Raw genomic sequence first — 144,179 nt, forward strand, 5'->3', positions numbered from 1 at the left:
AAGGGATCAATTCAACAGGAAGAGCTAACTATCCTAAATATATATGCACCCAATACAGGAGCACCCAGATTCATAAAGCAAGTCCTTAGAGACTTACAAAGAGACTTAGACTCCCATACAATAATAATGGGAGACTTCAACACTCCACTGTCAACATTAGACAGATCAACGAGACAGAAAGTTAACAAGGATATCCAGGAATTGAACTCATCTCTGCAGCAAGCAGACCTAATAGACATCTATAGAACTCTCCACCCCAAATCAACAGAATATACATTCTTCTCAGCACCACATCATACTTACTCCAAAATTGACCACGTAATTGGAAGTAAAGCAATCCTCAGCAAATGTACAAGAACAGAAATTATAACAAACTGTCTTTCAGACCACAGTGCAATCAAACTAGAACTCAGGACTAAGAAACTCAATCAAAACCGCTCAACTACATGGAAACTGAACAACCTGCTCCTGAATGACTACTGGGTACATAACGAAATGAAGGCAGAAATAAAGATGTTCTTTGAAACCAATGAGAACAAAGATACAACATACCAGAATCTCTGGGACACATTTAAAGCAGTGTGTAGAGGGAAATTTATAGCACTAAATGCACACAAGAGAAAGCAGGAAAGATCTAAAATTGACACTCTAACATCGCAATTAAAAGAACTAGAGAAGCAAGAGCAAACACATTCGAAAGCTAGCAGAAGGCAAGAAATAACTAAGATCAGAGCAGAACTGAAGGAGATAGAGACACAAAAAACCCTCCAAAAAATCAATGAATCCAGGAGCTGGTTTTTTGAAAAGATCAACAAAATTGACAGACCACTAGCCAGACTAATAAAGAAGAAAAGAGAGAAGAATCAAATCGACGCAATAAAAAATGATAAAGGGGATATCACCACCGACCCCACAGAAATACAAACTACCATCAGAGAATGCTATAAACACCTCTACGCAAATAAACTGGAAAATCTAGAAGAAATGGATAATTTCCTGGACACTTACACTCTTCCAAGACTAAACCAGGAAGAAGTTGAATCCCTGAATAGACCAATAGCAGGCTCTGAAATTGAGGCAACAATTAATAGCCTACCAACCAAAAAAAGTCCAGGACCAGATGGATTCACAGCTGAATTCTACCAGAGGTACAAGGAGGAGTTGGTACCATTCCTTCTGAAACTATTCCAATCAATAGAAAAAGAGGGAATCCTCCCTAACTCATTTTATGAGGCCAACATCATCCTGATACCAAAGGCTGGCAGAGACACAACAAAAAAAGAGAATTTTAGACCAATATCCCTGATGAACATTGATGCAAAAATCCTCAATAAAATACTGGCAAACTGGATTCAGCAACACATCAAAAAGCTTATCCACCATGATCAAGTGGGCTTCATCCCTGGGATGCAAGGCTGGTTCAACATTCGCAAATCAATAAACATAATCCAGCATATAAACAGAACCAAAGACAAGAACCACATGATTATCTCAATTGATGCAGAAAAGGCTTTTGACAAAATTCAACAGCCCTTCATGCTAAAAACGCTCAATAAATTCGGTATTGATGGAACGTACCTCAAAATAATAAGAGCTATTTATGACAAACCCACAGCCAATATCATACTGAATGGGCAAAAACTGGAAAAATTCCCTTTGAAAACTGGCACAAGACAGGGATGCCCTCTCTCACCACTCCTATTCAACATAGTGTTGGAAGTTCTGGCTGGGGCAATCAGGCAAGAGAAAGAAATCAAGGGTATTCAGTTAGGAAAAGAAGAAGTCAAATTGTCCCTGTTTGCAGATGACATGATTGTATATTTAGAAAACCCCATTGTCTCAGCCCAAAATCTCCTTAAGCTGATAAGCAACTTCAGCAAAGTCTCAGGATACAAAATTAATGTGCAAAAATCACAAGCATTCTTATACACCAGTAACAGACAAACAGAGAGCCAAATCAGGAATGAACTTCCATTCACAATTGCTTCAAAGAGAATCAAATACCTAGGAATCCAACTTACAAGGGATGTAAAGGACCTCTTCAAGGAGAACTACAAACCACTGCTCAGTGAAATAAAAGAGGACACAAACAAATGGAAGAACATACCATGCTCATGGATAGGAAGAATCAATATCGTGAAAATGGCCATACTGCCCAAGGTAATTTATAGATTCAATGCCATCCCCATCAAGCTACCAATGAGTTTCTTCACAGAATTGGAAAAAACTGCTTTAAAGTTCATATGGAACCAAAAAAGAGCCCGCATCTCCAAGACAATCCTAAGTCAAAAGAACAAAGCTGGAGGCATCACGCTACCTGACTTCAAACTATACTACAAGGCTACAGTAACCAAAACAGCATGGTACTGGTACCAAAACAGAGATATAGACCAATGGAACAGAACAGAGTCCTCAGAAATAATACCACACATCTACAGCCATTTGATCTTTGACAAACCTGAGAGAAACAAGAAATGGGGAAAGGATTCCCTATTTCATAAATGGTGCTGGGAAAATTGGCTAGCCATAAGTAGAAAGCTGAAACTGGATCCTTTCCTTACTCCTTATACGAAAATTAATTCAAGATGGATTAGAGACTTAAATGTTAGACCTAATACCATAAAAATCCTAGAGGAAAACCTAGGTAGTACCATTCAGGACATAGGCGTGGGCAAAGACTTCATGTCTAAAACACCAAAAGCAACGGCAGCAAAAGCCAAAATTGACAAATGGGATCTCATTAAACTAAAGAGCTTCTGCACAGCAAAAGACACTACCATCAGAGTGAACAGGCAACCTACAGAATGGGAGAAAATTTTTGCAATCTACTCATCTGACAAAGGGCTAATATCCAGAACCTACAAAGAACTCAAACAAATTTACAAGAAAAAAACAAACAACCCCATCAAAAAGTGGGCAAAGGATATGAACAGACATTTCTCAAAAGAAGACATTCATACAGCCAACAGACACATGAAAAAATGCTCATCATCACTGGCCATCAGAGAAATGCAAATCAAAACCACAATGAGATACCATCTCACACCAGTTAGAATGGCAATCATTAAAAAGTCAGGAAACAACAGGTGCTGGAGAGGATGTGGAGAAATAGGAACACTTTTACACTGTTGGTGGGATTGTAAACTAGTTCAACCATTATGGAAATCAGTATGGTGATTCCTCAAGGATCTAGAACTAGATGTACCATATGACCCAGCCATCCCATTACTGGGTATATACCCAAAGGATTATAAATTATGCTGCTATAAAGACACATGCACACGTATGTTTATTGCAGCACTATTCACAATAGCAAAGACTTGGAATCAACCCAAATGTCCATCAGTGACAGATTGGATTAAGAAAATGTGGCACATATACACCATGGAATACTATGCAGCCATCAAAAAAGATGAGTTTGAGTCCTTTGTAGGGACTTGGATGCAGCTGGAATCCATCATTCTTAGCAAACTATCACAAGAACAGAAAACCAAACACCGCATGTTCTCACTCATAGGTGGGAACTGAACAATGAGATCACTCGGACTCAGGAAGGGGAACATCACACACCGGGGCCTATCATGGGGAGGGGGGAGGGGGGAGGGATTGCACTGGGAGTTATACCTGATGTAAATGACGAGTTGATGGGTGCAGCACAGCAACATGGCACAAGTATACATATGTAACAAACCTGCACGTTATGCACATGTACCCTACAACTTAAAGTATAATAATAACAAATAAATTTAAAAAAAATAAAATAAAATTAAATTAAATTAAAAAAAAAAAAAAAAGAACTGGATTTGGACCTCATCTCTGCCACTGGCGAGCTGTGTGAGCTTGAGGAAGTTACTTAACCTCTCTGGGACTTGGTTTCTATCTCTAAAAGGAGTACTTTCTTCATAGCATTGTTTTGGGGATTAGGTAAGAAAATGCATTGAAAACAAAAGGCCTAATGATGTGAAAAGTATTACAATTAAGACTACTGGCTTAGAGAGCTTCAGAAAATCTCTCCAAGGTTCTATCTCCTCTCTAAAATGATTATGATAATGTTTCCCACTTTTTAAGGCTGTTGGGAGGATTATGAGCTAGTTCATGACTAGCATTTACAAATATTCCCTGGCATATATTAGGTTCTACATAAATATTAGAAATTTATATCCCTCCTATTGTCCCATTCCCTAGACCATTTGCTTTTTTCTCTACATACCACCCCCCAGCACCATGCTTGAACTCCTGTGTATGTCTCTCCTCTTATGTCCAGCTAGGATTCCACAAACAGCCTTAGAAACCAAACTTCAAATGGACACCATGGCTTCCTAATGGAGTAATTCTCCTATCTCTGCCCTGATAGTCATGATCAGCCATTTTTAGGTTAACTTCTGCTTTTCCTAGGAACAATAGCCATTAGCCAAGTAAATGTGACATCTCAATCTCTTTTATAAAAGTGAGAAGAGTGCTAAAAATATTGCTGGTTATTTCACAGTTAATCGGCTTCCCTTGAAGAGGTGGTATGCCTCTGTCCTTGTAGGAAGTCTCATGTTCGCTTCTGTTCACCTTGTTTCAAGAGAAGTGGGAGTGAGATTGAAAAGTGCTGGAGAAGGGTATGATCTTGCTCAGAGGTGGAGGAAGATTTATGTGCTATGAGAAGCAACAAAGAAGAGGATTAGCAGAAGCTTAGGATGAATTTGATAGCAGGACTTAATATTACAAGGGCTTAATAAAAATTTATCAGTCCCCCTTTGTCAACATAACAGCAGAATATGAGTGCAAGTGAATGCTCAACAATACCAAAAGGCTGCAAATGAGAATACATACTGGAAAATAGTTATTCACACAAAATGTTTACTTGTGCAAATCTCTGATGTCAAAGACATTTCTATAACCAGGATTCTGTCCCTACATTTCAAAAGACTGAACAATTTTGTGCAATAAAAATATGTGATTATGCAAGTATGTCCAATATGGGTAATTAAATTTCATGCTTCAGGAGACAAATTAGTTGTTGAGGGATATCTGGAAGACAATTCTTCTGCATGTATGTCATTTCACAGCTAGCCAGCCTTCCCAATGGGGCTTTGCTGTCCTGCTAGGAAACGAATAGGGGCACTGTCTAGAGAAACATTTAATAAAGCAAATTCCTTTTCATTTACTCTCAACATTTCTGACCCTCAATTTGAGTGTTGATTAGCCCTTGGAGTTTGAGCTTATGCTAGGCAGATCCCAAACTAAAGGACCTTGAAGAGACCAGGTTTGTTGGTGTGCATAGTTTCCCAGAGTGGCCTGGAAAATCTATTTGCAGGTTCTTAACCAAATTCTTAAGATAACCTCAGGCAAACTCCATCTTCCACTGAAGTTCTTTAGGCCCAAATGAATCAGGTAGAAACCATCACTGTGGAGCTTTACTTTGCAAGAATGGAGGCCCAGGAAAAGAGTTGATGATTCCTGGATTGTGGGCTTTCCAGAGTCCTAGTCAACTGCATCAATGAAGTGTGTACATTTGTATTTGGTTACCCATTCCTGTAAAAATATAATTCTTCATTAAAAGTGGAAAGTGTATTGGGAGGAAATGGCAGTAAGATTTTATCTCTCATGAAAGAAAACTGTATCTTCTGAGAAAAAATGATATTTTTGAGAAGATTTTCTCAAAAATGATTTGAGAAGTGTCAAAAGAAAGGCTCCTTGTCAGAGAGATATAGCACAGCTTCTAATAGACAGCATTTTCATACTAACTTACACATAGCAAACAGAAGGATTGAAAAGTAAGAAAACTTTTTAGATCATGACACTATTTGGATAAATTGCTTCTTTTTTACGTCTATGTTTTCACATTATTTTACACATTATTTTGGGAAGGACAGAACCATTGTCAATTCTAAGCTAACTTTTGTATTAAAGTTAGTACTAACCTAAACTTAGTTTCCAGCATTTCATGTGTCCCTTCACTTATTAATTAGGTAACAATCTACTGACTTCAGTTAAAAGCTCTATAGATCTAAAGGTCACTGGGTCCTGTCTGCTAATGGTCAGATCCCAGTTCTGGACTCACTCATAGCAAGGTTTACACTCTATGCCCTAATGTTCAGGGAGAAATTGTGGCCATAACTCCAAACACCATAAATAACTCAAGAACTCCCTTGAAGGTATATGGGGCAGGATAGAAAAGATTACTACACTCTGCTGGGTTGGGCTCTTTTTCAAAATCATCTCTTTTAATTTTCACAACTGTGAAAAATACACATCATAATGTGTATTTGCATTCCCATTTTGTGGATAAGAAACTAAGACTCTGAAAGGCTGAAAAATTTAGCTGAATTTGTTGTTCTATTATTAACTATGTTAATAATTTTAACTCTCACCTGAATGGCTTCAGATCCCATGTTCTATTCGTACTCAGATCAGAGCAGGAAGGAGAAAGTGAATATGGCAGATTGTATTTTCTAAAAATGGCCACAGCAATATTTCCAATCCTGCATACTCTTGCAGTTTTGTCTCTTCCCTTGAACATATGCGGCCTTTGTGACCATCTTGATGAATAGACTGCAACAGAGGTGACGTTACAAAGTTTTCAGGGCTGGGTCATAAAAGGCAGTCTGCTTTCTGTCACCTTCCTCCGAGTGAGCCTTCAGATGCCTTTGAGGTGACACTTCTTGGAACAGAGATGGGCTATAACTACCAGGCCCAAATTGCAGATTTGCTAGCAAAAACACAAAAATAAAACAAAACAAAAAACATTGCCATTGTTTTAAGCCACCACATTTTGGGATAATTTGTTATGCACCCATGGTAATAGTGACAATCACAGAAAATATTAACTCTATACTTAGAATCATGATTTTAGCACAATAGGTGAATCATGCTAATATACATGTATGCTTGTATGCATAAATGTGAATACACAAATGTGGACACCCTGAACATGGATCTAGTAGAACTCATGGCAAGGAATCATAAGCATATACCTCGCCTGCCTGCTCTATTCCCTCCCTACCTGCCCGCATTTCAGAGACATTTCCAGAAGTCAAGGAGTAAAGACCCATTTGCATGTGATTGTTCAGACAGTTTTTCTTATAGTGAACAGTGGCAGCTGTGGCTCCTGTCCACTACATCTGCTTTTTCATGTCCCTTTTTCTTGTTCCTCTGGAGAGCTCTTCCTGCACTCCATGTCATCCCCAGGAGCTACCAATTCTAATGCCCTATTGCTCATCATTAACAGCGCTTCCATAGAATGAACTGGCTCACTCAGGCGGGCAATTCAGTTCCCCACTTGCATCCTAGAGATTGGTTCAAGGATGGGCATGTTACTCAACCAAGGTCAATTTGCCTGTAAGCTGAGATTGACAGCTGGACTCCGGAAAAGAGATGTCTTCCGTGGCTGACTCATTAGTCCCAGCTCTTTACTCTTCCTTCTATCCACACCCTTTGCCCTGCAACTTTGTAGTTCTTCCAATTAAAATGTAAGACATATCTCCTTGCCCCTTGACTTTGGACTGGGCTACATAGCTTATTTTGGTCAATGGGATATTAGTAAACATAATGTGAGCAAGGGCTTGAAATTTGCTTGTGCTTTGGGACTTGTACCTCTGCTTTTGACTTGAGAAAAACTTCCTCAGGGGAGCTTTGTTCCTTCATTGTCGGCCCAAGAATGAACACAAATGGAACAAAGCTACTCTGGCTGCCTCAGAATGAAGCAAAGCCTCCCTGCAGTCAACCTTCGAATTAATGAAATAAATTCTTCCTATACTATGGAGAGTTTGTGGTTTATACATAGCATTTTTGAAAAACAATGGGTAACATACGTTTTCTCTCTGTGCAGCTGCTAAGCCAGAGAAAACATAAATTCAAGTTCCTAGTGTCTGTCTTGTGGAGACAGCTCAGCTGACAATAGGCTAGGTAGGGGTTAGCAGAGCCAAGAGATGGAGAGAAAAACAAATCCATCTGAGCCCATGGACCCAGCTGCCTAAAGCGTTTGAATCATCCTTTGTAGTTTCCAGTTACAGGGGTAACAAATCCCTTTTAAAATTATTTATTTACTTATTTATTTAACTTCCTTAAGATCAGTTTGAATATCGCTTCTGTCACTTGATACAAGAATAGCCTATACTAATAATGTGTCGTGTAAACCATCTCTGATGCCTTCCCTGCCTCTAGATTGCATTCTTTGCTGCTATGCACAGAACCGTTTCTGGCACCTGAATAACTGGCTTTCAGCCAGATACTGTGTTGGAGGGTATAAAAGATTTTCCACTTGAAGTTTTCTCAAAGCTATGAATTGTCCCATCGGCCCACCCTTCGTCCTGCACGGGATGCAACAGAACGGGGCCCACAGAGGACATGGCTTGGTTTCCATCAGCGGTGGCAGGGTTTCGCTGTCATCTGAAAAGACTAACTAGATTTTGACTCTCTTGGGGGTCTTGGAAGGACAGGAAGCTGTGGTTGAATGCAGGAGACTTCAGCTTTCTCTTTCTTCCTGGGGGCGGGCAGTATCTAGCCAAATTTGGAGCACGGGGCTGGTAGCTTCATGCTTGAGTTACAGGTTCGAATCCTAGAAGGTTGATTTATGTCCCAATGATACAAGATTCATGCCAGAAATAGAGAGCCCCCCGCCCCCACATATGTGTACATGTGTATTTTTCTGCTGTTTCCCAGCTCTTGGGGTAGTTCAGAAATGTAAGCCATAAGATACTGTGAATATGTCCTACTCTGTGTGAATAGCATGGGAATGCCTGAAGAGCTCCATTTTTCTTACCAGTGAGTGAGATTCTAGTTTCGTGTCTTTCCCAGGTTATTCTCTTCTTGCAAGTCTCTTCCCCCTCCCTGCTCTTCCGTCACAGGGCTTCTATCCTACAACTCGCCAGCAAGAGCAAAAAAACAGCACCTCACGCACATACTTGATAAGATATTGGAGGAGGCTGAATCGCCATGGTGAACAAAGGCCCCGGGCCCCTGCCAGCATGTGGGGCCAGGCCTAGAAATCAAATGTGACGTCCCTTCTGTGGCAGCCACTCCACATGCTAACAACAGGTCCAGTGGGCTTGTGTTCTTTCAATTTTAATTATGAAGCAGAAGTGTAATAAGACCATGTGGCAGGGAATGCTGTGGAGCTTGACAAGGTATTTTATCAACATATTATTATATTCAGACATAGGCGAGCCCAGAGGATGGTGCAGGGCTCTGAAACCAGCCGAGGTCTTGGCAGACCCACTGTTTCTCACCTGTGGGAGTGGCCTCAGGGGGAAAGGCTTAACCACCCTGAACATGAGTCTCCTCGGGCCTGGGAATACAGGTCAAGAGTGTTGACAGAAGGTGTCATAGTCCCCTGTGGAATCCATCAGCGTGGATTTGGTTTTCTTCCTGAACATCCACACTCATGGCCACTTGAAGGATGTGGTCCCATCAAAGTCGTGTTGTGAAGCGACCTGTTACCAAGCTCCTTGGATGCATTAGGCATTCTTCATAAATGTCTCATGTAATGCTCACAACGATGCTGTGAAGTAGACCAATGTAAACACTGCCATGGCTTCCAGGATCCATTTTCCCCTTTATCCCCACAAATGCACAGAAGTCTGCTTTTGTTCAGATGGACAATATTCCAACTAAACAAACTTGATTTCCTGGGCTTCCTCAGAGCTACGGGGGACCCTGCGCTTCACCTCAGGCCAATGAGTAGTACGTGTGAATCCCCTGCGGAAGGCGCTCTGGAAAGCTATTGCTTTCGGACAAGAAATGAAAGATTCAGTTGGCTTGTGCCCTTTGCCTGCTACTTACCCTCTTCCTTTTTGCCTGTGTGAAAGATCAAGATGCCTGGCAGGACGGCAGTCACCTCACAGTCATGTGCATGACAGGATGGAAGAGGAGGATGAGAGAAGGAATCCCGACTCCTGACCAGTACATCCATATCATCATCTCCATTTTACAGATGGGGACACGGAGGCTTAGAAAGATGAAACTGTTTGTATAAAGTCACAAATTCAAACCTCCATCTCTCTAAATCCAGATTCCGTGCTCTTTCCATAAGTTCTGGTTAGAGTATAGTCTGAAGATCAGAGATGTTAAAGAATATATGTGTGCATTTATTTTCATTTTTGTTTTTTTGAGACAGAGTCTTGCTCTGTCACCCAGGCTGGAGTGCAGTGGCAAGATTTTGGCTCACCGCAGCCTCCTTCTCCCACATTCAAGCAATTCTTCTGCCTCAGCCTCCGCAGTAGCTGGAATTAGAGCACCTGCCACCACACCCAGCTAATTTTCCCGTTTTTAATAGAGATGGGGTTTCACCATGTTGGCTAGGCTGGTCTCAAACTCCTGACCTCAGGTGATCCACCTGCCTCGGCCTCCCAAACTGCTGGGATTACAGGCATGAGCCACTGCACCTGGCTGCGTTTATTCTTAACTCTAAAACATACTGTTGGTTTTAGGTGGGGCTAAATTCCTCGGATAGGGAAGCTACTTAACAGGCAGGCATGGATGGGAGGTCAGTGACTATGGAGGCCTCAGAAAATTCTTTCGTGGTAAGATTTGGTCCACAGCCCTGAGGAGGATACTCAGTACCCACTGGCTCTCTCTTCCTGTGACCCTGCGACTACTTCAGAGAAGATGGCCTCAGGAGTGCAAGTTAGTGATGATGTTGCATTTTTTATGACATGAAAGTTTGGAAATGCTCCACACCAGAAGAAATCAAAAAAAGGAAGAAGGCTGTCAATTTTATTTTTATTTTTATTTTTTGTTTCAGTGCAGACAAAAAGTGCTTCATGGTAGAAGAAGGCACAGGGATCTTGGTGGAGATGTTGGCGTAACCACAACTGGTCCTTTCAAGCATTTTGTGGGAATGCTTCCTGAAAACGATTGCCGCTATCCTTTGTATGATGCACACTTTGAAACTAAGGAATCCAGAAAAGAAGAGTTGATGGATTTTTGTGCTTTTTTTTTTTAATTTTTATTTTTTGTGGGCACCTAACTAGAACCTATGAAAAGTAAACTGAACTACGCAAGCTCCAAAGATGCAATCTAAAAGGAATTTTAAGGCATAAACATGAATGGGCCAGAAGATCTCAATCGGGCTTGTATTGCTGAAAAGCTAGGTGGGTCCTTAATTGCAACCTTTGAAGGATGCCCTGTGTAGATCATCATTCAGTGCCATACATTGAAAGCGTCAATGTTTAATGTTATTCTTTCACTATATAAATAAAGCATATATATTTAGGCCAGGGTCTCACTGAGGGGGAGCTGTCTTGTCATTTTTTAGAGTAAATATTCTAGAAACACATGCAAACAGTCCTAAATAAACCTAAAGTCTGAAGTTAAAAAAAATTGGGGAATTTCTAGGTATAGCCTTGTATATACTAACAGCAAGGCAATATAATTAAATAAAAGCTACCATGAAGAAAGAAAGAGGGGTATCACTAAGTGGAAGTTGTATGTAAATTCGAAGGAAGCAAATGAACTCCTATGGTGTTCTAGTGACAACAAACAGGATTTTTATTTTCTTCTCTACCCCTTTCTTCACCCCAGTAAAATAGATTTCAGAAGCACTGTTACACCAGAAAGGAAAAGAAAGAGATTGCATTTGTGTTCAAGACACTGGATTTTAAAATTTTTGCTATTCAAAAGGTTCTGTGCCCTTTACAACTAGGGGTGAAATTACACTGAAAAATCACTTTTTTTATTATCTTTGAAATGGGGTTTTTACAAAAGGGTGGCAGGAGGGAATCTTGTCATGGACTTCTTTTTCTTTAATGAGCTCTGGTTTCTTAATGTATCATGGATCTGCTTTAAAAACCTCTTTATTCACATGTAGTTTAACTCAGGGAGAATTAAGCAGGTCAAACCCAAACACGTTTTTCGCTTGTACCAAGAATAAATGATTTTCCCCTGGAAATACCTGAAGAAGAAAATTATAAAGAGAGATTTGATTCTAAAGTCCAGAACCCTTGAGCCCTGAACTTCAGGGATATTGTTCTTGCTTTGATCACAGATACAGAAAAGAAGAAACAAACCCCCAGTATGTTCTTATCTGTTTCTTGCCTTTAGAAGGGAAAGACCGCATTGGATTTCTCCCAAGAAGTGAGAAAAGACATGCATAATTTAAAGGTAATTTCTGGAGGGATGTATGGCTTAGGACCAACTCTCCCCCAATCAGTGACTTAGAACTGCATTGTCCCCAATCAGATGGCTTAGTACCATCCCTTCTACATCGTCAAAACTGCCCACAGCAGTCTGGGAGTATCCAGCAGATATTTATCTAGTTACTACAGTGCAGTGGGAATAAACTCAATGCTATAGGAAGGGAGAGATAATGGAAGATGTGGCATCGTATGTCAGGACTTCTAAGCCAATCTGACAGTCAGAGTTATGCCAAGGTCATGTGCGGTCCAGAGAAGGCCACTCCCTACACTCCCTTCTCCATGCTGCAGGATTTTTATTCAGGTGAATCCAGATAAAAAATGAATATACCCTCAAATGGTGAAATCATAAGCAATGGCTGTAAGCAGAAGTGGTTCAGGGCCAAAGAAGCTGTTTGAGGTAAAAGCACCTCCCAAAGACAAGGGACAGGAACAGGAAGGTAATTGATGCAAGGCAGTTGATGATCAGAAGATAATGCCATTTCTGTTCATACTGGCTGGGAGAGCTGGTTGAGGTGTGCAAAGGAAATAAGGCATGGCTGAGGCTGACACATGCTCATTTGTACAGATATTTTAATAATAGCAAACACTTAGTGAGGCTTTACTTGTGCTAGGCAGTGTGCTAAGAACTTTACATGGAGTGCATCATTTTGTTTTCACAACTCTATGGAATTCTTTCTAGATCCTTTAATAGAGAGGAAGATGAGGCTTGCAAAAGTTAAGTAACTTGGGCATGTCACTATGGTAGTTAGGGTGGTTAAACCACGATTCAAATGTGAGCAGCCAGATCCTCGACTTGACCTCTTAACCCTCACTAAAGTCACGATTTCTACTTTGTGCTGGTCAATGCCTTGAGCCCTGGGAATACCAGCGTGATTGAGACATTTCCTTCTGTCTTGGAGCTGATTATATTTTAACTTATAGATTTGTAATATTAAATATTTTTGCCATGATAATTATCTTTCTTTTGAGGACTACAAATATAATCTACCTGATACATTTGAATTCTTTCTAGTCATTTTTCACTAATTACCAGATTTCTTCCCTGCCTGACTTAGTGTCTTGTCCCAAATCAGATAGGGAGGAGAGGGGAAGGAATGGAGGTTAGAAGCCTCAATTCACCTCACCACATGGACACGTACAGAGAATCAGAAGTGAATATAACTTCTAGAATAAAAGCAAATCTCATGTATTATAGATAGGAGGCTGGAGGAAAGGGAGATTAATTCTAACTGGGGGAGTTGGGGAAAACATCCTAGGAACAGTGACATTGGGCTGGGTATTGAAGCCTGGTTCATCACCTGAGTACCTGTTTATCCAGCCACCTAGACCCTGAAGCAGATTCATTCAAACCTTGTGGCCTGGAGATGGTACTGCTTGCCACATAGAATTACCCCACCAAAAACTGCCCAAACTTCCTTCATGTCCTAGGGGAAAAGGAAGAAGAAAAAGAGGAAGGAAGGAAGGAAGGAAGGAAGGAAGGAAGGAAGGAAGGAAGGAAGGAAGGAAGGAAGGAAGGAGGGAGGGAGGGAGGGAGGGAGGGAGGGAGGGAGGGAGGGAGGGAGGAAGGGAGGGAGGAAAGGAAGTAAGTTAGGAGGGAAGGAAGGCAAGAAGGAAGGAAGGAAGAAGAGGGGGAAAGGAGAGAGGGAGAAAGGGCAAAAGGAGGACAAAAGGATGGAGGGAGGGAGATGGCGTATAATGAGAAGAACAAAGGATAAGTAGGGAAAGAGCCTAGTTATTTCTTGAGATCTCTCAGTACTTAAGGGCTCTCTCTGCCTCCAAATCCTAAATTTTGGAGCCACCTTAAAGAATCCCCTTGACACTGATTGTCCCATTAGTCAGTCTCAGCCATGGCTTCTAGGAAATCTTGATCATTTTCAGGGGACATGGTCCAGGCATGCATTATTTTTCTAAATTCCCAGGTGATCTAATGTCCAGCCAACATCAAACACCTTTTTCATGGACCACACAGAGCAGACAATCCTCTCTTGTGATTGTACTTCTGCAACTCTGCCAGGCTTTTGGCCTCACTTGGATGCTGTGTGGCAGGTGAGCCTTATCCATGTTCGGATCATCCTCAATGCTGAGTTGGAAACTGCCTTGCTGTCTGTTAAGTACCAGGGCCCTGTAGCCATATAAAAGGATTGAAGTCTGGAAGAATTCATGAGGCCCAGTTCTCACAATCTGGTTCCCCATAGTTAGTATTTGGCAGGAGTGGGGAATAAAATTTCAAGTTAATAGCAACCTCAGGGTTTTACTTCTTATTGAACTCCCCTGGAAAGAACCAAAGATCCAGTAGAAAAGGGCTGACACTGTTTGAAGAGGGTCATTTGGTCCTAATGAAGAAGATAAACAAAGTGGGTAGTTGTTTCCTGCTTAGAGAAAGGTCACTGGGGTGACCTTGTGAACAGGTCTTGTGAACTGATATTTTTAAAACCTCCATCTTATCTTCCTTATCAATCACTTTTCACAATAAACAATACAATTTTATGTACCACATGTTATTTCCTCATTTCAAACGGCTCTCAGTAACCCTATTTGGATAAACAAATAAACAAAAAGTCTTTGGGATGGGAAGTTGATGTAAATTACCACCAACTAATGAGGCCAGCTGATCATTCTGACCAGGAATCTTTAGACCTTATACAGTGCATTTACTTTTCTTCAATCCTCCACCAAACACTGTGCCAACGGTCTTCAGGCTTTAGCTTATTGACTAAAGTTGTCATAAAGGTGCCAACTTGAGCCCTATCGTGGTTGTTATGTGGCTGTTGACAGTCACTGAATTAAAGACCCCTAAGACCTACTGCTCACCCAGCCAACACTAGATGTGTAACAGATGCCCAGCAGGCTTAGGAGCTACCTTGAATGGATTCATTTCTATCACCACATCCTCCATGTGACACTCTGACCTTGTTCAAGGAACACCTGTAGCTATTTCTCAAGGCATTCAGCAAGAACATGAAATGGTCTCAAGTTCAAAGGTATCCCATACTTTTTGTTCTTTTATTTAAAGCTTCTTGATGTCTTGGTCCTATTCACTGTGTGATTTTTTTATAATAATTACATACTAAGTCAATGGCCAAATATAAAACGCAGGAGAAAAATCATGTAGCTATATAAAGCCCGTGCATTAGTGGACTCATTTTGTATTATAGTAAAGATGTCAGAAACATGGGAAATGTTAAATAACTAATGGTGTTCTGGAATCTTCCACCCCAAAAAATTCTCCGGCGAATCATTTTCAAAGAGCTCTTGACATAGTTTTAGAGACTTTCGCAGTCTAAAGAATTGGGTACACTGGATACAAATAAAGATATTCGAGAAGGCTTTTGCCAAATACCCTGTTGTTATTCAGGAGGCATTTTGGCATTTAATTTACTAATTAATTATCCATTCAATTCCTTGAGAATGTCAGATTTCTGAGTGCCAGCGCAGGGACATCATCAGCACTCGGAGGGGGAGTGAGTGCTGGCCTAATGAGGTTTGGTGCTTTCCTCCCTTTTCCAGAATCCCCCACCCCAAGAACAAAGGCCTTCTTCTCCCCAGCCCAATATCTCAACAGAAACTTTGAGTTATGTGGGAGAAGGGAGAGAGACGATTAAAGGCCTGGAAAATGAGACCTATGAGAAATAGTGAAAGGAGTGGGGATTACTGAACCTGTGGAAGAGAAGCGGAGGAATGACTTAACAGTCTTTCCCTTCTCTTTGAAAAGCTCTCACGTCGAGGAACGCAGCCAGCTGTTCAGCATCTCCGCGAAGACCAACCGGGAGGAAGCCGGTTCAAGCTGCAGCATTAGGGATTTAGAACACAAGAAAGAATTTCCTGGCTTTGAGAAATGTTAAACATCAGGAAAAGTTACCCACGGGATTGAAGAATCTCCTTCTCTTGGGGTATTTAAAAATAGATGTTCTTAGCTGTCTCAAATGATTTAAAGATCTTACCTAACACTTGGGGGAGGGGGTGGAGGAGTTACAACCAGATAATCTCATTCTGAGTATCTTTTGGTTTTAAGAACTAAGAAGGTATTTTCAAAAAATATTTTAAGACATTTAAATTAAACTTACATTCTCCTTTGACTCTCCTTTATCAATTTAATATAACTGTATGAAGAAGCATTAAAAAAGGAAACACCAGGATTTAAGGCAAAACAAATCTCATTTATAGTTCCATCTTTTTAAGCTATTTGTTCTTGAGAAGATAAAGACCTCAACCTCAGTTTCCTCACCCATAAATTGGAGCCCAAACTACCTGTATTACTGACCTCAGTTACTACGAATATCAAAGAAAACATGAAAATGCTTTTAACAGTGCAAACAATTATATAAGTGCAAAACATCATTATGGGGAGGTATGTTTTACATAAACCCCTCAATATTTCTCTGTTTATTTCAATTCTGTAGGAGCTAAGAGTCAGGCCTGACAAAGTACAGTTATGCTCTCCATATCTCTAACACACTGTCAAGAAGGAAGTAGAGAGGATTTTACTTTGAAATCTGGCCTTGGAATATTTCCTGATCGTCTGACAAACCCAAGGACTTCAAACTAGAATTTCAAACTTGGGCACACATCAGAGCTCCCAGTCGAGCATTTGGCGCAGTGGGATCCAGGTGAACAAGCTATGATCCTGTTCCAACCCTTCTCAGATAATTTTCATAAGGAAAGGAGTTGGAGGGGATTCATATGGCTTAAAAAAGCAGTCAGGGAAAAGTTGCAAAGAGACCCCGACACAGGTTCTGAGGAATGGCACCTTACAACATGCCGTAGGAAACTCAGCCTCCTGCTCTCTCCTCTTGCAAGGTCTCTTTAATTTGGTGAGTGTCTGACTGTTTGGAAAAGTGTTGATTAAGAAACCACATCACTACTCTAGAGTCGGTTCCCAAGGGCCTGGGTTTCACACGGAGGGGAAGCCATTGTCCTGCCACTGTGTGTGTTCCCGCCACCCTCCAAGTTTCCCTGTCATTTTCTTTTTTCAAAACTGCCTCCCACGGTGAGACAACTTCCTGGAGTCCTGGAGTTGGCCATTTCCAAGGTATTGGTGTTGTTTTACCAGAGAAACTGCATTGGGATTCTACTCCAGAAAAAATCCAGTTGTGGCTACAGTCAGGCTTTCCCTCTTGCTATTATTGTAAAAGTGGATTTATCCCAAAAATACTAGGCAAAGAAAAGACGGAGAAAAGAATTTCTTGACGGAAGGAGTGAGTGAATAGCTAGAGAACCAAGATGGGAATTACCATGAAAGCTTCAAACTCAGGGAAAACCTGCTCCCGAAAATGCAGAGGAAAGAATAACAGGGAGGCCTTTATTCTGCAGTGATCTGTACATAAACCCCTGGAGTTCAACACACCAGCAATCCTGGTGGAAAAAGCACTCCGAGAGAGGCAGAGGACCCCCAAATTCACCCAACTGCCTCACGGTTGTAACGTGCGTGTGCAGCAAACAACCAAATCTCAAAAGGGAATACCACTGAGCATTTTCATTTTTATTCTCAGAATAGTTCAACTTTTTCTAGGGCCTGACTCTTGAAGGCATATATATATATATATATTTTGTTTGTTTTCTCTTCCTACTGGTCCCCTGGAAATTTCTCAGGTAAGAGAAGGAAAACAAGAGTGATAACAAATGCTGCTTCGGGGGGAAAGTCACATTCCAGGTGAATTCCTGCTATTTAGTTCATTCCCATTTTGTCCTCTTTCCTAAGGGGAGAGGATGGTTTTTATGGAATGTTTTTTAGCCCACTCTACATGCTATGGGGTATTTCTTGCCATAGCGAAGCTCACACCACATCAAATATGCAGGGGGCCACTGAACCATGATTTCTTGAGTCATGCAGTTTTAGCCTTCAAACAAATACCTGTAGGGAAAAATGGGAGGGTCCCCCCAATATAGGTACCTACCATAGTGGGTTGTCGGAAGGAAGTTGCATTGATGAAACAATTAGACAGTGATTAATATACACCATAATTCATGGTGATATTCCTGTTTCAGCATTCGCTCCTTCACAGAATGATGTCCAATTACTCACTATTGATCAGCAATTGCATTGCACAGAATAGAATGGCAGCGTCAATCCATTTCGTCCTATTGAGTTTCAGCCAATAACAATTGATATTTGGCACATGTTTCCCAGAGACATTTGTCTGCCATCAGGGAGTTGATTAACAGGTTGGCAGTTTGTATGTTTGTGAAAAAGGGAGGAAAAGTGTAAATCCCGCTTATGAATTTGTTCTCATACCTGCTGTGGAGAATAAGGCAGTCGTTACAATCAGCTGTTTGCCCTGCCAACCTGTTCACATTCAACACTGTTCGATCCTTATTTTTTATTGATAATCATGTGAATAATTAAAGTCCAACTACATGAAACCCACATAAATCATCTTCAGTAGGCACGTAATGGACCTGGGCTCAGCCATTGCTCACAGCATAAATTAAGGCCAAAACATTCACAATGTAAACTAGGCATGTCATTGCCTCCCGCAGAATTCACAGTAACCTGCTTGTCACTCAAAACCTGTCACCTTCAAGGGAGTCAGTATGCAAAGGACTCTTCTCTCTCTAACTATCACAGGGACCACTGGCTACCTTTTGCCTTTCATTTGCCTCAACCATCGATGTTACGTAAGCAGATGACATGCTATTTGTTTTGAAAATCCCACTTGCTTCATTTGGCCATTCCTGCTGCGACCCTCACATTTGTTCTGTGCTTACTTTCAAAACGTCCAAGCCACACCGTCCAGAGCTATTAACCTCTCTCAAGAATGTCATCAATCATGCCTGGCACATGGGCTTTGCTAGACAAATCTAACAACATCTGCCATGCATTCTGCAACTTCCTTTTGATGCCTCACACTTTATTTTCACTTTCATCTCTGTGTGCTGGTGAGATTTATGTCTGATCCCTTTCAGATGCCAAGGAGTTGGTAACATGCCATTCCTCCAAAGGGCAGTGTGCCGTGTGAGAAATTGGGGCGACCGCTAGTTCTGGGCTGGCAGGCATCCCGGTTGCCAACATCCAATGGCCACTGAAGCGTTTTGCCAGGAAACCTTGATTCAGTGGCCACCGCACCTGAGAAACCACTCATATGTGTACACGTGAATAGCTGGCACATTAAAGGCATGTCTGGAAAAAATAATTTTATTTAGAAAATAGGCTACACGTCTTCTGCCTAGACCTAGGAATCATCCAAGAGCACAATGTTAGCCCAAACCCTGCTCTTTGTTCATCTGAACCTCCCCTTTGCCTCTCCCAATGGGAAACCCCACTTTGTGTGTGTGTGTGTGTGTGTGTGTGTATATGTGTTATCACAACACTTTCAAGACCAGCAGTTGCCTGGCATCACAGGATCACACCTGCTGCCTTGATGGTGGCTTTCAAACATCTCAGATGACACCAAGTCATTTACTCTGACTGACATGTTCAGGAGCTCAAAGATCAATAGCTGTGGCTCCTCCCGGGGTTGTTAACGATTCCCCATCTATTTTCTTTCAGGCAGACATTTCCTCTGGCCAGTGTTCTTAGGACTTTTGGATTGACGATCTTAAGAGAAAAATCTAAGGTCCTGGAATATTCATCAGGCCTATTATTCTGTTAGTCACCTTGTGAAAACTTAAACTTGTCTGCAGCCTTTTGTGGCGGAAGGTAAAGAGTATGCAGGAGAGATAGATGGACTGTTAAATAAGAAATATCCGCTTTCATGAAAATGTCATTAGTAATGAAGAATGCATTTAGGGTTCTCTACAAGGCATCCAGGGCTATTTAAATGATCAAGGAAAAAGAGCACTCATACCTCAAAGGGTTTTTTTTTTTTTTTTTTTTTTAAATATTCAGTAACTTCACTCTTGGCTTACCAAGCCTAGTATTTATCTTTTTCAATAAGCACTGTAAATTGTGAATCTTTATAAAAGAAAAAAATACATGTTTATATAGTTTACAAGCCTACACATCTTCACTGAATAAAATTGACTGTTTATGATAAGGCTGTAAAGTGAGGAATAATACTTTAAGGTCCTCCTCATCTTAAATAATTCTTGAATTGCCAATGTCTGGGTGAAGAGGAAAATGAGAGCGTTGATTCAGGCAACACTGATGCAAGTATATCCTAATTCTAAAGAACTCTCAAATATTTAATGATCAAAAAAAGTTCCATAATAGGTTTAAGTGAAGTAGGTAGTAAGACACGCATCATATGATGCCTATGATGAAGAGAACCGTAATTGAGGTGGTGAGAAAGAACAGCGCTGCCCTGAAATACATTGATATTACACTTTTTTCCACTTGGATGCCCTCCCCACGCACACTAATCCATGGATCTGAGGGGGAATAATCCGCTGACATCCAATTTTCTGGGAGAATTTTTTTTTCCCTTCCTGAATGAGGCAATTTGTTCGTGAAGTAGTGTAAGTATTAACTCTTTCTCAGCTAAATGATCCTCACAAAAGAAAGATTAATTCTGGCATTGGAGATTAAGGTCACTAATTCAAAAAACCTAGTCAGATGCCCTCAATTTCTAGCCACATCCCCTCTTGTCTAGAAAAATAACAAGAGAAGCTGTGATTTCCCAGTAAAGCAGAAATAACAAGAAAAGTTCAATACTGAACACACAGAACTCTTACAAATAAAATGGAGCAGCAATTCAAGCAGACTCTGGATCCAAATATTTTCTCACTCAAAGACATGCTTAGAAAATAGCTTTTAAAAAAATCTAGTTGGTAGTTCTGCAAACATTTATTGAGCACATACTGTGTGTCAGTTGTACTGGGTTTAGGAAAAATAAAATAGCACAAGTTGTTCAGAGTGTAGTGGAAGAGACATGTGTGTAAGCAAATTATAGAAAGCCTGAAAAGTATTAAAAAGGCATATATAAAGGATGCTAAGGGAACACGGAGGAGGGTGTATAGGGCTCTGCCTAGCAGACATCAGAGGAGACTTTTTTCCTGGAAGAGTAGGGTTTTAGAAGGAGAACATGTCTGGGGACACAAGCCAGGAGAGAAACAGGCATGGTGTCACCAGCAGCCTAGCAGAGCAGAGTCACCAGGGCAGGGAGGTTAACCTGCCATTATGCATCATTTATAACAGTAACTTACTTTTTAAGATCTTTTTCTCATATTGCAGAAATGATGCAGAACCCAACGCAGAAGTGGAGCTCTCTGCAAATTCACGCCCCGCACCCCTCATCATCCAGTGTCTCTGAGTCTCCAGGAGGTGTCTCCTACATGCCCAGGTCCAGTGAGTAATCACATGTCTTCCACTGCTTCTCCCTCTTCTCCATTCCTGCTTTCCCTTTGCCAGGAGGCTGTGGGTCTGGCGGGCCCTGCGCTGGCTCCCCTGCCGGTGGTGAGTGCTGCTGCACCAGCCAGGCCCCACTTGTCAACTCAGCTTCCCAACTCCTGACAGACAGGGTCTCCCCACGAGATCCTGCCTCCACTGCTGGTATTTCGCCTTCATCCTTCACCTACTCTAGTGTTCTCAAACCTTGGAGATGTCAGGACTGGTCTCTATAACTGTGTTGTAGACTACAGAAAATACCCAAACATACTGTCAGCTCTTAGAAAAGTTGCAGTGAGGAATTCTTTCCATGTTCACACATGGTCCTCACTCTCTGAAGGCTCCAGCTCAGGGAACTAGGGGCAACCCAGTGCAATTCCCAGAATCACCCCACCCCCAACTAGGCCAAGCACGTAAACCTAGCTTCCTTCCCCGAGGGGCTGGGCTTCTCTTCCAGACACAACTCAGCCCCTGTGTGAACACACATATGGCAGGCCTACTATACCAGTTCACAAGGTGACTGGACATATATCAGTCCCTGTGATGGATGTGGTTTATGTTCAAGCTGAGATACTTGCCCCATGCATGATAATTGGTGAAATTATATAGTGAATTCTTCAGAAGCCTCATTAAGTCACTATAGCTGAGAAGAAAAGTCTTATACAGATTAAGATATTTAGTTGCAAGAGGTGAGAAAACTGATCTCAAATAACAAGGTAAATTGGGTGGTTCGTAATTGAACAGTGGAAGATTCTACTTCAGACACAGCTTGATCCAGCATTCATACAAGGCATCAGGACCCAATTTCTCACCTCTCGTTTCTTGACTCCACTTTGTTGGCTCTGTTATTAGGCTGGTTGATTCCAGGGTATCTGCCAGCATATCCCACTACTGTATTCGAATCTGTTTATAACCAGTAGGAAAGAGAGAAGGTAAATCAACTTCCTTTTCTCAGAAGCCCTGGCAACATGTCTTCTTGTGTCTCCTTGGCTCTGACTGGTGAACTTCCTGAGCCATCATAATGGCTGGAGTAAGGCAATGTACTGAATGGATTAGGAAGGTGATCACTGCTCCACCCCTGTGTCCGGGGATGGAGAAACTCTACCTAGAAGCACATGACTGAGAGTGGATAAAGGAGCTATTTCCCAAAGGAAAATCAGAATACTGTTCTGTAAAAAGAGAGAAAGAATAGAAGCTAAAAGGCCAAAATTCAAAATATAAATATTACACTATAATTTATGTTTCTAAAATATTGCCATCATATTGGCCCAAAGGTGATTTAACAACCTTGAGTATAGTTATTTGCACTGTGTAGAGTTTGATGAATGTTGAGACTCAATGAAATGTGTGTGAGTATGGGTGAGAAGAGGGAGATGGCTTAGGCAGTCTCACCTGGGTCTCTGGATACCTGGAAGAACATCCAACAGTGACCTATCATGTAGTTAATATGGGAGGTCCAGCACTACTTGGATCAATGAGATCAGAGACCAGAAAAGAATCAACTGTAAACCACTAAAATTGTGTACCCAAATGAAAAAGTAAAACAAAAAATAATTCACAAAAATATAGAACTACAGATATAATCTATGAGTTAAGAAGAACTTCCTAACCAAGACTAGAAATTCAAAGGCTAGATAAAAAGGATAGATATTTTTGAATATATAAATATTAAGAGTATTCCTATGGCAAAAGATCCAATAAATAAATCACAGTCAAATATCAGAGCTAGAGAAAAAGGTTTATACCAGATTTAAAACAACTGGCACCTGTAACATACAAAAAAGCTCTTAAAATTGTCAAGAGTAAGTCAATCCAGTAGAAAAGCAGGTAAAAGATACAAATAGACAAATCACTGAGGAGCAAATCTAAACAGCCAAGCACATTCTTTTAAATGCTCAAATTCACTTGTAGTCAGGGAAATGCAAATTAAAGTAACAATGAGATGTCATTTTATAGCCATCAGATAGACAAATTAGTAAGAATTATCACACCCAGTGACGGTGAGCTGGTGGAGATGTGATAGAAAGGGTACTCATACATCCAATGGCAGAAATATGGTGTCTTACAGCTGTTTAGAAAAGCAATTTAGCAATAATTATAAAAATTGAAACAATATTTACTATTCAATTCAGCAATTCCACTCTTGAAAATGTAGCTCATAGAAAGAACCAGCACATGAAGCTATTTAAGTGTGTGTGTGCGTGTGTGTGTGTGTGTGTGTGAGATCATTGTTCAATGAGGCAAAAAAAAAAAAAACTGGAAACAAAATAAATGTTCATTAATAAGTGAACAACCAAAATATTATGGAATATTTACACCATGGAGATTTATGCAACCAATAAAAAGAATGAAGGGGAGTTCTGCCAGTTAACCTGCAGGGGTGGTCACAAGGATTTGCTAGTAAACGAGTCAGGTTGCGGAAAGTGTATGTAATCTCACGTAATGATGTAATGTAATATAATTGATTGCTTTTATAAAACAACACTAATCATTACAAATCTGTGTTATATTAATACAGAGAATGATATGGAAGATCATACAGTAGATTTTTAAAAATTGATTACTTGAAAAAGAAACATAGAGGTATGGAGGGGTGGGTGACCAACCATCCTGGTTTGCCTGGAACTGAAAGGTTTTCTAGGATGTGGGGGTTTTATGGCTAAAATTCAGACAATCTCAAGTAAACAGTGATTGCTGGTCACCCTATTGGTGTGGGAATATAGGATGGAGAGAGAAGGGAAAGGCAAGCCAAAAAAAAAGGGAAAAGATACGACTAAAAATCATGTAATCATATATGCATTCATGTAAAATTATTTATCTTGGTTGATGTTGGTAAAAATAAGTTTTAAACATGTTTATTTTCACAAATTTCTATAATAATTGAGGAAAGACTTAAATCTCACTCACAGACTTCTGTGATTTTGAAGAAGCTACTCTAGAAATACAAGGGCTAATGGCATTTTCGATGAGCAAAGAAATATCATTTATTTGTATAGTCAAAAACACGTTCATTAAACATTTATTCCATGTATTAATTTACCGATTAGTAACACAACACATAGAAGGCAGTCAATAAATGTGTCGAATAAGTAAGCAAATGCATGACCATAACTATAATGCATATAATTAATGTAATAACCACAATATATTGTAACATATATACAGCATGAAACATATTACAATAACAATCCTTTAACAGAGGCAAAAACAGAAGCCCAAGAGAACACAGAAAAGGTGCACTGATTTTGCCTAGTGAAATCTTGGAAATGCAGCAGAAGAGAAATATGGAGAGTTTGAAAAAAGGAGAGTTTACAGCTAGGAAAAAGGAAAGAGGAAAATCCAGAAAGCAAGAACACCCCACACAAAGCCAAGAGTCACAGAAAAGCAAAGTGTATCTGGGAAAGAGTGTGACGTTCCCCAAGGCATGCATAGGGAAAAAGTGGAAGTTGGGAAAGGAGAGGTGAGAAGATGAGGCCGCACGGGAAGGAGAGGTGAGATGCCTTAGTTCCTAGGCACCTGCCAAGCAATTGGCATTCATTTTGAAGGCACTAGGAAGACAGGAAGTCTCACATCAGAGAAGAGCCATAATTGGATTTCGTTTTTAGGAAGATAACACGAGCACCAAGATGGCAAATTGACTTTATGTCAAATGCCATTTCCAATTGATCAGTCATGAGAGCTGAAGGACAATGTTAAGAAAGACTGGGTGGTCACCCATGTCTGGGCTTAGCAGGTAAACTGCCGTGACCGATTAGCAATGTCTACTATGGATAAGGGAGAAGGGGAATGGTGACAAGGTTACTATGTGTTTTCCAAGGCCGCACCTACTACCAGCAGCATGGAGGAGGACCACATGGAAGAGATCATTGTCAGGGAGAGCGGGTGATCTACTCATCCATACAAGAGGTGATAGACATCTGGAGAGGTACAGTGGAGGAACCAGACTCGCAAGAGATTTCAGAGGCGCAATCGGGAGGATCTGCTGAATGAATTTAGTAGATGAGATTTAGTGGATGAGATCCAGGCACTAAGGGCATCTCTGGCAAGCAAGCAAATTTCAGATGAGGATTGCTTTACAGTATTGGAACCAAACCCACTTGGCCCCTTATACACCTCAGAGAGGATAAGATGACTCGGCAGTTCTGGGAACTGCCAGGGCACATTCAACAATTCCTGCCACCAAATCACTTTCTGATGTCTGTGGCCTGAGCTGCTTAGCCCAGCAGTTCTTGTGATTTATTCTCCAGAGCAGCTCCTGGAAGTTGAAAAGTCCTCCTAGAACCAAAAACAGGAAGCATCCCCCACTCACCTGGCCCAGGGTCCAGGAAGGAATATGTGTGCTCTGACACACCCATGGTGTAAGTTCCCATTATGTCAGCAGTGTTTACCATCTCCAGGCACTTCCTATGACATAGGAGCACCGCTAAATCTCTTCACCAGCAGAGGAAATGACTAACTCCAGGAAGTCATCCCTTCTCTCTCTACCCCCCCAACCAAAAATGGAGACGCTGTTGGACTTTCACTAAAAATATCAACACCATCTAAAAATAAGGTTCATCAACTCTGCCCTTGCCCCAGAATTCCTGACCCGAGCTCCTCTGACATCACCACTGGCCCCTGTCAACGGAGCCTCTCAGAGGCACCTCCTAGCTGTCCTCTTAGCTTAAAGTTCATTTTGTAATCAATCCCCACCAGCTTTCCCACCAATGAAATAATGAATAATAGACGGCCATGATTGTATCAAACAAGTGTTTTCCCAGGAGATGAAAGGTCTTCCAAAACTCTTCCAAAAGCACACGCACCCAAGTGGGTTTATTTCCTGTCTGGTTGGCTTCCTCTGGGCTCATTACGGTTTCAGTGTCATTTTCCAGAACAGGAAAGAGAGTGTAGGAGTGTGGCCTTTAGCTGTCTCGGGTGGACATGCAGCAGCTGACCTGTAGGAGAGTCTAAATGAAGCCATTTGTTAGGAAGCCATTGACAGGCACTTGGGGTATTCAGTAGTGGCACTGTTAGTACTGCTGGTTCCTGGGGCACTCAGCCTGCTGCAGAGCTTTCTATTCTGTCTTGAGCTAACAGACCCCAGCTGAAAATTAGCATTTGCTTTGGCGGTGGTGGTCTAGAGGAGAGTTGGGAAGAAATACCGAATCTTTAGTCCAAAGGAGAAGGATGGGAGAAATAAGAAATAATTCTAGATTCAGTTTTTTGTTTTTGTTTTTTTGAGTCCCCAGGCTGGAGAGCAGTGGTGCGATCTCAGCTCACTGCAAGCTCTGCCTCCTGGGTTCATGCCATTCTCCTGCCTCAGCTTCCCAAGTAGCTGGGACTACAGGTACCAGCCACCACGCCTGGCTAATTTTTTTTTTTTTTTTTGTAGAGACGGGGTTTCACTGTGTTAGCCAGGATGGTCTCCATCTCCTGACCTTGTGATCTGCCTGCCTTGGCCTCCCAAAGTGCTGGGATTATAGGCATGAGCCACCGCGCCCGGCTAGATTCAGCTCTTAACTCCTATATTACTGGAGGTTTCTCTAATGACTAAACCAACTTATGAGTTTTGCTCCCCAAACAAGGAGGCAAGAAAGGCTCAAACCTTACTCCGAGAGGAAGAAGCACAGCATAGTGGATAAAGGCTTTGAAGTTAGAGTCTCTGGGCTTAAAGTCTGTTCTTGTTAGGCACAGCTGTGTGACATTGAACACGTTACTTAGGCTCTGTAAGACTCACGTTTGCTTCTCAGATGTAGACTGGGGTTTGTTATGAGGATCAATTAAATAAGAAATGAACAGTTTATACAGTCAGTGCTCCATAAAGGTACCTACCTGTTTTCTTTATTGAGTGCCTTGCCATGTGCTCGGTGTTCTTCTATTGCTGGAGATTCTACAGAAAACAGGACAGACAAGGCCCAACCCCGAGTAGGACACAGAGGGAGCCATTCGTGGATGCTGAGTGGCTGGTTGGTAGAAATGACATGTAAGCTCAGGAAATGAACTGAATAGAGGACTGGGTGGGGCAAGACAGTCTGTCATTGTTAGTCCTCACTCCAACATCCAAAGAGCTCTGGAGGAAGGAGGAGGAAACTGACATACAGAAACATCCAGGATGTTTGCACATGTGAGGCCACTCTTGTGGAATGGTGTCTTCTCAGGGCTCCCCATCAGCTTGAGCACGATCTCAGGAGGAGCCCAAGGGAAGGGTTCAAGGATGGGGGGACACACAGTGGTCACTGCAAGTCTAGCCCCCCAGCAACTTTGAAGGCAAAGGGACTCCAGTGTCTCCAAGGTACACCAAAAGCAGAGAAGGCTTGGCCATTGTGTCTCTAAGGTGACCATGAGGAGGGAATTGTGAATATCAGGAGGTAGCTTAGGCGACCAGAAGGTAGGTACAGAATGATGATAGTGACAGAGTTTATGAGGAAAGAAATATACTGTAAGTTTGTGGGTTCAAATGGAGCCATTGAACTGAATCCATTAGTAAGTTTGGGGACTTTACTGAATCAGAAGTTAGTTTGATTCTGCTGTGTGCCTCAAGCAGCATGGTGGGCAAAACTTTTTTGCTCTAAGGGTCTTCATAATCCTTCTCTCTCCTCCACTCTGGAGCCAAGATAAGGATCAGATGCTGTGATGTATTGTAGCTAGCTCTCTCTCTGTCTCTCTCTCTCTCTCTCTCACACACACACACACACACACACACACACACCCATTCTTAAGCTCTTTTTTCCTCCAAATTAAATGTTTTCTTGGTCATTTTGCAGCTTATATTGCAGCTTATATATTGTTGAATGTTTATTTCTCATTTTGAGCAGCCACGATATGTTCAATTTGAAGTTGTACCTAGGGAAGCCCTGGCAGAAGACACAGGAGACATACAGAATGAAGCAGGATTTAAGACAGAGGACAACAATAGGTTGGGGGTTGGTTTGCAAGATACTACTCTCTTACTCTGTTGGTATGGCTCCAAAAGACCTGGAAAGATGCCAGGAATTAGCAAAGACCCACCAAAATAAAACAAACGACAACAAAACCCTACCATAAACAACAAGAAAACAAAAAAGAAAGAAAAAGAAAAATACCCCATCAGGCTGTATGAGGTTATAATGCAGTTCTGTCTGTGAGATGCTTTCGGGGTGACCAGGGTACACTGGCTGCTCTTGTCTTCCACACCAAGGCAAGTCAGCACCCTCTAGAGCCAAGGAAAGCTCACCGGAAGCTGAGGGGGACAGCAGGGATACAAGAGTGGGTGGCTACCATATTACTTAGAGTGTCAGCTCCATGAAAACAAGAATTGCCTTTCTTGTTCAGTGAAAACCGCAAGTGCTGGGGACATAGTAGCCTCTCAATAATTATCTGTTGAATGAAGTTCATCATAATGTTGCTAACATTGCCCTGCCATTCCTTCAATACCTTAAGTTTTGGATCTACTGTATGGGGTAGGAATGTATCATTTTTCAAGAAATATCAACAAACACAGGGTTTCATTTCAAATATAGGTTATCATTCTAGACTCTCACTGTGTTAATGCCTTTTCCTAACATTTGAGGGAAACAAATCCAGGTCACATATACCATATTCTGTTTCACAAATTCTAGTAAGGCTCAACACTAGTGCATATTATTATTACTTAACTTTAGAGTGGACCAATAGTATTTACAAAGCGGTATAGGATGTTACAGTAAAGGTTTCAGCCCTTTTCCTTGAAGCCCATTACACACCCCCCAAGAGACTTCTTTCTTGTTTTGGAGGGTCATGACAGAGGATATCCCCTAGGGGGCAGTGTGTGCATATGTTTCAGCCACCCAAGGAGCGTATTTCATGGCCGCCGCGGTAATTGCAAAGGCTACAGGAGATCTGGGGGTCTAAGACACGAATGCACTGTATGAAGTTGTCTTTTAGGCATAGCAGAGTGGAGATGACCTGAAAGAATTGCGCAGTAGAGAAAAACCTAGTGACACAGCAGAAAATTGGGGGATGGTAACTTTCAAGGCTCCAGCCGCCTAATTGCTTAAGGTTCAACACAGGAATCATTTGATACGCTCCTTAACATTTGCTAAGGGGTTTTTAATATTTTTATTTATTACCTTTTATATTTCACGTTTCTGACATCCATGCAGAATTGTGTTTCATTTTCTTGTTTATTCTAGGTGGCAGTTCAAATTCAATTAAAGTTAACCAGTTTCAATTGAGTAATAATAGTTGATACTGTATTATTGAGTGCTTATAATGTTCTGAGTGTTTTACTTACACATTACTTTAGTTAACATTTCCACATCACTATGAGGTGAGGACTGTTAATATTCTCACTTTATAGATGGGAAAACTGTGGCATAGCGAGTTTACGTAACTCGCCCAAGCTTAATAGTCTGAGTCCAGGACACATTCTCTTAAATATTTTACTATGTCGCCTCCCAAAGAAGTGCCTCTCTAACTTGTAAATTTAATTTAATTTTATTTTTGAGAAAGGTCTTGCTGTGTCACCCAGGCTGGAGTGAAGTGGTGTAATCTTGGCTCACTGCAGCCTGGACCTTCTGGGCTCAAGTGATTCTCCTACCTCAGCTTCCCAAGTATTAATAGCTGGGACTACAGGCATGTACCACCATGCCCTGCAAATTTACTGTAGAGACAGGGTCTTACTATGTTGCCCAGGCTGGCCTTGAACTCCTGATCTCAAGCAATCCTCCCAACTCAGCCTCCCAAGTGCTGGGAAAACAGGCCTGAGCCACGGTGCCCAGTCCTTCTCTAACTTTAATGAGTTCACAGATCACTTTGAGACCTTGTTAAAATGCACATTCTGATTCAGTAGATCTGGGTGGGGCCTGAGAGACTGCATTTCTAACAAGTTGCAGGTGATGCCAATACAGTTGGTCCATGGACCACATTTTGAGTAGCAAGAACCTAAAAAGGAGTGTTTATTGAGGGTAGAGGGATGTGAGGATCTAAAGATGTGCATGGCATAGTCCCTCCACTCAAGCAGATTATACCTACCAGAGAAAGTTAAGGCAACTACAGAAGTGGTGGATATTATGAAAGAAAGTGTATGTCCAGGGCCACAGAGGAACAAGCACAGAGCAACTTGATAGGTTCTAAGTGAGGGGCTTCCTTCTAGGATAGGACAATGTACTTTGGGAAGGACAAGCAGGATGAACGAGGTACAGTTCCTGCCTGTGAGTCATTTGCAAGCTGGTGGGGCAAGGTCAACGGGCACACAGATAACCCTAGTACAGGTGTAAGGTTTTACAAAAGAGGCTGCCCAGGACGATTATGGGAACAGGAAGGAGGGACAAAATGAGGGAGGTGAGCATTTCTTTCTTTCTTTTTTTTTTTTTTTTTTGAGATGGAGTCGAGCTCTGTCACCCAGGCTGGTGTGCAGTGGCACTATCTCTGCTCACTGCAAGCTCCGCCTTCCGGGTTCACGCCATTCTCCTGCCTCAGCCTCCCAAGTAGCTGGGACTACAGGCGTCCGCCACCACGCTCAGCTAATATTTTGTATTTTTAGTAGAGATGGGGTTTCACCGTGTTAGCCAGGATAGTCTTGATCTACTGACCTCGTGATCCACCTGCCTCAGCCTCCTAAGGTGCAGGGATTACAGGCGTGAGCCACAGCGCCTGGCCAAGCATTTCAACTGAGACTGGAATTAGACAGCTCAAGGAACAGAGCTCTCAGCTGGCTGCAGACCTGGAGAAAGTCCTCATGAAAGAGATGGAATTTGAGATAAGCCATGAAAGACAGATGGGGTTTTGACAGTGCATAAGGAAGCTTATTTCAGGGAGGAAAAACCAGTTTAATCCAAAAGTTCTGGAATACAGCAGTACAAAGCAAATTTGGGGCTAACGGCATAGTCTTATTTTCCTATCTAGACACTGTATGGTAGTTGTGCTGAAAACCATGCTTTACAGCAATGATTCTCAATCCATATTGAAAAAAATCACTTAAGGAGTGGAAAAAGATTTCAATGCTGGGGCCTCATCTCCAGAGACTCTGATTTCATGAATCTGAGTCAGAGGTGAGAATCCGTATGTTTTTAAATCTCCTCATTTTTGTTTAGATAATACATATGTGCTGCCAGATTTCAGAACCATTACCCTAAGCAATGATTCTCAAATTGTGCTGCCTGGGTCCCAACCTGGACCTACCGAGTCTGAAACTTTGGGGGCGGGGCCAAGAACCTCTGTTTTAACAACCCTCCAGCAATTCTAATGCAAGCTCAAGTTCGAGAACCAATGTTCTAGAGCCTTGCTCCTCCAAGTGTAGGCCACTGGAAGCTTACTACACTCATGGAATCCCAGGCCGCCCCTCAGGATTGTTGAATCAGAACTGCAGCTGAACAAGATCCCCAGGTGATGGGTGTGTACATTAAAGTTTGGGAGGCCTGGTGATTTTCAGGGTGAGCAGGCTAAACTTTTTAAAGATAACAATGGGAAGCAGCTGAAGGTTATAAAGTGGTGGTATAACTGATGAGCGTCCTAGGAAGAACCGGTGGCTAACTGAATGTAAGACGGATTGAATAAAACAGATCCTGCACGATACACCTTAAAAATGGATCCTGCAAGATGATCCAAGAAAGAAGTCCCAGAGAAAATCCCCTTGCCACTTACATTTCCAGGACCTTCTTCCCCTGTTCTTTCCCTCTTCTAGGCTCTAGGAGAGAACAGTGCACTAGGACCTCTGGCCTCGCTGCTTGGAGCTCCTTTGACGGTGGAATCCTGCCAGCCATTGATCCAGCAGTGGGAGTTATCGCAGCAGTGCAACTGCAGTCAGGCCTCAGCTCCAGCTTGTATAATATTTCTGATAATAAGAGAGCCTGAATGAAGCATCCTTTAAAAGGCCTTCACTGTTAATTTGGCACAGGGAAAAAAGCCAGCATATTATACTAGGTTTTCCAGTCATTCTGCCTGTGCTATATGGACTCTTTGAATAGATGTCCATAATGACATTACTCAAAATGGAATTCATTACCTGACTTCAGATTTATTGCTTTTTAACTAGAAATTTAAGGCTACACACACTCTGCTCCCAGCGTTGGTTGTGTGACTGCCCCGCTTCTCCATTCCAGAATGGGTACGGGAAACCAGGGTGAAGAAAATGCCCAGGAAGCCTGGGGGTCATGGACAGTAAGAATGGAGCAAACAATGTGCTTCATTAGGATGGGCACATTGGAACCCCAGGCCTCTGCTGCTAAGTTCTGCTTCCACAGTCTCACCATGGGGATCACAAGCCAGTCACCTCCTCACTAGCATAATTGGAAAGACTCTAAGGGGCCCCGAAGTGCTGAAGTGCTGTAAATTAGCAGCGTTCAATTCTGATGAACATTAAAGGGAGTGTGCAGTTAATTCCTCCACACATGCTGATCGCAAAGTCTTCCCACTGGGGGCTTTTGGCTTGGAGCATTACAGGGCCATTTGTTCTGCCTGACTTCTCCACCAGGGCAAGGACCTCAAGGTGAGTTAATAGGCTTGGCTTCTCAGCACTTTATTTTAATCTGTATTTACCATCACCATATATATTTTAACAAATCTCTGGTGCATGGCATGCCACTGAGCACTGCACAAAATAGATAAGAGAGCCGGGGCCCTGGTTTCACTGGCAGAGGGCGGCATCTACATTCAAGGGGGTAGTTGAGAAATCCTGCCTTGTACGATAGTTGGTGGTGCTGCCTGGTCGCCACTGGCTCTACTGTCTGCCACATCTTCCTAGACTTTTGCTTCTTTATGCTGGGGCCGCCTCTACTGGACTGGCAGGAGGAAAGTGAGGTCATGTCTATAATATCACCTCTCACAGCCTCGGTTACCATTGCCCATTCGATTTTCTCTGTCCTCTCATTCTTTCTTTGTCAAACTCTCTGTCTCTGGCATGCAATGTAAAAATATTGCTGATGGTGGCTTTCCATGAGATAATAATCTTAAATAGATGATACTTACATGGCTAATAGGATAGAGTAAAACAGGATGAGTAAATTGATAATTGCAGATTAGAAGGAAATACAATCAGCAAACAAAACAAAAGCCAAATTTAGGGGGTAATAAGCATGATGTGTTAGAATTTTTTTTTTTTTTTTTTTTTTTTTTTGAGACGGAGTCTCGCTCTGTCGCCCAGGCTGGAGTGCAGTGGCGCGATCTCGGCTCACTGCAAGCTCCGCCTCCCGGGTTCACACCATTCTCCTGCCTCAGCCTCCCGAGTAGCTGGGACTACAGGCGCCCACAACCGCGCCCGGCTAATTTTTTGTATTTTTAGTAGAGACGGGGTTTCACCGTGGTCTCGATCTCCTGACCTTGTGATCCGCCCGCCTCGGCCTCCCAAAGTGCTGGGATTACAGGCATGAGCCACCGCGCCTGGCCTAGAATTGTTAAGAGTGAGATATTTTCATATACAAGTCTTTATCCCTGAGGTGAAACCAAAGCAGCCTCTTTATGTGTTGCGGAAGTATGTCTGAAATGGCACATTCTATCTGTTTGTTTAAAGATTTCACATTTTAAAAGCAAAAGGAGCTATCATTACAGATATTTTTCTTCATTGCTCTAGGAACTAACAGAGAGCAAAATGTCATCATGGCTTATAATATTGCCCTGGACAATTGCAGGACAAGCCACTAGCCTGAATTCTTGTTGTTATTTTAATTTGTATGTAAACCTTGTCAGATATCTTAGACATATTTTCAAAAATGCAAACTAATAGCCATCACCATCTGATGTTCCTGAGACAAATGTGACAATGACAATGTGTTGTTAAAGGCCTCGCTTGCGCTATCAAAGTAATGAGACTGTGGCCCAAGCTGCCTGATAATTTCAGCTATTTTTTAGTCAATATGGGTCATCACTAGGGTAATACTACAGACAGACCTGATATCAGCTATTTATATAGCTAGAGAAAGTCACATTTTCCCCTTTCTGGTGAGTGCAAAGTGGTACAACTTTCTTTGTATTCCAGACCTTCCAATCTTTCACAGATTATACCTCTAGCACCAGCCTTCAAGAATTACTGAAGTGCTGGGAACTAGCCCATGGTACATCTGCCCTGGTTTGCAGGCAAAGATTTAGCATCAGGTAAATCTTTTTTAATGTACTGAAAGCCCATGAATATGAATTGGATGCCCAGGGAGGCATAGGTAAGGATGTGGCATTTCTTCTATTAGGTTGGTGCAAAAGTAATTGCATTTTTTTGCAGTTACTTTTTAGAAAAGCCATTCTGTCTTCTTCCTCCTCTTAAGCTTGAGGCTCCTTGGAGATCAGATGGATATGCTTATTAGAGTTTCTAGTGAATTTTCATTACTGTCCTGCTGAAGCCTCAAAATACAGGACAATGAGTTCCCCACTTACTATTGTCTGGGCCAGGAGTCACTAGAATTATCAATATGATGTTTCCAAATGACACATTTATTTTGTGGAATTTTTGAACAGAGGACCTAAAATTGCTGATTTTTGTTGTTTGTTGGTGTAGTTGTTCCTTCTTTGTAACATGTCACAGAACAGAACTAAGACTCTTATCTGAAATAATTATTAATACAGTCACGTATTGCTTAACAACAGGAATGCATTCTGAGAAATGCATTATTAGGTGATTTCATTGTTCTTTGAACATCATAGAGTGTACTTACCCAAATGTGATGGTGTAGACTATTACACACCTAAGCGATATGGTATAGCTTACTGCTTCTATGCTACAACTTACACAGCATGTTATTTTACTGAATACTGTAGGCAGTTGTAACACATGGTAAGTATAGGCAGTTGTAACACATGGTAAGTATTTGTGTATCTAAACATAGAAAAGTACAGTAAAAATGTGGATTATAATCTTATGGGACCATCATCCTATATGCAATCCATCATTGACTGAAATGTCATTATGCCGTGCATGACTGTATTAAGTATTCATTGTTGAAATATGCTTCAATTGCAGAAATTGGCTAAAGGTTTCAGGGGAAGAGCCTGAAAAAATTTAACAAGCTCCTTAAAGAGAAAATATCTTGTACTCTAACATATCTGAAAAGTTTATGGTAACACGGCCAGGTGCAGTGGCTCACATCTGTAATCCCAGAACTTTGGGAGGCCGAGGCTGGCGGATCACGAGGTCAAGAGATCATCACTATCCTGGCCAACATGGTGAAACCCCGTCTCTACTAAAAATACAAAAATTAGCTGGGCGTGGTGGCATGTGCCTATAGTCCCAGCCACTCAGGAGGCTGAGGCAGGAGAATTGCTTGAACCCGGGAGGCGGAAGTTACAGTGAGCCAAGAAGGCACCACTGCACTCTAGCCTGGGTGACAGAGCGAGACTGTCTCAAAAAAAAAAAAAAATTTGTGGAAACACGAACACACTTTTGCCATTTGACTACAATTGCTAAAATGTTCACTTCTTTCTTTTTTATTATGTAAGTAATGAGTCCTTTATCATTCTAAAAGCATCAAACTCATATAAACTTACAAAGCAAAATTTGAAAATTATCCTTCATTCCCTTGCCCTTTCTCCATCTCCATCGTTACTAAACTCTCACATCCATCCCAGGAAATTATATGCTTCCTTGCAGCTCTTATCCTATGCTTTTATAATATTCATGTACATATGTACATATCTTTTAAAAATGTAAATGGGATCATATCATGCATATTGTTCTGCAACTCGCTTTGACCACTAAATATGACCTGAAGGTCTTTTCCCCATCAGTAGATACAGCACTCTCCCATTCTCTTTCACAGATGCCCAATGTTCCATATTAAGGATGAATCATAGTTTATTTGCATATTCTTCTGTTGACTATTATTATGATTTTTTACATTTTTCCGATTTTACACAGAAATAGGAAAATGTCAGAACATTCTGGAGTCCATGTGCAAGCATGTCTTTAGGATGCATTTCTTTTTTTTTCTTTTTTTGAGACAGAGTCTTGCTCTGTCACCCAGGCTGGAGTGCAGTGGCACGATCTCGGCTCAGTGAGACTTCCACCTTATGGGTTCAAGCAATTCTCCTGCCTCAGCCTCCCTAGTAGTTGGGACTACAGATGTGCACCACCATGCCCAGCTACATTTTTTATTTTTATTACAGGTGAGGTTTTGCCATATTGACCAGGCTGGTCTCGAACTCCTGACCTCTCGTGATCCACCCGTCTTGGCCTCCCAAAGTGCTGCCATTACAGGTGTTAGCCACTGTGCCCAACCTTAGCATGCATTTCTAGTGTAGAATTCCTTTCACAATTTTAGTAACTACAGCCACTCCCCTTCCAAAAGGGCTACCTAGTGATATTACAGTGATATTGCTGTATCACCAGTGGTTTTGCAGTTTCATAGTCAGGGTATCCTTTCAAATATGTTCTCCTAGAGATAGTAGGCTCAGTACTTTGGAATCAAGCAACCCTGAGTTTATATCCCAGGCAGTCCAAACACTTAGCTCCCTGGGCAAGTTACCAAACCTCACTCAGCTTCCATTTCCTGCTCATAAAATGAGGATAATATTACGGATTCTTGGGAGTTGTTGGGAGGATAAATATGATAACACCTAAAAAGCACTTGGCACATAGTAGGTGCCCAATAAGCCATAGTTATTAATGAATCCAGATACGGCTTGAATTCCACAACTTGAGAGAAGGAATACAGTAACCAGCAGTTTGCAGAAAGAGATTTCCTGAGAAGAAAAATATTCAGATGAATATATATATATATATGCTACATTTTGTTGGTTTTGAATTTTATCTGTGTTTTTATCTGTTTATTAAAAAGATCAGCCAGACGTGGCGGCACACGCCTATAGTCCCGGCTACTTGGGAGGCTAAGGTGGGAAGATCACTTAAGCCCAGGAGTTTAAGACTAGCCTAGACAACATAGCAAGACCCCATCTCTAAAAATACATATTATATATGAAAAACCACTGATGATATGTGCTTCTTCAACCTTTGATCTACATCTGCGTTCAGTCTCAAGAAGTAAACTCGGTGCAGACAGTATTTCTTGTTTATTTCCGTCTATTTTGTATAACGTAGAGGTTTGTGCAAGGAGTTATGTTTTGTTAATTACATTTTTACAGGTTAATATTAAAATGAACTGGCATTCCCTAAGCACACACTGATGTAGATGTCCAATCTAATTTATCACTTAGTCCTCTGGCTTAATGATGAAACCTGTCTTTCCCTGCCCCACCTCCCACGGCCTCTGTGGCCAGGGCTGTGTCTACCGCTGGCTCTTCCTGAGATTTTGGCTTTGTATTATGGGTGATTGCTGGCACCAGTTTCTCTGCACATCTGGGGGACCCTTCTAAGGGAACACTTTTATTTTAAAATCAATTTACCTCATTTGATTTCCTACTTTTCAGCTGTTGTAACAAAACTCTTCATGCACTTGATCACTCAGATTTGGATGGAAATATTTGTCCTATTATCCTGAGTAATAGCTAAGGCAGGACACTCATTTACTCCCAACAAACCACCTGGGACTTATAAAAGAGGAATGGTTTCCAAATCTCTATGACCAGTAATATCCCCATTGCCCTAAGCCTATCTCAATGAAAGAATTAAAATTTGTTTTCTCAGCTGCCAGCTGACGTCCCCAAAAGAGAAGCAGAGACAAATACAAAGGGATACTTGTGAGTAGCCCCTTTTATTAAAAAAAAGGGCTTTTCATGGTTTTAATAAGAAAGATACAAAAACAGCACTGAAATTCAAAACCAACAAAACGCTGCTCAAGCAGACCTTCGGGCAGAGGATGGCATGGAGAGGAGAATAGCATTGTAGCTAAAATATAGTCCCTGGCCCACTCCTCCTTGCCGTTTTGCAAGTCCATGACCTTGAGCATGTAACATGACCTCTGTATACTTCATTAATTGCACCAATAAAAATAAGGTTAATTACAGTATCTACGTAAGAAAATCAACGTGGAGACTAAATGAGTTTCACAAATACAAAGCACCTAGGGCCCCATACAAAGTAAGTGTTATGTACATGCTGGCTACTGGAATTAGTATTTACGAGCTTAGGATCTGGAATAGGCTGCCTGAATTCCACCCCTGAATCTGCCACTTATTACCTGCATGACCTCGAGCAGGTTACCTAACCCTTTAAAATGTGCTCCTGCATATGTTAAGTGGGAATGATAATGGTATGTCAGGGAATTCTTTGAGAAGCAATGGGTAAGCTATACAGTGTTTGGCATTTAGAAGGTGCTCTGATATTAAATATAATATGCACTGACATTATATTTAATCTGATATATTAATATAATATTTTATATTAATATTTAATAATATGATATATTAACATTAATATTTTATAATATGATATATTAATATAATATATTAATATAATGCACTGATGTTATATTTAATATTATATATTAAATATATTATGTTTATAATATAAGTGCATATTATATTTAATATAATAGATAATGCTAGATGATATTAAATATACATTATATTTAATATAAACATATATATTTATATAAATATATATATTTATATAAATATATATTTAAATATATATATTTATATATATTTATATATAAACATATTTATATATAAATATAATATCAGTGCATATTACTTTTGGTAAACTATATTGCAAGATATTTTTGCCATGTCTATAACAAACTCTTCTGGTATGAGCTGACATGGATTCGTGCACTCTTTCTTTCTGCTTTTTGGTTTCTTACAGAGTTTGGTTTTAAACAAATGAAGTCCCACAGAGGACTATGTAGCAGCAAAGAATGCCATTCCTTATTAATACATCATTATTGTATGGATGAGGCAACGTGCAACCAGGGGACCTTGGGTCTCAGCCAGAGCAGTCATCTCAAGTAACAAATGGACCTAATTATAAGGTGGTTTTACCTAAAAGGTCAGCCTGAGCCCTGTCACGGGAGGCTGGCATCATAGGAAGCTTCTACTGTATTATATTGCACATCAATATTAACATGTGTTCTACGACTGTTATGTGAATGTTATTTAGAGGCCTTAGCTTTCTGCTCTGTGCGCACAATCATGCACATACACACACACACACAGACACACACACACACACACACGCTTTTAGTGGATACAGTAGACCCTCTAAGTCCCATAATTCTGAAAGCTGACTTTGTTTGTTGCTTGGGGACTCTGATTTTGCAGGCTAGTTGCACTGTTGAAATGAGTCCCTGCTGCTTGTAAGTCTTGTTCCATAATTTCATTTGGCTGAAGCAGGAGACAAGTACCTCATTTTAATTAGAATTTCAAGCAAACTGCATTATGTTGTTATGTGTTATTCTACAAAAAGATACCGTATCAAGGACAGCTGTTGATGGAGTAAAGCTTCCTGTTAACTCTGCCTGAGAAATGAAAACACTTTCATTCACTTCACCAGTTCTGTCACGATGCTGCTTCTGACACATCCCATGGAAGAGAAAGATGTGCCCTGGAGCTCTCCAAGACAGCAAATGTTTGAAACAAGGTGCTAGGTAGTAATCCCAGGGCCCATGAAAATGTGACATCACCATGTCATTAGAGAGCAAATTGCAGGTCCTGTCCTGCTGCCTGTCTCTGCTGGCTTGCTGCAAATCACAGTACTCTCTAAGGAATCCACTCTCTGCCTGTTGCTCTGAGGAAAGCTGTAGACCGTGTTGAAGAAAAACGGAGGCTGTGCTGCCTTAGACCTGCAATTAAGTCCCTGCTGCTCTCCAAACCAATGAGTCCTTCCAAGTAGTAATCTAATTTATTTTTCCCATTTTCTAAGTAATGCTAGGGTAAGCGTGTTCATCATTTTAGACTCACTGATTCTAATTCCTAATTCAGACTTGTTTGTTCAGTAGAAGGTAAACAACCCCCAAGCTATCACCCACCCTCATTTATTTGGAAAGAGAGAGTTTCAGTGGGAGAAGATAAATAGCATGTCAAACATGGTTTGGAGGGGCTGCAACTGAATGATTTCTAGTTTCCTATGTCTGTCTCCAGCTGTTGTGGCCCAGTGTGACTCTGGCAGCTGTGTGCTAGCTTGGCTGAGCTGCTATTCAGTCAAAGCAGATCAATACTTGTAAGCATTTGTTTGATATAACAATCTCAGGCCGGTCCAAGAATTCACACATTGAACCACATGGATGGAAAGGACTGGTTTCCAGTTATCTGTCTGTGCATACAAGATCAACTGGTTGATGCCTGTAATCCTAAAATCCCCTAGAAAATAAAAGGAAGACCACATTTAGAGGATTGGTGGACTCGAGTAGCCCTGGGGATGAATCAATTCAATTCCATGAACATTTATTGGGTGCTACTATAGACAAGGAAACATAGGATATATAAAGATCAGCAAAACACAGTCCCAATTCTCGAGTATAATTTAATACCAGGATATAAAAACATCAGTAGTTAATTAATTATTATTTAGACTTGGCCTTGTTCCAAAAGGACTTAAGATGTAAGAATACTCTTGAAAATATATACAGTGGGTCAAAATGAAATAAAATAAGATTACATGAGAAGAGTTTAGGGGAAATTAAGGTGGGGAAGTTCAACGAAACTGGAAGTTTAGAAAATGTAGACCATGAGAAATAATGCTTACTTACCAGTGATGGATCATAAATTTGTCTCAGAGCTTCTTAGAAACCTGAATAAAACTGGAAACAAAATGGATTTATTATATGATTGACAAGGTCTATGTTGATCTTGCTCACGAAGGGGGAGGGCTATACCAGGTATGGAAATGACACAGATCTTTCTCATGTAAAGATGACTGATTTGTTCTAGTCAGGAACTACAAGATACTTATGTAGAATGCAATGATTTTCATAGGCTGATAGCAAGGACTGTTTGTTGCTTATGTAACAGCCATTCCTTGTTACCTTTACCCTTACTGCAAATAACTCCTTCCACCATCACGTGCACACAAACTGAAAATGCTAGATAATGACTCTTGCAGACTCCCCTGGTCATATGGCTTAATCATGGCCAATGGAACCCCAAAAGAAGGATGCTGGGAAGCTCCTGGTTAAGATTTTCCCGTCTGATAAAAAGACACAGTAAGGGAGAAGCTGCCTTTCCTACCTTTGGATTGATTGTAAGAAGACATACCCTGAAAGGTGTCATCACCTTGTGACCAGGAGGGGATGAGCTTTTGAACTAAGCCTATATGCTGAGTTGGGAAGTAGAGCAAGTGTTTCATGAAGTCACAGAAAAAATAAAAGCTCAGATTTCTGCTCCAAAACTAAGATGGGCAAGAAAACGCATGCCAGAATCTAGAAAAAATTTGATGTAAATTTTAAGCAAATAGATCTGGATGAGAAACATCTACTCAGGTTTCATACAGATGATTTTTTATAAAGAAAGATGTTTTTTATGGTCCAATTAGAAAAGCTAAGTAGTTTTTCCACCCTTACTATATGATGTTATTCTATGAAATGAGCAGAGGCCTGTTGGCCTTGCCCTTCCTTCCCACCTTATCCTTCTACATCCATGTTGAGAATGAAAACCCCTATAAACAACTGCATTTGTGAGATAGAGTGGACTGTAGGAGGGAGAAGAGGCAGCAGCATAGATGAGCTGGGAGAGGAAGGTCTTAAAATCCTCATAGGTAAAGTCTATGGGAGAAAATAGACAGATAACGATCATTGCAGCAACACAATCTCTTGTTTTTCAAGCAGTAAGCCGACTTGGGTACCAAATAACCAGGCAGTAGGTGATGGAGGAAATGACACCCTGATAGAGCAGTGACACCCTAAAAACTCTGATAGAGACAGAAAATTAGACTAGAAGATGTTTGTGTTAACCTTCCCTCCAGCTCAAGATCTGAGAAGGGAGTTCAACCATCAAACAGCTAGGCAAAGAAAGTAATTCACTCACCCTGTCTTGATAAGCATGAAGTCTGGATATATTTATCCATGTTCTAGCATAAATAAAGATACTAGAAGCATGAATGAGACTGGTGAAAACATATTATAGCAGAAAGAAATGGAAATATTTGACTCAAGGGGGTTCATCTCTGAAAATGATCTATGACGCGATTAAGAAGACTATCAAGAAACCATTGGGAATCCTTGAAAGAATGCCAAAAGACAGGCCACTAGAAATCAGGAGCTTAAGGAGAAAGATAGCTCAGATTAAAGGTGAAATTAAAATTCAGATTAGTGAAATTAACAAGGAGCCCCAAAGATCTAAAAAGATCTAAATGGGACTTCCAGGTAAAGATGGAGCTTTGAACAAACACATCTAATTTTGTTCCCTCCCCAAACCCTTATAACACTATAATAGAGAGATTTTTGTTTGGTCTTGTTTTCATATAGCAGTTCACATGGGTACAGAAAATGGAAGCGGGTACAGAAAATGGAAGCAAAGAAAATAGTGGCAAAATTTTGATGCTGTAAAATAGACAGACATATGGAAACAGACAACATATCTGAGAAAGCGAGCGGAATCCTCAACTATAGGTAGGGAAAGCTGAGAACCAACCCAGTTTACACCACAGTCCCCCTCCAGAGACTCAGAAATTAGCAGCACTAGTCCTTCTGGAAGCCAGGATGAAAGAGGGCAGGACAAAAACTTAGGAGGATTGAGAAAATTAGGAAGAAACTAGATCTCCGTGCCTTCCCTCTCCCTTAGACTGCCACTGGATGCTGTCTCTTCTCCCCAGCAGAAGCCTGGAGGTTTATATTATAGACAGGGTAAAATAGAAACTCTCAGCTTGAAGACAACAATGGAGACCTCTCAGGTTTTGTACCAAAAATAGGAAGATTAAGTACCTGTTTGCATACTGACTGCTGAGCACTAGTTTCTTCTTCCATTGGCTCCCAGAAGGGAACTTTATTTCCCATGAAAGAGATGGATGAGTCTTCTCTGGGGGACATGATCATTCCGTGGTGCTGAAAGCCCCCACCATATAGTTGGCTCTCCTTTTCTGTGGCTCCTCATCCACAGATTCAATGAACTGCAGATTGCAAATATTCAGGGGAAAAAAAGGTGCACATAAAAAAACCAATAAAATATAACAAATATTTGCATAGCATTTCAATTGTATTAGGTATTATAAGTAATCTAAAGATGAGTTAAAGTAAACAGGAGGGTGTGCACAGGTTATATGCAAATACTACCCTCCATTTTATATAAAGGATTTGAGCATCCGTGGATTTTGGTTCCACAGGAGTTTTGGACCAATCCCTGCTTATACTAAGCGATCACTGTATTGACAATGGGAATAGTAAGCACTCTGCAGTGATTCACAGAGGATAGTCTGCATCTAGGTACTCAGAGTTTCAGGCAGCCGTTTAGCCCTCTGCTCTTTAATATAAGCAAACAATCAAGGTTTTCCATAAATCCAAGAAAAGCAGGTAGTATGGTGGGGGATGGGGGAGGAGAAAACAAGAGAAAAAAGGAAACTGGATGAAAAAGGCATTGTGCAGGGAAAAGAAAATATTAAAAAGTAAACTGTAATGAGTATCTTTCAAAATATAAAAGATTTGTATACATGAAACAAGAACAGGGTGCCCTAAAAATGGAACAAAGAAACAAACAAACAAAAATAATAAAGCTTTGGGTATAAAATGCTATGGACAAATGTAATTTACATGAGTGTTAGAAAAAATCTGAATGACGCTGTGAAACCCTGAATCAGTCATATGAAAGTTAAACTTGAAAAGTGTTCCTGGATTGCAGAAGCAAAATCAAAGAGATTTAAATGGCAAACAGAGGATAGATATGGAAGATATGTAATGGAGAGCAAACACAGATCACTGGTGTTCTCAGATCAGTATAAATAGAAGATAAACCAAAGCGAAGATGAGAAAAACATTTCTGAGCTGAAAAAAAGATCTGTATTTACTGATTGAAAGCACCCACTACATCGAAGCAAAATGATTTTTGAAAGACCCAAATGAAAGTACATCCTGGCCAAACTTGAAAACTTAGAAGAATGAAGGGGATTTATGAGCCCCTTGTCAAAACAAAGGAATAGATTAAAAGAAATACAAGTAAGACTGACCTCAAATACCTTTTCTGCAACTCGACATACCAGAAGACAGTGGACTTATGTCTATATAATTTTAAAAATAAACAATGGCCGGGCGCTGTGGCTCATGCCTGCCTGTAACCCCAGCATTTTGGGAGGCCAAGGCAGGCGGATCACCTGAGGTCGGGAGTTCGAGACCAGCCTGACCAACATGGAGAAACCCCGTCTCTACTAAAAATACAAAATTAGCCATGCATGGTGGTGCATGCCTATAATCCTAGCTACTTGGGAGACTGAGTCAGGAGAATCACTTGAACCCGGTGGGGCGGAGGTTGCAGTGAGCTGAGATTGTGCCATTGCACTCCAGCCTGGGCAACAGAGCGAAACCCCATTAAAAAAAAAAAAAGAAAAGAAAAAAGAAACAATTATCATGTAAGAAATTTGTACCTAGTCAAATTTTGTGTGTGAAGGCAACAGAAGAAAGTACTCACAAATATGCAATGTATCATTCATGTGAAAAAAATTATTTGAAGCCGTAATTGAAATGCCTGAGAGAAAGAACAAAATTTTCAAAGTTTCGAAATATGAAGATAATTGTATAAACCATCTGGCTGCAAACATTGAACCGTTTAGAATTGAGAGATATCCAAATTAATTTTTGTAAATGTTATTCTAAAAGTGGATGCCAATTTCAAAACTCATTTTTAAATTAGAAGATATATAATGTTTGGAAGGAAAAAAGAAGTGCGGGTGGGAAGATAGAAGTGAAAGAAGAAAAGGGAGAGGGAGAGCAAAAAAGTTCACTTAACGTTTTGATTACATGAATGATGACAGAGAGGTGGTAGGATAAGTCTTAAACTACTGAGTTTAAGCACAACCTAAAATTGTTCTTAAACTCAATAGTTGTCAAATGTTGTTGTGCATTGGAATCAGCTGGGGATCTTTATGAACCACTGATGCCTGGCTTTCACCCTCCCATGGTTTCATTTAATCGGTATGGGGTGCCAGAAAGTTCCTCTGCCATTTCCAATGTGCAGCAACATTTGGGATCAACCGGCTTAACTCAATAAATAGAAAAAAGTAAGAATGGCAAGTAGATTTCAGCTTGTGTTTCAGCCCTTCTTAATTGGCAATGACTGCCTTAGGGCTTTGCTGGGGTCATATCAGGCTCAATGGGAAACTGCTCTGATTCATTTATACTGTCTTCACTGGAAAAGGAGAGAATGACATCACACACTGGCCATCCCTGGGTTGAAGTAGATTTCTAAATTAAAGTAACAATTAATAGATTTAAAATAGGCCGGGTGCGGTGGCTCACGCTTGTAATCCCAGCACTTTGGGAGGCCGAGGCGGGCGGATCACGAGGTCAGGAGATCGAGACCATCCTGGCTAACACGGTGAAACCCCGTCTCTACTAAAAATACAAAAAATTAGCCAGGCGTGGTGGCGGGCACCTGTAGTCCCAGCTACTTGGGAGGCTGAGGCAGAAGAATGGCTTGAACCCGGGAGGCAAAGGTTGCAGTGAGCCGAGATTGTGCCACTGCACTCCAGCCTGGGCTACAGAGCGAGACTCCGTCTCAAAAAAAAAAAAAAAAAAAAAAAAAAAAAATTAAAATAATGATGGATTCCTTCAAAAATATTGGAGAAAGTAAAAGTAAAAATCATATAGTCATATAAAAGGCATTAGGAAGGAAGGAAGGAAGGAAGGAAGGAAGGAAGGAAGGAAGGGGAAGGAAACATAAGGAGAAATTTTTTAAACGGTGGTGAAATATGATCAAATATGTTCATGAAGTCTATAAATGCAATTGGGGGAATCCCCTTCTTTAAAAGAGAATATCTTTAGATTGTATAAGAGAAGGGAAATCCATCTATGTGACATTTTCCAAACACCCACAAAATTACTAAATAAAAAATACATTAAAAATTACATTAAAAAATTAAAATGTGGCAAACATATCAGGCAAATACAATATGAAAGAATTCCAATACTAACAACAAATATAATAGAAATTAAAGTAGAAATATTAAATGAGGTAAAGATGTCCTGTCAGAAAGGATATTTTACAATGAATATAAAACTGTCATGAAATTTTATTCATCAGATAACATTATATCAAAATAAAAAAGTGAAATCTGCTATAAATTAGAAATGGACAGAAGTGCAATATCAATGGGACATTTTAACATACCTCTTTCTCTTTTTGACAGGCTAATAAAAATATAAATCAGTTGATACGCATAATTATAAAATATACCTTTATTTTCAATACTAATATAACACCTACTAAAAAAAAAAAGATCATGCATCAATACAATATAGTTCCTGTTCTCATTTATTGAATCAAGGAGAAAATTAACACTACAATTAAAAAAAAACAAATTAACAATGATGAGAATAGTACATATCACAAATGCCCTACGACAGAGGTGACTATGAGAAGAATGTCATTTCAAGAGGAAAGTTTAGGTTGACGCTGAGAGCGATGGTGACTTCAGTGTATAATAAAATCTAACCATGCCTCTTATGTTCCTTCTTCCGAAGAAAAAGTCTTGGATTCCAATTCTACCCCTAGAGCTACAGTGATAGTCTTCTCCTTTCTTCTTCGTTTTGGATTTTTTGAAAATTTTAAAATTCTGCTCTGTGAAATCAGTGTGAACAGAATGAAACAAAAAAAAGCTACAGACTGGGAGAAAAATATTTTGTAAAACATATGTCTGATAAAGGACTTGTATCTAAAATACATGAAAACCTCTTAAAACTCAACATTAAGAAAGCAAACAACCTACTTAACAAATGGGCAAAAGATCTGAAACAGATACTTCACTACAGAAGTATACAGATGGCCAATAAGCATATGAAAAAGATGCTCGACATCATTTATCATTAGGGAAATGCAAATTAAAACAAGAAAGCAACACCAGTGCATACCTATTGCTAAATGACTAAAATCCAAAAAAACTAACAGTTCCAACTGCTGGTGAGGATGCAGAGCAACAAGAACTCTCATCCATTGCTGGTGGAAATGCAAAATTTACAGCCACTTTGGGAAGACAGTTTGGCTGTTTCTTACAAAGCTGAACAGAGTATTACCATACCAAACAGCAATTGTGCTCCTAGATATTTACTAACTGATTTGAAAACATATGTCCACATAAAAACCTGCATGCAAATGTTTATGAGAGCTTTATTCATAATTGCCAAAAACTAGAATAACCAAGATGTCCTACAATAGGTCAGCTGATAAACAAACTGTGGAACACCCATACAACTAAATATTATTGAGTAATGAAAAGGAATGAGCTAGCAAGTCATGCAAAATATGGATGAATTTTAAATGCAAGTTCTAAATGAAAGAAGCCAACCTGAAAAAGGCTATGTATTACATGATTCAATTTACATGACATTTTGGAAAAGGTAAAACTATAGATATGGTAAGCAGATCAGTGGTTGCCAGTGTTGCAGGGAGCCCGTGGGGAAGGGCTGGATAGGTAAAGCACAGGAGATTTTTTTAGGATGGTAAAACTATTCTGAATGATACTGTTACAGTAGGTAGCTAGTCAGGCATAAGCAGGGTAGGAGAGGGCTCCTCCTCCCTACCCCCAACCAGGAGTGTCAGGTGACTATCAGCTGATGGTCAGGTGGTTATTAACTGTCTCTCTAAAATAATAATTGGTCATAGCTGGCGCCAGGGCAAGGCAGTCTCCCAATAGAGGAAACCTGAAACTGGTGATCAGCAGTTTCTTAATAAGATCTCAGGAGCTGGGTGAGTGGGCTCAAGCATGCACATTAAGAGGCAGACTGGCAGAGTTTAACTGGTATATGACCTTCTAGGAAGATTCAGCTGGTAAGGGAAGAATGCCTCAAGGGAGCACGTGTACAAGTCCAGTAAACACACTGCACAGCCTCCCCTCCCAAATGCTAGCAGACCACTGTGCCTGTGGACAGCCCACCCCAAGGGAAGAACCAGGGAAGAAGAGATGCAAGACCCCAGAGGCATGCCAACGGATCAAACCCCAAGTCAAAGGTTAAACAGGGCACTCCATCTTGCAAGTCACCTGCTTGGCCCTCTTCCAAGTGTACTTTACTTCCTTTCATTTCTGTTAGAAAGCTTTTTAATAAATGTTCACTCCTGCTCTAAAGCTTGCCTTGGTCTCTCTGTCTGCCTTGTGTCCCCTCAGTTGAATTCTTTTTTCTGAGGAGGCGAGAATTGAGGTCGCTGCAGACCCATACAGACTCGCTGCCGGTAACAATACTGTAAGGGTGGTTCCATTGCATGATGCATTTGTCAATACCCATAGAACTTTATCACAAAAAGAGTGAACTTTAATGTATGTGGATTTAACAACAACAACACAAATCATTAGGCAGATGGGGCATCCTAGGATGGAATGACAAAATAGCTGCATCTCAAAAGCATATAACAGCATTACCAATGTGTCAAACATCATGGAAGAGGGTAGGGGGAAAGATACTGACCCAAGTAACTCTGGAAATGAGTGGGGTCTGTAAGGTCAAATGAAAGTGCGCAAAACCACTATACTCTAATCGATAAAGTTGTTCCACATAGAAGTGTGGAGGTTTCCAGATGAGCAAGGGCAGAAGGCTAGAATGAGCCATGTGGAAGTGGATAAGAGTTGGAGACATCAGTGTGAACTCATGCTGACATGAGAGACAAAGAGAGAAACATTTATAGATATTTGTCTATATATTTGTCTATATATTTGTCTATATATGAGCTAGTATGCACACATCTATTTCCTTCCTCTGTTAGTTGAGAGGGAGTAGAAAGAAAGACACCCCAGTAGCAACAAGCATACCTCACCCAGATTTAGTTTATAATTCCATTCTTCAATAAAAGGAACCAGGTCTCCTGGGAGAAATGACTATTGCAAGCCTGAGGAAAGAAATATACAAGATGGGTCTGGAGTATCTTGTAGTGACAGAAATTAAAGAAGTGGAAAAAGAAAAAAAAAAAAACGCCACAATAACAGTGGTATGTCAGAGAAACAGAAGGGCTAATTGAAAGAACTTTCAGTGGCCACAGCCAGAACAATTTCAGAGGAACAAAATAAATAAAGTAGCATTGTTTATAATCAACAAGAAAAGAGAGAAATCTCCCAAACAGCATTCCAAATAATTTCTGCACATATTCTGCCTTCAAGTAGGTGAGTATAAATCCCATTTCTTAAGGGTGGATTGTGCATAGTGACTTTCCCACAAAGTGTACATTATGGACGGGGAGGGGAAGAGAGGAACTTTACAGTGAAAGAACCTGACAAACGCAGTCTTAGTAAGGTCATTAAGGTTAACATCAGCAGTGATAAGTTATGCTGATAGAATGTGTCCTTGATATGATGCGATGAGAATGGCACCTTATCTCTGTGGTCTTCCTCCCTAAAACCCAAACCCCAATGTGATCACGACAAAAACATCAGATAATTCTATGTGAGGGACATTTATAAAATAGCTCATCAGTACTCCTTAAAATTGTCAAGGTCAACAAAAATAAGGGAAGTCTGAGAAACTGTCATAGTCACCAGGAGCCTAGGGAGATATGATGACAAACTTTAATGTAGTACCTTGCTTGGGATCCTGGAACCATAAAAGAACATTAGGTAAAAATGGAAGAAATCTGAATAAATAAACTATGGGCTCAAGTTAATAACATATCAATATTAATCATCACAAATGTACCATACTAACGTAAGATGCTCATAGGGGTGAGTGGGTGAGAGGTATATGGGAACTCTCATATTCAAAACTTTTCCATGAATCTAGATCTATTCAGAAACCTATTTTACAATCTTTAATAAGAACTAAAATCTAAATCTCTGTAGTGAAAAATCTATAGATTGCATTACACTGATGTTACTTTGTACCTGCTATCTCCAGGGTCACCTAGCCACCGATAAGAATGAACCAACTGAGAGCCAGTGCCAAGTGCCAGACTCTGAATCTGGGCCAAATAGACTGAAACCCTTCCCCCACATCTGTTTAATGTTTTTGACATTCCTTGCATCCTCCTTGCTGAATCTCCATAAACTAAAACCAAAACTGCTGCTGTCCTAAAGCACCTGCAACTCCTCCTCACCCCATTCCCTCCAATCAGATCCCTCAGATGTAGACAACAGCATCAATCAGGCTCAATGGGATGTGATGATCAGTTAATTTCCCCTATTGCTAGCTCACTCCTTCTTCCCTGCTGGGAGCTTACAGCATGCTGAGTGGCCAAGGCCAGGCTACTTATGATAGAGTTGATTAACCAAATTAACCAAGTGTTTTGCTTGTGCATATTTACTTCCCACTGTTTACTCTTTGGCCATTTTAGTACTTGTAAACATATACCAAAGGCAGCAATAGCAACCAACCCTGAGCCTTCGACATGGCATCATACATTGAGGGGCACAAAATTTACACATGTATATGTGTTAAAAAGAATCTTCAAGAAATCACATTAAACTGTTAATAATGGCTACTTCTGGGAGGAAGAAAGGGAAGGGATAAGAAAATAAATTTTGCTGCATTCTTTTATTTGCTTTTTATTTACATCTGTAAGGATTTATTTTTATGCATTTCTACACTGGATTTTTTTCTACAGTGAACACAATAGTACTTTGGTAATTAAAAACCTACTTTGACTGGGGGATATACACTGTTAGTTAAAATTGTTGGTGCTGACTCTCAAGAAATAATTTCTATTGTACAATGTGGATAGAATTCAAGGAATTTCAGGGGTGTCTTATATCATTATGGCCAAGGGTAAAGGTTAATGGAAAACTAGTATAACCTACAAATAGGCTCTCTTAGAACTCAGAACTACACCAAGCAAAGAAACTAGGCAAGATAAGGTTTTGAGTAAAGGTGAGACGATGATGGAGTAGATAATGAAGAAGGAAGGTCATAAGTTGCACCAATAGCATTAAGAACTATAGCTTCCGTTTCTGTGCCCTTGCTGCTAGAGTGTTCAAAGACTTAATAATTTCATCCATCATTTTCCCTTTTCTCTTTTCCCTTTGGATTAGGAACTATCACTGTTCTTTGTATCTTTTTTCTTCCTTTTCTTCATACTACTATATATCAAGTATGATGGTAAAATTATTTGATTCATTCACTGGTTGAAGAAAAGAGTGAAGAAGGAATCACAACAAAAGTACAGAAGAAATGCACATCTGAGGGAGATCATGGTTTGAAGGGAGTGGTCCATTGACTTCCTGCACCTACATATTGCTCTTGGTGTGTCTTTGGGTTACTTCTTGTTGGAAAGTGTTTATGACTGCCTAGAGGAGTTTCTTTAGAGTTATGTGTGTTGACAAAATTATGTGTGCCCTGAGCAATCAAAGGGTAAAACAGCAGAAAATGTGGGTGTTTCTTCCCAGATACACATACAATTCTAGATAAGTCATATATCAAAAGTCAAAGAAGTCATATATCTCCTTTAAGGGAATTCCCCAACTTATAGGGGTAGGATTCCTTAGTGGTCGTGGTTCTATTCTGTGATCCTGTCCTTTTGGCCGTGACAAATTGAAACAATTCTAAGTCAGAACTGATTAGTGATGGTCAGGAGGGTGGTGTCGTGTGATTTAAAAAATGGCTGCTGAGGACTCATGCCTTTAAGGAAAGGAGAAGACTTTGCTCACTGACTGGTCAGACATCTCCTAAATTATCCTTATTAATTTTGGTAAAGGGTATTCAATGGTATATGGTAAGATCAATACAGAATTTTCCTTTCAGAAAAATACAAGAAAATACAGCAGTAATGTAAATAATGATTTAAAGTTCTCCCAGAAAGGTATGTCCCTATTAATGTATACCTATGTATAATGTATATATAATGTATATAAGATTTTTCATAGCACAGATATATTAGCTATATACAAAATAATTGACTTCATATACAAATCAAAACAGAAAAGGAGTGCGTTTGAGAGAGTAACAGGATAAGGATATTTTATTTTTTAGATATTTCAACTTTAGTGAGATCTAATTTACATACAACAAAATGTACATCTAACCCATGTTAGATGTACTTTTTGATGCATTTTAACAAATAAATATGCACATTTAGTAACCCAATACAATCAAGACAAAGCATTTCCATCACTCTCCAAGATTTATGTCTCACACTCATAATTTTTTTGAAAATTATTTTTTTAAAGCTGCTATGAACACATGTTTACAAGTCTTTGTATGGATATTTTAAAAAATTTTTCTCAGGTCCAATCTTAGAAGCTGAATTTCTGGGTTGTATGGTAAATGTATAGAAATTGCCAAGATGTTTTCCAAAGTGACTGCACATCATTCTACATTCTCACCAGGATTTTATGAGTTCAGTTGCTCCACATCTGTATTAGTTCATTCTCATGCTGCTAATAAAGACATACCTGAGACTGGGTAATTTATAAAGGAAAGAAGTTTAATTGACTCACAGTTCCACATGGCTGGGAAGACCTCACAATCACGGTGGATGGTGAAGGAGGAGCAAAAGCTCGTCTTAAATGGTGGCAGGAAAGATAGCGTGTGCAGGGGAATTGCTCTTTATAAAACCATCAGATCTTGTGAGACTTCTTCACTATTACAAGAACAGCATGGGAAAAACCTGCCCCCATGATTCAATCACCTCCCACCAGGTCCCTCCCACGACACGTGGGGATTATGGCAGCTATAATTTAAGATGAGATTTGGATGGGGATACAGCCAAACCATATCAACATTCTTGTTAACACTTAGTATGTCAGTCTTTTCCATTTTAGTTGCTTTAATGAGTGTGTAGTAGCACCATATTATACTTTTAATTTACATTTCTCCGATGACTAATGGAATAGATTTTTTTCATGTGCTTATTTTCCATTCACATGTCTTCTTTTATATAATATAGGTTCAAATCTTTTGCCCAGTTTTTATTGCATTGTCTTCTAATGATTGAATTGTATGTGTTCTTTATATATTCTGGTTACAAATCCTTTGTTAGATATACGTATTATGAATATCAGCAATCAGTCTGTGGCTTATCCTTCTATTTTGAGAATGCTTTATTATAAAGAGAAAAAATGTTAATATTAAGACCAATTTATTAATATTTTTCTTTTATAATTAGTGCTTTTTGTGTCTAAGGAATCTTTGCTGATTCTAAGGTCACAAATCTTTTGCCTATATTTTTTCTAAGGGTATAATTTTTAGCTTTTATTCTTAAAAACATGATCCATTTAGATTAACTCTAAAGGGTCAAAGTACAAGCAAGGAAGAGGTCAAAATTTGTTTCCTTTATCAACATCCTGTTTCCAATATTCAATCATTGGTTAAAATGACAACTTTTTTCATTGAATTACTTGGGCATGTTTGTTGGAAATGATGTGTGGGTCTGCATCTGTACTCTTCATTCTGTTTTAATGATTTATATGTTAATTCTCACAAAAATATTACCATGTCTTGATTACTTTAGGTTTATAATAGGCCTTGAAATCAGAGCGTATAAGTCATCCAAATGTGCTCTTCTTTTGCAAAATTGTCTTGGGTATTCTAGATCTTTTAAATTTTAGAATTAGCTTGTCAATTCTACATAAAACCCAGCTGGGGTTTTTATAGGGGTTGCATTAGATGTAAAGATCAATTTAGAGGAAAATTCTTATTTGATCTTTGATATACTTCCTCATCTGTTTATGTCTTCTTTAATTTCTCTTAGCAGTGTTTGGTTTTCAGTGTACAGATTTTACATATAACTTGTTAAATTTATATCTAAATATTTCATGTCCTTTGATATGTCTAATGGTACATTTTAAATTATTTTTTCAGTTGTTTATTGATAGTATATAGAAATATGTTTGATTTTTAATATTGTATACTGTGACCTTGATAAATTTGACTTATTAGTTCCAGTTTCTTTTTAAACCTACTTTAGAATTTTCTACATACATGGTCTGCAAATCAAAACATCTTTTTCAAATCTGTATGTATCAGACTGCTTTTCAATTCTGTATGGCTTTTACTTAGTTTTCTCCTCTTATTGTATTGGCTAGCTCTTGCAGTACAACCTTAAATATAAGTGGTGATAGACAATCCTGCCTTCCTCTTCATATAAGGGAAAAACATTTTTTATCACTAGGAGTGATATTTGCTCCTTTATTTTTTAAATAGATGCCCTTTGCCGTATTGAAAAAGTTCTCTCTATTCCCAACTTGCTGAGAGATTTTATCAAGAAGAGGTATTAAATTTTGTCAAAATGGGTTTTTTTCTGCTTCTGTTGAGAGATTTTTATGTGTTCCCCCCTTATTATGTTAATGGAGAATTGCATTAATAGATTTTCAAATGTTACAACAACCTTGCTTCCTGAGAACAACCCTTTTTGGTCATTATATATTATGCTTTTTATATACTGCTTTGCCCTATATCAAGAATAAGTCAAGGATACATATTGTAGGTCTTAGAACAATCACTGAAAATATAGAACAAAGAGGCTTAGAGAATAAGACAATAGTGGAGTTGGAATTCATTATTGGAGTTGTTTCTCTTCATATCTTTCTCTTCTCCAGTACTTTTTCTTATAAGACAAATCCCAGCTACCTCATCCTGCCCAAATTCCAAACTCCATCTTTTAAACTTAGTAAGACCACTGTATTCCGCTTGGGTTTTCCTTCCCTGGGAAAGGAAAGCAGAAAGCTAAGGGATGAGTGTTCTGTGTTTAAAAGAGCAAAGAGTTAAATTGATGATTGTTTTACATTCATGCATTAATTAATTTTTTTCAACAAACATTTTTAGAGTTAGGCCTTAAATATCTAGGCAAAGATACTTAATTTTTATTATAGCATTTAACATTTAAATTCTTCTGTCATTCAAAAAATATAAATGCACTACCCATTGTGTAGTACATTTATATGTTTGGGACATGTACTAATGGAGAAATATAAATGTAGTTGGACTAGAGATATCTTTTTAATGCCAGGAAATGCCCTCAGATAGAAAGCCAGTGTGAGGTGCAGTGGCTCACCCCTGTAATCCCAGCACTTTGGGAGGCCATGGCAGGCTGATCACCTGAGGCCAGGAGTTGGAGACCAGCCTGGCCAGTGTGGTGAAACCCCGTTTCTACTAAACATTACAAAATTAACTGGGCATGGTGGCATGCACCTGTAATCCCAGCTACTGGGGAGGCTGAGGCAGGAGAATTGCTTGCATCCGGGAGGTGGAGGTTTTAGTGAGCCAAGATCATGTCACTGCACTACAGCCTGGGTGACAGAGTGACTCCATCTAACACACACACACAAAAAAAAGTCACTGTGAGTCTAGGGCTCCACTTGTTTTTGGCCTTCTACTATGGATCATAGTACTCTATTGCCTATTGTCTAAAAATGGCTGGAAAAGTGTCTTGCTTTCTAGTTATTTTCATTAGGAGGGAAATTCTAATACCAGTAATTACAATAATGGCCAAAAATGAAAATCACCTAATAGTGACTTTTAATAACATAGTCATTCTACGAGTATTCATGTACAAGTAGGTAATATTAATACATAAGCCTGTGATGTTACTGTCACCTGGAATACACAGCATCAGAGATTTGAACATTTTTTTAACAGAAGTAATTTTTTAAATGGCATAAAAATAAACTATCTTTGTCCAGATACTTGAGGCCTAACTATAAAAATGGTGTAGGTGAAATGATGGCTTGACAAGGAAAGTTCAACTCAAGATTGGGTAGCTATCCTTTAAAAACCAGTGAAAAGAAAAATCCAATTGAGAGAGGGAACATGACTAAGCCAGTTAAAAACGTACTTGTTAATTACTGAAAAACAGTGACCAAAGTTGGGGGTTTTTAAAAGATAAAAGTGAAATTAACTACTTTGAAGCAAGTCACTGAGGGGAAGAAATGATGATCATTAGTCTGAGAACGTTTAGGTTAAGGCAGAGGGCTAGAGCCTCAGACGCCTTGAGAACTTTTCTGATTTAAAGATTCTATGATTAAAAACAAAAATTTTAAAAGCCATTGCATTAATAGGCCTCATTTATAAGCCATTAACTGAAGTATCACCTATCGACATCCTATTTCTAGTTTTTAAGAAAAGGAAAAGGAAAATCTTTTCTTCGTTGTGTAGTGCATTTCTATATTTGGGACATGAACTAACGGAGGGATGTAAATGTAGATTGGACTGGAGATACGTTTTGTAAGATATTATAAAATCACACCATTATTATAAATACCACTCTACTTACTTTCATATTGCTCATCTCATCAATTCTTCTCTACTTTCCTGTATTTGAGGAAAAATAAGTAACTTTCTGCATAATTCTCTATGCCTTTATTTTTTACTTTTTCTTACTTCTAAACAGCAACCACAGCTATCAGCAGTAAGCTAAGAGATGAGTGTTCTGTGTTTAAAAGAGCAAAGAGCTAAGTTAATGGTTGTTTTACATTAATGCATTAATACATTCTTTCAACAAACTTTTTCTTCTGCTGGGTCAGGAATGACAAATAGATTTCATATTTAATGTCATCTCCTAGTGACTGATAGTAGCTGATTGGAACCCTATACTGAGAATGAAAACGCCTTTCTGGCTCAGCCAGATTGATTTTCAATTGAATTCTGCCCTAGACAAAGAAGGAGGAAGTAGCACAAAGGTGTATTGCCATCTCTTCACAAGTCACCATACTTGGTTTAAGGGATATTTGGTGTATAAGACGAAATCCTGTTCCTAAAACCAATGGGGAATAATTCTTGGAATAATGAGAACTATAAAAGCAATAATAGTGTATCAATGAGGGCTAGGTCAGACAAACAGAAATCAGAGCCAGGCATTTCAAGTAGAAAGGGGCTTAATGCAAGAGATTGGGTAGTTATAAAGCTATTGGAAAGGTTGGGGGAAAGCAAACCAGAGAAAGCTACCACCTAATCTCAGCTTTGCTTCCAGCTTCCAGAGAGTGAGGAAATTGCAAGATCATTTGAGAAATGCTGGCGCTGATTATAGCTGCCTACCGCACTGAAGTATGTGAAACTGAGCTTCAGGGAAGTCAAGCAATTTATTCAGCCACTCATTTGAAAATGGAGCCAGGAATAGAACTCAGGTCTTCCTCTCAGTTCACCAATCTTTCTATAATACAGCTTTGTTTCTTCTCATTCAACTTGCACTGTCATTGTTCTGATGTACATACCCATGTCTTGATCATTGTTTTGCTATGTCATTTCCTCTCAAGTCCCAGGCTTACTTTTTAACACACACACACACACACACACACACACACTTTCCTGTACTATTAAAACTTATATAGGCTCTTGGAAGTCTTACTTCTGGAGGTTCCACCCTACACCAAAGCAAATGTATTAATGTGCATCTACTTTTTGGATAGAAAAAGTGTGATTTTGCTTTTGAAATAATTTGGCTACAGATCACCAATTTAATTTGAGATTGGCTATGATTTCTTGGCAATTACTTTGCATAGTTGGAAATTCTTGCAAAGTGAGAAAAATTTAACCTTCAAATTGTTTTAAGTGTAATGAAATATTTAGGAGTAGTAAACATGACAATTAATGAAGTTGGTCCAATGTTACATTTTGTAGATGTTTAAACATTTGTTAAATTCAATTTTGCAGTTTTCCTCTTGGAACCAATGCTTTTTTTTTTAGGTCCATAATGCTAAACTCCAGTTTTTCTAGTGCTAGTTGGCAAAGTGGCCCAGGGCTGTCTCTCATGGATATCACCAAAGATAGCTTTCTGTGAGCCTGTATGCACGCTGCTCCCACTGAATGGAATTTCATGGAATTTCAGTCTCATGAGTGGTGCAAGGTCAGAGATAACGAGGTCCACACACATTTGTGTCTGTGTCTTTCCACAGTGGCAGACTTCCACTGATGCTATTTAATCACAAAAGCCATGGACTACATGGTTCCCAAGGAGGCAGTTCTCCTTAGTACTTTCCGTTCACTCAGTGGTCAGAGCCTTGGACACACAGGCTCAAGTCACTCCGCAATGCAGTCAATATTGCAAACCCTATATAATAGTATACTTAATCAATATATAAATGCTATAGATTAAACATCCCACAACAAAAAAAGTAACATTTAACATCAAGGGAAAGGGGATAGGAAAAAGGGGTTAACAAACTAGTCCAGGAGGAGTGACAAAAACAAAAAGCATCTCCTGGTTTGAGCCAAGAGGTCCTTCAGTCTTGCAAGGAAGAGTCTTTGATGTGGACAGAGTCTTCAGCAGGAGAAGATGGGTTCACCACGAGTGACAGGAAGATGGTGTCAGTTAAGACAGCCATATTGAACTCCTGAAGTCCTGCTCTGTTTATGGCCACAGAGTCCTCTGGTGAGAACTGATAGTGGAAGGGTGTGCTTGCTTATATCCTTATCTGGTTGAATGCAGTCTTTATAAATCAGGCAAAACATCTTATCCCTGTTGGTAAAGTGCCCTATGAAATGTAAGATGGGAGTCTTTTTCTAAGATGGAGTTACTTATGTCAAGGGTGCACTCTATACTTGTTATTCCCAAACCCTCCCAATCCTGGTCACACTCTTCAGGGTTTACCTTCTCATCAGCTCTTTCTTAAATCCACCCACACCACCACCTTCCTGTAGGGCTGATGCCTTCTTCTATCACGAAAAATGTGAAGTTAGATTGAGAGTTATTTATTTACATGTCAGCATCCCTTTTCAAGACAGGAATATTTTGAATGTTGTAAGAGTTTATTATCTCAGCACAGGTCCTCATGCATGTGCAACACACTACTAAAACATTGTATGTTAATGTAAATTCATTAAAGACACATTCAAGGACCTTCCATGTGCAAGATACTAAAGGGAGTTTATCAAAGAAGGGTTGACTACCATTCTTATCTTCAAGACACCTCCAATTTTTCTAAAGAGTTTTAATGTATAAGAATAATTTCATTTCTTAGATTTTAATTTCTTGATGAATTTAGTCACTAGATTCACAATTCTGTGGTCAGTGTTGTAAGCATAAACATTTGTAGTTTATTTTCATATGGCTTCTTTTTGAAATTCAACATACAAGAAATGTGTGGACAAAAGAATGTGGCGAAGGGGTTAAATTGTGTTATTCTGGCATGTTGACTATTTAAGTTAAAGGCACTTGAAAAACGCAGGTACAAAAAGGTCACTTTGACCTTCATATGTAAGATGAAATTCTTGCGTGAAAAATGCCCTCGCCATACTAGAAAGATATAACATTTTCCCCAGGATGAGAAATCAAAACCAAGAGAATACTGTACAGACCTTGTTAGAATAACACTTATCTTTTATGCTTTCTTGCATAGTTTAGCTGCTTCTTTGCCCCAATCACTGTATAAGTAACTGACTCTAACTACTTCTTCAGGTCTTCATTTCCTTCTGAGGACTCCCATGCATGTATAATTTGCATTATGCTTTTCTTCTATTAATCTATGTTATGTCAATTTACCTCTTAAACCCAGCTGGGGTTTAAGAGAATGGAGGTGGAATTTTTCTGCCTCTACAGTGGTATAACAATAATGCGTTACTTTACAGTAGGTTTTAGGATACCAAAACATGTTTAGGTACATAATTTTATTTGATCCATACAACTATGTGGCAAAAGTAGAGCTGGTTATATCATTCCCACTTTACAGATAAATAAATAGAGGTTCAGAAGGCTGACAAAAGGCAGAGTCAGAACTTAGGTCGACATCCAAGCCTAGCTTCACACTGTCACTACACACTTTGCCCCAGGTTCTAGAATGTTAAATTTAAGGCAGAATGGTTATAAATTAGCAAGTTGGATAATTCAGCAGTGAATGTAAATGAGAGTTATAAGATAAATGACATTTAGTGACATTAATTAACTGATTAAATTAAACCTGATATTTTAATCAGAATTTGTTTGTGCAGTGCTAGATAAAATGAAATGTAGTTTAACCTAGTTACTTTAAAAAATTCCAGTTACCATAACAACTTCTTGTGATTTCAATTAAAGGTGGTCTTTTCTTTATATTATTTTTAGAACTTTAGTTACCATAACAACCAGATGCCGTGTATTTGATCAGTTAAATCATTCCCAAAGAGTTAAAATATGATGTTCTCTTGGAAACAATCAAAATATGATAAGTGGTGTGTCAGGAATTAATGCCCAAATGGCAACGCAGACGCAATTTTTCAAGGAGCTCACATGTGAAATAAAAGACCAATGAATCTTCCTTTGTATGTGGGCTTATGATGTTTCTCAGTTACAGAAATCAAAAAGAGATTATTTATCAATTGGAGGAAAGTGGAGATGTCAGGTTCTGGGGTAATATGAATTGTCAGAGCTACAAAGAGAAATGATGTAAATGATAAATTCATTTTCACTGGGTGTGGGGGCTTTGCTGGAAATAGTATTACCAGAGCTTTGCCCAAGCTGGGAGTGGGGAGAGGAGTTTGGCTTTATACAATAGAAAACAGCTCTGCCTTTCCGTGTTCATTTCCTCCCCCATGCCTCACCCTGTAAAGGAGAATTTCTAAAGGAGTCTCTTCCTATCTTAAGAAACTGGTTTCCTAATATCAATGAGAGGAGCCACCACTCCTATACTAACAGGCTCTGCAGTTATTGAAATAGAAATTGGGAGCAAGATGACCACAGGGGAGGTCTAAAGAAAAAAAAATGAAAGCAAGAGAGTTCAGAAATAGGAGAATGGCAGACCAAGAAGATGAAGGAAAGAACACAGGCAAGGGGTAAACTACAGGATAAGACAGCCCAAGTGAGGAAGGCAGAACAGAGCAAGGGGCAAAACAGAAACCAGCCTAGCAATGAGGAGGCAGAATCAGTTAAGCATGCTGACGGCTATCTACCACCAATCATGTGAAAATACTTCTGACATATTGGGCCCAAATGCATGGCAAACGAACATCAGGAAAATTCCCTTGCTGTCCGAATCAAAGTCCTCACCTGTTTGAGGTAAATTGGCCCTTCCAGGCAGATGTCTTGCTTTATTTGATGGGCAGCCATCCACGTGGAGGTGGTTAAGGACAAAAGATGCATCTGGTTGCCCTGAAGCAAGGGCCAGGTTGCCCATTAAGTGACAAATAAAGATGGCCTCTCCCTGTTATCACCCTCTGCCCATGAAACGAGGAGAGAGCTGCTTTTCTTGCCCACAGCCTGTGCAGAAGCAATAGACGGATGGTGGGAGTGTCAACTGTGGATTCCGGGCTTAATTGTAGTCCTCTTGCTTAATGAGGTTTCGTGAGGAGGAGGAGGTGGGGGATTGGTGTGTGCTCCTGTGGCTGGGGGTTATTTAATTAAAAAACAATAAAGCTGCCAGCTGCCGCTGGTTAACAATCTGGAACCCTCCCTTTCTTCCTCCCAGACTTGAACGCAACACAGATACAGCCTCTCTAACCGGCCTTGTGAGCTGAGGCGCTGTTAGCACCCCCAGATCAAACCACCCCGTTTTCTTCCTAAGCTCTTTTTGGTTGCCAAAAACATTGCTAGCAGATCTATGGAGAGTTAAAGATCCCCCTCATAGCCAAATTACGAAAAAGAAAACAAAACTCCTATCTATCCTTTTTCCTTGGTGCTTGTTTTGAGACAAAAAATATACCCTGGAGGCTGGGCGCAGTGGCTCACACCTGTAATCCCAGCACTTTGGGAGGCTGAGGCAGGTGGATCACGAGGTCAGAAGATCGAGACCATCCTGGTAACAAGGTGAAACCCCGTCTCTACTAAAAATACAAAAAAAAAAAAAAAAAAAAAAAAATTTAGCCGGGCGTGGTGGCGGGTGCCTGTAGTCCCAGCTACTTGGGAGGCTGAGACAGGAGAATGGCGTGAGCCCGGGAGGCGGAGCTTGCAGTGAGCTGAGATTGTGCCACTGCACTCCAGCCTGGGCGACAAAGTGAGACTCCGTCTCAAAAATATATATATATATGTGTGTATATATGTGTGTGTGTGTGTGTGTATATATGTGTGTGTGTGTATATATGTGTGTGTGTGTATATGTGTGTGTGTGTGTATATATGTGTGTGTGTATATATGTGTGTGTGTGTGTATATGTGTGTGTGTGTATATGTGTGTGTGTATATAAAATATATTAATATATATTATATATACCCTGGAATGGACGCAGGGGAGGTGATGCAGAAAAGGGGTATCTTCCGGCTCCTGTCTCCTGTGTCTTATCCTGATATGAACACATGGACGGGGAGGCTCTCCCAGGAAGAATGCATAGTCTCCTACCGACAGGGTTTCTGTCCTCTGTCCTCTGTGTCCAGGACTTCAGCACTTCCAACAATCACCTGGGGAATTTGCTTTTAAAAAATACTGCTTCTTCCAGCACTTTGGGAGGCCGAGCAGATGGATCACAAGATCAGGAGTTCAAGACCAACCTGGTCAAGATGGTGAAACCCCGTCTCTACTAAAAATACAAAAATTAGCGGGCATGGTGGCGGGTGCCTGTAATCCCAGCTACTCGGGAGGCTGAGGCAGAGAATTGCTTGAACCCGGGAGGCGGAGGTTGCAGTGAGCCGAGATCGTGCCATTGCGCTTCAACAAGAGCGGGACTCCGTCTCAAAAAAATAAAAAATATAAAAACCTCAGGCTCTTCCCTGGAGATTCTGAATAAATTAGTGTCTGAATCTGTGTTTTTACCAAGGGCCTTCATTGAGGTTTCTGATCAGAAACGTTTGAAAAATTATCTTCTCATTACCTGTTTACCCGAGGGACCTGAGTGGAGACTGGAGAGAAGGGAGTGAAACGGAAAGTTCCTTCAATGGGGAGGGTTTAGTCTTGCATATATTTCGCAGTTACCGACAAAGGCCCAAAGCCTGTCTGTGATTTTTCTGTTTAAAGAGATACCCCATCTCCTAACACCTCCAGCTCAGCTAGGGAAAAGCAATGTAACACAACTGCAGGGTGGGTTTCTAGGGGGTGACAACTAGGCACTGATTAGCTGTGGTATCTTAACAGCATTCTTGTTTGAAGCATCCCTGTGGCAAATTATTAACACACTATAGTGAGGCTTAAACCAGGAGACACCCCACCTCCTTACTAATTAATCAAACTTCAAAAGTTCACTCCCTAGAAGGTGACAACCATGTCTTTTTGCCTGATGCTGTGTAGGTTTTAGCACTGAAAATCCTATTCTGGGAAACCTCTCAGTCCCAGGCAGACCAGGGCATGGATCACCTCTAGTAACCAGCTCACACTATTGGTGTCTCTCTTTTCTTTCCCCCCATAGCCTAGGTGCATCATGAATTTCACAGGGGAATTGTGAATCTGGGGATACTCAGGCCTCACATGTGCATTCTCTGCACCCCACTTAGCACCCTCCTCAATTTTCTCCTCTTCAGCACCTATCAATTGGCTAAAGAGCCAGCTTATTCTCTTCCAATTGGCTATAGAGCCAGCTTATTCTCTTCCCAGCTTCCAATTATCTTTTCTCCTGCCTAGTAAAAAAAAGTCCTATATTCTCCAAATCGAGGTCTCTGATGACTTTTGACGTCCTTTTAAGTCCACAAAATAGGCTGGCCTAGGATTAAATAATCTTTGTAATCACATTTTATTTGCATTTCAAATGTACAATTTGCATGATATTTGCTTATGCCTCAGTCAGATTGGTTCAGATCTCATCCATATTTATTTAGGGGGAGGGAAACTGTAAGAGCAAAATATTGTGGACTCCTGGTCAGAAAAGCTGACTCCAAATCCTGGCCTTGACATTTATTTGATCAGCAACCTTAGATCAATCAGTTTTGCTTTATGAAAAATTGAGATAGTTGAATTATTTTCCTTCCTAAAAATTATAGGCTGAAGTCCTAACCCCCAGGACCTCAGATTGTGACCTTATTTGGAAATAAGGTCATTGTAGATACAATTACTTAAGTTAGGATGAAGTCATACTCATCTAACTCACACTCATCATTTTGGAGTAGGGTAGGTCCCTAACCCAAAATGACTGGTGTCCTTATAGAAAAGCAAAATTTGGAGACGGACATGCATGCAGGGAGAGCAGCATGTGAAGTGTGGGGTTACACTGCCACAGGTCAAGCAATTCTCAGAAGGCAGGACCAGAAGGTAGGAGGAGAGAAATCTGGAAGGAACAGACCTTTTCCTTGCACCTGCAGAGGGAGCACGACATGCCAACGCCTTGATCTTGGACCTGTACACCTTGGAGTCTCCAGACTGTGAGGTTTCTGTTTAGAAATAAATTTCTGCTATTTAAGCTACTCAGTTTTTGGTTCTTTTTAATGGCAGCCCTACTAAACTAATGAAAATGGTAACACCTACTTCATAGGATTTTTCTGAGAATTAAATATATTTGTGTGAAAGTACTTGGTACATAGGAGTCATTAATGAATAGGAGGAAAAAATAATAGAGAGAGCAGTGAGTTAACAGAAAATGACACCCTTGCAGTTACAGTATCAAGGTTCAAACTCCATTTCCTTCTCTGTTATACCTTATATGGCAACTGCAAACCACTTCAGCCTTTCATCTCTTTGATCCTTATTTCCTCATCTGTAAAATGGATATAATAGTACAAACTTCCTAGGGTAGTTGGGATGATTATGTAAGAGAACATGTGAAACTACATCAACCAGCTTTGTAACGAGAGGCCACGTGGCTTTTGTCCTTGCAATGTAGAAGGCACAAAAATGTAAGCCTCTCTTCTTTCAGCAACTGCCCCTACCTTTGCCCCCTTAGCCCTCGACTGAGGCCAAGAGCTAAGAGCTGACAGATGGATGGAGCTTGAGATCCTGCCAACCCTTTGTGTGTTGGGGATGATGGCACCACAAGGACTTCCCCTTTCCTTTCTTCCTCCCTGCCCACCCCCAATTCAAGAGCAAATTTCATGCTTCTTTCCTGAGGATCCAAAGAGCTATGACTCTGATAGTTAATGGTTTAAATCCCCTTTCCTTTCTTTTTCGGAAGAAACAATTTGATAGCTATAATTATTGCTGCAGACCCTTTTTTATTTTCACAGAAATTAAATATGTCTGTGGTGGACTTCAATAGCTCAATGCGTTTGCTACGCTATCAAAACCATGTTTTCTCCTACTCTGTTGAGGAAATGAACAATTGAGTGCCAGATTGCAGAACTGAGGTTTTGTTTAATATTTACTGCTGGCAGCCACATTCGCTTCTGCAAAGGTATACTTATACCCAACAAAACCCATGACGGCAATTCACACACAACTTTCCTACAGGAGTCAGCATATGCATACTGAAATGTTTGTCCCAATCTTAAACTAGGATGCCTTTTTACCAAGTGACTCCATTTATGGAAATTTATCTTAGAGAAATAAATATTCAAGTGCACAGCAATGCACAGCTTTGTGTAACCAGCATATTGAATGGAGATTACTTACAATTTTTAAAGCAAAATCCTAAATTCTAATAATAGGGAATGGATTTCATGAAGTATGGTTCCTCCTATTAGTTACATAGGATTGGCAATCATTGAGCTGAGACTTTCCTGCTACGTTATGAAGGTATCAGTTAGTTTCAGCATCACATCCATAAGCAATTTGCCATCTATCAGTGTCTCTTCCCATTTTTTCTATTTCCTACTGCTTCCTGGGCTGTCACAGAATCCATGCCATGGAATTCTCTGGAAGTGCCAACAATCTAATAGAAAGTGGAAGCTTTGAAGGGACACACTACCCTTCTTGGCTTAGATTTTTCTCCAGCAACTTCCATCTCATCAGTCAAGTGACATCTGCCTCAAATGTTGCCATTAAATCACCAGGAAGAATTTTGCTGAGAATTTAATTGGAAATATCAATACTGGCATTCCAATTTCTTTTTCAACATGATAAAAGTCCTCCCAGAAAAGCACCCACGTTGTACCTGTAAACCTTGTCTCAAGAGGCCCAAGATTCCATCTGCTGGTGCAATGTATAATTTCTAGCTACAAATAGATCTTGTGTATACATCAGCATGGTTGGATGTAAAGGGCTGGTTGAGCCTCTCTGCCTTGGCAAAAGCAGGCAAGAAACAACAGGTATCAACCTGGATACAAGTTACGATGTGGGTTGGGAGAGCGGGTCAACAAACACAAGGGATTATCTACATTCTTTACGGACATGCAAACAAATTTGGGGATAAAAGGTATGTTATAATATACCTTTTATATATATTATATATAATATACCTTTTATATATATATATAAAACACACACTCTCTCAGATAGATAGATAGATAGATAGATAGATAGATAGATAGATAGATAGATAGACAGACAGATGATAGATTTTAAGCAAGCGTCTTCTATTAGCTACATGTACAGATGCCGTATGTCCCGGGCATGTGCTATATCCTCAAATGTAGACATATGCTACTAGTTCCCACTACTAAATAAACCTAAGCAGTGGTTTCTCCCTGCTCTATGAGCTTGAAATGGAGACAAAGTTTGAATAAGGCTTGTTTCCAGTTGGCAGTCACTCCAGCTCAGGGTTTTTCAACCTTGGCACTGCTGACATTTTGGACCAGATAATTCTTTGTTGTGACAGGCTGTTCCGTACATTGTAGGATGTTTAGCAGTATCCCCGGCTTCTGCCTACCAGATGCCAGTAGCTGTCTCCTAGTCGTAGCAACCAAAAAAAAAAAAAAAAAAGTCTCAAGACATTGCCAAATGTTCTCTGGGAGGTAAAATCACCCCTGGTTGGGAGTCATCGCACTGGATTGTTCTTATTGTGGTTGTGTTGTGCGTTAGCAACTTAGTTAAACTGGAGCTCGTTCTCTCCAGAATGTCCTCCCTTGTATGGTTCCAGATTGGCATTGACCATGAGAGACATTTCACATGAGATTTGGGAGTTAGAGTGAAGCCTCAGCTGTTTGGGTATGCTCTGAAGTTCGGTGCAGAGCCCTAGGCACTGTGGCAGCCCATGCATACTGTCGCTGGTTTACTAGCTCACCTTGTTGGCATAGGTGGCATTCAGACCAACAGCTCCTCCAGATCTAGTCCTTTATTTTCTGAGTCCTGTGTCAAAGGGTACCAGCTTTCTTTCCCAAATGCTAGTCTAGTTGACTATAGTGACTTCAGGCTCAACATTAGATATAGAGGCAGCAGCCTGCACAGAGGCTTCACCAGTGCCTTCCATTGAAAAAAATCAAATCACTATAATAAATCCTTTATTCTTTGTCGCTCACAGCAGTTTTTCCTTTCGACTGAACCTTGACAGATAGACTAGGTGGAGATTTCAGGTTGTAGTGATGATTTGGAGGAGACCTGGAAAACTTCCCAACATTTATTCTACCCCAGAAAATTAGTTTATGCCAAACTTCTTGCCAGGGATTGGTTCAGAGCTGAACTAATTCAATTTAAGCCAATGAGATGCAAAAAGAAGCTTGTTTGGGGTTTCTGGAAATAAAAAGTCAGTCTGTCCCTATCCAACTAGAAATAAACACAAAAGTATGCTGTACCAGTTGCTGCTGGCAGCCACCATGTGACCATGTGGGGAACCAGCTTTAGGATAAAGCTGATACCACTGACAGCAAAGCGAAAGCCAAAAAGAACCTAGGTCTGAAAATATCTCCGAGCTGTGGAATCAATAAACCCTGAAGCCTTCTCTACTTCTGAACTTCCTTTTGCGTGAGATGATAAATTGCCCTATGGTTTAACCAAATCTGGCTGGAATTGTTGTATTCTTAAATTAGCTTTATAGTCTAGTTTAAACCTTGGATACAAATTATTCTCATTTATTAAAAATGATTTGACCTGATCACCCTGAGATGAAGCCTCCATTTCTTTTGAAAATATCCTATACTGCTCCTCGTCATCTCAGAACTAGCAGTCCGGATGGCCTTGCTTTGCCACTTCTACCAGTTTTGTTGGAGTCCTCAGTATGTAGGAAGAAGAGTCGAGCCTTGCTGCCAACTCTTTTAGCCCCAGATTCTTCCTAACACTTCTGAGCTAAAAGCAAAGGATGAAGAAAACTGAACGATTACATTCTCCAGGAAGTTCAGGCATGTGTGGACTTGTTTCCATCGGAACCAAGATTCATCCGAACAGCCTGGGTCTTCTCCAACTGTGATCAACAACATTCCTGGGCCATCCACAACCAACAGGAAACCAACATGCAATAATAGCGGCAGCAAAGTAAAACTCTCCCTGTAGTATCAGAGCATCCTCATACCTGGGGCAATCTTTGTCTCCTTGTCGACTGTAAGCTCTTGGTTACAGAGTAGATTTCCCACTCTTTGGCTACTCGGTCCATGGACATACCGGGATGAAGTGAAAGAGTTACGAAGAGGCTGCTGCTAAAAAAAGCTGCCTTTGTCCCCAAATAAATAGTGTGGTGAGTCCTAGTGGGATTTCATCTTCCATTTACTCCCTCTGCCTGGCATCTCTGCACCAGGGCACAACTGGTACAGCCCTCAGTGATGCCCCGGGTCAAGAGTGTTGGGATCAAATGAACTAAAACTCAAAGCCTTGTGCTTTTACCAGAAAGTGAGCATGTCATGCATCTTCCCAAAGCCTCATTGTCTCATCAATAAAATGAGAATAAGAAAACCTCTCATCATGGGCAGCACATGGTAGAAACACAATAAATATCATTTTCTTTGTCTTCTCCTTCACCTCCTCACTGCCGCAGCTGACCTCCCTGGCCCACACCTCCTCCTCCCCCTGGGTATTCATCAGATCCTTCAGCTTAGCTGGGTGCTGGCCCTGCCTGCAGCTACCCACACCCTGACAGCTGGAGAAGCTCATATTAGGAAAAGCCTACTGTCCAGGTTCAAAGAAAGCCCCACACTTCCTAGCTCTGTAAGTACAGGGAGGCACACAGTGCAGAGGGCTAGAGTGTCACACTTTTCAGGGAAGAAATGAAGTTGTCAGAAAACTTGCTGCTGTGTACCAGTGGTGCCTTCACCATGTATTCATGTCATGCCTGACTCTGGGCACCTAAGCCTGATGTTTCAACCCTGGCCACACCAATGATTGTCAAGTTCGCTCATAGACTAATGGCTTGAAAGAAGTATAATATGCACATGGCTGTGATCCAGCAACCCTGAGCTTAATCCTGCTCTTGTGTTGATTAACTGTGTGACTTCAGATAAGCCATTTCAGCCCAGTTTCCCCCAGATCCTAATTGGGGGATTATCTCACACCATCTCAGATCCTGTATCATTTGGGGGCAGAGGTGGAATGAGCACATTATGAAAAGTGCCCTCCTCTGGCCTGTTTTAAGGATTCAGTGTGTTTTAGACCAGATAATCCCATGAAAGTCTTGGTTTTCCCAAGAGTCAAACAGAGTGTTTGTACTAACCCACACCACTGAGGTGTAGCCCGTATTTGGTTAATTGAATATCATTATGTGCTTTGAAACTGTCACTGCATTTCAAAATGCCTGTTTCTTATTAAGAAAAAAAAAAATATGCAATCACTCAAAAACGTGCAATAAGAAAGAAGCTGCCTTAAGAATATTTCTGCAGAGAAGCCAATTGTTTGGGAATTGGGATGCATTCTGCCACTTGTGAAAAGAAGCAAAAAGAGAAAAAAAAGGAGAGAGATGAGAGGCACAAATATATTGACAGATGAGAAGAATAAATGTTTTTGTTGCATGCGCCGTACAGAGGTGTTCCACACACCAAATTATGACATAACTGTTGGAGTAATGGCTGCAGCTGTTGCCTTTGTAAAGTGATCCACAATACCCCACTCTAATAACCACAGCAACGTGTCCAAGTCACTTCACACAATGAAGACAGCCTAATCCCATGCCACGTGAGCTCTGTGCCAGCCATGGCCATATCACAGCAGCAGGATCAAGCCGGGAATAATCACATCCTTAGGAAAAAAATCCCCTGTGTAACACACTGAAATCCCTCTTAAACAAAGCAAGCATGTGAATCTGCTAGTGAACAGAAAAATTCCATGATGAATTGCCAAGTAAGAGTAAAGGGTAAACATTCCATATGTTGCCCCCATTTCCATGGGATAACAATTTCTAGAGGGAAAATTGGCTTTGATGAACTAGTAAGATGCTGTTGGGCCATATTCATTCATTCATTTGCTCAACAAATATTTCTTAAGCATCTACTGTGTCTTGAGCATTTTCTGGTGTATACCAGAAATTCAGTGATGATCTCAGCAAGGGAGGTCCACATTGAACAAATAACAAGTAATTCACTGCAGTTGTGATACTGCTCTGAGAAAGAACCCGGTACTGAGTGTGAATTACAGACTGTATTTTCTCTCTGAGTGCAGGTTGAAATGTACAAGCTTGCAATCACAACAAGCCTACTTAGCATAACAAAGGACTTGGGAGTTGGTACCCCGGGAATAAGAAGTTCCATTGAAGATTTAAAAAATCATCTTTTAATGTTTTATTTGATAACATGTTCCTGTTGTTGAATATTTGAAATTTGGCAGTAGATGTGTCAGAACCAGCTTCTCAATTCAGGAAGCGATAAGCACTGAAGGTAATTGTAGATATGGAAAAATCCCCTTTAATAAAGACAGAAAAACACATTCCTATATCTGAGTAGGTTCATGAAGCAGCCAAGATCATAGGCTCTGGAATCAGCCTGTCTGAGTTCAAGTCTATCTCCACCACTCGCTTGCTATAGAAGCCAACTTGCTTAAACTCTCCAAGCCACAGTTGCCTCATCTGTAAGATGGGAATAACTCTATTACCTCCCTTATAGGGCCACTGTGAGAATTAGGTAATTAATACACATAAAATATTTTAAATAGCACCTGGGGCATACTAAATGCTACGTTATCATTGCAAGTACTTGAGCCGAAATCTAGGATCCGACACTGTAGCTAAATTATTATGTCATCTCTAAATATTTTCTTTTTTGTTTTTTGGGAATTGCTCGGATTTAAGTTTTTCCTTGATCTCAACCCTGGATTTCTGTTTCTTCCAGACGTGAAAACCTCTTCACCCTTAGACCATCCTTAATTGTTTTCATTTAATCAGTCAAAAATATGAATGCACATATATAGTCCATCCTTGACTGATCATTTTTCTATTTCTCAGGTTTTGTCAAGAATGGTTTTGCTAAAAACACCATCTTCTCCATGGGCCAGAAATCACACAGTGGAGGTGCCACCAGATAGCTCCATAACTGCTATGTCATTGTTTATTACTTAAAATTAAGCAGCAGACTGCACTACCTAACTCCTCTAAACCTCACCCCATTTCCTAGCCACATGGCCACTTACAAAGAATATAGACAATTTGGAGGAACCATGGAAAGGTCAATTGTAAATAGATACATCTTTTGTTCTTGAAAAGTGCAGCCAAATATACGAAGCCCCCCAAAATAAAAGAAAAAGTCTTAGAAAGTCAGATAAATAATTAGGTTTTTAACCTTTAGCGTTCATTATTTATGAAGGGTCAAGGACATCTTTGACATCTTGAAAGGCTGTTGGGACAGCAGATTGAATTTTTGGCATAGATGATAGAGTAAATTCTGCTGAGTTTTGATCATTTGTGTATTCCAAGTTCCTCCACACAAGCTGACTGTGAATGAAAGCAACATTAAAGATGTGCGAGCACTATGGTTAATTGTGTATGCAGTAAATACAATTTACTCCTGACGAAACAGTTTGCTCTTTATTCATTGGGGGAAAAAAAACAACTTGATAACACTGACAGAACAGGAATATTGTGGATTAGGTTGCAGGAAAGGTCTCTTTAAAATGCTTTTGAAAGGACAAATAAAAGCAATTTTACTTTTTCTTCCTTTTGTAAATCTTCTCTCCATTCCCTCATCTGTTCTTTCCTTTCTCTTTCCCTATTTTCTTTCAGCTTATTCTTCTGCACTTTTCCCAAACAGAGTTTTCTGAGAGCATGTCAGCTAATTAATTATTTCTTCAACACTATTTCTATGCCTGACTCCCAACCTCCCGGCAGCCCTACAAAATACCTTCCTGCATCCTTCATTTACCCAAAAACGATTCTGGGAAGAGGTGATTAATTGAAAAATGGGGAAAACTATGTTGTGTTGAGAGAGACAGAGCACATGTCAGTATCATTCAGACCCAAGTTCTTGAGCCTGGTGCCGTTTCCCTTCCATGTACAGAGGCCCCATGGAAACCTGCTACATCTTCTGACTCTGAAGGAAGCCTCATCTGGGTCAAGGCAGCAAGTGAAGACTGTTTTGCCTGTACCCTACAGGCTGCATTCTCAAATCTCCCCCATTTTCATCACCCTTACTCTTGAGTTCCCAAAACAAAGGCATGGTATTGCCTGACAGGTACCACTTATCTTTGGTCAAGCAGGCTAGCGAGGCCTGCAGATGATTCTTGCTCATTGCTGACACTGTAAATTAGTTCCAAATGGCGTTCTGAAGGCGCTACCTGCTGCCTTTGGTGATCAGAGGCCTGTCTTCCAAAACGTACTGCCTTCCCTCTTGTCTTCTACCCATCAGAAACACATTTTCTTTTGATTTCGGGGGTCTCTCTGACGCAGTGTGTTGTTGGGCATTTTACTATCCCGGTTTTCCATTTGATAAAATAATTGAAGTGATATAGATGCTACTTGGCATCCGGAAGGGTGGGTAATTTCCTTTACAGGGGTTAAAAATACAGCCTAGACCCCTCCAACTCACTACAAGTTATAGAAAAACGAAGTCTTTTTCAGTGAAATGAAGTTCTGCCCACACTGGGGAAGAATTGTCAGCAGCCACCAGCAATGGAAAATAAGGAAGCTATGACCAACTTCAGGTGTGCAAGGCCACATGCTATTAACAACAACAGTCCCCCTTTTTGTGGTAGGCCTGATATCATGACCAAAACTCATCACATGGATAAGAAACTGGGGCCGGGCGTGGTGGCTCAAGCCTGTAATCCCAGCACTTTGGGAGGCCAAGACGGGCGGATCACGAGGTCAGGAGATCGAGACCATCCTGGCTAACACCGTGAAACCCCATCTCTACTAAAAATACAAAAAACTAGCCGGACGAGGTGGCGGGCGCCTGTAGTCCCAGCTACTCGGGAGGCTGAGGCAGGAGAATGGCGGGAACCCGGGAGGCGGAGCTTGCAGTGAGCTGAGATCCGGCCACTGCACTCCAGCCCGGGCTACAGAGCAAGACTCCGTCTCAAAAAAAAAAAAAAAAAAAAGAAACTGGGACCATATTTGTGGTGGACAAAATTCCATAATAACCGCATCACTTGCATATCCAGTGTATACTGACTCTATACATATGCCCAGTCAGCCCAAATCAATTTGTACACACACGACATTCAGTGTTGCAACAAAGTGAACACGCTAGTTTAAGCCATAAGGAATTAACCCTTCCAAAATTTTGCTTTTTTTGTCCACCCAGAGCAGGATGTTTTACATTACAGAATTGTGAGATGGGAACCTTTCCTTTCTTGTGAAAAATAAATAGAATCATGAAACCTAAAAAGAATCTGATGGAATCCTACAAGTGAAGCTAAGCTGACATTTAGTTAGCAGAAGTAAAATTATTTCTTCAAAAAGTCAATATGCTTTGTGAAACTTTCCACATTTTTAATTCACTTGCAACAGATAATTAGCTCATATATTTAACTAAGCCTGCTAAATTTCATTCAGCATTTTTTTAAAGGAAATCACGTACTATTTTATTCTTGCACTAGTTCAGCCACTAATACAGTACAAAGACAGCCTCCACTCCTCTAACCCCCGCCTCTCCTTAAAAGGCTATTTAGGGCTCCGTTTTCAGCCAAATGATCTGAATGGTATTTTCTCAATGCCATGCATCATTTTTCCAGTGAATCTTTAACTTATCCCGGGGAGGGAGCAGAAGATGAGAGGAGGAAGGGGCAGAAAGACAAGGGGCTAAGGGAGCATTTGGAATGAGAAATTTCCATTTGGCTTCATTCTGATTGACTGTGGGTGACTCTTGGTGAGTGCCCATGGCCTCTTTTCTTCCTTGTCAAATGGGAGTACCATGTGTGATGGAAACACCTTGCCAAGCAGGAAGGCTTTCAGGAATGGAGGGGGCATAGGAGACATAGCATTTTCCCCTTAAGAACCAAACATAGACCACCTTTTAGGGGTTGGGAGGTTGGGGTAAATTTTCTATATTTTGTTTGATTTGTATCAGAGCATTCTCTCAGAGTGCTTGCAAGTTGCAGAGAAACTAATTATGCATAGTTACAAATACCATGCAGCATTTTATTCATGTCTAAAGTGTTCTTCCTTCCTATTTGTTCTCCTTTCTTGCTAAGGAGTCTCAGGTCCTTCTCTCTTCTTACCACCTTTCTTTATTTTCAGTACTTCTCTGTTCCCCATTACAGAACTTGCCTTCTTTCCTTTTTTGTTTCTGGTCAATCCTTCAGGAACCACCTCCCCCTCCTCCCCACAGCCCCATCTCAGATGAGAACGATCTTGCCCACACATTTTCAGCAGGCAGGGCACATCATGAATGTGTCTATATTAAGGGAGGGAGGCCCAGATTGTTTACTTTCTCAGAAGGCTAAACATTTCGGCTGGGAGTCCTTGACTATGTGCTTAAGGACACAGACAGAAAGGACAAAGGGCAGCAGAAAGTGCTCCTGCCACTGTGATTTGCATCTGAGTTCAATTCTACTTTGCTTTAAAGAGTCTCATTTGAATACACAGTACATTAGCTCCACTCCTGCTTCCTATCCAATATGGGAAATACATTCATAGCTGAGTAACCTCTCCCCCGTCTAGTCCAGACAGTTGGAGAGAGGGTGGGGAGGGGGATCCAGCAACTGCAGAGAAATTGTATTTCAAATGAATGTCTTTTCATCAATTGCTTATGTATCCCTCAGCTGCACTCCGCGATGAGATTTGCATATTTTTTCTTCCTAATGGAAATAAATATAGGACGAAGATTTTGTTTTGTCCATTTAAAAAGACTGCTTTGCCCTGTGTGCTTGGGGCCTTCTAAATACGTGAGGGGAAGAGATGACTTGTTAGACTAAGGGAAATCAGAAGAATTTTAGATGACATGTCTACCATTATCATCCGTGTGAAGAACCTTGACTGGAAATTGTCTCCAGAATACTTTCGGCAAAAATTAATAAGTAGATTTATAATGTAAGGCTATGTGAATATAGTCATGTGAAGGACCAGTGAGCTAAACCAAATCAGTCTGCAGAGAGCCCTAAATTATGCACGAGGCTGAAATGACATTAATGCACATTGTCTATTCCCTTTCTTTTCCATTTTCATGGGAATTAATATATGCCTCAGGATCTTTGTGTTTATCTTCTTAACCCCTTGTCTTCTTTTAGGCTGAGAAAGCAGGAAGGTAACTAAAGATTAAGTGTGTTTATGAGTATAAGGGTGATATTGTCAAATGTTTGAACATCATAATAGTCCTTTTTTTTAAAAAAAATCAAGTTAGGACCTATATATTTGAAGTGTAGTATTAATAAGGGAATAGTGCTTTTTTAAAAAAAAAAGAAAGAAACATGCCAGAGCTTTTATATATAGCCCAGACTTTTACATACCTATACCTTAAAAGTAGACAACTTAGAAGGCTAAGTTTTTGCATTTTAGCTTTTAATTTTCAACCATGGTTTTGTTTTGCTGTAACACCATCATCAGAATTGCTACTAAAACTTATAGTAGTTTTGACTGAATATCATCAATGGAGGAAATTTATTGTCATGTGAGGGTAGATTTGATTTTGGCAAATAGTCAAATATATCTGGACCCAAGATAACTAGTGAATGAGCAGCTATGTGTTAGTTTAAGTAACATCTTAGGTCTACTGAGCTCAGTTAATTTCCTGCTGAAAATTGCAAGATATGTGGAAATTCACTCACTGTGCCTGACAATCCCTCATGCCTTTAATCAAAGAATTGTAGCATTGTAAGAAAACTTAGGGGTTACAGAATTCAACTCCTTAGTTGAGGGAAATAAAAAAGCTATCACAAGGGTAAAATTTTACTTAAAGCAATACAATATATTTTTCTTGACTGTAGAAGTGCAAGAAATTATCATTTTGTTTAACTAGTTATTAAATAGTGGTAACATTTGGCTGCTGTTCACTTATTGGGGAATGCATGTATGTGTGGCATGTTTCTTTATTAAGTTAAATCAGTGTGATTGTGCTTGTATTTATAGGACATTTCAGGGCATCTGCCCAGCTCTCAACTTACAATGCTTTACTTTGGGACTTTCCTTTTCTGTTTCTGGTCAATCCTTCAGGAACCACCTCCCCCTCCTCCCCACAGCCCCATCTTCTTCCACCCCACATGTGATCCTTAAAGTCACAGGTGTGGGGCCCTGTCAGCCATCTTGGGAGTGTGACACCTATTCTTAGAGATGGCTGATTGGACCAGCAGTAAAACCTGACCCAGGGCAGGCCAATCAAATCCTCTCTGGAGAATCTGGAATTCTCACTTAGGCAGCTTTTCAATATGACTGCATCTAAAACAGAGAGTTGGAAATTAAAGTTTTCCACATAATTCCATAAGAAACAGGGAGCAAAGAAAGCTTGTTTATGGGTTTAATAAAAAGTACAGAAGATATAAAGAAAGAGACTTTTATTTTATTTTTATTTATTTATTTATTTATTATTATTATTATTATACTTTAAGTTCTAGGGTACATGTGCATAACGTGCAGGTTAGAAAGAGACTTTTAAAATGAGGTAAAGGGAGAGTACTGGCCGTGCATCTGAAAGTTCCATTTCCCACTTAGAGTTCTTCTTGAAGTCTGATTACATCACTGCGCTTAGGTTCTTTGAGCTACCATTGCATTCTTAAATAATATTTTTTAAAATGTTTATTTTTCTTTATTAAATTAAGTTGACTTTGCTACTTTCAGCCAACTAGATTATACCTAAGGGATTATGCATATAATATATTGGCCCTCAAGAGGAAACTGAACAAGTTAACCTCTCTCAGGAACCAAAGTCCTTTTCATGAAGACCTGAAGGGTTCTCTGAGAGGAATTTGAAACGGGACAAAAGGTCAGGCCCTGGGCCATAGGTTTGAGTCACTTGCCGAGGACAGCTTTTCAGAGAATGATTCCCTCTGAGGTATGGGAGACTTGAAGCATCTGGACCATGGCACACTGATTGATGATTGTGGGAAAGGAACAATTTTGGGTGTGATCTGCATGGTCCTATGAACAGGTTCTTATCTGACACAGTCCTAGGGAAACTGGGAAAAGCAAATGTAACATTGTCATTCTCCTGTATTCAACTGATTTAGCAACGGCCCGTGCATTGCCCAGAGTAGAAGACAAAAATCCAAACTCTAAATAGACACATAGGCCAGGCATGGTGGCTCACACCTGGAATCTGAGCATTTTGAGAAGTTAAGGCAGGAGGATTGTTTGAGGCCAGGAGTTCAAGACCAGCCTAAGCAACACAGTGAGACCATGTCTCTATTTTTTAAAATAAATAAATCAACAAATAAATAAATAAACAGACACATAAGGATCATCATCCTATCTACAGCCTCACCCTCATCTTCCAGCTCACTTTATGCTCCCAAAACACAAACTACTAATGTCCTCTCCTTCACTGCAGACCTCCATGCCTTTTGCACATGTTGTTCCCTCTGCTTGCAATGCTCTTACCACTCTACCAGTCCTCCCTCCATCTTAGCTTCCTACTCCCTTAGCCTAGAAAATTCCTGTCCAGCTTTCTAAACCCTCTCCAAAAACATTCTACTCTGGGAGCCCTTCCCTGGCCAGGATAGAATTAATCCCTCATTTCTCTGCCCTGCTTCAGTACCTCATCAATACTTCCATCATTGCCCTGTATTGCCCTCTATTGTAATGATTTCTGTGTTTTCTTCCCAGCTACACTGCAAACAATGTGAACTATGTCTCATCACTCTCAGTAACTATGTCTCAATCACTTTGGAACGTCCAACAATGAATAGTAGTGTGTGCTCCATTATTAATCTGTAGCACGTGCTCTGGTAGGTAACACCAGGTATGTGTTTAATAAATGCGGAAATAAATGAACTTAAATGGCATAAAATAATCTTTTGAGGAAGCTCTAAAGTAGTGGTCCCTAACCTTTTTGGCATCAGGGACTGGTTTTGTGAAAGACAATTTTTTCATGGGCAGCAGGTGTGGAAGGTTTTAGGATGATTTGAGCACTTTATTTCTATTATTATTATATTGTAATATATAATGAAATAATTATACAACTCACCAAATGTAGACTCAGTGGGAGCCCTGAGCTTGTTTTCCTGCAACCAGATGTTCCCATGTAGGGGCGATGGGAGACATTGACAGATCATCAGGCATTAGATTCTCATAAGGAGCCCGCAGTCTAGATCCCTTGCAGGTGCAGTTCACAATAGGGTTTGCACTCCTATGAGAATCTAATGCTGCTGCTGATCTGAGAGGAGACGGAGCTCAGATGGTAATGCAAGAATGGGGAGTGGCTGTAAATACAGAGGGAGCTTCGCTTGCTCACCCACTGCTCACCTCTTGCTGTGCGGTCTAGTTTTTAACAGGCTACGGGTCACTTCCTGGGGGTGGGGACCCCTGCTTTAAAGTATTTGTTCTAGAGTCATGCCCTACCTTAGTGAAAGTAACTCTTGAAACTTCTTGCATTATTAACTATGTTGCCTGTTGCTTCTCTAGGAGATGAAGTAGATGTCACATATAGAAGAACTATTCAGGGCTATATTGCTCGACAGGGAAGTTTCTGTTCAAGGATTTCTTACCAGTCTGGGGACTCATAATAGTGAATGAAATGTCAGTTATTTTCCCCTGGTTTATCTAGCCCTCCTTAATATGAGTGGAAGAGGTTATGCATTGGCCCCAAAGCCCCAAAACTCTATGAAGCAGGAACAATGTCTGTTTTTTGTTCACCATTGTATACACAGCATCTGAATACCAACTAGGTAGCCAATAAATATATGTTAAGAGAGAAAGTGGGGGAAGGGGTGAGATGGAGGGAGAGCTAAAGAGGAGAAGCAAGGAGGGACTTTAGAAGGAAATTTAAAATTTACTTCAGAAAAGCTAAATTCATTCTCTAAAGTGAATCACACACGACAAAATCACAGTTAAGTGTGAACAGAGAGCACAACAATAGATATTGTAAAGTGCGATTCTACTGTTCGCTGTGCAACATCCCTTGCCAAGGCTTTGATGAAGGTCTTGGGTTAAGTGGTATTATCAGGCCATAATCAAGATCACTGTGCCGTTCTGTATCTTAACCCAACTCCCTTCCTTGAAGATCGTGCACTGGCACTGGTGCTTTGGTGTGAATTTCAAAAATCTTTCAGTTACTCTGTCTGAGTAAATGAACACTCAGCCCCTAAGCTTCAATCTTTCTTTCTCAAGGGTAAAGAGTTCAGTAATGTTACTTCTCTACACATACAATGTCTGGTTTCTTCTTAACTGTTCTTACCCAAAACCGTGTTAACATTGGAGCACTGGGAGTCCCGCAGAGCAATATATTTGTAAAAGGCCTCTCTTCTCTCAGAATATCTCCTGCCCTTGTATCAAAGGAGTGGCATAGATATTCTTGGCTTTTGGGGCACACATACTCACAAAGAGTGTTTTTGAGGCTGAATGCATCCCCTTCACTAAAATTCTCTTTCTTCTGTAATTGTTCCCTACCTCACTTTTAAATCTTACCTTGGCTTTAGAGCAATGGTTTAAAAGTGGTGGCAACTGTTCAATGAAATGTTGCCATATGACTTTTCCAATTAAGAGTTTTGTGGCAACTACAGATGCATTAAATCATGAAATGGAATAATGGAAAACTTGAGCTAAAAAGATTATATGAAAGATAATCTAATATAAAACTTTTATTTTACAATAGACTTAACTTAGTCCTTAAGAAACTGGGGAACCTGCCTAAAATTACAAATGAAGCCAGTGACAGAACAAAGAGAAAAATTTTAGTGAGCTATACTCCAGGCCAGGTGTTTTTTTTCTATATAATATATGGAGAAAAGGCAGGTAAGGCCCGATAGTACATGGCATGACAGCAGATGAGGCTAAGGTCAAGTTTTTCTGATCTTTTAGACTGGAGAGACCTGAAGGCAAAAGTTGACAGGGCTGTAGAGTGGTGAAGCAAAAGGTCTTTGAATATCTGTTTGAATTCCCCATTCAAGATTAGTTATGTGACCTTGAGGACAACGGACTTTTCCAATCCTCAGTGTTCTTATCTGTTAAAGGAGCATAATAAGGGTGGCTATGTCATACAGTTGTGAAAACTAAATAGTAATGCATACAAGCAAATAGCACAATATCTGCACATAGCAAGTACTCAAGATAGTAGAGTCCTACCTTAACACATTCAGCCTGGGCTAATTCAGCCTGACATACGTCCTCAACAGAACAAGAAAAAAGAGAAATAAATATCTATTGATTTGTGTGTGTGACTTGGAGTAAGCATGAGAAGGGATCTGTGAGTTTGTGGGTCTCTCAGTCAGTGTCAGCCTCTGCATGCCTCTCATACCATGAGCATCTCTATGCCCCCGAGAAGGTCTTTATAAAGTATATGTTTGTTATACATCAAGTCCTTTAAATGGAAGCCAGAGACTTCATCTGGTGCACACATGAAGAAACACCAATCTGCTTTCATAAAGGAAGAACAACTAAAGTTAGGCTTATGCAGAATTGTGGTTTGGTCTCCAGCATGACTCTCTAAGATATCAAGGGAAAAAACTAATAAAATGTCATTTTTGCCTTAGGCTTTGACTTAATATCTGAATTCCTTCATAAGATACATTGGCATTTTAAATGCCATCGTTGTCAACATCATCATCATCATCACCAACAAACATCATCTTTACTAATAGTCTGTCAAAACTTTATATTGTCGCTTGGAAAACCCCTCTTTTGGCATTCTGCTCAGATTTCCCCTTAAAAGATTATACTTAAAGCATCAGCCTTTTTCACACATTGTATAATCAGAAGCATTTCGAGAACATCTTGGAAAGAGATGCAACAGGTCTTCCAGGCCATCTCAGCACATATTTAGTGACCAATTCTAGGGCCCTTTGCTCCTCTTTCAGGGTCAAGACTAGGGGAGGCCAGTGAGGCACTTGCCTCAGGCACAAAATTTAAGGCAGCACAAAGGACTCAGTAATCACGTAAATGGTATCTTACAATATTTTGAAAAATAAAAATTATGCAAAAAAAAAACCATGGTAAATAAGATATCAAAATGTTAAAGACAAGACCAATGCTACTGCCTTTTTCTTTCATATCTGGCCCCAAATGGCTTGACCCAGCATTTACTTTGTGTTCCTGGGCCCCGAGCACTCCTCCTAGTATATCCCTAAAATGTGTCGACCCTTCAGAGACCCCAATGTGACTGCAGAATCACAAGCTCAGCTCAAGTCAGTTACTGATTTCACAAAGTGTATTCTATAAGCCAGGCACTATTCTAAGTGCTAGAGATAGCACAGTGAATAACCAGACAAAAACCCTGTCTCCATGGGGCTTGCATCTAAGTGGGAGAGGAAAGAGAAAATAAAGAAATAAAAAAAAGAAATACACAGTAATTCAGATGCATTAGACAAAGATGATATGGAATTCTATGGGTGGAGTTAGGAACTGAAATTTTAAATAGGGTGGTCAGAGAAGGCCTCACTGAGAAAGTGACATTGAGCAAAAACCTAAGAGTGAGGAACCTAGTTATGGGTTATCCAGAGGGAAATTACCCCATGCAGAGGGACCAGCAAAGGCAAAGGGCCCAATGATGGGTGACATGGTTTGGCTGTGTCCCCACCCAAATCTTATCTTGAATTGTAACTCTCATAATCACCATGTGTCACAGGAGGGACCCAGTGGGAGGAAACTGAATCACGGGAGTGGGATTTCCGGTGCTGTTCTTGTGATAGTAAGTCTCACAAGATCTGATAGTTTTATAAAGGGCAGTTCCCCCGCACATGTTCTCTTGCCTGCTGCCATGTAAGGCATGCCTTTGCTCCTTCTTTGCCTTCCACCATGATTGTGAGGCCTCCCCAGCCATGTGGAACTGTGAGTCCATTAAACGTCTTTTTCTTTATTCATTACCCAGTCTCAGCTATGTCTTTAGAAGCAGCATGAGAAGAGACTAATACAATGGGTTTTCCTGGATGGGGCCATGAAAAATAGCAGCTTCACTGTCAGAAAGGAGGTCTTTATGTGGATGGAGGGTAAAATTCCATGCCTGACAGAAATTGGCAATAATGAAGTAGATTTCTGGAAGAAGGAGCAGCCATATGGAGGTGATAATACTGACAGGAAAGTGGGAAGGAAAACAAAACAACACTGAGTTTTATGCTCTTTCTGATTGCTATAGTTTGGATATTTGTTCCCTGAAACCTCATGTTGGAGTTTGATCCCCAGTGTTAGAGGTGGCGCCCCATGGGAGGTGTTTGGCTCGTGGAGGTGAATCCCTCGGAAATAGATTATACCCTCCCCGGGTAGTGAGTGAGTTCTCACTCTGCCAGTTCCCGAAAGAGCTTGTTGTTAGAAAGAGCCTGCCCCTCTGGCTCTTGCGCTCCCTTGCATCCACTCTCACCGTGTGATCTCTGCACACACAGGCTCCCCTTCATCTTCTGCCATGAGTCTGTGGTTGTCACCAAATGCAGATGCTCAATATCTTTGAACTTTTCGAGACATCAGAATTGTGAGCCAAATAAACCCCTTTTTTAAAAAAAATCAATTACTCAGCCTCAGGTTTTTCTTTCTTTTTCTTTTTTTCCTTTCTTTTCTTTTTTTTAATAGAATCTCCCTCTGTTGCCCAGGCTGGAGTGCAGTGGCACAATCTTGGCTCACTGCAACCTCTGCCTCCTGGGATCAAGCGATTCTCCTGCCTCAGCCTCCCTGAGTGGCTGGACTACAGTGCCACCACATCCAGTTAATTTTTAAAAAAAAATTTTAGTAGAGACAAGGTTTCACCATGTTGGCCAGGCTGGTCTTGAACCCTTGACCTCAGGTGATCTGCCTGCCTTGGCCTCCCAAAGTGCTGGGATTACAGACATGAGCCACCATGCCCCGCCTCAGGTTTTCCTTTTTAGCAACACCAAACAGATCAATACACTGGTGATTAGAAAGAAATGTCAGACCAAGTGCTCGAGCAAGTAATTTCTGATCTGTACTTCAATTTCATAACCAGAAAATCATTAATTATTTCAATGACTAACAGAGCTTTCTGTTGTTCATATAATGTTGACCATAAGATAATAGTATAGAGTAATGGGACACAGAGTCCAAATTGAACATCTCAAGGCTTATATCAGAAAACTGGTTAATATGGACACAGCACAGCTGTGGTTGTCATTCAAGCTTTATTAAGCTAACAAATGCCAAATTCCAACTATATGGGCAATATGAAATTCAGCAATGTATACACAGTCATTGCTTCAGACTTTTCTCTGGGACCAGAACTGTAGCATCCTATAATGACTAGTCTTTCTTTTAGTTTTCAATCAAGAGATGCCAAAAAGATTGATTATAAAATCTAATATAATATCTGAAACAGGACTGTTCTACCCAGATGGTTGGTGTTGGATTCTGCCATGGTATAGTTACTTTATATCATTTGATAATAAAATATCCAGAATTTCAGGTAGTAGTGTCAGTCTACAGCATTGTCAAAGATTTTGAAGATGTTTACAGTTTAAAGAGCCCCACATTGTTCATTTTTTGCTAAACATGATGCTGTAATTCTTGAACAAATCTCTTCCCTGACCCAGAGATGAAAGAACACTGCTAAAAATTTTTCTCAGGCAAATTCATGGATTTGTGCATCAGAAGAGAAAAGACTGTAAGTGTGAAGACAAACCTTATGCTGAGGAGGCAAGATAAATCTAACAGAGTGGCTGAACCAATACTTACGGCAATGGCAGAGTACAGTTGTTTTCAAAATAGCTTTTTTTTCCAAAAATTGTTTGGATTTAATTTTCAGTTTATGTAAACTATCATCTCACAAAATCCTAAAATATTATTTTACTTTGTATATAATTTCTACTATGAAATTAAAAAATGAACTCTGCCTACCCTCATTCCAAATTTGCTTACAGTCAACTGTCAGTATAGTTTCAACCTTAAATAGGAACAGGTATGTTTCAAAACCACCCATTTTCCTAGCCTTGGAAAAGTATCTCCAAGTTCTCCATATTATTAATATTCTCTGATAGAATAGGAGAGGATATTATTCAGAATAGGCTAAGCTGTGATATAGTTACCAATAAACCTTAAAATCTCAGTGGCTTAATTGAATATACATTTCTTTCTAGCTCACACAAAGCCCAGTATGTGTGAGGTAGTCTCTTTTGTCTTGTCAACACACCATCAGGAACTTGAGCCCTCCAAGGTCACCATGATAGAGGAAGAGGAAGCTGGAAAATCACAGGGAGGGATTCTACTTACATCCAAGAGTCACGACCCAGTCACATGACCTCAACCTAACTACTAGAAAGGCTGGAAATCCGCAGGAGCATAGGCATAGGGCACCAGCAGCTCTGCCTCAATCTGCTTTATGGTAACTGTTAAAAGAACTTTACATACATTTCACAAGTTTAATCAAGCAAAGAACTATTGGCAAATCAGGCAACCCTCTGAACCAAAAGAGGTGAAGAGAATTCTGCCTTGCAATGTGGGCAGGCAGCATTTAGGAACAGAAAATTTAGGAACAGAAAATGGAGGTGAGATACAGAAACAGTTTAATTGGCCACACTCTGCATTTGCCTTATTTGAACATAGTCTGATCAGTTGGCCACCTGTGACTGACTGAAGCTCAGCTGCTATGATTGGTTGAGATTCAGCTATCTGTTACAGGAGTACACTCCTAAGTTAGGCTTTCAGTTAGTTCATGTACTAAGTTAGGTTGTAGTTTGTTCTGTAGGGACCAGAAGTATGGAGGCAGCTTCAGGCCAAATTAGTTTAATCCAACATTTCTGAGTACCCCTCTGCCCCTTTATCCTACACACAGATGTGAACTAATCCTTAATTCAGTGCATTTAGCTTAATGTCCAGGATCTCTGGGTAATACACATTATTCTCTATCAAATCTAGATGTGGCTTCAGAGACTTATGAACTTTAAAAAGATGAATTCTCTGTCCCGTCCAATGTACAGTGGTGGAATGGGTACCACCCTAACCACCCCTTGATAAATGCTCCTATTAGGAAAAGAAAGGGAGGTACAAAGCAGTCACAGATCTGGAGTTCTGAAATCCCGCCAAACACATTTTGAAGATTCCTATCCTGGGAGAGGGACGTTCCTGGATTAGCCCTAATTCTGTCCTCCAGGAGGGTCTTCCCTTACTTACTATCTTCTTTGTCCTCATCTGAAATTTGTGAGGAATCATCTCCTCCTCCAGGCTGCATAGCTTCAACACCTGCCTCTGCTCATGGAAGGTTGAGGAACCAAGAATTGCTGTATATCTCAAACCATCAAAGGCCTTTTTATACTCCATACTAATAGATTTTTTAAAATGTTTATCTTATTTTAAGTTCTAGCATATATGTCCAGGACGTGCAGGTTTGTTACATAGGTAAACATGTGCCATGGTGGTTTGCTGCACAGGTCAACCCATCACCACCTAGGTATTAAGCCCCATATGCATTAGCTATTTATCCAGATACCGTACCTCCCACCTTGTCCCCCTCCCTCCCCTGATAGGCCCCAGTGTGTGTTGTTCCCCTCCCTGTGTCCATGTGTTCTCATTTTTCAGCTCCCACTTATAAGTGAGAACATGCGGTATTTGGTTTCCTGTTCTTGTGTTCATTTGCTGAGGATAATGGCTTCCAGCTCCATCCATGTCCCTGCAAAGGACATGATCTTGCTCCTTTTTATGGCTGCATAGTATTCCATGGTGTATATGTTCTACATTTTCTTTATCCCATCTATCCGGGTTGATTCCATGTCTTTGTTATTGTAAATAGTGCTGCAGTGAACATACATGTGCATGTATCTTTATAATAGAATGATTTTTATGCCTTTGGGTATATACCCAGTAATGGAATTGCTGGGTCCAATGGTATTTCTAGTTCTAGGTCTTTGAGGAATTACCACACTGTCTTCCACAATGGTTGAACTAAATACGTTCCGACCAGCAGTGTAAAAGTGTTGCTATTTCTCCACAGCCTTGCCTGCATCTGTTGCTTCGTGACTTTTTAATAATCGTCATTCTGACTGGTGTGAGATGGTATCTCATTGTGATTTTGAGTTGCATTGCTTTAATGATCAGTTATGTTGAGCTTTTTTCCTTATGTTTGTTGGCTGCATAAATGTCTTCTTTTGAGAAGTGTCTGTTCATGTCCTTTGCCCACTTTTTAATGGGGTTGTTGGTTTTTTTCTTTTAAATGGTTTAAGTTCCTTGTAGATTCTGGATATTAGACCTTTGTCAGATGGATAGACTGCAAAATTTTTCTCCCATTCTGTAGGTTGTCTATTCACTCTGGTGATAGTTTCTTTGGCTGTGTAGAAGCTCTTTTAATCAGATCCCATTTGTCAATTCTTGCTTTTGTTGCAATTGCTTTTGATGTTTTCATCGTGAAATTTTGCCCATGCCTATGCCTTGAATGGTATTGCCTAGATTTTCTTCTAGGGTTTTAATAGTTTTGGGTTTTACCTTTAAGCTTTTTGATGTGGGCATTTAGTGCTATAAATTTCCCTCCTAACACTGCTTTAACAGTATTCCAGAGATTCTGGTATGTTGTCCCTTTTTTCTCATTGGTTTCAAAGAAGTTCTTGATTTCTGCCTTAATTTCATTATTTTCCCAGGAGTCATTCAGGAGCAGGTTGTTCAATTTCCATGTAGTTGTGTGGATTTAATTGAGTTTCTCAATAGTGAGTTCTAATTTGATTGCACTGTGGTCTGAGAGACTGTTATGATTTCAGTTTTTTCGCACCTGTTCAGGAGTGTTTTACTTCCACTTATGTGATTGATTTTAGAGTAAGTGCCATGTGTCGCCCAGAAGAACATACATTCTGTTGTTTTGGGGTGGAGAGTTCTGAAGATATCTATCAGATCCGCTTGATCCAGAGCTGAGCTCAAGTCCTGAATATCCTTGTTAATCTTCTGTCTTGATGATCTGTCTAATGTTGACAGTGGGGTGTTAAAGTCTCCCAGTATTAAGTCTCCCACTATTATTGTGCAGGAGTCTAAGTCTCTTTGTAGGTCTCTAAGAACTTGTTTTATGAATCTGGGTGCTCCTATATTGGATACATATATATTTAGGATAGTTAGCTCTTCTTGTTGAATTAATCCCTTTATCATTAGGTTATGCCTTTCTTTTTTATTTTTATTTTTTATTTTTTTGAGATGGAGTTTCACTCTTGTTGACCAGGCTGGAGTGCAGTGGTGCAATTTCAGTTCACTGCAACCTCTGCCTACCGAGTTCAAGAAGTTCTCCTGACTCAGCCTCCCGAGTAGCTGGATTACAGGTGCCTGCCACCATACCCGGCTATTTTTTGTATTTTTAATAGAGACTGGGTTTCACCATCTTGGCCAGGCTGGTCTTGAACTTGTCACCTCATGATCCACCTGCCTTGACCTCCCAAAGTGCTGGGATTACAGGGGTGATGTAATGCCCTTCTTTGTCTTTTTGATCTTTGTTCGTTTAAAGTCTGTTTTGTCAGAAACTAGGATTGCAGCCTGTGCTTTTTTCTGCTTTCCATTTTCTTGTTAAATTTTCCTGCATCCCTTTATTTTGAGCGCATGTGTGTCTTTGCATGTGAGATGGATTTCTCTTGACTACTTTTCCAGCCTGCCATTCTGTGTCTTTTAATTGAGACATTTAGCTCGTTTCCAGTTAAGGTTAATATTGTTATATGTGAATTTGATCCTGTCATCATGATGCTAGCTGGTTATTTTAGAGACTTGTTAATGTAGTTGCTTCATAGAGTCATTAGTCTTTGTACTTCAGTATGTTTTTGCAGTGGTTGGTAATGGTTTTTCCCTTCCATATTTAGTGCTTCCTTCAGGACCCCTTGCAAGGCAGGCCTGGTGGTAACAAATTCCTTTGATACTAGTTTGTCTGAAAGGATTTTATTTCTCCTTCGCTTATGAGGCTTTAGTTTGGCCAGATATGAAATTCTGGGTTGGAAATTCTTTTAAGAATGTTGAATACTGGTCCCTAATCTCTTCTGGCTTGTAGGGTTTCTGCTGAGAGGCCTGCGGTTCATCTGGTGGGTTTCCCTTTGTAGGTGACATGGTCTTTCTCTCTGGCTGTCCTTAATATTTGTTCCTTCATTTTGACCTTGGAGAATCTGATGATATGTCTTGGGGTTGATCTTTTCATGCAGTGTCTTACTGGGGTTCTCTGGATTTCCTGAATTTGAATGTTGGTCTGTCTTGTTAGGTTGGGGTTCTAACTTGATTCCATCCCCCAATCAGTCGTAGGTTTGATCTTTTTACATAATCCCAAGAAGAGCTAACTATCCTAAATAGTTCTCGGAGGTTTTGTTCATTCCTTTTCATTTTTTTCCCTCTAATCTTGTCTGCCTGTCTTATTTCAGCAAGATAGTTTTCAAGCTCTGAAATTCTTTCTCTGCTTGGTCTATTCGGTTATTGATACTCGTGGTTGCTTTGTGAAGTTCTCGTGTTGTGTTTTTCAGTTCCATCAGGTCATTTATCTTCCTCTCCAAACTGGTTATTCTGGTTAATGGCTCATCAGTTGCCGGTGCAGTATTCACTCGCTGTTTTTGTCCTACTCGATGGGTGCCTCTGACCACAGCTGTTTCAAGTCAGCCATCTTGGCCCCTCCCTTTTGCTCATAAAGTTTTGTGGGGAAAATAACATCCTTCAAAAATTCAGCAGACCTTTGATCTAGTTGATTCTAATCAGTTCCATGTGCTAATAAACACATCTAAAGTTATCTTCCAGATATAGTCCTCAAATCTACTCTTTTCTTACCTCTATTTTTTATTTTAACTTAATAGTGGCTATGTTCATATTTCCAGTGTGGAGAGAAAGGTCACTCCTTTAATCTGATCTGTGCTCAGAATAATTTTATTCACATTTTGCTAGATATTTGCTGATCAAACTCTTTTTAAATTCCACCTTTACCTTTTGGAATCTAGAAGCAATAGGCTTTTCCAGTCCTACAGTGCCTCAAATTTCTGGACTTGATTTCTGTTTATAAACTCATCAGTTCTCTTCTGAACTCATCTCTTCTATATAACATCTTGCCAAACACAGCCAATAGGAACCAACACACAGTACTAACTTATTGTTTTCCAACCTTTTCCCCTGGAGATGTCAGGTCAGTAATCACATAGGCCATCTTGCAAATTATTGCAGGTGCAAATTTTCAAATGTTTTGCCACTGCATGACATAAATCAAGACTTTTCCAGCCTCCACTATTAGTTTCTTCACCACCTACTGGCCACCCATGAATCCAATGCTATGTGCTAGTAGCTTGAGTAGCAGAGATGTAATGAAAAATGAAACAAAAATAAAAAATCCCTGATTTGCAAAACTGTCAACCTCCCAGATTTCAGTGACATTGACAATAAAGATTATTTTCAGCTCACACAATGTGTAATGCATGGTAGGTAGCCCTCTCCTATCTTATAGCTGTGTCATTGTGAATACTTGGCCTCCAACACTGCTGAAGTTTTGGAATGAAAGGGCTGGATAACCACACTGGAAAACTTTAGGGATGCTCTGGAAGAGGCTTACATTATTTTAACTCATTTCTCATTGGCCAGGACCCCATTAATTAGTTCCAACCAAACTGTAGAAGTTAGGAAACACCTTGGAGCATATGGATTGAAGGGCAGAGTACTCAGTCTCTGTACATATATCCCCAAAGATATTACTATGATTTAAATGTTTGTCCCCTCTAAGACTCATGTTGAAACTTAATCCCCAGTGTGGTAGTACTGAGAGGTAGGGCCTTTAAGAGGTGATTGGGTCTTGAGGACTCTGCCCTCATGAATGAATTAATCTATTCATTGATCAATGAATGGTTGATTAATCAATGAAAGGATTAATGGACTATAATGGGAGAGATATATAATAAGAAGAGAAAAAGAAGCCTAAGCCAGCACACTGCCCCCTCACCATTAGATGCCTTCCGCCATCTCAAGACTCTGCAGAGAGTCCCCACCAGCAAGAAGGCCCTCACCAGATATGGCCTCTTGACCTGGCACTTCTCAGCCTGTGTAACTGTAAGAAATACATTCTTTTTCTTTATAAATTACCCGGTTTCAGGCATTCTGTTATAAGCAACAGAAAACAGACTAAGACAGACATCAAATCCAAAATTACCCACACAAAAAATCTAAAGTTTTGCACAAGTTGTTTTACCATTAATTCTTTGTGTTCTCAACTAGAAAATTAGCTTAATTTTATTTAATCATAATGGAATGATTGTGAGGATTTAATATCATGACATATAAAATCTTAGCATAATATCTGATGCAAAATAGCCTCTTTTAAAAAGGTTAATAAAATCTCGATAGAGTATTTCTAATTTGTTCTAGGTTTTATGCATAGGGATATTCAGGCTTAATATTCAGACTTAGCATTCTTTATAAAATAATTACAGAAAGCTGTTTTGACCATTGGCAGCCCTGTAAGTTCCCTTTCAGTAGTACGTGGATTGCAACATTAACATTAAGGTTTTAGCTTTTTGTTCTGCTCTTGGCATTCCTTAGTGGAGTTTTTAAAAGCCCTAATTGAAATGTAGGTTGGATAACTACTGAAGGATGTGGTAGGAAGGACTGACCCATGAGCTAGAGGGAATAATATTGTCTCTGGATTGGGTTGCCCCTAAGGAAGTACTTAGGACAAGGATTTCAGTGCAATTAGTTTATCTGGGGGTGATCCCAGGAAGCATGGTGAAGTAGTGGTGAGCTGAGAAATCAGGAAAGAAGTAAAGGCTGTAAAAGGTGTATTAATGACTAGGCTACCATGTGGGAAATTGGGGGCTCCCTGGGACCTTCTAGGTCACTGTAGAAGACACTTTATAATTGTCCCATCAGGGCTTGAAAAACCTGGATGTTTATCCATCAGTTCTTATCTCTCCATGGTTGAAGTTCTTTTTCTCTATCCTTACTCCCCAGCACTTCCAGCCTGCCTCATGCACAAATGAACATGCCAGAGGAACCCCACAGGCAGAGAGAGGCAAGACACCATCAGCATATCTGGAAACTATATGCAGGTGACCTCTGGAGTGGGCGTGGGGGATGGGTGGGACCAACAGCAGGAACCTATGTTTAAAATGATGCCCCTCAGAATTTCTCAATCACTGGGGCCATGCATCCCAAAACCCTTACTAACATTTCTTTTTTATTATTACCAACTCATGAATGTACCTTATGATTTGTAAATTATGATTTCTGACAAGGAATGAAAAGGTTACACTTGCAAAATTTGCTTTATTTCCCAGTCCACTACTGTGTTTTCTCTCTCTACTAGGTTCTGTCACTCTTTTCTTTCTTTGTCTATATTTTGTAAGGTCCAAATTCTCCTTCTTTGGTAGGAGCATGTTGAAGGGCTCAGGCCCGCCCATCTGGTACATTCACCCCAGCTGGTACAGGGGTAAGCCACTGAGGTTAAAATCCCAGGATGTGGCAGAGAGCAGAAACTTCTAACCTGTTCAACATTTTCTGCATGCCCCATTCTCAATCCCTCTTTCTCTTTTATTATTTTCATTATGTTTCAACTAATTTCTATTTGCTTTTTTTTTTTCAGTTTAAAATGTATCCTGGGTTAGAATCCCCTTTTTATTCTGAATTAAAAAGTTATATTTTTCATAACTCAAACAACAACATTTTGGCAGGAAGTTAGCAGAAACATATGGGCTTCCGCATTTTGATGCCCAGACTGGCTTCTGCCAAAACATTTCTTTGCTGTCATATAGACAGCAGCAATGTTTGGGACTGTTGGGGAATCATCCTACACAGCTCAGGATAGGGAATGCTTCTGCTTAACAGCCTTTGTGTGTACAGAGGGACTTCCCACCCAGACTCTGAGAATTCCCAGAAGTGAGAGGGATGCAGAATCAGTCATCATCCCTTTCTTCAAGCTGCACAAGCTCCAGGCAGTGTCCCTTAATTTCATCAGCCCACAGACAGTAATAGGATGGCTGGGACAGGAAAGGAGAGAGTATTAGTGGACTCCAAACCAGAAAACAGAAACCACTCTATTTTTAAAAAGTGAGAATTTAATTCAAGGGATTGGCTGCACAGGCAAGGGAAGAAAAAAATGAAATTGGAAACAGTGAGACAACTCAGAGATTAGCCAGAGTAGGAAGCCCCTTACCACCTAGGAGTGGAAGGGAAAAGGGAAAGGCAGAGTTACTCAAGCTCCATGGAAGTTGAAACCATGATGGGCTTGTCCGATGGTTTGAGCCAAGGAAGAGACTCAGTGACTGCCAGAGACACCTCCTGAGCAGAGAGGGAGAGGAAGAAATACTCTGGCCTCCCTTCCTCCCACCCTTCAATCATCTTGCAGTGCCTCACGCTAAATGAACCATAAGGCAGCAGATATGGTAGCCTGGCATGCTAGCCTGCAATATAGACTGGAACAAGGAGAAGACCGGGATGGATCTGAGAGCAAATAGGCCAAGACTAAGTGGTGTAGAGTGGAAAGAATGAAATTGCTGGGATGGAACAATGCATCCAACCCTGCAATTTTTTTTTTCACAAAAATGGCATAGTTCACTTTTTTATTGAACAATTTTAAAAGAAATTTTTGAAATTACTATTCTTTTTAATTGGCACATAACCATTGTACATATTTCTGGGGTACAGTGTGATATTTCAATATATGTATACAATGTGTAATGATCAAATCAGGGTAATTAAAATATCAACCTACAGTGCTACAGAGCACTAGATCTTATTCCTCCTAGCTGTAAGTTCGTATTCATTAACCAACTTCTCCCTGTCCCCCTACTGTTCCCAGCTTCTGGTAACTACTCCATTTCTATGAGATCAACTTTTTTAGTTGCCACATATGAGTGAGAACATATTTCTCTCTCTATGCCTGACTTATTTCACTTAACACAGTCCTCCAGGTTCATCCATGTTGGCAAAAATGACAGAATTCCATTCATTTTTATGGTTGAATAGTATTCCTTTGTTTATATATACCACATTTTCTTTATCCATTCATCTGTACATGATCTCTTAGGTTGATTCCATATCATGGCTATTGTGAATAGTGTTACAATACACATAGAAGTGCAGGTATCTCTTGGACATACTGATTTCTTTCCTTTGGATATATACTCAGTAGCGGAATTGCTGGATCATATAGTGGTTCTATTTTTAGTTTATTGAGGAAACTTCATTCTGTTTTCCATAATGGCTGTACTAATTTACATTCCTATCAACAGCAAATAAGAGTTCCCCTTTCTCCCCATCTTACCAGTATTTGTTATTTTTTTGTCATATTGGCAACAGCCATTTGAACTGGCTAAGATGGTATCTTAACAGATGATACATGTTTTGATAATAGCCATTCTGACTGATAAGATGATATCTCATTGTGGTTTTGATCTGTATTTCCTTGATGATTAGTGATGTTGAGAATTTTTTCATATACTTGTTGACCATTTGTATGTCTTCTTTTGAGAAATGTCTATGTATTGGGTTGGTGCAAAAGTAATTGTAGTTTTGCCATTGAAAGTCATGGCAAAAACCACAATTACTTTTGCATTGACCTAACAGATAATTTGCACATTTTTGCTCTTATGGTGATGATGATGATGATGATGATTTTGCTGTTAAGTTCCTTGTATATTCTGGATATTAATCCCTTGTCAGATAAATAGTTTGCAAATATTCTCTCCAATTCTACAGGTTGTTTCTTTACTCTGTTTATTGTTTCCTTCACTGTGCAGAAGCTTTTTAGCTGGATATAGTCCCATTTGTCCAATTTTTCTTTTGTTGTCTATGCTTTTGAGGTCCTGTTCATAAAATCTTTGCTCAGACTAATGTCCTGAAGAATTTCCCCTATTTTTTTCCTAGTGGTTTTATAGTTTTGGGACTTACATTGAAGTCTTTAATCTATTTTAAGGTGCTTTTTATATATAGTGAGAGATAGGGGTCTAATTTTATTCTTCTGCAAATGGTTGTCCAGTTTTCCTAGCCACCATTCATTGAAGATGGTGGTCTGTCCCCAATGTATGTTCTTGGTGCCTTTGTCAGAAATCTGTTGGCTGTGAATAGGTGGATTTATTTTGTAAGTCTCAATCTGTTCTATTCTATTTGTCTTTGGGTCTATTTTTATGCCAGTAGCATGCAGTTTTCATTATTCTAGCTTTGTAGTATACTTTGAAGTTAGGTAGTGTGATGTTTCCAGCTTTGTTCTTTATGCTCAAGACTGCTTTGTCTAGTTTGGGTCCTTTCTGGTTCTATAAAAAAATTTAGGATTGTTTTTTCTACTTCTGTGAAGAATGTCATTAGTATTTTGAAAGGGAGTGTATTGAATCTGTAGATTGCTTCGGATGGTATGGTCATTTTAATGACATTAATTTTTCCAATTCACAAACATGGGATGTCTTTTCATTTGTGTGTGTTTGTGTTTATGTTTATGTGTGTTTGTGTTTGTGTGTGTCCTCTACAATTTCTCTCATTAGTGTTTTATAGTATTCTTTATAGAAATCTTTAATATCCTTGGTTAGATTTAATCCAAGGTATTTTATTTTTATATCTGTTGTAAATGAGAATTTTTTATTTCTCTTTCAGCTAGTTTGTTATTAATGTATCAAAATGCTACTGATTTTTGTGTATTGATTTTGTATCCTGCAACTTTATTGAACTTTACTAGTTCTGGTAGAGGCTTTAGGTTTTTCTAAATATAAAATTATGCCATCTGCAAACAGGAAAAATCTGACTTTCTCCTTTCAATCTGGCTGTACTTTATTTCTTCCACTTGCCTAATTGCTCTGAGTAGGACCTCCAGTACTATGTTGAATATGAGTGGTGAAAGGGGATATCCTTGTCTTGTTCCAGTTCTTAGAGGAAAAGTATGATGTTAGCTGTGGGTGTGTCTTATATGGCCTTTATTGTGTTGAGGTATGTACCTTCTACACCTAATTGATTGGTAGTTTTTTTTTAATCATGAAAGCATGTTGAATTTTATCAAATGCTTTGTCTGCATCTACTGAAATGATCATATGGTATTTGTCCTTCATTCAGTTGATGTGATGTATTACGTTTATTGATTGTGTATGTTGAACCATCTTTGCAGCCCTGGGTTACATTCCACTTGATCATTGTGTATAATCTTTTTGATGTGCTATTGGATTTGCTTTGCTAGTATTTTGTTGAGGATTTTTGCACTTATGTTTATCATGAATATTCGTTTACTGTTTTATTTTCTGTTGTGTCCTTATCTGATTTTGGTATCAGGGTGATGTTTGCTTAGTAGAATGCATTAGATAGAATTCCCTCCTCTTTAATTTTTTGGAATAATTTGAGAACTGGCATTCGTTATTCTTCCAATGTTTGGCACAATTCAGCAGTGAAGCGGGTACATCCAAATCCCCATTGATTTTTCTTGCGCCAACTCAGTGCTAAGAATGTTGGCACAAGAAGGAAAATAATAATCACATCACCATCATCTGACATTTATTGAACTCTGTGTGTTGAGACAGCACTTTACATCAGCTATTTCGTGGGATCTTCATTATATACTGATGTGTCGTGATATCCCCAATGAGTGTATGAGAAAACTGAGGCAAAAAAAGGTTAATGATTTGATCTAGTAAGTGGTGGAAACAGGATTCAGAAACAGGCAGTCTGGCTGCAGAAAAACTTCTCCACCCACTTCATCACACCCCCAAGACCCCACTCCCCACCATATCAGCCAACCCTTTGCTCTGCTGCCTTCACTTACCAGAGATCTGAAGCTCCTCTCATGTCATTCTCAGAGAGGCCTGAGGCTCAAACCATGACTTGGAAGCCTCTTCTGAGGATCCCACTTGAACAACTATCTCAAAGTTACTTCTAGGAGTACCCTAGCAAGAAATACTATTTCCTGGCTCCTATATTTCTACACTGGTTATTGTTTTCTATGTTGCTTTTCCTTGCTCCCTCTCTCCTTGTGGCAAAGGTACGTGGAGGGTTGTTTTTCCATTTGCTAATTGTAAAGTCATCTTATTTTCCCCCTTAATTTGTGCCAACAATTTCTGCCAGACATGTACCTAAGTTATAACCTTAAATTATACATTAGTAATCATCCTTCTATCCCAAATTCTTGGTATAATTATCTTGATGATATTTATAATTTTAGGTAGCTTAGACCTCAAGTGTCAATTACTATTAAGGTGGAAAGCAGAGGCCAGTAGGTGTCAGAGTATAGCTCTTTAGGCAGTTTTGAGCTTGCAGCTAGGGGAACTCCAAGCTGAATTAAACTGGGTATGGAGATTACATGGGATAGAGTGCTTCCTTCAAAGAGGCCCAACCTGCAGGCCAATGCTTACGTTGTCAATGACAGGAAGTATCAGGCCAGTGAGTGGGGTGGAAATAGAACATCACACAGGAACCACAGCAATACTTTATATATGATAAAACCAGTCTACTGAGGACTGAGGAAGAGCAAGAATGTCACAATGAGGCATAGACAGCCCCAGACAAAAAGCAGAATAGTCAGTCACTGTCAGCAGAGTAGGAAGCTCGGCTGTGGAGGGGGATTTCCTTCACTCACCCATTAAGTAGGTGCCAACCAAACTACAGAGGTTGGAGGTGCTAAAGTCAACTTGTGCTTGCCCCTGAGTGTCTTCAGGTTAAGAGGGAAGGCCAGAAGTCAACACACAATTAAAATAAAGCACAATGAATAACATAGCAGGATAGGAGGGAAGCACAAAAAAGAAACATTCTAATTAGCAGGAAGAAGAAATGGCACATGATACATTTCTTAGGTAAGGGAGAGTTTGTCTCACTTAGGAAAATGAAAATGGGAGTCATAAGAAATGACATTAGAGATTCATGCTCCCTGAATGGTTTTGACACCATGTTATGAGATGTGTTTTCTTTCCCCCCAAAGCCAGTGGGATGCTGTTGAAGGGTTTTCAGTTGTGGGGGGCACATGAACAAATGTGGCTTTAGAAAGATTGTTCTAACAGCATGACAGATGATGGATTGGAGAGAAATCAGGCTAGCGGCAGGAAAAAAGCTAAGGGATTGTTTCAAAAAGCAGGCAAGAAATGAGAAAGATCTGGAACAAGATATTAGCAGGGGAATGAATAGAAAGAATATATATAAGAGACTAATCCTGTTTGAAAGTAGTAGTAGGAGAGATTTAGGCTTATGTCCAATTTTCAGGCTTGAGAGAACTTTTCAGGTAGTTCTATTCCCTAAAGTGGACAACATAAAATATGGAGTCAGTTTTAGTTAGGTTGGGTTTGGGCTGCTGTTTGATAGGCATAATTCAAGGGGGATCCTGCTATGCCATTAGGAAAAATATCTAAGCTGGTAGTAAATATTTAGGGAACTCTTAGCTTTGGCTTGGGCCACTGGCATGAAGAAATGTCATTACTCAGGGAAGGCATAAATGAGAGGAATGCGGAAGATGAAACTGGAATACCGACAACTCAGGAGATGAGCGATGAGGAAAAGGGGCCAGAAAGAAAAGAGAAACAATTCAGTGTCATAGGAGTTAAAAAAGAGGATTTTCAAGAACATTGCCAAAAGGTTGCCAGTGAGATAAGAGCTGAAGTATTTTCACTGATTTTGGCAAATAGGAGGTCACTTGGGCTTTTTTCCATTTACTCTATACTGGTGGGAATTAGGCTATGTGACCTTGAACAAGTAATTTAATAATAATCTCTACTTCATGGAGCTGTTGTGAAGAGTAAATGAAATCTCTGCCCATCTAGGAAAGGCCTGTTGCTTTCTGTAATTTACTTCCTATAGACTTCTTTGCACCCATAGTGTTTTAATGTTTTCAAACATTATAATCTTGGAGAAAGATGGTCTTTTTAAAAAATGGTGCTGGTGCAACTGGGCATCCACATGCAAAAAAAAGAACCAAGATGCAGACCTCATACTTTTCACAAAAACTAACTCAAAAAGATTATAAGTGTAAAACAGAAAACTATGAAACTCTTAGAAGATAATCTAGGAGAAAACCCAGGTGACCTTGAGTATGAAGGTGACTTTTTCGATACAACATTGAAGACACAATCCAGGAAAGAAATAATCGATATGCTGGACTTCATTTAAAATTAAATATTTCTGCCCTACTTAAAAACACTGTTAAGAAAATGAAAAGCCAAGCCACAGACTGAAAGAAAATATTTGCAAAAGACATCTGATAAAGGACTACTATCTAAAATATACAGAGAACTCTTAAAATTCAATGGTAAATATCTTAGTCTGTTCAGGTTGGTATCACAGAATTTTATCACAGACTATCTATCTTACAAACAAGAGACATTTATTTCTCACAGTTCTGGAGGCTTGAAGTTCAAGATCAAGGTGCCAGCAGATTCAGTGTCTGATAAAGGCCTGCTTCCTGGCTCATAGACAGCCATATTTTTGCTGTGTTCTCACATGGTGGAAGGAATGAGGGAGCTTTCTGGGGTCTCTTTTGTAAGAGGATGAATACTATCCATGAAGGCTTTATCCTCATGACCCAATCACCTCCCAAATACCTTACCTTCAAATACAATCACACTGGGGATTAGGTTTCAGCATATGAATTATAGCGGGGCACAAATATTCAGTCTTCAGCAAAGAGAAAATGAACAACGTGTGTTGCGAATGGGCAAAAATCCTGAAAAGATCTCTCATCAGATAAGATATACAGACGGCAAATAAGAGCATGAAAAGAGCTCAACATCATAGGTCATTAGGTAACTGCAAATTAAAACAATAACATACCGCTACATATCTGTTAGAATGGCCAAAATTCAAAATGCTGACAACACCAAAATGTTGGTGAGGATGTGGAGCAATGGGAACAATCATTAATTGTTGGTGAGAATACAAAACAGTATAGCCACTTTGGAAGACAGTTTGGCAGTTTCTTACAAAACTAAACATACCCTTACCACACAATCCAGCAATCAAACTGCTTGGTGTTTACTCACTGAGTTGAAAACTTATGACCATATGAAACTTGCCTACAGATGTTTATAACAGCTTTATTCATGTTTGCCCAAACTTGAAAGCAACCAAGGTATCCTTCAGTAGGATAAATTGTGGTATGTACTGTCAAAGGAATATTATCCAGTGCTAACAAGAAATAAGCTATCAGCTATGAAAACACATGGAGGAAACTTAAATGGGTATTACTGAGTGAAAGAAGCCAACCTGAAAAGGCTGCATACTGTATGATTCCAACTGTGACATTCTAGAAAAAGAAAAACCACGGGGTCAAGAAAACGATCAGTGGTTGCCAGGGCTTAAGGGAAGGGAGGGGTAAATTGGCAGAGCACAGGAAATTTTTAGGGCAGTGAAACTGTTCACTACTACAGTGATGGGTGCATGTCATTGCATGTTTGTCAAAACCCTTAGGATGTAAGACACCAAAAGTGAGCTCTAATGTTAACTATGAACTCTGGTTGATAATGGTATTCCAATGTAGGTTCATCATTTATAACATACGTACTCCTCTGGTATGAGATGTTAGTGGGAGAAGCCACTTGTGTGTATGTGTGTGTGCAGGGAGTGGGGAGGCTATTTGGGAACTCTGTACTTTTTGTTCAACTTTTCTGGAACATAAAAGTGCTCTAAAAATAGATCTATTAGAAATATGACTTTATTAAATTTAATTTTTCATTTTTCACCCTAGGAACAATGATCTGTTAAAGTCTGCATACTAACTGGAAGTGGAAATCCAGACAGCATATCTCACAGCTTAGAATATTGCTCCAAACCATTTACTAGATGATTCAGAAGGCTGAGAGTTGTGAGGGGGGATCAGCACACTTTCTCCAAAGTTTGGGAAAGTACTTTGTATTTTAAATATGACATTAGTGGGAGATTTCTTTACAAGTTAGTAAATCTGATAAAATTGGGAACAAGGCAATGATTTTCACTATCTCCAGTTTTATTCAACTCTTGTACTTGTGGTCTTAGCCAGTATTAACCAGTGAGAAAAAGAAATTAATAGACATAGATTAGAAAGACATAAAACTGTCTTTGTTTGCACATGATATGATTGTATCCATAAAGAATCAAAAGGAATCTCTAACCTATTAAAATGAGTGGGCTAAGAACATGAATAGACAATTCTCAAAAGAAGATATACAAATGGCCAAGAAATATATGAAAAAATGCTCAAAATCACTAATGATCAGGAAAATGCAAATTAAAATCACAATACCACCTTACTCCTACAAGAATGGCTATACTCAAAAAATCAAAAAACAGTTGATGTTGGCATGGATGTGGTAAACAGGGAACACTTCTGCACTGTTGGTGGGAGTGTAAACAGTACAGCCACTATGGAAAACAGTGTGGAGATTCCTCAAAGGACGAAAAGTAGAGCTACCATTTGATCCAGCAATCCCGCTACTGGGTATTTGGGTACCCAGTGGAAAAGAAGTCGTTATTCAAAAGAGATTCAAAAAAGATACTTACACATGCACATTTATAGCAGGACAATTCACAATTGCAAAATCATGGAACCAATCCAAATGCCCATCAATCAATGAGTGGGTAAAAAAACCGTTTTATATATATATATATATATATATATATATATATATATATAAATACATATATAATGAAATATATATGTGTACATAAAATGGAATACTATGCAGTCATAAAAAGGAATGAATTAACAGCACTTACAGTGACCTAGATGAAATTGGAGACTATTATTCTAACCGATGTAACTCAGGAATGGAAAACCAAACATCATATGTTCTCACTGGTATATGGGAGCTAAGCTATGAGGATGTAAAGGTGTAAGAATGATACAGTGGACTCCGGGGACTTATGGGGAAGAGTGGGAGGTGGCAAAGGATAAAAGACTACAAATACGGTGCAGTGTACACTGCTCAGGTGATGGGTGCACCAAAATCTCACAAGTCACCACTAAAGAATTTACTCATGTAACCAAATACCACCTGTACCCCAATAATGTATGGAAAAATAAAATTTAAAAGTAAATAAAATAAAATAAAACAGAGTAGAAGCAAGGTGAATAAAAAACCCCACCAAACTGACCTAAAGATTTAATATAATTCCAGTCAAAATCTAGCAATATTTACTTGTAAATTGGCAAGATGACGTTAAAATTTATATGGAAATACAAAGGACTTAGAATGGCCAAGACAATCTTGAAGATAAATTTACCGTATGTACACTGTCAGAGTCTGAGACCTCTAATAAAGCTATGTAATTGAGACAGTGTGCTGTTTGGATGTGAATATATAGATCTATGGAACAGAATAAAAAATCCAGAAATAGACCCACATCCATTTAATTACTTGATTTCAACAAAGGCCCCAATGCATTTCTTTTTCTAAAATTTTTGAATTTTTTTTTTTTCCGCTTTAGAGTGAGGTCTTTTTTTTTTTTTTAATTATATTTTAAGTTCTAGGGTACATGTGTACAACATGCAGGTTTGTTACATATGTATACATGTGCCATGTTGTTGTGCTGCACCCATTAACTCATCATTTACATTAGGTATATCTCCTAATGCTATCCTTCCCCTCTTCCCCACCTCATGACAGGCCCTAGTGTGTGATGTTTCCCACCCTGTGTCCAGGTGTTCTCATTGTTCAGTTCCCACCTATGAGTGAGAACACGCGGTATTCGGTTTTCTGTTCTTGCAATAGTTTGCTCAGAATGATGGTGTTCAGCTGCATCCATGTCCCTACAAAGGACATGAACTCATCCTTTTTTATGATTGCATAGTATTCCATCGTGTATATGTGCTACCTTTTCTTAATCCAGTCTATCACTGATGGACATTTGGGTTGGTTCCAAGTCTTTGCTATTGTGAATAGTGTGTCAGTAAACATACATGTGCATGTGTCTTTATAGCAGCATGATTTATAATCCTTTGGGTATATCCCCAGTAATGGGATGGCTGGGTCAAATGGTATTTCTAGTTCTAGATCCTTGAGGAATCGCCACCCTGTCTTCCACAATGGTTGAACTAGTTTACAGTCCCACCAACAGTGTGAAAGTGTTCCTATTTCTCCACATCCTCTCCAGGACCTGTTATTTCCTGACTTATTAACGATCACCATTCTAACTTGTGTGAGATGGTATCTCATTGTGATTTTGATTTGCATTTCTCTGATGGCCAGTGATGATGAGCATTTTTTTATGTGTCTGTTGGCTGCATAAATGTCTTCTTTTGAGAAGTATCTGTTCATATCCTTTGCCCACTTTTTGATGGGGTTGTTTGATTTTTTCTTGTAAATCTGTTTAAGTTCCTTGTAGATTCTAGATATTAGCCCTTTGTCAGATGGGTAGATTGTAAAACTTTTCTCCCATTCTGTAGGTTGCCTGTTCACTCTGATGGTAGTTTATTTTGCTGTGTAGAAGCTCTTTAGTTTAATTAGATCCCATTTGTCACTTTTGGCTTTTGTTGCCATTGCTTTTGGTGTTTTAGTCATGAAGTCCTTGCCCATGCCTATGGCAAAGACCCCAGTGCATTTCAGTGAAGAAAGGGATGTCTTTTTAATAAACAATGCTGAAACAACAGGATGTCCCTATAGGGACAAAGTAAATTTTGACCCATAATTCAACTATACATATAAATTAATTTGAAATTTATCACAGACCTAAATGGAAGGACATAAACCGTAAAGTTTCTAGAAGAAAACATCAGTGACCTTGGGGTGAAGAAAGATTTTTTGGGTGGAATGCAAAAAGTACTAACCACAAAAGAAAATATAATAATAGTAGGACTTCATAAAAACTTAAAACTTCTCATCAAAAGATGTGTTTAAAAAAGTAAGAATGGAAGCGCTAGCCTGTGAGATAGTATTTTAAACACATATATTTGACAAAGGATTCATATCTAGAATATATAATGAACTGCAAACCAATAAGAAAATGACAAATATTCCATAAAACAAACAGCAAAAGACTTACTAGGCACTTCACAAAAGAATATATCCAAATGGCCAATAAGCATACAAAAAGACATTCAACATTAGCAATCATTAGAAAACTGAAAATTAAATGAGATGCTATTGTAGTACACAAAATAGCTAATACTTTAAGAAGATTGACAAAACCAGTGTTGAAAAGGATGCAGAGCAAGTGAAACTCTCATACATTACTGGTAAAAGTATAAAAGGGTAAAACCACTGCGGAAAATTGTTTTACAGTTCCTAATAAAAGCTAAATATATGCTTACTTTTTGACTAGCAATTTTACCCCTGGCTGTATTCCCCAAATAAGTGAGCGCCTATGTCCACAAAACAGTGTTCAAGAATGTTCATAGAAGCTTTATTCATAATATGCCAAAACTGAAAGCAGCACACACATCCATCAACAAGACACTTGATAAATATAGTTTTGTACATCCACACAATAGAATACTATGCCTCAATAAAAAAGAACAAATCACTGTCACAAAAAACAACATAGATAAATATCAGAAACATATTGTACAAAATAAGTAAAATATATAAGTTATGCACACTATGATTTCATTTAGAGGAGATGAAAAATAGGTCAAGTTAACATAAGGTGATAGAAGTCAGAATAATTTTTACCTTTGGGGGACACTATTGACTGAGCAGGGCATGAGAAAACTTTCTGGGACAATAGGAATGTTCTTGATATGCATCATAAATATTTGAGATCTCTCTCTCTCTCTCTCTCTCTCTCTCTGTGTATGTATATATATATATATATATATATATATGTAAATTCATCTAGTTGTACACTTAGGAGTCAGATTTCTTACTATATGAAAAAAATTAAACAAATAAATAATTCTAAAAGGCCTATCTCTTTCTTGGTGATAGAATGTTCAAGGTGCAATAACTTGTGTTTTATGTTGGAGGGAATGTCATGGCACACTGCAAACAACTGGACCCCTAAAGACATCACCAATAGGGTCTTCATAAGACTTCCTTGATAAGATTTCCTTCTCACCCTGGTATGCACATGAGTTTCAGAGCATTCAGAGTACTTCACGTTTCCTGCTCACCAGGTCTGGTTAACATAATATCATTAATAATTTGGGCCAACATAACGTTCTTTGCAATATAAAGACTACCATGACTAGCAAAGTAGCATCACCCTGACACAACTGTAAATGAATGTGTACTGCTGTCATTCCCAAGAATTTCTTTTGATTCTCCTTCATGACAGGAATGGAAAAGAATGCGTCTTCTAGCTCAACAGCTGCATTCTGTATACCAGATACTGTTTTGATCTATTTTAGTAAAGATAACACATTGGCATAGCAGCTGAAACTGCAGGTCCCACTTGTTTAAGTTTATGGTAGTTCACCACGCTCTGCCATAAATGATTTGATTTTCAGGGGGTTCTATTTTAACTCATTTCAGTGAGTTAAAATAGAATATGACATCCCACCTCAACATCTTTTAAGTCCTTGAGAGTGGTGCTCATCTCTGTTATTCATCTGGGACATGCTATTTCTTAAGTTCTAATTTCTTGCAGGGATGGAGGTTATTGGTACAAATTTAAGAGCTTCCTATATTAGTTTTCTATTACTGCTGTAGCAAATTACCACAAATTTAGTGCTTAAAACAGCATAATTTGTTATCTTACAGTTCTGGATATTAGAAGTCCAGAATGGGTCTCAGTGAAATAAAATCAAGTTTTCAGCAGAGCTATATTTATTCTTGAGGTCTAGAGAATTTGTTTCCTAGACTTTTCCAGCTTCTAGAGACTGCTTGCATTCCTTGGCAGGCAGGGAAGAACTCTCATGTACCCTTCCTCCACCTTCAAAGCCAGCCGCGTAGCATGTTTAAATCTCTGACTGACTTCTTTTTCTGCCTCTTTCTTCTATTTATAAGGACTCAGGATTGTTTGGGGCCACCTAGATAATCCAGAATAATCTCTTCAACTGAAAGTCAGCTGATTAGTAACTTTAGTTTCATTTGCAACTTTAATTACCCCTTACAATATAAACTAATATATTCATAGGTTCCAGAGATTAGGACATGGACATATATAAGGGGCCATTATTCTGCCTACAATACTTCCACTAACTTCCCTTATCATACCCCTCTTACTTCACAAAATCAAGTCATAAATATGAGGGTTCTACCAAGTTCTAGGTAAATTCATCCTGATGATGCATTTGGGGGCTGGAAAAACATCATCATAGGGTGGGAAAACAGATTCATTGTATTCACTGTGAGATAGAGCTGGGATAAGACTCTATTTATCACATGGCTTCCATAGCCCATAGGCATTTTGATTCTCTTCATTTATCGGTATCACCTACAATTCAGTACCCTCAGCCCTTGAAAAATCTCCTTTCCCCCAGTGTACAATTATTTGGTAAATGAACATAAAGCCATTGGGAATGGATTGGGAAAATAGCTACGGTAGCGTTATAGCATATTTCCTCAAAGGGAAATAGCCTTCCCTTCAATTAACTCTGGGCCTCAGGATGGTGTGAGAGATCATGATTTTCCAATATGGCACCTTTCTGATCATCCACAATTGATGATCAGCTGCCCAACTAAAATACCATGGTGTATTGAACATCTTCACAGATTCCTATGGATCAAGGGCTCCTCGTTGTCATTCCAGCTGCACTGCCTGTTATGGAAATTACGTTCACTTTGCTTCTGATGGTTAAGTGTTACCACCTGGCCTCTCTTATGCCAGAAGTTTATCATCTCCATTGATACTAAGTAAGCCAGGTCTGTAACAACCTCCCCTGCCACCTCCTGGCCCACAAATGACTATATTAACTCCTTCCATTCCTCATTGCTTTAGGGAAGGGATAGCCTCTGGGCCCTCCTGGGGAACATAGATAGCTGGAGTTCGTTGTTGTTACTTTTGTTTTTGTTTGGCACGTCTCTGATCCTTTTCATCCTTTCCCTAGTACTCTGCCAAGGCAGTTCTGGAATCTCCATTTCATTTACTATAAGACTCCAGAGAATGGTAGGCTTGAGAGTTAAGAAGCCATTTGTTACGCTTGGCACCAGAAGTCCTTTCTGGGATGTTAAATCTTGCCTGCACTCATATCAGTACACTCTTTCCCACTAACCTTGTAATCATCTCCTCTGAGCAGCTGCAAGATGCATTCCCGGGCATGTTGTCCTGAAACACATTGGTACACATAAGCCCTTCAGTGAATAATTCCTTTTCTTTCTGTAGTGTGGACAATACTTCTTTCTTGCACCATACTAAGAGTTGACCCTAGTTTTTGGTGTAGACCAGAGATGGGCAAACTAAGGCCCTTTGGCCTGACACTTAAAACTGTTGTAACATTAAGGAACACAGCTACACTAATTTATTTATATATGCGTTAGGGCTGCTTTCACGCTACGATGGCAGAGTTTAGTAGTAGTGACAGGAACCATATAGCCTATAAACACTATAGTACTTACTATCTGATTCTTTCAAATACGTTTGCCAATTTCTGGTCTAGATCAGTGCTGTCCAGTAGAACTTTCTGCAATGATAGAAATGTTCTATCATCTGTCCTCCATCCAATGTGGTAGCCACTAGCCACGTGTGGCTATTGACTTACTTTAAATGTGGCTACTGTGAATAAGACCCCAAAAAATTGATTGTATTTTACTGCAATTGGTTTATAGTTGTGGCTATTGGCTATTGGATTTGACAAAACAGATCTAAATGCAATGAAAGGAGTCAGGAAGGAGTAGAGATTTTAAAAAGAAGAAACACCATCTTGAAGGGAATCCATCTCAAGTAAGTATTCTGTATGGCCGCCGAAAAATGGAAGGTTGCTTCCCACAAGCCAGCAGAAGGAGATCACCCCACCTGGACCAGAGGGCTCAGAGGACTCTCTGGGCCTTGGCAGTGGTCAAGCACATCCACCCAGTTCTCATTATACGTCTTAGGGTCCGTCCTGACTTTAGTGTAGGAGATACTGTAGCATAGGAGCTGTGGACTTAGCCTTTTTTCAGTTCAGCCACTGGGTGCAAGAGATAGTGGTCTCTGTAAACATGGCACCCAGATTTTTTGCACAGCCTTTTGGATGCAGTAGATGGTGGCCTCTATAAACACTATTATTAAAGCATTCTAACTTTCATATCATGTCCTGAATTAATAGACTACTGATCTCAGTCTGTTATTTTCTTTCCTCCTGTGGCTGTTAGTAACAACTAATTCCCCAATCCTCATTTCTCTCGGCCTATATCTTTCAACCATTAGACATATTGCATAAGCCAGTACATTCCCTTCTTCATGTTCCCCATCTCAATCCACTGTAGGTGTAATCTAAGAAATTGTAATGGTATGCCATGCCAGAGGTAATCATTGCCCCATTTACCAGTTGTAGGGGCTGTTCCATCCCTCCAATCAGCTTCCTATAACCACTCTTGGATCAACTTTCTTAAATTGGGTTCCCCAAGAAGCAGACCCCAAGACAAGGATTTGAGTGCATGTGGTTTACTGGGGAATGACTGCAGGAGACAAGAATAAAGCGAGACAGGAAAATGTAGGAAGCGAATATAAGGTGTATTAATAAGCAGGTTACTGTGCAGGACAACAGGGGCTCGATCCTGCCGGGACTCCTGGGAAATAGTGTGGAATACACCTCAGACTTGTCCTCTTACATTACTGTTGGAGGTAATGCTCAAAAGATGTTAATTCTCTGGCTCTTCTATCTGCCTTGTGCATTGGAGGATATAAAACCCTCAGGGGGGGAGTTGCAGGTGCTTTCCTTCTTTCTATTCGGGAATGGTGAGTGTTGGGATGACTTGGGCAGGGAATTGACAACATCTGCCACAAAATTGAATCTCTGAAAAAACCTATGCGTCTGCTATGGTGCTCAAACAAAGAGAGGGTAGTCAAAGCAATAAAAACAAAATCAAAATGAAACATACACACACACACACACACACACACACACACACACACACACCCCTCCTTGGTCAGGTTGGAGGTAACTTGCATATAATACTGCATTCTCACAATTGACAATTCGGGGGAAATTAAACATTTAACCTAACTTTCCTATATTAACTATTTGCTTTAACATGCTTCAGAACAAAAAGGGGGGAATAAATGAAATAAGTGAAGGAAAATCTTGATAAATATTGAATCTGGATTGAATCTGCTACGTGGAGTTTCACTATACTATTGTGTCTTTTTGTTGTTTGAAATTTTTTACTGAAAGAGAAAGTCTTTTTCTTTTCCAATCCCCTCTAGATCTATCATTGACCTTGGGTTGTATTCTTATAATCCTGATGACCTATTATTGAGATAAACAAAGCACAAAATAATGCAGATAAACTGCAAGTGACAGCTTTTTTCCTAAGACCCAAGTTCCAAATTGTGGTTCCAGTTCCTGCTTTGATCACATTACAATCTTAAAGTTTCCCTAATGAACTGATCCACTTATATATCACCAGTGCTGGTTATGAAATCTTGCACCTGTACATACCTCATATGGATTTAAAATGCAATGCATATGGAGTTCCCATTAGAGTGCACATAAGGCACTAAGTGTAGACACGCTTTCCAGCTTCTCTTCCCCTTCCCTAACCCAACTAGGAAAAGCTCCTTTTAGTTCCTTCCTATTGTAAATGTATTATCTGAAATGGCCATTAAGTTAGCTCATTAGCACCCCCAACATATAAGCAGTATTTAGTTTATCAGATTAACTACTGGAAACAAAGTCCTGAGGCAACGGGGCTTCAGTTGCCTAAATGTTGACAAGTTGGTATAGAAAGTAAATATGTAATACTTCACCTTACACTTGTAGGTGGATATGCACTTCCTGGATTGCTTTTGTTATGAATCTCATTTAACTGTCATAGAACTTTAGCAGAGGCGGCCCAATAAGCTTAAAGCATGGATCCAACCTCAAACTGCTAGAAAATGGCGGACCTAGAATTGGTGCTTGAGGAGCCCTGAAAGAGAACACTAAAGAACAAGAGAACAGCAGAATAAGGACATCTTGAGTAAGGTACAGGAGGTGTAGGTGCTTGTGCCCTTCATAATGGGGCCTCCTTAGGCTGCCCCATGGGCCTGGGGTTTCCATTTTTATATTTGTCCTCATCTTCTTTATGTTGAACCACAGAACAATCCTGTTGGTGTCCCGAAATCGCCTAATGTTCCATTCTCAAACATGTTCCTCAAAATAATCACAATTGTGTTGTTTTTACACACTGAGCTAAATGCACAAGATATCATTTCAAATTTTCTCAAAAGCAACTTTAAGATTATATCTATGGAATATGATATGATTCTGGAAAAGTCTAGCTTTACTTTTCCTCCTGTGTGCTATGTATGTGATATTTGAGTTTTTTCTCCTTGAAAATCTATTGATAATTACCCCTGTTTTAGTCATCTGAAATCCAGGACACAGTAAGTTTTAAAGATAAAAGGTAGCCTACTGTTACATCCCTTCCTGTGTAAAACAGAAAAAAGGGAAAGATTCTTATCTATTTTCCTGATTTTATGAGAAAGACACATTTGAAGCTTTAAAATTTTAAACATTAGAGAAGGGTACAAGTGAGACAGTGAAGTTTCCCCCACAATCTCACTTTTCAGCATGAACCACAGTGAATGGTTATGCAGCTCTTCTTTTAGACTTTTTACTTTACAGAGTTTACAAAACACTTTCACATACTTTATCTCATTGAAACTTCACAACAGCAGTATTCAATTATAAATGTGAGATTGGGGAAATTGTTTTCCAGTGAACTTTAATAACCTTCTCACAAAAGGGAGCTACCATGACTGACTACCTTCTAGTCACATTTTTGCAAAGCCAGGCTGGCATTGATTCACTGTGACCTTTCGTGCTCAATTCATACAGCAAAGAGTGGACTGGGCTGTGGAGAGCAGAATCAATCCAAAATCTGCTAAGTATTTTGGTTCTATCAGCTACAGCCTTAGCTAAATACAAAACACTTGCATGGCTAATAGATAAAGATGGAGCAATCTTCCAGAACACTATAAAGGAGGCTTCTTCAGCATCACTAACAAAGAAAAATGTGGGGCTAGCCAGTCTAAACTGTAGAATATTTAATTCAAATTGAGTAAATTGTGGTATTTCCTCCCATGTAAGTAGACAGAGATAGTCCTGCACCAATTACCACTGGATATAAAGTAGCTGCTCTCAAATTAATGGAATAAAACAAGTCCCCCCAGGCTAACAGCATAGTCTTGGGGTTAGCTGCTTAATTAGTGGGCTCTTTGTTCTAATAGATCTTTTTTTTTTTTTTTTTTTTTTTTTTGAGACGGAGTCTCGCTCTGTCACCCAGGCTGGAGTGCAGTGGCCGGATCTCAGCTCACGGCAAGCTCCGCCTCCCGGGTTCACGCCATTCTCCGGCCTCAGCCTCCCGAGTAGCTGGGACTACAGGCGCCCGCCACCTCGCCCGGCTAGTTTTTTTTGTATTTCTTAATAGAGACGGGGTTTCACCGTGTTAGCCAGGATGGTCTCGATCTCCTGACCTCGTGATCCGCCCGTCTCGGCCTCCCAAAGTGCTGGGATTACAGGCTTGAGCCACCGCGCCCGGCCTGTTCTAATAGATCTTATAGACAAGATCTTGAAATCAAATCTGGGAGGGGGGAGGAGAGAGTCAGTGTCTTGGGTGAATCTGGTTACCATATTTCTAGACTAAACTAATAGAAAGATAAGGACCTTGATTCCAAAGAGCCAAATCAACCTTATCTCTTGAATTTGTATATAATGAACTGTTTATTTTGGTCCAGGAAGCTGCTTCAAAGAACCCATTATGATGGCCAAGGACTAACCGTAATTACATTTCTCTCCAGGACAAACCAAAGGGTCCTTCCTTTTTTTCAGTTTTCATTTTCCAAATCGTGAACAAAAATGTTTACTAGGTACACTGGCCATCTTTATTATTGTGGCTTTAAAGTTTGACACTAGTGTGTTTCTCTTAATCTCTTTGGTCTCAACCTGAAACAGGAGGAAATGGTGACACAAGTGGATTTCATTTCCACTGAAACAAAAAGGCAGCAACAAGTCTCTAAGCTCCCTCTCCCTGAGCAAAATGCACACTGACTTGGAGTCCTGTGACCTAACTTGCAATGTTGTTATGGTCCTGATAGTGATTCATGTCCTTACAAAACAAACAGCTCTCTTTCTAACCCTTCACAGCTTAGGCGGGGCCTCTACCACAGAGCTGCCTTTGGTTGGCTCTACAGACTTCGATGATGAGACTCTAGCAGTCAGTCTAAGAGAGAAAAGGACATTCAGGGAATTTTAAGTGGCTTGGATCAGCATTTGTCATATACAATTGATGTTCATTTATATTTCACTAGCTAAAATCTAATGCTGTCCAAAATTGGGAAAGAAATATTTCAAATACTAATCAGGCCCAATCTTGCTTTAATGTAAAAAATGAGCCTTGTCCTACCTTTTTTCAATCCTAGTCTCAGAAGGGAGATTTAATATTTCCTGACAGTGCTTTAAATACATTGCTGTTCAGACTTCAATGAATCCACAATAATTATGTGAGTTAAACCAGCTTGGTTTTTCCATAGGTGTTTTAGGTTTAGGGTGCTTTTTGAACTCCGTATCATGGCATTCATTCTTTGATATTAGGTTTATTAGAGAAAGGGCCAATACTCAGATGGATTACCACTTAACCATTTAACCCATTTACCTGTAGTTGTTGTTGTTTTTAATCTATTGATTTAGTGGTCTACAGCTTCCCAGCCCACTCCTTTCCAGGAAGTTTAATTACACAGAATCTAGGAGCCATTGCTATTCCCAGTGGAGCGTTTCGGGGAAGGCCAAGTGGTTTTTAATTCTCAGAAGATCAAGCCATAAAGACTCCGGTAGATTATCATTAAGCACTGACTTAACATTTAGTGTCTTACTGAGCTTTTTGTAGGAGCCTTTGCCATTTTGATGAATGAGACTGAAAAAGTATCTTTGTTTTACAGATGGAGAAAATATATCAATATACCATTGTTTAGGGGTGGGGAGAGAAGTACCAGTTTCTTCAGGTGGAAATTAATTCTACCCATCCTTCGGCACCCTCTCAAAAATATCCAACAACTTCATCATAGTTTTGGCTTCAATCAGTGTGCTCATTCTTCCTGAATCATACTCTCCAGTAAAACAAGATCTTCTTGATAGGCTCTGTTGGCAATATCCAGCCTTCACCTTGACAACAATTAAACAAACCAGGGAGCACAATTGAGATGAGTTTTCTTCAGAAGAACAGCCAAAAGGCACTAAACACATTTACACAAAGCCATAAAGCAAGTGCAGGAATTAGAAGGCATCCCCTCTGTGTGGGTGGGGTGGTGAGCCTAGCCGAGGGAGGAACATGGTTTGCTAAGTAGAAGCCTGGGATGGTAGATACAGACCTTCCTTATTTCTTCAGAAGATCATGTCAGAATCCCCCATGGGAATCCCCACATTGGAATCTCTTAGCTTCTTAGAAAGCGTAAGCAAAGCCGCTAGAAACCATTTATCACATTTAGGAGTTCTTTCATTGCTTTCTCATAATTTGCCATGTAAAAATAAATTAGAAGTCATGGAGTGGATGCTTACTAATAAAAGAGAAATTATCAAAGAGATGAACATAAATAGTAATGAAATCAGCATGGGCCTGCAAAGTATGGACACTGCAGAGTCAAAATAAAGGAGGGATGATAACAAAACAAGATTTGCTTTGAACTTCTTAGTCAACACTTATTTTGTTTTCTTTTAGTTTTCTAGGAACCAGCTTTGTTATTTTACATTTGACCACTTCTTATAAATCCAAACTTTTACTATTTGATGCTGTTTTTTAACCCTGCCTTATTCTGTGTGCAGACTGCTCCAAGAAAAATATCAGCAACTAAATTTGCTCTTTTCACTCTAAGTGGGGACATTTTTTATAATATCAATAGTCTAACTTAGAAAAGGCTACTTCTTAAGGCAATGAGTGTGGACAGTTTGTCGGATTAACACTGAGCTGGGATGCTACAGTGGTAAGACTTTGAAATTTGGGAGTCAGAAAATACAAGGGCTACTTCTGATTTTGCCTTTTACTAATTGCATGGACTACTTAACAGAATGTCTGTAATTTAAACCTCCCCTTAATTTATAGACAGTATAAATTAAGTAAATGTCAGTCAGCTTAAGCCATTCCTGAGGGGCAGTCATTTGCCCAAACTGAAAATTCATACCCTAGGTGTCATCACCTAGACTTCTAGTTAGAAGCCCATCTTCCAGAGGTGATTCAGCTATCTTAAACTCCGAACACCACCAAGTTATTCTTAATTAGCAGAATGCATGTTAAAAATGGGTTTTCATTGGTTAAATTAATAGCTCGTCAATTAGCATTTGAATGCTAGAAATGGGATTTCACTGGTGAAAATAGTGATGTTCAAGATGTGTAAAATATTTTAGACTCTCCCTGCTTGCATAAATAGAATAAAAATGTAGAGAACTCTGTGTCCTATACCTTCAGGGATATTTTCTGGAGACTGATTTCCGCACTGTCCTGAGTCTGACCATTGACTCAATCCTTAGTTCTTGAGTTGCCCGATGTCTACTGTAAGACAAATTGAACCCAGCCTCTAGAATATGATCATATCTGCTTCAAGTGAACATTGCATGCACCAGTGCAGTTAGGATACCTAAAATGCCAACAGTTGGAATTTCATCCAACAGTTTGAAATTTCATCCAAATTTATAGAATTGGTTACATGAGCTGTTTTGTGACTGCTTCCTAATAAATGTTTAGTATACATTTTTATATGTGGCCAAATTTGGTCAGAGATTTGCTTTCAAGATAAACTAGTGAAGAGTTGTGGGGGAGACAGTTATTCATCACCCATGTCTACTTATCGGTAGTCACTGTTATTGACAAAATAATCTGCAACATTACCCTCCACTCAGCATTTGATCTCGCTTTAGCTTGTCCCAGATGTTCTTAATGTTACCCAGGTGCCTGTGGGCAATTAGAGGGTAGAAAACTCACAGATCTCCAGACTACAGATCCAGAGGGATTCAGTGGGATGCAGTGTAGGCACAGGGCTATCCTGGATTAGCAGTCACTTTAGGACCCTATGACTTGGTCTGACTGCTGCCTGGTCCTTGCCCCCAAGTCCCAGAGGCTGTTAGGATTTTTCCTGTTCTCTCCAGAAAAATGAAGACCCTAGAGGGGTTCTCATCAATATTTCCTGCTAAGTTTCTTTCACAAAGCCATGATCAAACCCTTTTGGTAAGTGCTGTAAGAACAGAATACAGATATGGATATCCTGGGGTTGTGTCATAGATACAGGTGGTGATGATGATGATGATTACTATTAGTGTAATTTCCACCTGACAGAAAAACCTGTATTAAAAATGCATTCTGTTTGGCTGCACATAAAATAAAACTCAAGGAATATTGGCCTAAGGCAGTTAGGTTTGTTTTCTTCGTATTATAAATCTAGAGTTGAGAAATGGGAAGATCAATGATGCTGTCAGAGACCCAAGGTCTACATTCCTGCTCTGTCATCATTTGTTCATGGCTCTTGTCCTCATGCTTTGAAGATGGCGGCAGCATCTCCAGGTGTACAAAGAGGAAGGAGAGAGGTGAAAGGGTTTTCACAAGGTAAGCTTTTGCCATTTTATTAAGGAAAGAAATCTCTCTTGTAAATTCCACTTACATTACATTGGCCAGAACTTTGTCATCCCCTAGCTGCAAATGGGGGTGAAGTTATTTTAGCAGAGCATATCACTATTCTGAACAAAATGAAATTCTGACAGGGAGAAAAAGAATGGATATTTCCAGCTAACTAGTAGGGTTTACCATTCCTACTATTCATCAGCCACTTTATTGGGTACTTTCCATATCTACAGTCTATAACCTTGTGAAGTAATAATTTTCCATATGATCCACTGAGGAACAAAGACTTTTAGTAGCTTGTCCAAGAAAATGGCAGATAACTTGACTGACAGAAATTATTATAATACAGTTAACATTGCTCAAATGCTTACCATAGGTCAGGTATTTCTCTGGATGCTTTATGTACATTGACTTGTTTCCTCCTCATAGAAACCCTCTGAGGAAGGTATTTTCATTGTCCTCATCTACAAGGTGAGGAAATCAAAGTTTAGAAAAGTTAAGGAACTTGCTTAGAATCACACAGGTTATAAGAGGTGAAGCTCAAGTTTGAACCTAGTTCTGTGTGACTCCTTAGCTCTTGACCACTGATTTGATTTGGCTGTGTCCCCACCAAAATCCCATCTTGAATTCCCACGTGTTGTGGAAGGAACCTGGTGGCAGGTAATTGAATCATGGGCAGGTCTTTCCCATGCTGTTCTCGTGATAGTGAATAAGTCTCATGAGATCTAATGGTATGTAAGGGGGAGTTTCCCAGCACAAGCTCTCTCTTTCTGCCTGCTGCCATTCATGTAAGATGTAACTTGCTCCTCCTTGCCTTGCCCTCTGCCATGATTGTGAGGCCTCTGCAGCCATGTGGAACTGTAAGCCCATTAAACCTCTTTCTTTTATAAATTGCCCAGTCTTGGGTATGTCTTTGTGAACAGCATGGGAATAGACTAATACAGTAAATTTTACCACTAGAGTAGGGCATTGCTGAAAAGATACCTGAAAATGTGGAAGTGACTTTGGAACTGGGTAACAGGCAGAGTTTGGAACAGTTTGGAGGGCTCAGAAGAAGAGAGGATAATGTGGGAAATTTTGGAACCTCCTAGAGACTTGTTGAATGACTTTGATAAAAAAGCTGATAGTGATATGAAAAATAAGGTCCAGGCTGAGGTGGTCTCAGATGGAGATGAGGAACTTGTTGGGAACAGGAGCAAAGGTGACTCTTGTTATGTTTTAGCAAAGAGACTGGCAGCATTTTGCCCCTGCCCTAGAGATTTGTGGAACTTTGAACTTGAGAGAAACGATTTAGGGTATCTGGTAGAAGAAATTTCAAAAGCAGCAAAGCATTCAAAAGGTGATTTGGGTGCTATCAAAGGCATTCAGTTTTATAAAGAAAGCAGAGCATAACAGTTTGGAAAATTTGCAGCCTGACAATGCAATAGAAAAGAAAATCCCATTTTCTGAGGACAAATTCAAGCCTGTTACACACATTTGCATAAGTAACCAGGATCTGAATGTTAATTCCCAAGACAGTGGGGAAAATGTCTCCAGGGCATGTCAAAGGTCTTCATGGTAGCTCCTCCCATCACAGGCCTGGAGGCCTAGGAAGAAAAAATGGTTTTATGGGCCGGCACAGGGTACCCATGCTGTGTACAGTCTAGGGACTTGGTGCCCTGCATCCCAGCCACTCCAGATGTGACTGAAATGGGCCAAGATGCAGCTCAGGCTGTGGCTTCAGAGGGTACAAGCCCCAAGTCTTGGCAGCTTCCAAATGGTGTTGAGCCTGTGGGCGCACAGAAGTCAAGAATTGAGGTTTGGGAACCTCCGCCTAGATTTCAAAGAATGTATAGAAACACTTGGATGTCCAGGCAGAAGTTTGCTGCAGGAGCAGGGCTCTCATGGAGAACCTCTGCTAGGACAGTGAGGATGGAAAATGTGGGATTGGAGCCCCCACACAGAGTTACTACTAGGGCACCGTGTAGCAGAGCTGTGAGAAGTAGGCCACCATCTTCCAGACCCCAGGATGGTAGATCCACTGACAACTTGCCCCATGTGCCTGGAAAAGCCACAGACAGTCAATGTCAGCCCATGAAAGCAGCTGGGAGGGAGGCTGTACCCTGCAAAGCCACAGGGGCAGAACTGCCCAAGACCATGGGAACCCACCTCTTGCATCAGCATGACCTGGATGTGAGACTTGGAGTCAAAGGACATCATTTTGGAGCTTTAAGATTTGACTGCCCTGCTGGATTTCAGACTTGCATGGGGCCTGCAGCCCCTTTGTTTTGGCCAGTCTCTCCCATTTGGAATGGATGTACTTACCCAATGCCTGTACTCCCATTGCATCTAGGAAGTAATTAACTTGCTTTTGATTTCACAGGCTCATATGTGGAAGGGTCCTGCCTTGTCTCAGATGAGACATGGGACTGTGGACTTTTGAGTTAATGCTGAAATGAGTTAAGACTTTGGGGGTACTGTTGGGAAGGCATGCATGATTGGTTTTGAAATGTGAGGACATGAGATTTGGGAGGGTCCAGGCACAAAATGATATGGTTTTGGTGTGTCCCCACCGAAATCTCATGTTGAATTCACATGTGTTGTGGGAGGGACCTGGTGGGAGGTAATTGAATCATGGGGCCAGGTCTTTCCCATGCTGTTCTCATGATAGCAAATAAGTCTCACAAGACCTGACAGTATTATAAGCGGGAGTTTCCCTGCACAAGCTGTCTCTTTTTGCCTGCTGCCATCCATGTAAGATGTGACTTGCTTCTCCTTGCCTTCTGCCATGATTGTGAGACCTCCCCAGAAATATGGAATGGAGTCCATTAAACCTCTTTCTTTTGTAAATTGCCCACTCTCAAATATGTCTTTATCAGCTGCATGGATATGTCTTTATCAGCTGCATGAAAACAGACTAATACAACCACTCTGTTGCACAGCTTCTGCAAAACACATCAAACTGTGCACAGAGCTACCATCTCACTAGTGTTGTAGAGGTATCAAGTGAACAGGCAAAAGGTCAAATACCAATCAGGCAGCCAATCAGTACTCCAAATTAGAGAGAGTAAACAGAGGAACCTGAGAATGGAAACTGAAGATTCAAGAAATAGCAAGAAATGAGTAATGTCCAGCTGATGTTTAACTCCGTGCCAGAATATGCGTTTAGTTATTTCTCGTGATGCAAGGGCCCTTTTCCCTACATCAGTGTGTATTTTGGTGAAGTCACACAGAAATATCTATCACAGATGACAGCTGCTCATTGCCCACTTTATAACCGTACTCCAATTCTTCTTTACTAAGCAGACCCTCATTTTACTATGGGCAACATTAGGTTGAGTTAAAATGACTCACTCCACAGATTTCCTTTCCCTTCCTGGTAGCCATGTGACACAAGACTGGCCAATTACAATTAAGTAAGCATGGGTTTTGGGTAAGAGCTTCCTGGAAAGTTATTGTTAAAAAGGTTGGTGGAGAAACAGATAGGGAGAAGAGAAATCCATAGAGTATGGACCCTAGGCATAGATGGCTTTGCTCCCAGACAGAAGAGAACTTATGAGAAGAGGGAAAGCAAGTATCTCCCTGCTTCTCAGAATTTAACATTCTTCCCATATGAAAAAGAGAACCCAGTTTGTAACCATCTCTTTAGATTCACAAAATATACCAGCATTCTAAATTAGGGTTTTCCTTAAGAGCTAATTCTTTGGAGATGTGCTCTTGGAATACAGTCATAATCACCTATAGAATATATTTATAATACACACATGTATACATGCCACATACATATTTGTGTATAACATTAGACTCTGTTACCATGGAAACTATTACAGTACTAACAAATTTCCACTGTAATATGAAATAAGAAATTCAAATGAAATACCAAGCATTTGTTTAAGCACAAATAGCTTTAGTAATTAAATACATAGAGACAATACAGAAAACTGCAAATTAATACTTAGAAACCTTTTGCAGTATGAAAGTCGACTTTGATGTTGTTTTCCCTTTTCCACTGCATTACATTATACATCTTTATAAATTAAATTTGGCATTGGGTTAACAAGAATAGATCTGCTTGCTGCATGGGAGCTTTCACACACCTAAAAGCTGAGCTCTTATTCTAGATAGTTACACCTTCCACAGCCAGTGAGCAAGATTTTATGGCTCCTTTTATTACTCAGAAGGAGGACTTTTATAAAAGAAAGCTCAAATGTGAAGTTGGTCTTACATCTCCTGTTTCATTCAGACAATATGTAGAACTACCCCTGGGGTTTTGAATATATTAACATCCTTTCACAATTAACCCTAATGGGACAAGTGTAGCATTTTTTTTTTCCAAGCAGATATATTCAAAGCTGAAAAATACATAGTGTTTAAATAGATCTCATTATATCAGCTACACCAAATCTCTCCTCTTTATATACAGAGGATTGTACCTCTCTTCACTGTCATGCAACATTAAAATAGGAAGGCATACACAAGGATGACATAGATTTGACAAAAAATTAATGATTTGTACATCACTTTAATACTTCAAATCTGCAATTCATGTATGCTAATTAGTTCATAATGGGCTGTTGAAGAACAGAACTGTCATCCTGCTGCTTCGCAGGTTTCTGGAAGCTCTGATTCAGCACAGACTTGCCTGGTTGGCTGCTGGATTCTGGGCTGTAACATGGCAGATCTATGATCGCATCCCCCCTCCCCTCAACACACAATTGTTTCCTGGATGTGGTGCTTTAATCTATCAGAGTTACGATGGTATATCTCAAATAAGTGGTTCCTGGGTGCCGCAATACATACCGGGAGCAATAGCATGGCATCGCTCTATCTAAATGATTGATTTCTGGATTTTAGACTGTCAGGCTATACCTCAGAGGGCAGCTGTCAACTTCCTAAATGTATGAAGTTGTATTATGCAGCACATTTTGAAAATGTATGTACAACTTTTTTTTATTATTATTATTTACAGATAAAAAGGGCTGTAAAACTTGGAGAGAGGAAACAAAGGGGACTAGAAAGATCGGATGTCTTTTCTCACTGTGAAATCACGTATATCTCCCCACTGCAAGAGATGCAGCTACCCATTGCTTTTTCTGAGATCTCCTTTGGTCTTTGCACTGCAGAGGCAGAGACAAAGACTCTGACAACAGCAGGAGAGTGTGAGACTGGGCTGCTTCACCAAACAAATGGAAGCACTGGGGATTATTGGAAGCTGGGAGATTTGAAAACAAGTTGTTCTGTTTTTATTGGAGTGCAAACTGATTTTCCCTGATTCCATGATAGAGGCTTGACCCAATGTATTTCTCATATCACACCTACTGATCTGTAAACCCAGCTTCTACACATGTCCAGAGTTACAATGACACAAAAGAAACAAGAATCGAATTGTTTTTCAGGCTCAAAGTAATCAGTCAGGCTCCTGATGGCTAAAATTTTTATCTTGAAGACTCCAGAATGAAGATACATTTATTTAAAAAAATGATTTTTTACACACTAGAAAATATGAACTGGATATCATAATAGAAAAACTGAGCCAGGCCAGGGAAAACATACTCCAAATGTAGTTAAACTATGAAAGGATTTCAGATTTTTAGGAATAGTCACTTTGCAAATATGCAAAACAATGGTATCATCAAAGGGAGTCTAAAAGTGCTCAAGTTAAAGAATTTTTGTTCAGACATGTGCTTAAGACCTTTCAACATGCATACAGAAAAAGCTGTTATTAAGAAGAATTGATACATAATAAAGGTTGAACGAATGAATGATGTTCTTCAAATAATGCTGTGACTTGAAAGACATAAAATGACATTTCAACCTAGAATTCTGTATGTGGCTCTCCAGCCAGCAGCAAGAAAGCCTATGTTCAAAGTAACCATAATATTTTATCTACATTAACATTTGAATAACATTTTCTTGTGAGGAAAACCAAACCACAAATTTGAAGCTCCCTTCCATGGTTGGGTTATTCAAATTTGCAGATTTAATGTTGGGTTTTAGTGAATATTTAGGAGTGGGGTGGCTAGGTCATTTGGGAGATGTATGCTTAGCCTGTTCAGAAACTGACAGTCTATTTTCCAAAGTCATTGTTCCACTTTACATTCCCACCAGCAATTCATAAAAGATCCAATTTCTCCATATCCTTGCCGACACTTGATGTGGCCAATCTTTTTAATTTTAGACATTCTAATAAGTGTGTAATTGTATCTCACGGTGGTTTTGTGTTTCTCTCATAACTAATGATGTTAACATCTTTTCATGTCCTTATTTGCCATGTTTATCTTCTTTAGTGAAGTAACACTTCAAATCTCTTGCTGATTTTTTACTTGAGTTGTTCGTTTCCTTATTCTTGAGTTTTGAGAGTTCTTTGTATATTCTGGATACAGCCTTTTATCACATATATGATTTGAAAATATTTTCTCTTGGAATCCTCTTTTTTCATTCTCATAGCACTATTTTTTTTTTTTGAAGAACAGAATTTTTAACTTTTGATGAAGATATATTAATATCAGTAACAATATAAATGTATATCTTTTGGTGTCTTCTTTCTTCTTTGATTGGTCTGCCAGAATTTTATCTATTTTATTATCTTCTCAAAAAACAGATTTTGTTTTCATTGATTTTTATCCGTCATTTTTGTCTTCTATTTCATTGATCCGTGCTCGAATTCTTATTTCCTTTCATGTGCTATCTATACCTTTCATTTGCTTTTTTCCTGCATGTGAAGGTGGATGCTGAGGTCATTGATTTCAGACCAAAGAGAAATGAAATCACACATGCACACAAAGACTTTTATACAAATGTTCGCAGAAGCTTCATTTTTAATAGCCCAAACCTGGAAACTACCCAAAGGTTCATTAACAGGTAAATAAATACATGAATGTGCTATTATTTATATGACAGACTACTACTCAGCAATAAAAGGAGACAGATTATTACACGAACAATGTGATGCATCTGAAAATAACTATGCTCATGAAAGAAAACAAACAAAAAGAAGACATACTATATGATTTCACGGATATAAGATTATAGAAAATTTAAAGTAGCTTGTAGTGACATAAAGCAGATTAATAGCTGCCTGAGGATGGGGATAGAAGAGTAGTAGGGAGGTATTCAAAAGGGGCACCAGGAAACTTGGGCAGTGGAGGATATATTCATTAACTTGATTGTACACAGTGTTTCGGGGATGTAAACAGATGTTAAAACAGAAGATTTTATATTATAAGTGTGTGTAGTTTATTGTATGTCAATTACATCTCAAAAACCTGTTTAAAAAGTCATCATTACAAAAATGATGAAGGCCACAGAAAAGGAGAAAATATGTGCAATAATTAAATTTGAATTATATCCAGGATATATAAAGAACTCTTACTCTTTGTGAGACAAATAACCCAATAAAACAGAAAGCAAAATATTTCAATAGACATTCATAAAAAGTATATATATATATATGAGTAGCCAACAAACCCATGAAAAGATACTCAACAATATTAGTCATCAGGGAAAGCAAATCAAAACCACGATGAGATATTACTACACATCCACTAGGAAAGCTACAAAAATTAAAATGAGTAATAACACTATAAAATGTTGGTGAGGATGTGAAGGAGTTGGAATTTTAATCCACCCTGGCAGGAGTGTAAAATGGCAAAACTTTCCTGGAAAATGGTTTGACAATTTCTTTAAGAGTTAAATATATACAATCCCTAGGACTCAGCAGTTTCTTTCCCAGGTATATACCCAAGAGAACTGAAAGCATATGCCCATATAAATATGTAGATATTCACAGAAGTTTTATTCAAAATTGCTCAAAACTGGAAACAATCTCTCTTGTCCTTTGGGAACTCCAATTACATGTATATTTGATGTTTGAAGTTGTCCCTTGGTTCCCCGATGCTCTGTTCATTTTCTTTCTTTCTTTTTTTTAATTCTCTCTAGTTTCATTTTGGATAGCTTTTATTGCTATGTCTTCAAGTTTACTAACCTTTTTTTCTCCAATGTTTAATCTGCTGTTATTTTTCATATCAGATATTGTAGTTTTTATCTCTGGAAGGTCTTCCATGCCTCTAGTCATCATGTGCAATCTTTCCTCTAGCTTCTTGAACTTTAGGAATACCGTTGTACTAACTATTTTAATGTCCTGTCTAGTAATTCTATCATCTGTATGATTCTTATGTCAGTTTCAATTGATTGATTTTTGTCCTCATTACAAATCATAATTTCCTACTTCCAAATGCCAATTTGGAATGTTAATTCTGCTAATTGCTGAATGGTTATCAGACATTGTAAGTTTTACCTTTTTGGGTGGTGGATATGTTTGTGTTCTTGTAAATATTCTTGACGTTTTTTTCTGGGATGCACTTGAATTACTTACAGTTTGATCCTTTCAGAACTTGCATTTGAGCTTTGCCAAGTGGAACTAGAGCAGCCTTTAATCTAGATGTATCTTTGTTTCAAGACTCGAGCTAAGACTTTCTGAAAACTCAACCCAATGCCTGTGAAGTATGAGGTTTTCCACCCTCGCTGGTAGGAGCAGGAACTATTCCTGGCTTTGTGTGTGGGCCTATCACTGTCCCTTTCATCTTTTCAGAGAGTTCTTTCCCCAGACCTGGATAGTGTTCTCTGAAACATACAGGAACCAGGAGTCAGCTGAAGATGGAAGCAGAGCCCTCAGTAGATCGCTGTTTTCTTCTCTCTATTCTCTATCCTGTAAACTCTAGCCATGCAGACTCTTGTCTCTTCCCCACTCCAGGAGGCCACTGTTCTCTGCTGGGATGTCACTCTGTGCCTCAGCCAGACACTCTCTCCAGGCAGCAAACTGGGCCAACTGGGGGCTCACTGCATTTGTTTCCCATCATTCTGGGCTCATTATTTTTTATTACTAGAATAAAAAACATTGTTTTTTATCCAAAGTGTTTCTAACCATTGTGCCATATATTTTGTCCAGTTTTTTAAAATTGTTTCAGTAATAATCTAAAAAAAATCTGCTTTTCTAAGTAACTCTCAATCTTGTAAAGAAGTAGGAAATTTACAAATAATACTTTAGGGTAAAAGAAAAGGCAGGTGGTAAGTTGAGATAAGTGGAGAAAAAGGGTTAAATATAAAAATGGCCAAGTAATTCTGGAAGTAATTTTCCAGAATTTATCTAGTGAACTTCCGGTTATGATGTCTGAATACCTTTGTCCCCATCTGAGGTTAAGTCAAATGGTTTTTTATTAATAAAAATTTGTTAATAAATAGCAAAGTGGTTTGTATACAGGCTCCAAGTAAACTCTAGTCCTTTGCCCAGATAGTTAATTGCATTCGAGGATAAGCAGTCAATAAGATAAAAAGCAGACAACTGAACATTCTCCTTCCTCACCTTGGTTGGAATAGAGACACATGGTGCATGGTTGTCACTCTGGGTTGTAAAAGTTCTCTCTGCATGTGGGGATATGCACAGATGAGCAATTAGCTAAATGTGTACATGCATTGTATTGGAGAAGAACCTCACTCCTGGCTAAATCAAAGCGTTCATTATTGAGACTAATTCCAACTCGCTTAGCTTCTCTGTGAGAAATAAATAACGTTCCACAGTCTCATATGTCCAGGCAATGTCCTGTAAGGCCAAGCAAGGCTAGGTAGAAGAGACAATGGGCTTAACAAATTATCTACTGGTTTATTTATTTATTTATTTTGGTGATTTTTTTTTTTTTTTTTTTTGGAGTTGGGGCTTCTCTATAAGGTCCTTATGAAGCAAGCCAAGACAAAAATTCAAAACAGACCAGGTAGAATAAGAAGTTCTGAAGGGGTGGCCTGCCCCTCCACACTTGTGGGTGTTTCTCGTTAGGTGGAACGAGAGACTTGAGAAAAGAAATGAGACACACAGACAAAGTATAGAGAAAGAGAAAGTGGGCCCAGGGGACCGGCGCTCAGCTTACAGAGGACCCACGCTGGCACCGGTCTCTGAGTTCCCTTAGTATTTACTGATAATTATCTTTACCATCTTAAAGATAAGGGAGTGGCAGGACAATAGGATCATTGTAGGGAGGAAATCGGCAGGCAGTAAGACAAATGAACAAAAACCTCTGTGACATGAATAAGTTTAAAGGAAAATGCTGTGCCTTGAGATGCATATGCAAACATCTCCATAAACCTTTTAGCAGCATTGTTTCAGTCTATCACATGGGGAGAAACCTTGGACAATACCTAGCTTTCCTAGGCAGAGGTCCCTGTGACCTTTGGCCATGTAAGTGTCCCTGGGTAGTTGAAATTAAGAGAATGGTGATGACTTTTAACCAGCAAGCTGCCTTCAGGCACTTGTTTAACAAAGACACATCCTGCACAGCCCAAAATCCATTAAACCTTGAGTCACCGCAGCACATGTCTCTTGCAAGGACAAGGTTGGGGGTAGGGTTACAGATTAACAGCATCTCAAATACAGAACAAAATGGAGTCTCTTATGTCTACTTCTTTCTATATAAACACAGTAACAGGCTGATCTCTCTTTCTTTTCCCCACAAGTTCATGGGTATAATTAGGTTTAAGATCTTCTAAATCTGTTTGGTTATTTTATTTGCCAAATGGGTAGTGTGCCTGTCTTAGTTCATTTTCTGCTGCTGTAACAATACTACAGATTGGGTAATTTATAAAGAAAAGAAGTTTATTTGGCTCATGGGTCTGGAGGCTAGGAAGTCCAAGAGTTTGGCACTGGCATGTGGTGAGGATATTCTTACTGCATCCTTAATTGCTCATCTGTGCATATCCCCACATGAAAGCATCACATGGCAAATACATGGATACACTTGAGAGAGAATAAATAGAAGCCAAGCTTATCCTTTCATCAGGAGCACACTCTTGAGGTAAGGAACCCACTCCCACAATAACAGCATTGATCTATTCATGAAGGCGGAACCCTCATGATCTAATCACCTCTTAAAGGTCCCACCTCTTAACACTGTTGCACTGGGTATTACGTTTCTAGGGTATGAACTTTTGGGAGACATATTCAAACCAGAGCAGTATCCATATTCAGATTGTGTCCATGTAGAATCAGAACAACTGATAATAAATTTTTCTCTTCCTGACCAAAAAAATTGTATCAAGAAAATGGTTTGGCCGACTTTATTTTCTCTACTTTTATTTTTGTTGATTGGAAGTATTAACTCATATGGAAGTATTCACTCATTTATTCATTCACTTATTTATGAAAGGTTTCTGTTTGAAATGTATTCAGTGTACAGTTGATGTGTCTCTGTTTTGAACACACACACACACAACACACACACACACACAAGTAAGATTTATCCCTGGGATGCAAGGTTGGTTCAACATGCACAAATCAATAAATGTGATTCACCCCATAAACAAAATTTAAAACAAGAACTACGTGATTATCTCAATACATGCAGAAAAAGCTTTTGATAAAATCCAACATCCCTTCATGTTAAAAATGCTCAATAAATTAGGCATTGAAATAACATTCTTCAAAATAATAAGAGCCAGCTATGAGAAACCCACAGCCAACATACTGAATGAGCAAAATCTGGAAGCATTTCCCTTGAAAACCAGAACAAGAGAGGGTGCTCTCTCTATCACTCCTACAGAACGTAGTACTGGAATCCTGGCCAGAGCAATCAGGCAAGAGAAAGAAAAAAAAAAGGCATTCAAACAGGAAGAGAGAAAGTCAAACTATGCCTGTTTGCAGATGATATGAATGTATACCTATAAATCCCCATAGTCTCTGTCCCAAAATTCCTTGATCTGATAAACAACTTCAGCAAAGTTTCAGGATATAAAATTAACATACAAAAATCAGTAGCATTCCCATGCACCAACAACATCCAAGTTGAGAGCCAAATTAAGAACACAATCCCATTCACAATAGCCACATAAAGGATAAAGTACCTAGGAATACAGCTAACCAGGGAGGTGAAAGATTTCTACAACAAGAATTACGAAACACTGTTCAAAGAAATCAGAGATGACACAAACAAATGGAAACACATTCCATGCTCATGGATAGGAAGAATGGATATTGTTAAAATGGCCAGACTGCCCAAAGCAATTTACAGGTTCAATGCTATTCCTATCAAATTACCAATGACATTCTTCACAGAATTAGAAAAAACTATTTCAAAATTCATATGGAACCAAAAAAGCCCTAATTGCTAAGGCAATCTTAAGCAAAAAGAACAAAGCTGGAGTCAATACATCACTTGACTTCAAACTATTCTAAAATGATACAGTAAACAAAACAGCATGGTACTGGGACAAAAACAGACATATAGACCAATGGAATAGAATACAGAGCCCAGAAATAATGCTACACACCTACAACCATCTGATCTTCATCAAAGTCAAAACAATCAATGGGGAAAAGACTCCCTATTTAATAAATGGTCCTAAGATAACTGGCTAGCCGTAAGCAGAATAAGAAACTAGACCCCTTTCTTATACTTTACACAGAAATTAACTCAAGATGGATTAAAGACATAAATGTAAAACCTATTACTAAAACTATGAAAACTCTGGAAGATAACCTAGAAAATAACATTCTGGACACAGGATCTGGCAAAGATTTAATAACAAAGACACAAAAATGAATTGCAGCAAAAACAAAAATTGACAAATGGAACCTAATTATATCAACGAGCTTCTGCACAGCAAAAGAAACTATCAACAGAGTAAACAGACAACCTAAAGAATGGGAGAAAATATTTACAGACTACACATCTGACAAAGATCTAATATCTAGCATGTATAAGGAACTGAAAAAAATTTACAAGAATAAAAACAAGCCTATTAAAAAGTGAGCAAAGGACATGAACACTTTTCAAAGAAGAAACACATGTGGCCAATAAGCGTATAAAAAACATGCTTAACATCACTAATCATTAGAGAAATGCAAATCAAAACCACAATGAGACACCATCTCACACCAGTTAGAATGGCTATAATTAAAAAGTCAAAAAATGATGCTGGTGAGGTTGCAGAGAAAAAGAACACTTACACACTGTTGGTGGGAGTGTAAATTATTCAATTCAGCCATTGTGGAAAGCAGTGTGGTGATTCCTAAAAGAACTTAAAACAGAATTACTATTCCACCCAGCAATCCCGTTATTGGGCATATACCCAAAGGAAAATAAATTGCTCTACCATAAGGATACATACTTGTGAATGTTTATTGCAGCAATATTCACAATAGCAAAGACCTAAGTGCCCATCAATGGAAGATTGAATAAAGAAAATGTGGTACATATACACCATGGAATATTATATAGTCATAAAAAAGAATGAGATCACGTCCCTTGCAGCAACATAGATGAGCTGGAGGCCATTATCCTAAGCAAACTAATGTAGGAACAGAAAACCAAATACTACCTGTTCTCACTTATAAGTGGGAGCTAAATGAGAACACATGGACAGAAAGAGGGGAACAACAGACAGCAGGGACTACTTGAGAGTGAAGGGTTGGAGGAGGGAGAGAATAAAAAAAACTATGTATCAGGTACTATGCCTATTACTTAGGTGACAAAATAGTCTGTACACAAAACCCCCATGACATGCAGTTTAACTACACAAAAAACCTGAACATGTACCTCCTGAACCTACAGTAGGAATTAAAAAAAAAAAAAAAAAAAAGGCCGGGCGCGGTGGCTCAAGCCTGTAATCCCAGCACTTTGGGAGGCCGAGACGGGCGGATCACGAGGTCGGGAGATCGAGACCATCCTGGCTAACATGGTGAAACCCCGTCTCTACTAAAAATACAAAAAACTAGCCGGGCGAGGTGGCGGGCGCCTGTAGTCCCAGCTACTGGGGAGGCTGAGGCAGGAGAATGGCGGGAACCCGGGAGGCGGAGCTTGCAGTGAGCTGAGATCCGGCCACTGCACTCCAGCCTGGGCGGCAGAGCGAGACTCCGTCTCAAAAAAAAAAAAAAAAAACAAAAAAAAAAAAACAAAAAAAACATAGCCAGCTTTATAGAAGCACTGCAGGGGCATAAATCTCTTAGAAGCCTGTTGAGCTGGAGGATGCATCCTGATTCACATGAATTCTGGAGTTTGTGATGCAGGTGAGAACACTTTTAAAGCAGGAGGAGTTCAGGAGTGTTTGCTCCTAGGTGTTAGATGATTAGGCAAAGAGACACAAAGAACTCAAACAGAATTGGTAAATAACTGAATCATGGTTCAGGTAATTTTTTTAGAGCCATTTTGATGAGACTAGGAAGTTCAGGTAAAACAGGCCCTCCTTCCTTATTGGTTACAGAACCACAAAAGGTGATGCAGTCTGAAATGTGGAAATGAAACTGAAAAATAACTTGGAAATGAAACTGAAAAATAAATATTACAAAATTTAAGCAATTTGCATACAAGTGGCTTCAATGCTATTATTTTATCCAGAAAACGAATTATTTAGCACCTATTTTGTGCAAAGCACCTTCCAGGAAGTCAGAGTTCAGCAGTGGATATGACAGACATGGTTCCTATCCATTATGGAGCTTAAAACCTTGGGAGAAGTCAAACGTGGTAGGCTCAAAGTATGGTCTCCCAAATATGGCCACATCCTCATTCCCAGAGCCCGTGAATATGTTACTTCACATGGTAAAGGAGACTTTGCAGACATGATTCCATTAAGGATCTTGAGATGGGGAGATGATCCTAAATTATCAGGTGGGCCCAATGTAAGCATCAGGGTCCTTATAAGAGGAAGGCAAGAGGATCAGAGTCAGGGAGAGAAGATAGAATAACAAAGCAGACAGCAGGGAGGAGAGGTGTTTCGCTGCTAGCTTCGAATATGGAGGAAGAGGCCATGAGCTAAGGAATACAGGTGATGTGTAGCAGTTTGGATGGGGCAAGAGGATGGATCCTCTGCTAAGGCCTCCAGAGGGAGAACAGCCCTTGCTTTTGACCCATTGAAACTCATTTTAGATTTTTGACCTCCAGACCTGTAAGATAATACATTAATGTTGTTTTAAGTCAGTAAGTTTGTGGTAATTTGTTACAGCAGCAACAGGGGAAAATAATACAAAAAAATAAGCAAATAATTATCTGAAACCCTCTATCACTATCGATGTGATTGGTGCCATGAAAGAAAAGCAGAGAATCCCATGACGAGGCATAACAGAGGCCAAACCTAAAATGGGCTGAGCTAACCTCCCTCGATTTCGCTTTTTCTGGAGGAGGCCTAGGGTGAATTGATCAGGAGAACATGGGGGTGCTGTGCTGCAGGCAGAACAACCTCAGCAAGGCTGTCCAATGCCTAAAGAAATCTGACACAGTGGAGGCTGGGCGAGAAGGTCAGGTGGCAGCAGCACAGTGAGCAAGGGGATGGAATCGATTCTGCAGGTCTTCGTGGCCTGCAGAGATCTTAGACTTCATCCAAAAGGAAGAGGCAGCCACTAGAGATGTAGTAAGTGGGTGCCAAGATCAGGTTTGTGGTGTTTTTAGATCACTCTGGCTGCTCTGTGGTCAATGAATCTAAGAAAGTTAAGAGCAGTTAAGGAAATACAGGTGAAGGCCACTGAATTCCTCAGAACGTAGGATGATTACAAAGCTTAGACAAGGGTGGTGATAAGGAGGGAAGCAGGTCTATTTGGAAGGAGAATCTCTAGGACCAGTGATTGATTGATTGAATCAATTATTCTTTTTGTTAAATGGCTAATCATTATGTGACTATATCATGTTTATCAATTCTTGTGTTAACTAACTTTTGGGATTTATCCAGTTATTGGCTATTATAATTAGCTTTGCTGTCAATATTCTAGTACAACTCTTGTTATGAATATATATTTTTATTTTAATACCTAAAAGTGAAACTGCTGAGTCACGAAGGAGGCGTATATTCAGCATTTTAAGAGGCTGCCACACTGTTCTGAAGTGGACAATTTTACACCCCCTTTGGTGATTTATTGGAGTGTCAGCATAATAAGAAAAAGTCAAGTGTGTTCTCTTGAACCAAAGAACAACATGCTAGAACCTTTAACCAGCTCCCTATGTTTTGTATGTTAAGGGAGACAGGTGAAGATAAAGCCAGAGGTCTGTGAGCACATCCCCATAGAGTCAAAATCTCTTGTTGCCTTGGGTAGAGGAAGCAAAAGATAGTCTTTAAATTGTCACCCAATTTTCTGAAGAATGTTGGCCTTTTGTTTTCTTTTTATAAGTTTAATCTTAAGTTATGTATATAATATGGATAAGTTATAGCCAGTGTTCAGACTACATTGCACAAAAACAATAAAGAAAATTAAACAATTCAACAATTTTCCAACGTTCCCCCTCTTTTATCACCCTCCATATGAACGTGTCATGAAAGGAACTTAGGCTTTGGGGTGAATTAAAACTCACTGTAGTCCTAACTCCAGCTCTTACTTGCTGTGTGATCTCAGGCAAGTTACTTAACCTGAGGCATTTTCATCCATTTTCAAACTGGGTATAATAATGCCTATTTTGCTTATCAACTTAAGGAGTTTTGGGACTGAGATGATGGGGTTTTCTTTTTTCTTTTCTTTTCTTTTTTTTTTTTTTTCTTTTTTTCTTGAGATGGAGTTTCACTCTTGTCGCCCAGGCTGGAGTGCAATGGCACGATCTCAGCTCACTGCAACCTCCACCTCCTAGGTTCAAGCAATTCTCCTGCCTCAGTCTCCCAAGTAGCTGGGATTACAGGCACCTGCCACCATGCCTGGCTAAATTTTATATTTTTTAGTAGAGACGGGATTTCACCATGTTGGCCAGGCTGGTCTTGAACTCTTGATCTCAGGTGATCCACCCACCTTGGCCTCCCAAAATGCTGGGATTATAGGCATTAGCCACTGCACCTGGCCGACAGGGTTTTCTAAATATATAATCATGTCATCTGCAAACAGAGACAATTTGACTTCCTCTTTTCCTATTTGAATACCCTTTATTTCTTTCTGTTGCCTGATTGCCCTGGCCAGCACTTCCAATACTATGTTGAATAGGAGTGGTGAGAGACCGCATCCTTGTCTTGTGCCGGTTTTCAGAGGGAATGCTTCCAGTTTTGCCCATTCAGTATGATTGATTGATTGATTGATTGATTGATTTCTCTCTCTCTCTCTTTCTTTCTTTCTCTCTTTCTCTTTCTCTCTTTCTTTTCATGGTTGTCATTGTAGAGATCTTTCACCTCCTTGATTTTATTTTATTTATTCCTGAGTGTGTTATTTAATCGTAAGTATTTTATTTATTTTTGTAGTTATTTCAAATAGGGTTACTTTCTTGATTCTTTTTTTAGCTAGTTTGTTATTGGTGTATAGAAATGCTACTGATGTGTGGATTTTGATTTTTGTATCCTGAAACTTTGTTAAATTTTTTTTATTAGTGGCTTTTTGTTGTTTTTTTTGTTTTGTTTTGTTTTGTTTTCAGAGACAGGGTTTCATTCTGTCACCTAGGTGGGAGTGCAGTTGCCTGATCATAGCTCACTGCAGCCTGTGACTCTTGGGCTCAAGTGATACTCCCACCTCAGCTTCCCAGGTAGCTGGGACTACAGGTGCATTCCATCATGCCCAGCTAATTAAAAAAAAAAAAATTAGTGGATGTGGGGTCTCACTATGTTGCTCAGTCTGGTCTTGAACTCCTGGACCCAAGCAATTATCCCACCTTGGCCTCCCAAAATGCTGGGATTATAGGCATGAGGCATTGTGCCTGGCTATGAATTCATTTATTAGTTCCAAGAGTTTTTTGGTGGAGTTTTCAGGTTTTTCTAGATATAAGAGGATGTCATCTTCAAACGGGGATGATTTGACTCCCTCTTTTCCAATTTGGATGCCCTTTTTTCTTTCTCTTGTTTAACTGCTCTGGCTAGGACTTCCAATACTATGTTGAAGAAGAGTGATAAAAGTGGACATCTTTGTCTTGTTCCAATTCTTAAGAGGAAATACTTTCAGCTTTCCTCCATTCAGTTTGCTGTTAGCTGAGGGTTTCTCTTATATGGCTTTTATTGTGTCAACATATGTTCCTTCTATACCTAATTTGTTTAATGCTTTTATCACGAAGGGATGTTGAATGTTATCAAATGCTTTTTCTATGTCCATTAAAATGATCATACGGTTTTTGTACTTCTTTCCATTGATGTTATACATCACATTTATTGGTTTGCATGTGTTAAACTATCCTTGCATCCCTACAATAAATGCCACTTGATCATGATGTGTTATTTTTTTGGTGTGCTGCATTTAGTTTGCTAGTATCTTGTTGAGAATTTTTGTACCTATGTTCAGGGATATTGGCCTATAGTTTTGTATTTGTTAATTGTGTTCCTATATGGCTTTAGTATCAGGGTAATACTGGCCTTGTAGAATGAGGAGGAAGAAGTCCCTTCTTTTCAAGTTCTTGTAATAGTTTGAGAAGAATTGGTTTAGTTCTTCTTTGAAAATTTGGCAGAATTCAGCAGTAACACTGTCTATTCTTGGGCTTTTCAAGATTTCTGTTTGGTTCTTTTTTATGATATCTGTCTCTTTGATAGATGAATTTGAATGAATTGAGTTTCTCATTCAGATAATGAAGTGTTTTCCTGATTTCCTTGTATTGTCTGTATTCTTTGTATTTCACTGAGTGTCCTTAAGATCATTGTTTTGAATTCCTTTTCAGGCATTGTATAAATTTTTCTTTTCTTTGGGGTTTGTTACTGGAGAATCAATATGTTCATTTAAAGATGCCATGTTCCCTTGCTTTTTATGCTTTTTCTATTCCTACATTGATATCTGTGCATCTGGTGTACCAAACACTTCTTCCACTTTTATTCAATAGCTTTTATAGGGAATGACTTTTTCTTATAGAACTGTCTTTAGTGCCAATTGAGTAGGGTGTTTGGCTTTGGTTCTGGGTGGCTGCGCTAATGTAATCTCCATATAATTTCTTCAGCTATAATCAGTATCAGCAGTGTCCTGTGAGTTCGTCAATAGTTTAGGTTGTGGTTTTTGTGAAGGCTATGACAAAGCTTTTCTGGGGATGGAAACTCTAGGCAGGCCAGTTTTGGGTCCCTGGAGCAGGGGAATGCAAAAGCACTGACTGGGCAGGTCATCAGTCTCCCTTGCAGCACATGTGGGCACCAGTAGTGGTGGCAGTGACCCAGGTGGGCTTGTCCTTGGGCCCCCACGCAGAGCTCAGTGGCACTACTAGGGAATGTTTTGCTTGCAAACTTATAGAGACCATATTTCACCAAACCAAATAATACAATTACATCTGAGACTCAAACTTCAGACGCTAATTGCTCCTAGACTATTTTAAATAAGAAAACTGAAGTCCCAAGCTACTAGTAGATGCTCATTCTCTCCCCAGTGTGAAGAACAGAAGTCTTGTCTTAAATTGCACTATAATACATTCTGTATGCCAATTGTCTCCTTCAGACCTTTCCCATTCCTATTTTAGCCTCCAACTCTGCAACTTCTGGCAACGAAATTCCCCCTCCTCATCACTCATCACTCATCACTCATCACTCACTCAACAGAATTCTTTCTGTAAATTGTCCCTCAAACCTTCTCAACAAAAGAGAAAGTGTTCTAGTTAGGGGTATCATTTGAAGTAGATTTTGAGAATTAAAGAGGGGGTGCCAACAAGAAATGACACTGGGACAAACAGGCTTAAGCCCAAACTGTCTCTGTAAACCAGGATGTATAGCCACTGGTTTGGAAAGCCAAGTGGGTCTACATAATTCAGCAATGGAAGAAGGACTGTGGAAGGTAGGCCTACAAGAATGAGAGCTGAATATATGGAACTCAAAGACAAAGTACACCTTAAGTTTCGAGGGAGTTTTGAAAGTTTACAAGACAATGATGATCTTAAATAGCTTTGGCTTATAAGAAAATCGGAGCAGTGAGGAAAGGGGATGTTTAAAAGTGCCTTGGTGAATTACAAATTGATTCTTCTTTGATTACTCCTCTTAGGGAGTAAGAGTAACTTGTGTTTAGGAGAGGGAGTATAGCTAGTTCAATGATGGTTTTCCTCAAAAGATACATTCACCCAGAACCTGTGAATATAAGCTTATTTTAAAAAGGGGTCTTTGCAGATATGTTAAGGGTCTCAAGATGACATAATCTTGGGTTATCTGGGTGGGCCCTAAATGCTATCACAAGTATCCTTATAAGATAAAGGCAGATGGGGAGAAGAAAGTCATGTGAAGACAGGCAGAGATTGGAGGTCTACAGTCAAAAACCAAGGAATGCCTAGACCCACCAGAAGCTGGAAAAGACAAAAAAACTTCTCCTTTAGAACCTTCAGAGGGAGTGAAGTCCTACAAACACACAATTTCAGATTTCTGACCTCCAGAGAATAAATTTATATTGCTTTTAAGCCACCCAGTTTGGGGTGATTTGCTGCACAGCCACAAGAAACTAATTCAGAGTGGGAGGTAGATGGAGCACATAAATATAAGACTCTTGTTAAGTGGGCCTTTGGGTAAGTGTGGAGAGGCAATTAATATATATGTGTGGAAAGACGCAACTGGGTATGAATTGCTGTGAAATTCCAAGTAAGTCCAGGCAGAGTGGGATCCAAAGGCAGGGGCAAGGAAAAGCAAAAATTATCTATGAGGCTAGCTCCCCTTGTAGGACTGCTGCAGGGGTGACCCCAGGACAGATTTCTCATGCTGCTTTCATTATCCACCCAGTTGGAAAACAAAATCCAGTTAGAGATTAAGAGAAAACTACTTCCTTATCTCTCCTGCAGGTTCCATAAATACATGCAACTTCTTCATTTAGTTCAGGCTCATTACCAGTAGAGCAACCCACACGATTCAGTTCTTTTAATCATTTATCTCATTATTTTTTGTTCTCTGTTTTAGTTGTCTCATATTTCTTCAGTTCTGTCAACCAGTCCCTTGGTTATACATTTTTCTTGTCATTCGCCTTGGAAAAACAAAACTAAACAGCATAATTAGTATTGCTTATATGAAAGATGTGACTTTTAGGGGGAAAAATTGCTATGGATTGCTGATTCATGTTGTAAACATCTTTGGCTCCTTTGAGTGCACTGCATTTCTGGTTCCCACAGGGACCTTCGTGGGGTCCACAGGAGCTCTGACTGTCAAGAAATGGTGACTCAACCATGGCTGTAGCAGAGGAATGTAGATGAGGGGCATGACTAAGACCAGGCTACATCACACCAGAGTTTGTGTTATAGAGAGAAGCCTGTTCTCTGCAATGCTTTACAAACTAGGTATCTATATTTAAACTTTTAAATTCAGGGTATTAAAAAGAGGGTATGTAATTCTGAAAAAAAAAAGACAACGATTTGAAATACAATCTTTTTAATCCAATAGTATTTGATGTTTGAGAATAATTTTCCTCTACAGAGTCTAAAAAGAATGTTTTCTATATGTGGTTCTTGAACTACACCCCCTTCCCACCCGCCCTCCAGCATCAGGAGATCAAACATCTAAATTTGGCTCAAGAAATTAAAATTAGGTTTTGAATGGAGAGAGGTAGTACAATGGAGGTAATTAAGACCCTATGTTTTCAACGGAAATAATCTGCATTTACAAGAGCAAACATTCTCCAGCTCTATGTCTAGGTCTGTATGGTATCAGGGCTGTTAGGATCAAATGAGAAAGTATAATATGTAAGAACCAGGCACACAGTAACTGCTTGCTAATATATTTATTTTAACAAAACTGGAGTGGGATTTCTACACAGTATAGAAGGGAAAGTCACTTCTTTTTTCTTTTTGAAGTCATCAATTCTATGGTTTAAGTAGTTCAGAAAAGTTAGGGTGGGATCACAGCAGCCCTTTGTGGGCTCTTCGCTTCATAGCCCTCCTGTTCCACTGGGAGGACATGGCTCTGCCCACTTCGTACCAGCCTTCGACCATGGGGCTCTAGGCTGAGGTTCCCAAGTGTGTCATGGTGTCCAGTCTCTCTAGGTATATGTGCAGCTATCCTTATTTGAGTTCCTTCCACCCTGGTACAGATCTATGCCCTCCCAGAGCCTAGAACAGCTCAGTCTTTGAAGTCCTTTAAGCCTGAGAAACACGTCTAGATGAGCTAGTCCAATGGCTTCAAGGGCCCAGAATTTAAAAAATAAAAGCTTCTCAATTCTCTCCTGGATCCAGGGAAGCTTAGGCCACTGGACACAAATCTCTGGCCACCCTTCCAAGAGACAGAATGAGAAAACTGTGTTTATTCTTTCACAAATAGCCTACAAGAGAGAAAACACAACTTTATCAGTGTTTTGTTTAGCCAATTAGCATTCCTTAGCATTCCAGTGTTCAATAGAGAGGCAGCATTGCAAGGTTCTTAGAAGCCTGGACTAGAAAGCCATACTTTCAAGGTTCAAGCCCTGATCCACCACTTATTGGAAGTCTGTTCTTGGAGCTCGGGTTGCCAGATAGAATACAAGATTCCTAGTTATATTTGAATTTCAAATAAATAATAATTTTTTAGTATATCTTAGATATACTATGCATACAATATTTGATTTGTTAGCAAGAATTTGTGAGCAGCCTATATGTGACATATTTTTACTAAAAGATTATCAGTTGCTATTCTGAAATTCAAATTTAACAGAGCTTTCTTTATTTTTATTTCTGAAATCTGGCGACTCTTATCTTGTACAAGGCCTTTAACCCTTGTAGGCCTCAGTTTCCTCATCTGCAAAATGGAGATAAAAATAGAATTTTCTGAGTATCTAGGCCAGGTGCAATGGCTTACACCTGTAACCCCACTACTTTGCGAGGCTAAGGAAGGAGGACTGCTTGAGGCCAGGAGTTCAAGATCACCCTGGGCAACATAATGAGACCCTGTCTCTACAAAAAATTTTTTTAAAAAAATAGCTGGGCATGGTGGTATGCACCTGTCATCCTAGCTACTCAGGAGGCTGAGGTGGGAGGCTCTCTTGAGCCCCACAGTTTGAAGCTGCAATGAGCCAAGATCATGCCATTGAACTCTAACCTAGATGACAAAGTGAGACTGTCTCTGAAAAATAATAATATTGTCCTCTAAGTATTTAGCTCATGGAGTTGCTGTAAGGATTCAATGTATTAATATTTGTAAAGTGCTTAGAACAGGACTTGGCAGACAATAGAATAATTGTTAACAAAATAAATAATCTGACCAAACTTTTTTCGAGCTGTCAATACATGCTTTACTTAAACAATTGTGCCTTGTTCTAGAGAATGAGGGATTGAAATCTCTCCTAGAAACAATGATGGCAACTATCTTCCCAGCCTCCTTTTTCCCTTCCCACAGTAGCAGTAGGCTGCTAATTGAGACAATTGCTTACACCACACCCATTCTTGTCCCTCCCATTATACCAGTGTGAGTGTAGAACGGGAGTTTACACTGGCAGATGGTAGATAAAGGGAGTGGGAGGAGGGAGGGGGACCCTCAGCTGCATGCATGCCCCCACCCTTGTCACCACTGCTGCCCCTCCCACTTGTCCCTCACAGAAACCACAGGCTCCATTCCATCCCTCATTCATCTCACTCCCTCCCCAAACAACACACAAGCACAAGCAGCTCATGCTGGACTGAATGCTCATGGAGTCAATGCCTTTGTCTTTTCCTAAAGGGTCTTAAAATGGGGAGTGGGTGGAGGGTGAGGAAGGAAGAATGTGGAGTGGGAAGGGTGCTTTCGTCTTTCAGAACCAGCTCCCGAGCCACATCTTTTTGAGCCACGTGGTCATTTGGTTTTGCCTTCTTGTTAATAGCACACGAGCTTATTGTGAATCAACAGCACAGCATCTTCTGCAGGAATGTGCAAGGTCAGACAGGTGTGCCTTCCAGGAATGTCTCTCTAGGCAATTGGGGTCACTTGGCTTCAGGGATGGATTCTGTTTTATTCTATATTTCTTGTTTTTCCCTACACTGGAGAACTAGAACCGGAAAAAGTACAGAATCAAAGACAGGAAGTCAAGAGGGAAGTTGAAAGGCTGCAAAGCAAATGTTTTGCCATTCCCTGGGTGGTCAGGCTGTGTCACAGGATAGGATATGAGTGCCACCAAGGTTAAAAGGCAAATAAGTGCCACCCTGGGAACAAACCAGCAGATGGCTCAAGGTCACTGATGACAAACAAAGCACACAGTAGCCTCAGCATTTACTTAGAGCAAGAGAGGAGAGAGTGCTCATGGAAACATCCTGCCCCTTGCAATGCCTCCGTCCCCAGTGGTGGGTGGGTCTACTCTGCAGCCCATGATGGCAGTGTTGGCTGCACGTACCCTACTATGTGCTGCGGTAGAAAGACTCCAGCTCTCCCCTGTGAGCTCTGACATGCAGAAAACTTGGGGCACATCTGAGACCCATTGATGGGCACATGCACTTAAGCAGAACAAAGGAGTACACAATGGGTCCAAACAGGGAAAATAACTTCCATACCAGGTGGCAAGCCCAGCATAGGCGGGTGGGCTCCTTAGCTCTTGGTAAAGAAGTATTCCCAGCCCAGAGCTCATTCTTATGTGGCCAACTAGGGATCAAAAGACTACACACACAAGACTGCCATTTTCAACAATAAGAAACAAGACCCCCTTGTCAGGAGAAGGTGAAACCAATGGAAAAGGAGAAAAGAAAGTGTGAGTTAGTTACTAAGTCTTCAGAGGATAAAAAGAGAGGACAGCTAGAGTCAGATTCTGAGGAATTCAAATCAGCACAAGGTCCCAGCAATCCTCCTTCCGACTATTCATGTCCCCAGACTCTGAAAGCCACATTTAGCCTGTACTCCTCAGGCTCCGGAACTGCAAGAAGACTCTCTTCCAAGCTGCAGGAACCATTCAATGGCTTAGAGGTGGCAGAGTCTCTGCCTTCTCAACCTAGATCTATGGTCCCACCAAGAGTGCTTCAGCAGGAAGAAGACAGAGCACAGTGTCCCTGTGCTGCACATATATGGTTGTCCTGGTATTCTGATTATGTACTGTTACATTAAAAATCACCCCAAAACCTAGAAGCTCAAAATAACAATTCCTTCTCACAATTCTGCAGGTTGTCTGGGTAATTCTGTTCTTTGTGGTGTCAGATGGTTGTAGTCATCTGGAGGGTCTACTGGAACTCAGTGCTGTGGGTGGGGGCTTCAGTCCTATTCCATATGGGTTTCTCCACATGGCTGCTTGGGCTGCCTTCCGGCATGGTGGTTGGGTTCCAAAAGCAGTATTCCAGGAGTGAGAATATCAAGATGGAGAAAAGAGAAACTTCAGGTCAAGGAAGGGCTGGAGAACTGGCACAATATCACTTTCATCATATTCAATTGGTTAAAATAGTTATACATCATCCCAAGTCAAGTTGAGGGGTGATTACACAAGGGCATGAATACTGGAAGTCATGGTGCATTGGGGGGTCATTAAAGGAAGGGTCTACCACATATGTCTTAGGTTTACAGTACCCCAAACCATATTCTGCCTCAGGTATACTATACAATTCAACACCTATTCATTGAATACATTCAACTCACTAATACTGTTTTCTTTGAAGGGGAGGTTGTTTCTACCTTTAAAGAGCTCACAGTTTAACAGGACAAACAGATACACAAATTCCAGTAAAAGGCATAATATGAGCCCTTGTTATTTAGATAAATCAGAAAGGGATTTAATGGAGGAAAATGTTGTTTTGAGCTACAGAATTATGAGAAATTTTTGTAGAACATCCTGAGAATGTGTTTTAGATATTGTGAACCACTATAAAAATATACTATTAGTATTTTATATTTTACTTAGTTACTATAAAATTACTGCCTCTTCAAAAACTGTTTAGGGGCTTCTGTGTCCTCTAAGTCTAATGGGCCAACATGTTCACTTCTTAAGGGGATACTGGTGAGTAGTTTGGGATCCACAGTCAGCTCACCTAGGTTAATGTTCTAGCTGTGTGACTAGACAAATTATTTAACCTCTCCATGCCTCAGTGTCATGACCCTAAAATGAAGAGAATGATAATATCTTCTGCATAAGATTTTTGTGATTTAAGGTGTATGAGGTACTTAGGATGATGCTTGTAACATTTCAAAAATGCTCAGTAAGTGTTCATTATTGTTGAGGATTATTATGGACTGGCTCATGCCTCCACCCCCAAAGATGTTCACGTTCACAGGAACCTATGAGTATGTTACCTTACATGGCAACGGGGACTTTGCGACTGTGATTAGAGATCTTAAGATGAGGAAGAGCATTCTAAATTATCCAGTAGGCTCAATGTATTCACAAGGGTCCTTATAATAGGGAAGCAGGAGAGTCAGAGAGTGAGATGTAACTGTGGAAGCAGAGCTTAGAGTAATGGAAGGAAGGGGCTATAAGCCAAGGCATGCAGGCAGCCTCTGGGAACCTAAAAAGCAAGAAAAATATTCTCCCCTAGAGCCTCCAGGACCATATCCCTGCTGACCCATTTTGGACTTCTGACCTCCAGAACTGCAAAGGAGTGAATCCATGTCATTTTAACCCACTTACTTTTTGCTAATCAATTACAGCAGCAACAGGAAATTAATGCAAGATACTGCTGTTGCTGACAATTTGAAAACCAGAACCTCCCTGACACAGTGAAGAAACTGAGTCTATCCAACCAGAGAAGTGCATGCTCTCTAGCCCTAGGGAGGTCTGTCAGGTAGGGGGCTTGGTAAAAACTAGGTAACTCTGTGCACTTGATTAAATCACCCTGTCATCATTTTTTTTTTTTTTAAGATTTCTAAGCCATTAGTTCAAACATCAAAACAATGCTAACTACTTCGCATTTATATTTTATGACTTGTTTTTGATCATTTTCATCAATATTTTATCATGAAGTCATAAGTTTTACTTTAAGTATATATTTTGTAAAGGTTTCCATCATGCTTAAGTATGATTTTCTCATGCATTGAGGCCGTTTCAGGGTTCTTTTCCCCTTTGAATTATACATCCCCAGACATGTTATATAGCAGGCAAGGGGAAGTGTTCAACATGCCAAAAATTACTAACAACTCATATCTGCAAAGCACTTTACAGTTTACATGGTTCTTTTGTCAACTTCATTTCATTTTGTCCTCTAAACATTCTTGTGTGCAGAAAACTAGAATTGAGGAGGTTGAGAATGAATTACGGAAGTAGCATAGAGAGTAAGTCTTAAAGCCAGGTTTTAATACAAGTCTCTTGATTCTAAAATCAACATGCCTCAGAGGGGCCTTCAAAGGTTTTTCAGGAAACATTTCAAGAACTTATCTATTTGGAAAATAAAGCTTCTCATCTCTCCCTACTTCTTTCTTCCCCTTCTCATTTAGGAAGGACCTAAAACGTTCCAGATGTGGAAATGCATGGATGACATCTTCCTGGCTGTTATGGTAAGTCCATGTCTGAAGACTGGCTCATTAAACCATGTATAGTCCCATGACTCATGATTGGGGGTTGATTGCTAATTTTTTAACACCAGCAATAGGTGACTTATTTCTTAGGGACTTGGGAATATGAGTGGGGGTTGTGGTATATTGTGGAGTGAGAGAAGATAATATGACTTCCTGGCTAACAGCCATTCTTTCAGAATTGTTCTAAGTTCAATTTTAATTTAGTGTGCCAAAACTCTAAAATGTTCCACAAAAAACTTAGCTGTGGCCTTTCACTATATTCACTGAGAAGGGAATCTAAATTTAGGTTTTGGAGCTTTGGTTTGGGGGACAAAAGGAGATATTGATCACCACTAAGAAAACTGTGAGCACTAGAGGACATGTTTGGGGATTTATTTTACAGCAGTCCTTACTCAGCCTGTCATGTCATATCAGCTTTGGGAACAATTGTGGAAGTAGCATTAAACAATGAAGAAATGCAGAGGGGTCTGAAGGGACCCTAAAAAGCCTGGCACTAAAAATTATAAATAAACAGAATTTGAGACATTACCACCAGAAGAGTTAGACAGTCTTAAATGATAATGACAATGAATCTTACCCCTTCCATGAAGCTTTTCCTTTGACCTGGGCCAGATGTAAATTCTTCCAATGACAAAGTTCTATAACACCTAAGTTCTAGCGTTTTTAGGGTTGAAATGGGATCCTAGAAAGCATCTAGGGGAAATGGAGATCCAACCAGCTGGCTGAGTACAAAATTAAGGTTAATAAAAAATTAACCTTACTATAAAATTGAAAAAAACAAATTCGACAATACAGTGGGGAAAAAAATCCCACTTATAATAGTAACCAAAGATACAATACCTAGCAATACATTTAGCAGGAAAGTGCAGAATCTATGTAAGTGAAACAAAATCTACCAAAGGATAGAAGAAAGGTCTGAATAAAAGGAAAGTTCTGTTATGTTCCTAGACGGAAATGATGAAAATGTAGAAGATTTCAATTCTTCACAAATTAAGCCTTTAATTCAACATAATCGTCATCGAAATTCAACTGATTTTCATTTAATGTACCAAGGATGTTCTAAAATTCATACGGAAGTGAATACAGATAAAAATAAGACTTTTTAAAAAAGAACAAAGAGAAGAGTCATTGCTCTAACAGATTACAACACGTACTATCAATCTATAGCCAATCAACTGATATGATTTCAGCACAGAAATGTATTTTAAAAATCAGTGAGACAGTTTAAGAATACAGAAAGAAAATCATGTATCTATGGGAATTTTGTGCATGATAAATGTGGTATTCAAAATTAATGGATATAAATTATGATTATGTTCTACAGCTAGTAGCAGACACCTGAAAAACTAATTTAATGAAACAGGGATTTACTCTCCTCACATAACAAGATACAGAGGATTGCAGTTAAAAGTTATTGCAAAGCTTTGGAGATCTGAATTCCCTTCAGTTTTCTAATCCTGCTCCTTGTCCCAAGTTCTTGCTTTCATGCTCACCACCTCATGCGTACATTGCTGCCCCTTCTTCAGTGGTGCATTCCCCTTTCAGAAAGAAATAAACAGGAGGAAGAGCTATGTTTTAGATGCAGAACTTTTCCAGAAGTGCCAGCAGGGCCGAGACTTCCGCTTCCATTTCATTGGTCAGAACTGTGTCGTGTCCTCTCTGCAGCTTCAAGAAAGGAAGGATGAGAGATGGACGGATGGGAGGAGAGACGGATGGATGGGAGGGGAGATGGACAGATGGGAGGGGAGATGTTCGGATGGGAGGAGAGATGGATGGATGGGAGGGAAGATGGATGGATGGTTAGGGAGATGTTTGTCAAAGGATACAAAATTCCAGTTAGATAGGAGGAATAAGTTCAATAGCTCTATTATACAGCCTGGTGACCTGAGTTAAGAACAAGGCATTATACTCTTAAATATTGCTAAGAGAGTAGACTTTGAGTGTTCTCACCACAAAAAAAAGTGGATAAATATGTGAGGTAATACATATGATAATTAGCTGCATTTAGCCATGCCACAGTGTATACATATTTCAAAACAACATGGTATATGTGATAAATATATATTTTTTATTTGTCAATTAAAAAAATGGAATAAAAGGGATAGGACAGGTAGGTTCTTAGCTGAGCACAGTGACACTGTAAGCAGATAGTAAGTTTGTCTTTTCCATCAAGAAGAAAGGGAAACTGGCTAGGAAGGCATTCAACAGCATCTGCCCCACTGGGCCAGCTTCATGGGTGTGAGGCTTATACAGTCACATAAGACCCCATACACGGTGTAATGCCCTCT

The 144,179-nt window shown here is 39.7% G+C and overlaps 2 long non-coding RNA genes and 1 pseudogene across 2 annotated transcripts; 2 read left to right on the top strand and 1 right to left on the bottom strand.

The window, feature by feature from the left end:
- Nucleotides 1–10,593: 10,593 nt before the first annotated feature.
- Nucleotides 10,594–11,217, top strand: LOC105468046 (destrin pseudogene; annotated as a pseudogene).
- A 2,550-nt stretch (nt 11,218–13,767) lies between these two features.
- On the bottom strand, nt 13,768–108,890 carry LOC105468048 (uncharacterized). The gene is made up of 7 exons (XR_011609990.1): nt 108,848–108,890; nt 43,056–43,240; nt 40,887–40,937; nt 22,197–22,287; nt 18,017–18,354; nt 15,780–15,906; nt 13,768–14,244 (listed from the first exon to the last, which is right to left on the bottom strand). It is a non-coding gene; the product is annotated as an uncharacterized lncRNA (long non-coding RNA).
- Nucleotides 108,891–108,929: 39 nt separating this feature from the next.
- LOC105468045 (uncharacterized) lies at nt 108,930–120,415 on the top strand. The gene is made up of 3 exons (XR_979255.2): nt 108,930–109,064; nt 114,509–114,669; nt 119,633–120,415. It is a non-coding gene; the product is annotated as an uncharacterized lncRNA (long non-coding RNA).
- Nucleotides 120,416–144,179: the final 23,764 nt, after the last annotated feature.

Source organism: Macaca nemestrina, chromosome 11 (assembly GCF_043159975.1).
Source record: "Macaca nemestrina isolate mMacNem1 chromosome 11, mMacNem.hap1, whole genome shotgun sequence".
NCBI classification, from domain to species: domain Eukaryota; kingdom Metazoa; phylum Chordata; class Mammalia; order Primates; family Cercopithecidae; genus Macaca; species Macaca nemestrina.